This window comes from Dryobates pubescens, chromosome 19 (assembly GCF_014839835.1).
Source record: "Dryobates pubescens isolate bDryPub1 chromosome 19, bDryPub1.pri, whole genome shotgun sequence".
Taxonomy (NCBI): domain Eukaryota; kingdom Metazoa; phylum Chordata; class Aves; order Piciformes; family Picidae; genus Dryobates; species Dryobates pubescens.
The window spans coordinates 5162069-5306247 of NC_071630.1; the positions used below are offsets into that span (position 1 = coordinate 5162069).

At 40.6% G+C, this 144179-nt stretch overlaps 1 protein-coding gene across 1 annotated transcript; it reads right to left on the minus strand.

Annotated features, from left to right (window-relative positions):
- Positions 1–13072: 13072 nt before the first annotated feature.
- On the minus strand, positions 13073–73848 carry CDYL2 (chromodomain Y like 2). The gene is made up of 7 exons (XM_054170052.1): positions 73646–73848; positions 40119–40713; positions 32369–32586; positions 25496–25668; positions 20703–20913; positions 19839–19982; positions 13073–17647 (listed from the first exon to the last, which is right to left on the minus strand). Exons 1-7 carry the CDS (start codon positions 73667–73669, stop codon positions 17489–17491), a joined length of 1524 nt encoding a protein of 507 aa, XP_054026027.1. The 5' UTR covers positions 73670–73848; the 3' UTR covers positions 13073–17488.
- Between the last annotated feature and the right edge of the window lie 70331 nt (positions 73849–144179).

Here is a 144179-nt window from a genome sequence, read left to right on the forward strand (position 1 = left end):
TGGTAATGAATGCTATAGTTAAATTTAGACTTGCACAGTAAGCTGGGTTTATAAACATTTCTTTTAGCATATTTTTTCTCATCTTAGAGGATGATTTTGTGTGATTCTAGATTTTGAGAAATACAGCAAAATCTTTCTTTTCCTCTATTCTGTCCACCCTTCTTATCTACAGTCAGACCATATGATGATTTCTGAGTGGTTTTAATATTCATTAGGGTCACAAGCCAGACCACATTACCTATCTCTTGGGACATTTTATTTCCCAAAACTTCACAGTTGTGTCCTCCCTCCTTGTCCCTACTTTCATTGCACTTCCCCAAGGGAGGCTTTTCTCTCTCTGGGATTCATTACTTCTAAATTGGGAATTGTTTTTACCCTTCTGCAAAAGAAAAACTGTAAAGAGCTTCCAGCATGGATTTAGGAAGGGCAGGTCCTGCCTTACCATCCTTATCTCCTATGATCAGGTGACCTGCCTGGTGGATGTGGGGAAGGCTGTGGATGTAGTCTGCCTGGACTTCAGGAAGGCCTTTGACACTGTCCCCCATAGCAAGCTCCTGGCCAAGCTGTCAGGCTGTGGCTAGGGCAGCAGCACTCTGAGCTGGGTTAGGAACTGGCTAGGGGGCTGAGCCCAGAGAGTGGTGGTGAATGGTGCCACATCCAGCTGGCAGATAGGCACTAATGGTGTCCCCCAGGGATCAGTGCTGGGCCCCATGCTCTTTAATATCTTTATTGATGATCTGGATGAGGAGATTGAGTCCATCATCAGTAAGTTTGCAGATGACACCAAGCTGGGGGCAGGTGTTGATCTGTTAGAAGGTGGAAGAGCTCTGCAGAGGGACCTTGACAGGCTGTACAGATGGGCAGAGTCCAAGGGCATGAGATTTAACACATCTAAATGATGCGTTCTACACATTGGCCACAACCTCATGCAGCGCTACAGGCTGGGGTCAGAGTGGCTGGAGAGCAGTCAGGCAGAAAGGGACTTGGGGCTGCTGGTTGATAGCAGGCTGAACATGAGCCAGCAGTGTGCCCAGGCAGCCAAAACGGACAATAGCATCCTGGCCTGCATCAGGAACAGTGTGGCCAGCAGGGAGGTCATTCTGCCCCTGTACACTGCACTGGTTAGGCCACACCTTGAGTCCTGTGTCCAGTTCTGGGACCCTCAGTTTAGGAAAGATGTTGAGTTGCTGGAACGTGTCCAGAGAAGGGCAACAAGCTGGGGAGAGGTTTGGAACACAAGCCCTGTGAGGAGAGACTGAGGGAGCTGGGGTTGCTTAGCCTGGAGAAGAGGAGGCTCAGAGGAGACCTTATTTGCTGTCTACAACTGCTTGAAAGGAGGTTGTAGCCAGGTGGGGGCTGGTTTCTTCTCCCAGGCAACCAGCACCAGAACAAGAGGACACAGTCTCAAGCTGCACCAGGGGAGGTTTAGGTTGGATGTTAGGAAGAAGTTCTTCATAGAAAGAGTGATTGGCCATTGGAATGTGCAGCCCAGGAAGGTGGTGGAGTCACCATCACTGGAGGTAGTTAGGAAGAGACTGGATGAGGCACTTAGTGCCGTGGTTTAGTTGATTAGATGGTGGTGGGTGATAGGTTGGAGACTTGATGATCTCAAAGGTCTTTCCCAACCTGGTTAATTCTATTCTATTCTATTCTACTCTATTCTACTCTATTCTATTCTATTCTATTCTATTCTATTCTATTCTATTCCATTCTAATTTTGTTAACTTTGTAAAATGCAAGCCAAAGTCATGAATGCATTCAGTGATGTAAATGATGTGATTTGGTTCTCTGACAAGGACAGGGAGATGGGTGTTAGTTTACCAGTAATTGAAATGAAGTGTTTAAGGTAACTGCTTCCTTGTATTCCTTTTTGTTTTCTCTTTCATGTATAGAGGAACATCCAATATTGTTGAGCAAAAAGAAACTTATTCTTTATAGTTCAGCCTGAAAAAATATGTAATATTTTAAATTAATAATCCCTGGAGGTAGCAATTGCACTCATTTAGTGTTCAGGGAGTTACCATTAATAATAAGAAAATATGTAGCTTTTGTGTATCTCAAATGACCTCATCGTTATTATGTTTAGAGTGGTGGTTTCAATGTACATATATATATATCTATGCATTGAAAATAAACCTCTTTATCCTTCAACAGTATTTCATGAACAGAAGTTTGATTAATTTAATACTAATATTTCCTAATTTCCTGCTCTTCTGAGAATTACTTTTAAACAAGGTATTGATTGAGGCAGTTTGTTAATATGAAGTTGGACTTGTGCCCAGGTGGAAGTATGTACTCCCCTGCAGCTATTTGCCTTATATTGAAGCTCAATGCTGAGGTTCACCTACCACCTACAAACAGTTTCTAACTTCACAGTAAAGGACTTCTGGGACTTCTCATTTTTAATTTTTTCTTTCTGTATATCCTTGCTGGATTTCTTACAGACATTATATGACAGGTATCTGCTGAGGGTCTCATCTTGTGCAAGTTAAAACATCTAGGTTCTCAGTAGGAGCTTCAAGGATGTAATCCTGATGTGTGGAAAATAGCTTGTGTTTTAGCAGCAGCCTCAGCCCAAAGAGAGTTTTATTGGCACCACTCACACAATATGTGTTATCTATTTACAAATATATTAATCCAGTGACTAATTTCTTAGTCACTTTACTTTGCATTTGCTTAACTATGGAGCTGGACATTTGAGTTTTTCCCATGTGTGGATGAATGGTGAGCCTGTATGATGCTAAGAAAAAACACAAGTGTAGAAAGGTGCACATGTGTAAAACAAAAATGTCTCCATTCCTCTCTGGTATCTGAGCTTTTCAAAAAGATTATGTTTTTATTGTCTGTCTCGTCTCTTGATCTGTTAGGCCCAGTGTCTTGGGTTGAGTTGAATCTGCTGCTTGTATTCAATACCATGCTGCTGTCATACCACCCTGAAAATGAAAGTGCTGGCTGGAGCCAAGTATCCTGGGTCTTGAAGTTCAGATGTAACACAAGAATCTCCCTGTTCCTATTGCTGCTTCTGGGTTTGGGGTATTGGTCTTTTCCACTGTGTGAGCTTCTGTGTGCTTGGGTGGGGGAAACTGTTTTATTGCTGGCTTCTGCCTCTGCATTTTGCAGTGGGTTTTCTGCAAATAGGCTGAGGTAATTGTGCATTGTTTGATTTCCAGTAAAACTCTTAATCTCAACTCTTTATCTCAATCCAGAGGTGTTTGGTGTTTTTTTGGTTGCTTGGTTGGTTTGGGTTTTTTTGGTGCTACTTTGCCTCACATCTGTGTGTGGGGAGAGGGGCATGTGAGAGCGGGCTGTGTTAACCCAGGACACCCATGTTTGGAGTGTGTTAATTTGGATGGAAGGGGAAACTGATGGTGGACCAAGGTGCTTCACTGATATAATCTGGTTTAGGAGATTTCAGTGAAAAGTACCTTTTCAGTGAAAAGATTGAGACCAAAACTAGTTTGTATGTCACAGCACATGTTTTGCTGGAGTAGAAAACTGAACCTCAATTTTGTATAGCTAAACCTACCACCTTAACCTGCTTACTTGATTTTGATTTATGAGCTGGTTGATTCATTTGGATTCATTTGAATTAATTTGAATGTCAAGTATGAGCTGATTAATTTGAATGATTGAAATGTACTGATTAGTTTAGAAATGCACTTATGGCCATAAGAAAAGTAAACGGTAGGTTGCAACAAACTTACATTGCAAAAAAGGGAGAGCAAATCTGATTTGCTGTGATGTGTCTGAGTTCAGCTGCATTGGCTGGAGTGTAATTTGGGGAAAACTAAGTTTCTTGTAAATATGATTAAACAGTGCAATAGAGCATCTAATATTTTTCTGGTAAATGACTGGTCATGTACGAAACCCTCTCAGCCTTCCACCCTCACAAATCATTTAAATTCCATCATTCCTTGGGGTTTTAAAATGACTTCCAGTATTTTTAAACAGGGCTGCTGACTAGACATGAGTAAGCAACACTTCTCATGAGATAAAAGAACTCTTTGGCTTGCGCTCCCTAAGTAATTTCTCTTTCTCCTGGTCAGAGTGGAAGTACCTTTATATTTTTGAATCAAATACTGTTCATAACAATGAACTTGAAAATCGATTGTGTGATACCCACTAACTGTTTGTTTGCTTGTAAATGTCATTGTGCATTCTGAGAACACTCAATTCTCAGTATCCTTACATTTCTGTGGTTGTTTTAACAACTGTTGTTTATGGACTTTGAAATACTATGTAAATTAACCAGTGTGTTATTCCATCTCTCATGTTTAGGCTAGTTCCTACTTCAAATCTCTAAAAGCAATCTCTTGTCTAATACCTTTCACTACATGGGCTGACAGCAAATCCATAGATATGTTGAGTAATGCCAAATCTTGGGTTTGGAATATATGTATATGTGTGTGTGTGTGTGTGTGTGTGTGTGTGTGTATGTAAAAGCACTCAGCCACCCTTTTTTCTTGTAGTAAAGCCCCATTTTTAATTTCTTCATTTTTTATGCTTAGCCTGTTAGTTTCAAAGCTCTGTGTTCATGAAGTTGTTGCCCAGTTCTCTTGGCACTGTAACAATTTGCATCAGCTGCTAACCTGTGCTTCTTCCTATTTGTCTTTTGTCACATTGTCTCTTGATCCTCAGCCTCAAAGCCTATTTTAAAATCTCATACAAATGTACTGTGTCTCTTTCTTCTTTGTATTGATCTTGAAGGCTTCCCTCTAATGTGATGGTTGTAATAAATGAGAGTGTGCAAAGGCTGGGTAGAGTCTGATGAGCAAAACTGGCGTATCTCCCATCGCTGGGCTTGATCCTATTTCTATTCAAGTTGGTAAAATTCTCTCATTGATTTTAGTACAGCAAAGTCAATGTTAAATTTCCATGCATCTATATTTATAGCTCTGCATTTCTGATGGTGAATTTGACTCCTTCTGGGTCAGGAGCTATGTCTTTATGTTCCCACAGCACCTTGGCAATTCAGCCAAATCAGGGTTTGAAATCTTACTTGGGAAAGAAAAAGAGAAGGGAAAAGAATTTGGGAGTTACTGATCACCTTGCTGCCACACTGCAACCAGTGAATTCACTCTGTGTTCAGTTTTACAAATTCTTCCTTGAGAGTTTTACTTTTTGCTTGGGTATGTTACATACACCGTGTCTGATCTCTGCCTGTGCGTATACATACAATACATGTAATCACGATCCTTCTGTCGGGCTGTAGTGACAATGCACTATCAGAATGTTCCTACTGTTTTGGTTTGGAGTTTATTACATGGTATTATTTACTGGTCATTCTGGGAAGGTTCTTTGAATTTAACTCAGACTGCAGTGGTGTGTAGCATCTTGCTTTGTAGCTAAGCAGATGCAATAAAGGAAGACATAATTCTCCTAAAAATATAGCACAGGATTCTGCAGAAAATGAACTCATGGATTCTAGGGGCATATCTTGCAACAGCCTCTCAAATGAGAGCTTCCTTCTGTAAAAGTTGAAGAACTGGGTCTGTAGATTAAATGCACATGCAGTTAATTGACATCTTCTATTGGCCAGTGTTATAGTGCCTCAATCTTAAGGTTTACATCATCCACATCAAGTTAGGTGCTGAGATATCTAAACAAGTTAGAATGGAGGATCCATAACCAAGCTGGAAAACTCAAGAAAAATGACAGAAGACCAATGAAGAGATACTTTCTACTTCTACCAAGTATCAGCTTTTTTCCAAAATGTGGAGTTGTAGCTGTAATGCTCTCATCTACTTCATGGATTTGAATCTGCCTCCTGCAATGTCCAAAAGTATATTCTAAATGATGAACAGAATGCTTGGAAGTGAAGGAAGGTTTTCTCAGTGCCTACCATTGAAACTGTTCTACTTTGCAAAGACCAATTAAATGTTCAGGAGGCCAGCAAGAGAGTGCCAGCCTATTATTGGGACTTACTGGTCAGGTCACTTGTCTAGGAGGGTGGAAATGAGGTTCCTGTTCTGCTTCAGCAGTGTCACTTTGTGGATTGGCACATCTGGAAAACAAACTGCTGTGCATATTGTATGAGGGAGTCCTGGATGGAGTCTGTGACAAAGTACAAATGGGTTTGAGCAAAAGCAAGGTGCAGAACTCAGCAGCAGCAGCTGCCATCTAATCTTTTTTTCTTGGCTGGTGCTGCTGTTGCTCCGTAGTGTCCTTGATGACTCAGTTACATGGTGAAATCAGCTTTCTGAATTCAAAGGAAAAAAGTGGCTTTTATGACAAGAGAGAAGGTTCTTTCTGGGTAATCTGTTCACAAAGTAGAACATTAACCCACTGCAAATCGTACTCCCATAATATAAATGTCATCTTCCTTAAGGTTCAAAGCACAGGTTTTACAGAGTGAAAATTGGGAGGTCTTGCAGAATAGAAATAAGAACATTTTAGAACATTAATTGACTTACAGGGCGAGAACCTCACCCCAAGCATGTAGGTTTGGGTTTTTGTTCTTGAATGGTTATAATTCTTTTTATATCAGCTGAAGATGACCTATTTTTTTCTAGTGGTAAGATTTGAATCTCTAAAAAATGCACTGATCTTGTCAAAGGAACAAGACCTTCCTCCTGTTCTACAAAGATTTTCTTTTTTTTCAATGTGTCACCTGCGTCCAGCTGCTTTAATTCAAGACCCAAACCTGTGATTTAGTGTTTTTGTAGATCATGTGCAAGAAATACAAGGACAAAAATCATCCAAGCCTCCACAAATCCAGTTGCTCTGTTTATAAGGTGATAGGAAGACTTATTTTCAAGAATGAATGCTCAGTTTTGGGTTGAACGCCTCTTACACTTTGCTGTCTACTGCTGGGGACAGCTTTCTGCAGTGTCACCCATGGTGTGTTCAGTGTTCATTGTGCACTTCCTGACAGGCTCTTCATTGTTCTTGTGGGGTTTTTTCATTATGACTGTGCAGAAGAGCTGCTGGCCTCACTGCTGCTGTGTGTCTATTTGTTCCTGTATGTGCTAAAAATATGAATGTCTTATTTTCCATTTATGGTGTGATTGCAGTCCATTTATGATGGTATGGCTGTGCTTTTGGTGGGCTTTTTCAGTGCTTTGGATAGTCCAATATTTAAAAAATTTATTTTATTTTTTTCCTTTTAACTTCTGTTAGAGAACCTAAAATATACTTTTTTTAAAAATAAAAACCTTTCCTCTGTGACTTAGGGCATAAATTTTATAGCTTGCCAGTATACTGGCCAGTCTACAGTGGACATTGGACTCCTTTCTGTTTTTAAATGGATTTGCACAGTGCATGAAAACTGAATGCAGTCTGTTGCAGAATGGGGTTTGCACTCCTTTTTAGTAATTACCTATAATTATGGTGCTATTTAAATGCAACCTGACTAAACATTTTATTAGTACTTTACTACTTAATTAACAGCTATTGCTGAAAACAGTCCCCATACTGAGACTTACTCCACTTAAACACCCATCCTGATGAAGTGTAACTCCCCATTTGAAGGAATATATGACATTCTGTGGAATGTTTTTTCTTGGTTGGTTCTTGAAAGTGAGCCACTTATTTAGTGCTGAGTATCTGAAATTATTTTAAACAGTCTCTGCTTATGCTTTCTGCATAAAAATTGCAGAGACTATATAAATAAATTTCTCAACAATAATTCACATGCTTATCTGGGTGAAGAGCTTTCATACAACAAGCCACCAAGCTGTAAAGTGTTCAGATTTTTCTGCTGCTTAATCAGCTATTGTGTTAGTCTCGTGATGCTGCTGCTTGTGCCATTTAATTTGATCTCTTCTGATTTGTTCAATGTGATGCAAGCAGTGTGAACTGGTCTAACCTGTAGATGTTAGCATTTCCTGGGGATGTGCACACACAAGACTTTGGGAGTGCAAGAATGGGCAAATAATTTTCTCTTTGTAACTCCAGTTTTCTTTTAGACAATTTGTGATGGAGGAGTGCTGGGTATATGAAACACTGCTTAGAGAGTTCTGGAGCTCTGCAGGATTTCTGGGAATTAGTGCTGGGTTAACGACAGAAGATTACTTAGAGCTTTCTGCATACAGGAAAGATGTGCCATGATTTCCTTCCATAAACTGCAAGCTGACAATCTTTTGCATTCTTTATGAATTTCAGACAGAGAAATTTAGTGGCATACATAGGGAATTTTCTTTCAGAACTGAAGTTCTGCAGGACTTGACTTTCTTCTCACATTTGTGTAAGCCGAGTGAGAGCCATGACAGAATCATTCACAGTGAGTGAATTGATTGATTTCTCATCTGATTATCCTTTAGTCATACTTCGGTATTTCTAGTCCATAAGACCATGGTGGAGAGGAATGTAGTGTTTGAAGAGATAAACTCCTTGCTCCTGTGTTCCTCTGTGAGAGACTGCCATCTTTCAAGTGTCTTGTCAGCCATCTGAGCTCACAGGCAGCTCAAAGTTACCTTCTTTGGTGAAGATGTGGCTGTCTAATCTGCAGCCCCTGCTACAGTTGCTAACATCTGGCAGATGGTGAGGGCTGAAGTTTGGGGAAAAAGTATTCTCAACCATTTCCATCAAGGTTTGGCAGGACTTGTCTTACTGCTGTAGCTGATAGCTGTGTCTAAACTTTGGGCTTTACTTTATGAAGGCTGTTCAATGGGAGAAAACTTCTTGCATAGATATGTGCAGGACAGCTAACTGTGAGTATTTTCACCCTGGTCACACGTTAGATGTCTCTACAAATGAATTCTTATCTCCATGGTTTCACAGCCCAGGCTTATCCCAGGGCAGGACATTAAATGGACATTACTGTTTGTGAGTTGAGTTCCTATAGAAGGTGGCTCAGGCTGTGCAGTTCAGTGTGGCAAAAAGTGTAAAAGACCCCTCATTTCTGTAGGTGTTTGTAGGATTGAACAGCACCAGGTATGCCAGAGCTAGCTGTTCTCACCCCTTACCTAGAAGCCCTCTGTGTACCTTAATGAGGGTAAGCTTTGAAATCACAGATGGTCTATAATTACACTTCCCTAACACCATACAGGTAATAAATGGATTCTCCTTTTCTTCTCTTGCCCCTCCTCCACAGGTGTCCAATGTGGTTATTTACACCTGTGAAGAGTGAGTAAGAAAGTAGGTATACAATGCTGCTGTTCTGGTTTGGCAGTGCTTAAAAACTTAGTTCAAATTTTCAGGTGGAAGACTAGGTCCTCTTTCAAATATTTTAACTTTTTTAAAATTTGTTTTATTTTTAATCCTCTATCTTTGTATCATTTTCTGCCATCCTGAAGAGAATAGCTAGGGTGATCACATAAAGTGATGCTTCAGTGGGGAATCTAAGAGGGATTAATTTAAAAATGATTTAGGAAGTCTCATGATTTCATCAAACACTCCACAAGAACACTGTGAAGTAGTGTGCACAGATACTCCTTTGGGAATATGACAGATCATTTGAACTGTATTTTCATCAGGAAAATGTACTCCTTTATTCTAATGCTCTCATGAAACCCTTCTGCACTCAGCCCTGCCAGGATTATCAGTAGGATTTTTGTCCAAGTAAGGATCATAGGACCTGACTGGTACGTGCTCATGAACCTCTCTCTCACTGGTTTCCTGGTTGTTATTTTTTAAAGCATTTGTACCAATTTAAAATTTAAGAGCCTCTGTAAATTGAAGGAAGATTGGAGTGGCTGCCTGTACTAATGGAGAACAAAAACGTAGTTTTCTTTTTCTGGAGAACTTTCATTCTGCTCATACGAAAAGTGTTCTCTGGAGTGAGGGTTAAATGCATTCTTGACACTTGATTCCCTACCCTGCCTGCTGACTCACCATTTTGTTGGCACACAGCCATGGTACAGTTGTGGAGCGTGTTTACCAAGTGCTTGAAGCACAAATGGAGTGCTGTTGGGTTTTCTCATACTTGAAACGGTTGGGAAAGGTTTTAGCCTTTCAAAACAGCCATATGCAGCCTGATTCTTTAAAGCTCAGTTTAATCTTTCAATAGATTTTTAGAGAAAGTGGTTTTATTTAAGCAGCCTCGTTTAGAGAGGGACAATGGCTTTGTGTTTCAACATGTTACAACCATGTATGGAAGATGAATCCTAGCAGGTCTAGTACATTTTTGGAATACTTCTTTTCAACTGGCATCACATTAACATCCAGGAAAATAAGTCAGTTTTATCCTGTTACATGTACATACATGAAAAACATGTCTTGTTTTTCTGGTCTGATTAACCTAGGCACAGCGTGGTGCTGGGGATGATGTAGGTATTACGATCACTATGTCCACTCTTTTTTTTCAGATGGACTCGGTCACTGGCATAAGAAACTTGCAGGTTGCTTTAGTTAGTAACTCCCATTGCTTCAGATGTCATTCCAGGGAGCAGCCCTGTGCAAAGGAGGGATGAAAGGTCATTATGGCAGGAAAATCCAGAGAGGGCTGGACCACTGATATTATTAAGGCTTGCTTTTAGAAATAAAGGAAGGATCAGGGTTGAGCAGTTGTCAACTCCAAACCCCACACTCCAACCCGTGGGCATGCTACTGCTGATCAGCAAAGCCATGCTCATCTGACCTTCACCCTTGAAACAGCAGGGAATCTCTTGGCAGCTCAGCTGGCAGGAGTTTGGAGTTGTTGCTCATTATGAGGCTAATGGGCAAAAAGTGGACTTGAAGGGAATTGTTTGCTGGAGTCTGAGTCCCTAACAAACAACTTGCTGCAGCTGCATACAAAATAAACAAGTGAGAGGCTAAGAAAATGCAGATCTTGAATAATTAGGCATGGGAAGAGTTTTCTGTGAATGTTTTTATCCATTTAATGAACCTCTTGTATAAAGCGAATACCTTGGAGCCTGGTAGGCTGCATATGTAATCACTAACCAGAGCTGGAAGGACAGCAGTATGAAATTGCTGATCTTTTTGGAGTAATAGGAGTTGTAGCACTTATTTACAGACACATCAGAAACACATTTCTGGATGGCTGTGAATAATTTACTTCTAGATGATAGTAATTAACTTAATCCTAACAACTCTAGATTGCTGCTTAGTGTTTAAATAATTTTTCGTTGCAGAAACTCTGATGTTAGATGCAGCTTTTTATCCAACATCTTAGGAGGCAGTGGTGCTTCAACAGCCCCAGTTTCAAACATGACTAAACTGTGAAGAGCATTTTCACTTTTCTCTCTGTTGTTGTTCACCAACATATTTCTATGACCAATGTATAAAATAAGTTTCACTGATGTTACTAGTCATCCAAAGCCCAAGTTGATAAATGTGATAGAAGAGTTGGTTAAACCCCAGACGTGTCTTTCTAGTAACAAGTCAGTGATAATACTGAAAATGTTAAATCTAATTAAAAAAACTCTCAATGATGTTAAATTTTGAACTAAGGATATGGAAACCTGCTTCCTGTGCTAGTTATGTCTCTTGTCACTGACAGATTATTTTTTGAAGATGGCTGCAAGATATTCTCTATATTTTTATGGTGAGGGATGTTGAAACTCTCTCCATCCTGTGAGTGTAGATTAGTTTTGAGGATAAGTGAGACATCAGAGGCATGAACAGATGCACTATGTTTCATTAAATTTTATAATCTTCTGATGGGTTTTCATGAAAATTAAGGCACTATGAAGAGATGAATTCCTTAAGTCAACAGGCCCAGAATTTCACCCTCTGACTTTTTTCTTCTCCGCCAAACTGGTCCCTAGTTTAACTCTTGAAACTTGATTTGAACTCCCAGTCTTTAAAATGGTGTCCTGGTTTTTTCATGTGCTCTCAACTGCTGTTCATTTTTTTCAGAACCTCTCCTTGTTCTTTCCCATATGCAATATTGTTTCTTTTATTCAAAACTCAGAATGAGAAATGCTGTGTTTTTATTTATAGCTTTGACCTGGTGGAGTACTTTTTGTCTCTCAGACGGGATCTTCTTCTATATAGTTTGTTCATATATTAATTTATACCAAAAAGGACTAACATTTATCTTGTTTAAACAACTTTGGCTTGACAAAATATTTGCAATTTTGGGGGAAATTGTAAAGAATTTTTGCCTTCTTTTAAAAATGAGATATTTAAAATACAATTCACATGTTGGCAGCCTACATTAAGACAGAAGCTTAGCAATGAAACTGACAAGAAAGGTGTCATACTCTGTTCATCACATGCACACTGCTGACAGTCCAGTGCAAGCTATGATAAGAGTCAACTGTAATAAATAATGGTATTTGTTAATGGTGAAGCAAGACTAAATTGCTCAATCCTCTTCTCGAAATAGCTGGCCACAGTTTTTACTAACAGCATCTATCAGTTTAAAGCTAACCAATAGAATTGCTAGATCATTGTTCTCTTAATCAAGCATAGGTCATTTTTTTCAGACCTTGTTGTGTAGGTAGTTTGGGTAACACCGGCTTCCTGTAAAATATATATACTTCCTTTTCTGCAATAGGCAGAGGAAACTTACAATTATTCTACTAATCGTGGGAGATATTTGACTGGAAACAGCATTTGGGGGTGGTACAGCCAATCACCTTGTATAGAAGAGAGTCCATGGAAGGAATCCTGCCTGTAACCATGAAGGAGGACCACAGGGTGATCCAGTGTCACACTGCACCAAGGGCATTCTGGGCTGAATCTTGGCCTCCCTGGCAAATCCCACTTCAAAATCAAATTCCCTCATGTGGAGCTAAAACACTGTATATGCAGTAGTTGGTTCTGGGCAGATATGCTTTAGGTGATGTGCACATATCAAGCAGTGGAAGTGATTGAGAAGGTGTCCTATCTATAAGCATATTTATAACACAGTTCTCAGTGGTTTTCTTAGATTTGACCATGAAATTTTAAATGAGATGGATCATGATGAGTGATTTCTTATTGCAGTGTCTTTTAGTGCCCTGGCTTTTACCACTGAAAAAAAAAAGAAGGGGGACAAAAACCAGACAAACAAAAAAATAGCTCTAAGTCTAATTCTCTTTTAAAGAGCCTGCTGGCCTGCTTTCTTTTAGGAGGCAGGAGTCCACAAAGAGCTTTATCATATAGAATAGAAGGGTCTGTAGCTACTACTTATCACATCAGTTCTGATTATGTAAAACTGAAACTCACTGCCTTGAAATGAAGTTTCAATGTTTTTATTCAAAGCAGCTTCTCACAATGTATAAATACTGCATATTAACACACATGAAAAATACAACTTCTAAGGCACCCAGAAATGTGTCCATACACTAGTTACAGGACCATCAACAAATAAATTGTGTACAATTTGATCTAGACAGTCAATATTTGATATATCAGAAGATACAAGTCCCTCAGTACTGTACCAGTTTCAGAAAATATTTACAACACTGTGATATAGGAGTGCCTGTACCCTTATAATATTATAATATGTACTCATCATTACAAATATTAGAAACTGTTTTCGTCTGTTCCATGGCGTTCTGACAAAATAACTTAAGGGCCTAATTTGCAAAGTTCTACAATTAATTATTTGTGCAAGTTCTGAAAATAAATTTACATTGAGATAATTTGTGAATTTTTGGTTCTTTGCTTCATCTCAGAGGTTTGGTAATAAGCCTTACCAATAGACATGCCATCCTAGCTGAACATCACTCCTTTCCCAATAGGTTCACGGATACATCTTTTCCCCTTACACTTGACATGATGAGAATGCAGTGTTTGTAGCAGAAAGAGACTATTTGATTTTCAGTACAAATGTCAAACTAGTTCACTGGCAAAGGAACTAATGCTTTGTTAGAACAATGCATTTCTTTGGTCCTTGGTTTTTATGGAAGGCATTATCTTTTTATTCACTAAAAATTGAAATCCTGTCCGTGAGTAAGCAAGCTAGTGAATGACTTTCAGTGTAGTATTTAAAGTAGCAGTAAAGAGATTTAATATGGCTTAAAACATACGGTTAATTGGGCAGACACAGATAACACATCTAGGATACCGAGTACCCAAATGTACTATGATTAAGATTGTCTATAAGTCTCTTATGTAAACTTCTTTAGCGTCTCCTAAAGAGTGCTGGCTTTAGCCAGATTTGACTTTTATAGACCCAGCCACACAAAGCCTGAGATTAAACTACTGTGGTTGGGAGCACAAATGCACAGTTTATATATATAACAAAGCCCATGCTGACGAGTCTACCTATGTTGTTCAAAAGAAACAACCCGTATTATCCTTTTCACAAGAAAAACTTAAGGCCCTGTACTCTGATTTGCTAACTTTCTTACAGCAATTATTTGGGGAAGTCCTTAGTGCTACATAAGCAATTATGTAGCTTTAAAGATTTCTTGTACCTAATGGTAAGGCTTATTCACAAATGCAACACATTTATAAATTACATTTAAAACTGTAAAGGCTGGCAAAATAATAAAAAACAAAAAGAAACTCAAAATCAAACAAACCCCAAACAAAATTGTCTGTTTATCCCTAACATTAAAAGAGCATTTGATTCTAATGAAAAACTATTGGCACAAAACCATTATATTATAGATTAAAAGAACAGTTAATAGTAGTGAAAAAGATTGCCTAAAACGCATACCCTAACCTACCACAGAAATATAAAAGTTCATATTCTGAAAATATATACTGTATTAAAGTTTGTAAGCTTATTCATTTAAACAGAAATGTACTGAAATAGTAAACTAAGCAACACTTATCTACAGCAAAAAATATACATGCAGGACAACACAAAATAAATTGCTTACCTTTAATATCTACAAATGCAAAACTGTAGATTTTTAAAGATTGTACAAAACAATTTACACAAGAATAAAATAACATACTTAACAACAAATTGCATTTATAATCTTAAATACTGTGAATATTAGTAAAGGTACCCAGACTAATATGTACAGTACATCTAGATATCTGAATACCTAGTAAGGACAGAAACACAAGAGAAAAATCGATTCGGATCTTTAAATACTGGAAAAAGAAGCTTTTGACATTGTTATTACTCTTTTCTGAAGGGAAAATAGATTCCATGAAAACTAGATTGTAACTGTATAGATATGAATAATTAAAAATGTTAACTATGGTTAGCACTTGCTTTAATGGAAAAATAATTATAGAAAATGTATTTCAACCATTCCTTTGTCATAAAAAATGCTAAGATACAGATATCTGAAAATTCAGATGAAACGATGCAGGTTGAAGGTCTAACAACTTACGATTCTTCTCTGTTTGAAAATCTCATATGGAAAGCATACCTTCACATTGCTGAGCAATTTCTCTATATTTATCTACAAAACCGAGCATAGTATTGAAATAAACTTCCTAATATCTTATTAACACATGACTAGGGGTTATGGCTCTCTGGACGGGAATAAAGGAACTCAAGGAAACGGAGGAATCATGGGACTTTCCATTGCTTTTTTTTCCTTCCTTTTTTCTTTCTCCTTCCTTTTTTTCTTTTTTTTTTCCTTTCTTTTTTTTCTGAAGTCATATGCTGGAGGCCTGGTTGTGCAAACACATACACACGTGAGTGGTTTTCACTTGAGGAGTCCCTCTCCTTTCAAAGGGACTGCCACAGAGGTGACTGGTGTGCATGCACTGGGACAGGAGAGGGTCTGGTGGCCTTGATCCAACTGAGTGTTGGCACACACGCTTTGTGGTGTTGCTGGCAGGTTGTGGAAACGAGCAAGTGTTAGTACAAAACAAGTGGTGCATCTATCACTTCAAGTACTTATTGAAAGAGTTCTGCTTCAGACATTTTGAACTGTTACTTGTTAAGGGTTTTTTTGCAAACCTTTAAAACAGGCAACTGGAAGCTGGATTTTGCCTTTTTAATGAAGAATTTCCATGAGAACCTCTGCCCTTAGGGTTATGTTTTCCTTAAAATTCAGTGGTACAATTGGGCCATAGACACAGCACTTTAACTGTTTGTGGAAAATGTAATGACGGATTAATATGTTGAAGGCTACTGTTTGCTATAGTCACCTTTTGTTAACTTCATAAAGGCTTTGTGGAAACTCTTCATGGAAATCCTGGGAGGGAGAATACCTAGCAGCCTCATTTGTAGAGGCTTAAGCTGTAAGCAAGTTACCGAGCTCAAGGATGGAGAGCAAGTGCACCGATTACAAAGCAAACAAATGTGCAAAGCTTCTGCTTCAAGAGGTTTTAATTTGGGCGTACTAAAATGGCAGGGGAAGCCACAGAGCATGCTTGTGTTATTTCCATATTAAGTGCCTTACTAACACAAAAGAATTGAGGGAGATCCAGTGTTCAGAAGTCAGTCAGTGTCACTGAAAAGTACTAGGATCACATTCTAAAATAGCAGATTGGGTTTTGGTCATTTATTGTGGACTGCTTTTATGGATAGCCTTAAGTTCTTGTAACAGATGGTGGGGTGGCCAGATGTGGAGAGCTGGGAAAAGCAAAACAAAACTTCTCCCTCCACTTAGTTCTATACCTAGCACCTTGTATAAACTCTTGGCCCACACCCAAAGGCCTCCAGAGCAGAAATTATCTCACACCTGAGGAATCAGGCAACTAGACTAAGGCTCATAAGGAGTTGCTTTTAGACTTCAGACCAAAAGGGGATGTTTAAACCTGAAAAACAGTACGATGCCACATAACGGCACCACTCACCCTGTTATTGATATCCGGCTAACAGGAATACAGTAAACTTAAATAAAGCATCTTGTTGGCAAGCCCTTCAATGCTCCTCAAGAAGGCAGAAAGTGAAGAGAGACTTAAGGGGGACTCACTGTTTCAGAATCCACTTTTCCCCCTTAACCCTGGCAAACGAATCTATTTCACATATTTTTTGTACATTTTTACACATAGAGGAGCTGTTTCTTTTACTGCCCACAGCACTCTATGTGTTTTCTATATATCCTTTATTCTCCTACACAATTTGCTGCTAAAAATGTGTTTGCATTCTCATGTGATGGCATTAATTCAATCAAGGGAAGTATGAAAATAAGATCTGTGATCAATAAACAGCTGAATATGAAGACAAAATAAATAAGTTAAATAAATTCATCAAAGAAAAAAAAATCCTAGTAGTTTTGGTAAAACTAACTTTACATATTATACATATAAATTATCAGATTTTTCCACTAAACTGTTAGAAATTAGAAAAAAAAAATTAAAATATTTCTAAAGTATGGTGTTTGGGTCTACAAAATATTGTGCTGACCCAGTTTTTAGATCGAGTCCTCTGTGTCAGCCCAGATGTGTTGCAACAGCAAGAATAAGTTAAGAAGGACAGACAAAACAAATCATTGCAGATGGTGTGCCTTACTGGGCCTCAGTGGTGCTCCTCAGCACATGGAATGTACACTTTTATCTGGATGAGCAATGTGAAAGATGCAGCCCTCTGCAGAGATTATGTGCACTGAACAAGCCTGCCTACGTCTGGGTTACACAAAATCAAACCAGCTACAAGCAGCTCTGTAGCTCACAAGGAAATCGACACAACCATATGTATTAGGATACACTGTCACAAGTTCCTCACTGATGCATTGCCTCTGCTTTTCAAACACAGGTAATGTTTGACTCTGGTCACCAGTACAGCATTTTCTCTTTAAGTTAGGCCAAGACATCAGACTTCATAAATTTTGTCTTGCAAGTAGCTGAATAATGAATCCAGTCCTTTGGAAGAACTCCACAGCTGTTTTAACATCTGACACTCTTTCTCATTCACATCTTCAAGTCCAGACTTCAGGAAGCTGCGCACAAGACATTTGGACTCTTCCAATACCTAAAGCCAAAACATCACTCAGTATTTTACTCTGAATCTGAAAAAATTATTATGGATAACAGCATGAACAGGATTTTCACACTACTGACTGTTTTACAATCTAAATAACTCCTTTGGGCACAGAAATTAGATTTGATTTACAGCCACAACTCCAGTTGCTGATAGTCAGCATCTTTAAGAATTCTGAGGCTTATGTGTTAGTGCCAACATTTTAAAAAGGAAAGTACCTTAGTTTATTGAAGGTCTGCCATGAAGCACTAGAAGGAGCTGAACTCCTTCCTGTTGAAAATGTGATCCCTTGAAATGAAAATGTATGAGGCATGATATATTGGCTGCCTGTTTTCTGGAAGGCAGTATTTAAGGTTCCAGAGATTGGAAACCCAAATGTGGATGTTCATCATCTTTAACAATTTCCCCTCATGCATCATTTCCTTATCAAAACAGAAGTTAATAGGAAAGGACCTTTACTGTAAAGCCCTGTTTAAGTTTCGTTACATAAATTTTTATGAAAGTGAAATATTTTCTAAAAGAAAGATGTTAAGGAAAACAATCACTCTCTGACTGTTCTAAAATTACATTTGCTTAGCATGTACAAGTAGTCTTAACAAATCCTCTAAGGCTTTTGCAATGGAAGGCCCAATCCCAAGCCCTTAGTGATTGCTGCAAGTTCTTAAAGGCATGACCAACAGGCCCATGGTCACTCCCATAGTTCAAATCCTTTTGCCTAGAGCCTTTAAAAACGTATTGAAATTGCATCCTTTAAATTTTTTTGGGAAAAATATTCCACCAGTATGTATCTCACAAGGAACCCAACTAGTCAAACAAAACCATTAGAATTCATACGAGGCCAGAAGATTTAATGTAAACTAATATGGTGTTTATGCTCTCCGTTTAACTTTGTCAACATCAACATGTTAAGCTCAGTTCCTATCTGGTTTAGGTTACAACACCACTATTCCACACCAGCATTTCTCTGTAACTCAAGTAAAGGGTGTTAACTGCAAATCGTGGAGCCTGCTCTGTTTGGGAACAATCTCCACAGTCAACTTGGATGAGCTCATCATATTCATTGGAGTCATGACTTCATCATGATTTGCATTTAGGAGCTCAGAGAGTAAATCCAGTCTTTGACAGTTTTAACTCTCATCTTTGTCCACAAGTTAGCATCAGTCATTCTAACAGGTCTTAGGAGAAAATTTCATTGACAACCAATAACAGTGAAGGAAGGAAGAATCCACAACAAGGCCCAGAAATTTCCCCAACTCATATAACACATGTTGTATCAGCATGATCAAATAAGCTTATGCTGCATTTCCAGAGAGTTTCATTCTGAATGTCTTTTGTGAGATCTAATCTACAGTTCACTTAATTAAAAATCTCCCATGTCTCTAACTTCTATTTACAATGGATCTTTTAAATGAAACTGTGGGATGCTAAGACAGTTCCAGGCACAGGAAGCATAGCAAGAAACTGCAACAATTTACACTTTAGTTAGTGCAGTTTTACTGCAGTCAGTATCACTTTTTTCACTGCATTTTTTTCAACAAGGATGTGCCCAGAATAGGAGGATATCTGCCTGAAGGGGAAAAACCCTTAGGAAGTAAAAATAGGAAAGGATTTTTTTTTTCAACTTTTATGCACACACAAGTAAAGTTATAATACACTGTGACCAGACTGTGTTCAAATCCCTGTGTGCCTGGATCTCACTTCTCCTTTACAGCAGAGGTTAGCTGGCACTATCCTACCCTTCTGGTGCACTGTGCAGAACATTTTGCAGAATCAGGAGCTATGCAGGTGCAGCGATGAAGGCAAATTCAGCTGAAATTGCATAGGCCAGGACACCTTGCAAGGCAAATATATTTTCTTACTGGCCCTACATAAATTTCCCAGTACAGCTGTATGGTTTCAGAATCTTCCACCTCCATGAAGGGAACCTATGCTAAAATCCCTTCAAAATCTAGGGCAAGGATGTTCCACTCATACTGACTAAATGTAGAGATGGAGAAAGGAAGTAACCCCACCCTGAAAAACAAGAAACTCCCCCCAAGCTCACTGATACCTATCCAGATTTTTTTATTATTAGCCTTCTTCCACATGTGGGAAGTGAGAACCCACCATGTGATGAGCCTCGGGCGCACACCTCCTTACCTCTGAGAAATGTAATTTAATCACAAATAGTTTTATTTCTTACCACTGCACTGCAGGATGCCATTTCTTTCACTCGCAGCATCACTTCTTGGCTAAATGTTGTTGGCCAGAATACTTGTGACACTAGTCCTCTGCTGCAGGCTTCCTGTGCTGTCAGCTTTCTCCCACAGAACAACATTTCGTTTGCCTGTGAAACCAAAAGATTGCTTGTGATCTTGGGTTATAATACCCTTAAAAAAAAAATCCATACTTGCCTGTTATTTTCAAGATTAAATTTACAAACGATCTCCTCTATCTTCCCATATTGCAAAATACTTGAAAAAGAGTTTCGGTAGCTATTTAAGGACTGTGCAGGTGGCCAGAGCAAGCATGGGTTTCATTTAAGAGAAATGTGCTGGCATGCATGATGAATCTCTATTGCTGATTTTACAAGAGTAACTGTCAGTGATACTGTGCCAAGAGTCATGGAACTAGCATGAAATACTTTGTGGGGCAAATTCTGCTTTGTTTTACTGGTTAAAAACTAAGCAACCTTTCTGGAGTTAATATGGATTTAGGGAGCAGGGAGCCGAGAGCAGCGTTTTGCTCTGTTACTGCACAACCCTTACACAATATAGACAAGTACTCTGCAAATTATTCTGCTAATATTTTTTCCTTTTCTACCATAGTATTGACCATCTTTGCTTGTTCAACCTGTCTTTGATCTTGTGTACATCATGGGTATTATACTGAATTCGGAGGTCACTTTGTGATAGCAAATCAGCAGGGATTTGATCAACTTTCCACAGATTGCACTTCCATTCATGACAGTTAAGAGAAACAGTTGTTTTCTGGTTTACTTTTCAAGAGAAAAAAAGAGTATGAATTGAAGAAAGGGTTTTAAACAATTTGAGGTGGAAAACCTTACCAGTGCAACACCCAGAATTTGTGGGAATGTGTATGATGAGCAGCCAGCTGGAGTGAGTCGGATTGTTGCATATGGTGTCTGAAACCAAGCCTTTTCACTTGCCCAAACGATATCACATAGTGGTAAAATAGAGGCTCCTAACCCAAGAGCAGGGCCGTTGATAGCAACCACAATTGGCTTCTTAAATTGAATAAAAGCTTTTACAAAATCCCTAAAATAAAAAATAAAAGAAAGACCTTGAATACAGAAGGAACATTTTGAGAAATACCCAAACTTAAAGTACTTAATCTGAAAACAAATTAAACCCACAGTTGAACACAATAAATACCATGGCCCAGTTTTATGAGGTCACAATTGCAAGGTACTTTCTAGTTTGCACGTGGAAGATTTTGCTCATATGTAGTGATTTAATCTTTTTGAGTAGCTGGCCTGTTCAATAGCTTTGTGTATGTTGGGTATGAAATGACTAATTGGGATGCATTGCCTGCTGTACTTTTTGCAGAATGACTTGGTTAGGTTTAATTTTACTTCTGGACCAGTAACTCCTGAGTTTGTAGATAAGAGTGCTTCTGGGTTTTCTCCACAGGGCTAGTATGGTGTCTGAGGATCTGGTTTGGCCAACTGGCTGAACACATTATTGTGTGAAAGACAGGAAATTTGTTGTGGCATATTCTTCAGTCCCCCCAGTTTGTAGGTGGATGGCTGAATGTATATTTTTTTCCAGAATTCCTCTTCTGATCAAAAATTTCTGAGAGGCTGCTGCAAGTCCTATCAATGGACTGGGAGATAGCAGTATTTGTGACACACCAGCAGAAAGAACAAGACCCACAAAGGGGAGCCGAAGAGAAAGAAATGTTTCAACAGGACAAGAATTAGGCAAGAGATCTGTTGGGTCTCCATTGTAAATGTCTTTGGCAAAGGCATAACAAATCAATACCCTTGCCTGCCTTCCTCAGTAAATGTGAAGCGATAGGAAATAACGGGTAAATGAATGTGATTGGATTCATCTGGGTGAAGGAGCTAGAACATGTTAAATTCTGGGCAATGAGGAGATAGTTTAAATAAGTTATCTACCAGCAAGTGTGGAAAGACATCTGTGGAATGGAACAGCCCATACACCTATTAGGGAAAAGCATGAGTATAACTGTGGGCGAATTACAGGCTCTGGCAGCTCAGTGCACAGCAGGTGTATGGAGGCAAAAGAGATGCTCAACTACTTTAGGAAAGAGAAATGTATAAATCAAATTCAAAATAAAAGAGGAGATTCTGTTCCTACCCTGGGTATTTATTAGCTCCAGAGTCCAACTTTGCTGACAGATTTTAGGAAAGAACATTTTGTCAAATGTGTCCTTTGATGAGTTTCAGTTCTCCCACTGAGGTCAGAAAAGAACTTAGACTTTTGTACCTGAGGCCAGGAGGTGTGCCTTGCAGATCAGAGTGCCAATTTGGCAAAAAATGGAAAACACACCGAAGGGAAGTATTTTATTGGACTGAAGTGCAAGGGCACTGGCTATATTTCAAAAGAAAACAAAGAATCTGAGGTGACCCAACATTAAACATTCAATGAATGAGTTCTGCTTTTCAGGCTGTCTAGTAAGGAGTTGATTTTTGGCCATGGAAAAAACAGAGACTTGTGGGAATTGATGCAGCTCTGTTCACACCAGAAGATCCGTGACAAGACCAAGAGAGTGAAATGAGGAACATTGTATTTGTCTGTTCAAGATGATTTCTTTCTAGAGGAGAGCAGGGTTAAGGAGAGTTAAGGCTCATTTTTGTTTGTTATTTCTTCCATTGTGTATGGCTGAGTAACAGCTGTGGGTCACTGCACCTGATTAATTCCAGAATTTTGAGAACCTTAGTAGTTAAGCAAGGAAGCCTTCCAAGTAGGACTACTGATAGGAACAGGGATGTAACACGTGACAGATAGTGGATAAATGGTGGCAGCAGATCTGAGGACCATGTGGAGGCAGAAGAAAACAGTGCTGTGTAGAAAAGCAGGAAGCATGTGGTGATAAATGGGACTGGATGTGAATATGGAAAAGTAATTAGGGTTGTGCAGGGGAAATGGTTAGATCATGAGGAGGAAGAAAAAAGCAGAACACATTAATGGAGGAGAATGGTTGAAGAAAATGTGAAATCTTCATGAGTGAGTAAGGGAGGATCCGGAGACAGGAAGAGAATGGAAAAGAACTTTGAAGAAGCACAATGAGCCTCTGTCATGAGAGAAGGATAGAGGATGGTACAATGGATGGGTATGTAGGAGGGAGTTGAAGGCTGAAATACTGGGAGCTTGTGAGGGGAACAAATATCTTCACTTGGTCGACAGTAGCTGCAGTGTCCAGCACTCCATTTATCTGTGTTCCATCATCAGTACTTTACTGATTTCAGTGTATTGTCTTTGCACCCAGAACCTGGCACATTTCCATGTCTCCAAACTCTAAGTTCACACATGTAGTTTCTGGGCTAGATGATCCTTGTTTCAATTCAAGACACTCTTTGAATAGGCCTGGAAATTGTAACAGTTGTTGCACAGTAGAACCAGAACCTCAGAGACTGGAAAAAGTGTCCCATGTAGAAGGCTTTTGGTTTTGCTAGAAGATATCTGGGAAGTTGACCATTGAATACATTTTGGGATGTTCAGATACATGTGCACCATTGCAGAGGTCTTCCTGTGGGTCAGGGCTCCTAAGCATGTCAGCAGCCATGAAGAAGTTCAGCATTAAAGTCATGTTCCTTCTTCTGAGAAGAATTTATTCAGAATTGTATCTACTGAGTCACGAAATGATGACCCAACTGAGGAAGCGAGCCTGAAGCTGGCAACAACCTTCCAGTGAGCCATCCACTGCAAGGCTCTGCAGGCTACATATGCACAGCTGTAGTGCAGTCTGTCTGTCTGCCTCTTCCCTGCTCCAGGAGCTCAATGCCAGACCCACATCTGGATGATGGCAGCTCATGCTGGAGAGAAACTACAGCGCCACACATCTGTCAACTGCAAGCCCCAAAGGCAGTGCATGAGGACAGGGGCCAAATGAATTCATGTGAGATGAGACTTTAATGGGTATTTAAACTTCAGGTTTAACTGGTGAGCAGGATACCAGATCCATACTTCAGAAAGCAGAAACACAGGGGAATCAAGATTTTAATTTAATTTTGACACAAGTCTAACTTGATAAAAAGCAGTGGAGGCAGAGTGGAGGCAAAGTGTACATTTTTGTCTACCCTTATTACAGTCTATTTTCCATGAGTGGAGTCCTTTGTTCAGGGAAAGCACAGTGAGTGCTAAACGGAAAACGTTGTGTATTGTTTCCAGAGGTACAATAAAAAGCGATTTCCAGTGGGCCTGAGGCCGACATTCTTGACAAGGAGCAGTACATTGTACCAGTATTGCAGGAGTGTTCTGTCAGTTCAAGGATGGAAAAACTGAGTATCATAGTCTGGTGTACACTCACTGTAATGTTCAATTGGTTAAGTATACCTGTATATTAAATGTGGGGAAACAAATGTACACATATAGAGCAACATCTATCTACACATTATTGACATGGATAATGCTAAATTTGCATATTCTAATGGAGTGTGCCTGTGCCTGAGTGCTCAAACAGGAACACTGATTTTCTTCCCTCATCTTGCTTTTTGGTTCCACATTATTAAAAATCTTTCACATTTAAAAATAATGAAAAAAATAATAGGATGTGTCCTTCAAAGGGTTTTCCTTTTTTAAACTATCACTATATGATATTCAAGCACAGCTAGGGTCTTAAAAAAAGGTCAGCATTAATTAGATTTAAGAAGTACATTTTGAATTCTTTCAAAATAATTACTACTTTGAAAATTTCATAAAGATTAAACTGAGAATCCAAACTGATCTGCAGTAGTTGTAACCAAGATAATTGGTGGTTAATGCATGCCATGTAATAGCTAAACTTCACCTTATGGTATATTAATATATCCAAAATAGAGATCTGTTTCAAACAAAATTTTTAAATGTTTCTTCATAGAATTGTGGCATAAAGTTTTAAAGCTCTCAGAAGAATGATTTTTATTTGTAGGAAGTGGGGTGGGGGAAGGACAACACAAAAAAAAAAGGGATCAAACCCTCTCCTGCTACAGTAGATTTATACTGGAAGATCTGCCAAATATATCTAAAAGTATACTTGGGGGATAATGGAAATATTTGGTGGTATTTTGTGCAGATTGATTTGTAGCCTGCATGTCAGAAACTCTGGATTTCTATTAAGGTAATGTGATATATATAAGGAAAGTCACATTTTAGTTATGAAAATAAAACTACATTTACATATATATGAAGTAATTTAAGTTTAAGAAAAAGAGTGGAGACCCTTCTAATAAGGTCCTGAAATACAGTGGCAGACTGCTTTTTCAACAGAATGTGAGTAAGCCATGGATTCCCATTGGTACTGAAAGTCATTCAAATGATGAACATTAAACCAAGTGAAATATCTGCCTTTCAGGAACCACTTTAAAACATGAAGCAACAGCTAATTTGGAGAAAGCAACAACAAAGACGTATCTGAATTTGGAGGAATGATTTGAAATATTAAATACAGAGAAATGGAATAAAAAAAAAATCCCTCTGGATATTAGCACTAGAATAAATGTGCTTTCTCTTCCAATAAGGAAAGGTCCAAGATTCTTCTTACTAAACAAATTTGTAGGACTGTAATTAGAATGCAATCAACACTTAAATATACAACATTTTTGGACCTGATAAATATCTTTATAATCACACACTGCATTTCATAATTTAGAGATCATAGGTAAGCTTGGGTCACCTTATAGCTTCTGCAATCCTAGTGCTTTCCTTTCTTCTGTCATTGGATAACCTGCCAATTAAATATGAGTAATCTAGGCCACTACAGAATACACTTCCCACTGCGCTGAGAAGTAAGAGTTTACTGTCATCAGCTGATGCATTGCACAATGCTCTCCGAACTTCCTTCATGATCTGTGGATAAAGAAAAGTAAACAATTCGACATGCATGCCGTTGCAATATCATTTCCCTACTTTTACAAACCTTATTGATTTTGAGAGACTTACATTTTGGGCACTATTAATACTTACATCAATTATATATATATATTAATATCATTTTAATATACTTAGAATGATAACGCTGAGAGTTTTAGATTTGGAAATGCTTTGTAGTTGCTTACTGATTCAAAGAGATATTAGAACTTGGCTGTTCCTTGCTTATGCTATGGGAAATTCTAGCTAGCTTTTGCTAATTGTTTGCAATTTAATAATTTCCAATGTCATGGATTTATTTTCATTGTGGATATTCAGCGTACGTCACTGTACCCTCAGTAACATGGTTACCACAACAGGGTGTCAGAAAAATCTATTAGCCCCAGTTTTCAGTTTTTCAGCTATTGTGCTTTATATGACTTGAACCAGAGCAAGGCAGGACAAGAGGACATCATATACATCAACAAGACAAATATATTATTCACTTTTCTGTGGAAAGTGGTATCATTAAAGTCTATAGAAGTTAGAGCAAAAAGGCCACTTGAATGAGAGACATTTTTACACTCTGATTTATAACTGGATCAAGCTATTAATTGCAACATAAATCAAACTTAATAAAAATCTGTACAGAATTGGGCTGTAAGAAAATGTCATTTCATCTGAGAAGAATTGTTTTTCTAATGATTTTCAAAAGGAAATATAATTTCATAACCTTCTGATGGGTAACTTCTTGTTTGGTCACAGTTCAGTGTAGTTTGTAAGCCGTAAGTGATTTCAATCATTTCAGATTCCCTCACTCCAAGGGCCATGATTTCATTTAGTCTGATACCTCCTATGCTTAAATGTACTTATGGGTCAGTGTTTCCCATATTCAGGGTCCTGCTGAGTCAATTTTTTCTCTTTGGAACTGAAAGATTTGCTGTTAGTGCAAATCTAGGTAAAGGATGGCAAAATGTGGTTGGTGGATTAAATGTGTTTTCCATGTGATAGAAAATCAAGATTTTTAGCTTGTGATTATTTTTGTTCACTACTTGCTGCTTCCAAAAATTCTTTAGATCTCTGAAGTGCCTTGTTCCTAAACACAGAAGTTTTGTTTATACCATTCTAGGTAGCCTTTTATTAGAAATCCTGTGGCTTGTGAGACCAGGCTTGAACTTGTACATTCAAACTATGCAGTGCAGCGTTACCTGCCTGCTTTCCATACCTGTGTGCATAAAAATTATGTCTACTGGGTGCTGAGAGTGGAGCATGAGAAAGCAGGTGGTGAACTTTTAGATGCTTCACTTCTACAAGAGTGCTTCAGAATGCTTATGTGTGACACTGGGTGGAAGTAATTAAAAGCAGCAGAATTTGGAAGTGCATCTGAAATTCCCATGCAGGTACAGGGATGCCATCAGTGATTTTACAAGGACTGTTTATTCTCAGAGACTATCTCATCCCTCAGCTGGTAAAATTAGGGAAGCAAAGGAATAAATACCCTAATGCCTCTGTTCAGAGTTACAAAGAAACTTTTTGAATTAAAAGATACATATTTTAATTTTTCTAGTTCTATGTGAATGCCAGATTAGCCTCTTTGTTTTAAACATTCTCAAAATCTGCTCTTTCTTAGGGAGGCTGAATGAGTAATATCTGAGAACAGCAGGCAAACATTTTTACAGAGGAGTGTTGCTTTAAATACGATGCCACCACATGATGCTCCATTCAACAAGTTTCTTTACCACTCCCACTCCTCCAGCAACATTTGTGTATGTACCATCTCTTTGATGCTACTTTCAAACACATCATTACCATTACAAACCTCTTTTTTATATTGCCCCTCATTGATTTGGATTCTTAAAGCCATCTGAAAGTACACCATCTAAAAGCATCCCAAACTTTTGTGCAGAGGTTACACTAGTTGTAGAAAAAAACAGTATTCTTCTGTCACTGTTTTTTCAGTGTTTTGAAGAGGCTGATATTAAAGGTCCATTATTACAAAATGGTTTCTTAGATATAGTTGAAAGTGGGAAGGTTTTGGCAGTATTTTGGATAGCATTTTTGAGCAGGAGTAGAAATTTAGTTCCACAGTTCCACTAATTTGTAGCAAAAGAAACACAGAAACCAGAATGTATTTGTGTTTTCAAGCTCCAAAAAGTATTATTTATATAATACCTGTGAGTTTGTCATTAACTTCAGCATCAAAAGGTGCTCAGAGGCTCACTGGAATACACTGATGCCAGCAAAGTCAATTTTCACTCCCTGGTGGGATGCCATGATTCCTTTGCTACTTCAGTCCAAAATTCAGCCTTGTTAGAGCCAACCAAATGACTGTCTGTAGGGTTGCAGGACTGTGCATTCAACTGCAGTACTGTAAATGCCATTTTAGTTCAGAACTGCTCTCTTGTTTTAAGCACCCATTTAATGTGGTAGTAAATTCAGTTTGCAAACAGAGCTGCTATGTGTCTTTCCATGTCTTTGTCAGATTCCAAGTTCTTTTTCTCTCTTCCACAGTCCTTAATTCTCCTTCATTTTGGTATAGCTATGGCATTTGTCTAATTAAATTTTACTTTCTTTAGTGGGCTACACCTATTTGCAGGGCTCCACAGCAACTAGCTTTTAAATAGTCTTTTAGTTAATTTTCAGTTGTGAGGACAGGATTTCTATTTGGATGCTTTTAACTAAAAATTGTGAGGAAGTATTTAGAAAACACTAAGGGCCAGTTATTTAGTTTATGATTATCTGTCAAATGATACATTCAGATGAGGCCTAACACTTCAGTTACTGTTTTGTTGATACCTGAACATGTAATAAAATTATCACTTTCTTCATTTTTTTAATTTATTTTTTTTTTAATGCTGTCAAGAAAACAAGCTGGTTAGTTTCTTCAACAGGACACTTTATATTGCAAAATAAACATAAAATGCTAAAGAACTTCACTAAACTTCTAAGTGCTTATTTTAATGCCTTTCACTGGAGGTAAGAAATTTTAAAAGTCACTTGGTGCCCTTTGCTTTCAATATTGCTTGCATTCTGGGGAGATCAGAGAGCTGGGAATTTATCACTGCAATTACACCAAGTATCTTAAACAGAAGTCTCTTGTTCACATAAACAGAAGTACTGGTTTATAAGGTTAACTTCTCTAAGGACTCGCTGTGGATATTCTTGAAGTTAAATATTCTGCAAATATTACAGTAACCCAAAATTTTAAAGCCATTTAGTTGTTCTTAGAACCTCTTCCCCGCTTGTACCTTTTTACATAAATACACTTTTTGTTACTTACTGACTCTTTATGCAAACAGATTCTGAGTCCTTTGAGTTTGATAAATAAAGGACTTAGGAACCTGTAAGGATGGCATCAGGCAGAAGTACTGGCCCAAAAGCCAAATTCATATAAGCATAGAATCAATAAGGTTGGAAAAGACCTCAGAGATCATCAAGTTTTTTTGTCTTTGCATGACAGCAAAAATACAGACAACAGTAAACCCCTACCTGCCTTTTCTTTTTTTAAGTCGGGAAATGTTGTAAGAAAGAAAATGAAGGCAAATCAGTGCTCTGAAATGCACCTGGTAGAACTTCAAACCCTGTAATTTTCATGGCTAGAAATCTGAAACCTGACTCTTTTGTATGAGAAATGTTCTTGAGGTAGTTCTGTCAGCATTCAGGGCAAGCCTTACTTTAGGATATGTTTTGCTTTTAATTCAGGGGAATATTAATTCCTAGCTCTATTAATAGTGTATACTAAAAGCAGTGGATGGATCCATTTAATCTTAAGTTTGAAATGTGCTGACTTAAAACAGCAACATCATCACTGGAGAAAGAACTTCAGAAGCAGCCAAAGACCCATGAGAGAAAATACCCTCATGAAATTTATAACGATAAAATATTTTACATTAGCTGTTTTAAAATGAATTTTGAAAGTAGCAAGCCTGAGCCACTGAAATAAAAACAAGCTGTGCTGTTTCATGACACTGGCTTGGAAGTTTTATAAGGTCTTGTAAAACATCAGAAAGAATTTCTATAGCGCCCTGAACATTTTTGTAGAAAACCCTCACTCACTAGATTGTCTCTGAGTTAACTTCAGTCACTCTAAATGCTGCTGGAAGGAGCATCAGCACATTTCATGTTAAAATCACCTGCACAAACCCAGAGGTAAGATGTGGTTACCAAAAACATAGAATGAAGAGTTAGGTAGACTTCTCCAAGATTATTTTTTTTTAATAAGTTAGTTCCTTGTTATGTTAATTAAACTGGCATAAAAAGCAGAGGCCAATGGTCAAACAAAACTATTAAATTTCATCTTGAAGATTAAACTAAAGCACAAAAGGAAGCAGGTCTGTTTATGGGTGAGAGTGATTTTGTCTAAGCTTAATTTGATAATGGCTGTGGGCAGAGCACATCTCTTTTTTCCCTAACATAGGTGGCCAAGAATCACCAGACCGCTGTTGTAACCACACCAAGCAGACTTGCTCTGTGTACATTAATCATTTAGCATTTGGCAAACACAATTTACTAAATGGCTAATAAAACTTGATGTTACTTTTGGCAAAATGAAGCACACTTTCTTAATTTTGTAGGAATTTTGTGTTTGTGTTTCTGTTCACTAGTGATAAAAGGTGTCAAAACCGAGAATGTTGTAAATGTCCCTAAAAATATGCTGTGAGTTTGTCTCACCTATGCCTACGGGTGACAAACTGCACAGACAAGGCGTATTCCTTGCGTATTCCTCCTTTCAGTCCCCTTGGGGTTTGCTCTAATGGTCAGGAGGATGTGGAATTGCCAATATTGGAGGTCCTGGATTTTGTGGTGTGAATAATCATGGCCTGCAGCCTGGACCAACGCCAAACAAGTTGTTTCATGTTTGCCAGCAAGCAGCCTTCACAGGGCAAGAGCTTTCAATTGCTCTCAGCCTGGGTGAGTTTTAAACAGACAATCTCAACATGGAGAACTCATTAACTTGATCAATTCCTGACCATCCAGATCCTGGTCAGTAATGTAGTTTTCTAAAATGTATTTCCTGGGTTTTGAGTGATCTTCAATAAAGGTTCTGGAAATAGTCTATGCTGGTGATGCAAGAAGAGGACTATTATGTGCTTATCATTTATTCTTCCACAGAGGTGGGCTCCCAGCATATTGAAAATTCTCAAAGAATGAAGCAGATTGGTTTGGCAGACCCGAAGAGCCTGAATTAATTCACTGGTTAGAGCATTTGAGCACTGCTCATGTGGAACAGCACAGCCAGCAATGTAAAGGTATGTCTGTTCAGCCTGAACACACTGAGTCCTTGATTTCATACTTTTTCAGGCTCTTTAGCTCTTCATTCAAATTACCTGCAGTGTCAATTAGTGGTAATTAATACATAGATGGAATGATGGATCTGATGCAATCTAATGCGTTTTAATGAATTAGTATTAAAGGCAGGTGTTTGGTGTTCTGTGTTAAGTACCAAGATAGTCTTTTAAATAGTATATAGCTTAGAATCTAGGAGTGATAAATGCATGTACCATTACTTTTAACTGTTCAGTATCATTCTGTCTATTATGTCACTGTATAGGGTGTGCATTTGGGATGAGGAGTCAAATTTAGGGCCCATCTTACCTGCCCATGGTTTTACCTGAAACTCATTTTAAATCATTTCAAAGTTACCCAGTTTCTTATTGAACAAAGTAACTCCTCAAAGCTAGAATCAACCTTTCCCTCTGATAGTGCTCAACCCAGTATTTCATCTGCTCTGATCGTGAAGTTACTGTGTAAGATAGAGCTGCACTGGTGTGTCTGGAGGGCAGAAAACAGAGATCTGCCAGGCTGCAGGCAGCTTGTGGAGGAAATCTGCCTGCAGAATGTTCAGACAGGCAAAACTGGTGCTGGGAAGAAGTTCCTGTCGTTTCCAGTGTGATCTATGGTAACCCCTTTCCATCAGGCCATTACCGCCCACGTGGAACAAGGCTCAGGTATGTTCTCTGCTCTCTAGGACAAGCATCCTGATGCAGGCATTTATTGATATCCCTTTTGTTCTGAAATGGCCAAGGTGCACAGGGACATCACTGCTCACTGTGCTAAGATCACAGGGAATGGAAGGAAAAACCCTTCCAGTGACCCACATGTGTACTGGAGTAGTGCAAGCTACAATTCCAAGTCTGACCTTACCTGTATAATGTTTGGAACAAGAGAATTCATTAACATCATGTAAAAGTTGTATGAGTCTATGCAATTCAGCTTAGTGCCCCTAATTGCTTAAGATTTCATAAATAAAGACTCATGAAGTGATTCAGAGAAAAAACAATCAGGGATCAAGATATAATTCTGGAATTACTGTCTCAGGATATAGCTCCAAAATTCTGGAGCACTCTTTCAATTAAACAAATGAAAGAGGCCAGATTTCTCCTAAGGATAGTAAACACCACTAACTTCAACATGTGAAAACCTGCTTCATCCAACTCCGCAGTGGCAATACCAATTCTGCCATTCCTTTCTTTACTTCTAATTTTCAGTTTCAGACATGTAAATCAAAGACTAATTTCCATTGCATTCTTCTTGTTAGGAATCACAAGTGTGAAAAGAAATCTGAACTCTATCTTACTTTTTTTTTTCTGGGATAATCAATTAGGTAAAAAAATACATAAAATCCAGTTCAAGTGCAGCATTTCCAAGATAACCCACACATTGGGATGGCTTTCTTTGGCTTTTATGGCTACGTGCTTACCTCTGGGGTCAGTGCATTGTTATCTGAAGTCTGACTCGACAGCAAAATATGCGTGAAACCGTCTTCTTTCCGGACTACAATGTCCCTGAACCGGCAATTGCTTTCGTTTTGACGCACGCTGTATCTTAGTCTCTTATCGAAGACATAATCTTTCTCCCCATCTAGTTTCCTTTTCACAGTGCTGTGGAGATTCAAGCTTCCATTGGCCAGAGATGAACCTTTCAGGTGGAAAGAATCAAAGCGTAATTGTGTCTATCCCTTCAAAGATCTGGCGTGAAACTTTCTTTTAGCTTAACACAGCTCAGTATTTACAATAGCCGCTACACGGTGAAGTTGATAAATCTAAAATGTGCCAGGCTAGTCAAATGTGGCCTTGAGCCATTCTCATTATTCTGTATTCCAACCTGCAGTACTTTTTGTTCTCTGATCAGACAACCTCTAGATCCAGTGAACTGTAGCATGTAGAACTGGTCCTCTTAATGGGATTCAGTACTGCTTTGAAGATGAAAGCAATTGTATCAGTCTTTCATATGAATTTGGGGTGATCCCTGGATTCATAGGAAGACTCTAAAGCAGCTTTGGAAAAATGACACGACAGGTTTAGTCCAAAGCTCATCTTTCAAAGTTACATTTTCTTCCTTTTATGGTGACCACAATATCACTACTGGTTTCAGATGACAATCTGAACACACACTTGTTGCACATCTCTATGTGACACTAAGTTAGGGGAGTTGTTGCCAAGCTGACACAACTGGCATTCTCTTCTACTTATCTTTGTGGTTGGCGTTAGTAGCCATGAGCCACCCTCATTGCTTTGATCCCAAGTGCCTGTTCCTTACATTTGGCAGTAACAATAATTACTGACTTCTGACTAACAGGTATGCTATTAATATTGGACTACACATGGAAAATGCTGATGCCATTTTGGAGGGTATCTAGCAGTAGCAAAAAATAAAAAGGAAACTATGACAAGAAAGAGATAGTTCCCCCTCAGTTTTAAAAGTTTAGTTTGACTCACGCTGTGCATGAACTACAGACTATTACTTTGCTTATGTTTACAGTTCCTCTGCAATAGGCAATATTATGATTGGTAACACTGAGCCTGAATGTTGAGAATAGCTTGACAAGATTTTTATGTAATATTCCTTTTCTAATTGCAGATGTTTCACACAACTGCCAATAAAAGCAAAGCAGAGGCAAGTTATTGAGGAACAGAGATTAAAGTCACTCTGTTCACTGAAAGAGTTTCCAAATCTGTTTTTGTTTAAATAGATATTAACCCACAATATGCCATATTTAAGAAAGGCCAGGAAAGAGCTGTATGAAAACACCTTTGTTTGTTCTGTTCTTTACTCCTGACAAAGCTGATCTCTTCCAGCTTCTGGTATCAAATAGCTAGGAATTTTTAAAGGACAGATGACATGAATATTAGAACACAGATTTACATTTTATATTTTAGACCACTATCCAGTTAAAAATGCTGTTGGAACAGAACCGAATGGTGAATTCAGAGCACATTACTCTAGCCCAAATTTACTTAGCCTCATTTTGGATTAGCTATATTTTAATGTGCTGTTTATGTAGCTAACTGATCTGTTTGATACCTCTCAGTTGGCAATGGCCTGTGGACTTGTTCACAGTGTGTGAGATGCCTCTGTATACACTGCAGTTACAGTATGGGGTCTTTATATAGAGTGCCTAACAGCACTGAGCTGGTGCATCATTTGGCTTCATCATGTAATGTGAGCACATGCATGCAAATGTATCTACACACAGAAATACATGGCTCTTAGTCTGCCACCGCAGTCTATCATAAACTTCTTCTCATTGTTAAATTAAGAGATACCATCTAAAGCATCTCCTGCTTCATACTGAATAGAAGATTTAAGCTGGTGCAGTGCAAACACTGAGGAATCACTTTAGCTCACCAGTGTGAAAAAAGAAATCATTTGTAGCCAGCAGAATTTGCAATTTGTTTTCTTGAGAATAGAATAGAATAGAATAGAATAGAGCAGGTTGGAAGAGACCTTCAAGATCATTGCGTCCAACCTATCAGAATCAGAGAAGAATAGCATGTGCTTCCATTTTTCAAATGAAGGATTTCCTACAGCCTGCTTCTACTTTCTCATAAGGTTTTGCTGCTGCTTGTATTTTTACACTTACTCTACAAACAAAAATCAACATGTGAAATTACTAGTGGAAAATTAATATAATTGGGAATAATATATTAAAATTAATTATTTGACTGAGACACGCTTCCAACTATTGCATTTTTATGTAGCGACAATGATACTGTGTTGCTTGGCCCACCAAGAAACTGAGATGTGAAGAGCTTAATCTCCCCAAAGAGAGTGTACAGAACTTACAACATCAGAGGCACAAATGAACACTCAGTGGAAGATGTGTCAGACTAACTGCACTGATTATCTGCCTAGTGTTGAAGCTTATGCCACATTGTTTTAAGTACACATGGTAAGAGAGCAGTAGATGAATTCACACAGGTAATACATTTCAACAAAAGCCCTCCCAAATTTAACATTTTTGTTGCATTCTTCTTTGAGCAATGTATTCAGTTTATAGGTTAAATATAGGATGGAAGGAAATACAGATTTTTATCACCTTTTTTTAACTAACTGCACACCAGCTGAAGAAATTTAACCAGAGGAAAGAACAATCTGAATTAAATAGGAGGGAAACACACATGGAAATGTTTCATTTCCAAGAACAGATTAACAGGACAACATACAGTGCATAAATTGTTCTTTCAGTGTATATAGTGCATCCCTGCAATTTTGTTTAATCTGATAAACTGGAGAAAATGATCAGCAAAATCTAAAGAACACACTCAGGTATTGTCACACCCATTTAGCATGTCTGTTTGCATGGATTTGATGGAGCTACTGAAGGTTCACTCCAGAGTCACTAAAGCATCCAGACTATCTGTGCTCCAGGGTTAACAGTTAGCACCACTTAGTGTGCACAAGGGTAACAGCCCTTTAACATGCCCAAAGAATGGCAGTGATGGATGTTATTCAGGGAGAAAATGCAAGCTTGGCCACTTTCTGCAGTCCACTCCCCTAGTATCAGCCCAAAGTGCTGTATAGGAATTTGAGAGTATTCATCCTTCCTATTTCCTTCAATATTTGCTCATGGAACTTTTAATGGATTTCCCTTATCTCCTTTTGAGCCTGTCTTTCTCCACAGCTTCCTCTGGTATGGCTGAGAAGTTGTGTAGCCACTACACAGCAGAGAATTTTCTTTCATCTGTGCTTTTATCTGATGTTCTATCAGTTTCACTGAGAGGTCCCTAGTTCTGCTATTGAGGGATTTAGTGAACAACAGTTGTGCATTCCTCAGTCTTCCCAATAGCTTTTCTGTCTTCTTTCTGTCTTTCTTGTGGGTAGTGGTTAATACTGTACATACTTAAAAGCAGTGTTCTGATGATAATTTACTAATAATTTCAGAGTTCTCCAGCTAAGGGAGCATCTGTAAGATATCTAAAAGCCACAAAGTTTTATCCAAACTGAGAAAGCAAGCATATTTGGTTGTCCTTTACTGCCAGGATTGCTCCAGAATAAATAAACCAGAATGAGCTAAATAACCCAAGAGGAAGCAGTGATTGAGTTCACAGAATTTATATTAAGGGCACCATTAGACTACAAAGATTTTTGTAATGGAGAAAAAGAGTGGTTTGTGATACATGACAAGCAAAAATTCTTCAGCAGACGGTACAGAAATAGAGTGATGTAGAAAAAGGAAAGAGAAAATTAAAAGAGAATGTTTTTTTTGGTGCTGTCAAGAAACTTGACAAAACAATCACTCTCAATTACAGTATGTGGAGAGAAATGGAAATGCCATAATGGAAGACAACAAATATCACCAGAAAGAATGGCATTGGTCGGTCCTGGGACTATCTGCAGATGTTATCCTGCAGAGTTTTTGATTTTCCAGTTTGCAGACCCTTAAATAACTGTCTGTAAAGATGACTCGACTCTCCTCCTGACAGGATGTGTAGAAGGTACATGACAAGTTTTGGCAAGAAAGGTCTGCCCCAGCTTCAGCAAGGTTCCAGGCCTCCACTAGGGTGCATACATGATTTTGTGTGCACATCTGTAGGTATACAATCACCTTTCTGGGGTAAATAGCTTACTGGTGGAGTAACCTATAGGTCGAGCAGGAAACACTGGTACCCAAGTGGATGTATATACAAAACCAACCACAGACTGGTGGAAGTCCATTCAAGGAGTCATCAAGCACTAGTTTTCAAATAGCTATCCTTTGTTTCAACAGAACTGGCATAGCACAGACAAACAAAATAGGTATTTTTTGGTTAGTTACATTTATAAATTACTAGTTATATTGGTTGGTTCAAGACACTGGCAGTTAAATATTACTACTATATGAAAAACTACTGTTTTTTAGGGGCCTTCAGCCATAGGCCAACACTGGTAGCAGAGCTGGTCCTACAGTTGGGTTTCCAAATTGTGGGGAATTCCTGAGTTTTCTGAATCTAGGCTTCATCTCAAAACCCCCTTAGAATTTCTATATACCTTTTTTGTGCACTCTTACTGTAAACTTTGACTGAAATTCATTAAGGCTCCACAAAGGCAATCTCAAAGCTCACACAAATGTCTGCTTCATCAGATGTGGCATAGGGATGCCCAGGAGCCACAGCTTCTGGGAGCCAAAACCAGGTCCTGCAGGCTCCCTCTTTGTTCTGCACATGGTGCCTGGAAGCCTTGCGAGCGTTGATGGGGCACGCTGGGCTTTCGACTTCCAGACTCTGTGGCAGACTGCCTGAAACCTCTGGCATGGCTGGCTGCCTCCAAGCTACACGTGGGAGTCCTGCCAAGCAGACTGCCACATTGCTCCAGGTCTCAAAGGACAAAGCCTTGGGACCTTGGCTCAGATTTGGAGAAAGTTTTGAAACCCAAGATGTTTGGAACAAAACTTCTGTTATTCAACAAACTGACATTTTTCTCTGAAACCTTCTTCATTTGCAATTTGTAAAATTTCAGAGCAGTTTTACTGTGACATTTATCCTGATTAAAATGAGTTTGTGATACTTCTCTGTGTGGATGAACACTGAGGGAGTTCAGTGCATTGTTGGACTTACTTAAGAGTAGTGCAAGTTTCTTTGATTTGACATTTCAAATCTGGTAGCAGGAAATGTGACTTCTCTCAAGCTCGTAGGGCAGTATTAGAAATAAAAGCCAGTATTCTTATGTTGACCCTCCTTCAGTTTCTGTCTGCTCTTTCTTTGGTAGTCTCATCTCTCCTCTTTGTAGTTTTCTCCACTCTGCATGTGATGGGTATCATGAAGCAAGACTGGAGGGATTTCTGACCTTGGGAGTGCTACTGAGTACAAGTTTTTCAGATGAGAACCAGGTAGAGATTTAAGATCTCTTGCTCGTGCATACAGGAAGGGCAGAATGCAAGGGAGAAAAGAGAGAACTAAAGCGATTAATTTGGAGAATGCAAAACCCATCATAAACAAGTGTTTTGAATGAGCTGCAAACTTCAGCTCTAAGGCCAGGAGCCCTGCATACATGGCAGAGCACCTGGTGAAATAGAGCTCTCTTAACAGGCATTATTCAAACAGAGGCTGGTGGGTGCCAACTCATCAGTTTTCTGGGGACAAATGAAAGGATCACTTGACATTACAGTTCTTTGAGGCCCTTTAGTTCTTCATTACAAAAGTAAAGATGCTAAAATATGGGAATTAATGTATTTTAAATATGCACTTTTTATCAGAACTTCCCCAGCATAAACCAAATCATTAAGGAAAGCCCTTAGAAACACTAAGAAAGCAAAGCAAAATAACTTTATGCACATCTGTAATTAGATATGCAAGTCTCTTTAAAGAAGCAGGTAACTTCTGAAGCAGTCTCCTTTGAGCTCAAACTCATCAAAATACAAAAGTCTGCCCTCTCAATTTTAAGTATCATTCCCATCATCTGGACTACTTATGCATTTCAAGCTGACCAAACATTTTGCTGGTTTGGGAGTCTTGAGCAAGATGTTTGATGCCTAGATTGAAAGACCCCAGCAGTAACCAGTAAGACTAGGCAAGGTCAGTTGTACTTCCCAAGTCAAGGAGCATTTGCTAGGTTGCCAATACGGTGGAAAATGGAAAGCAGAGTGATAAAATTTATGTTGACTTCTGAAAAGTTTTTGGCAGGGCAATTCACAAGAAGCTGTTAAGGAAATGAGTGCTATCATGGGCTATAGAAATTGGCTAATAAAAATAAATAATTGGAACAAATGGTTACTTTTCAGCATGTCAAATGATTAGTAGTTGGCTGCCCCAAGGACCTGCAGAAGGATTAGTTTATTTAATGTACATATTAATGAACTGGGAAGAGAAGTATGAGGGGAAAATTTGAAGGGAATACAAAATAAATGGAGTAAAAACTAGGAAAGATTTTGAAGAGCTTCACTGAGTCATAAGAAAAAGATGAACTGGCAACAGTAAAGCAGATTAAATGCATAATGAAAAGAATCATACATATAGCTGGGTTCTAAATTAACTGTAACCAGAAAGAAAAAACAACCCTAAGAGCAATTGTGTATAGCTCAATGAAAACTTTCATACAGTGTGTAGCAGCAGAAAAAATAATTCTCAAAATATTGGATCACCACTGTATCAGCAAGCAGTAGGAAATCACTTAGAACAGCTCCTGCTGTTTCAAAAAGGTATTAAAGAAACCACCACACACCAAAACCACAAGAGGATACTGAACACTACCAGGAATCTGGAAAGACTTCCACATGGTAGGAAGGCTAAAAAGCTTGGAGCTGCCTAGTGATGCACAAGACATCTTCACTTTATCCCTTCATGCAGGGACAGGAGCTTACTCAATGAAAGTAAAGGTCAAAAAAAAACTAAATAACTCCCCAAACCCTAAAACTCAATGAAATAAAATGTACACCTTGTTGTTAACTCTTGGAGATTTTTGTCACAAAACACCGTTAAGGCTTTAAATTTGGTAGGATTAAAAAAAAAGGAGAAAAAAGAAAAAAGATTGGACACAGAGAGACAAGAAGCTTACTTTCTTTAAGCTGAATTGTATTTATAGAGAACATAAGTCTTTATTCTTCGAGAACTAAGCCAGTCAGTAACTATAAGAATTAGAAAGAAATTTCTCCTATTTCTCCTTGTTCACTTTAAGGCTGCTTGTACCTTCCCATATGTTATGTCTGGAGACTTCCCATGTATCCAGAGACCAAGGCTTGGCAGTTCTGAGTACTCTTGAATGTGATGAACCTTAATACTGAGGAACTTGAATGTTACTCAGACATACTTACCAGGGTACTTTAGCAAGAGCGCTATTAATGCTGTTTCTAAAATAATCCCCATCATGCTAGACCGTTGGATCTGAGCACATGTAATGGGGAAGTGATTTGTTACTTGGTGATAGACAAAACCAAAGCTGCAGTATTATACATACCTCAGTTGTCATTCCCACTCCGCGCCTCGTCTTCATTTCCCTACAAGGACTTTACACTGCAAAGGCATCTAACCAAGCCCACACTGCTTCTTGTCACTCCGTGGGAAACGGAAGGAGAGAAGCCAACTGATAAAAAAATGGTATAATGTGTGGGGAAAGAGTGTGAAAGCTGCTTTTGTGCTTCTCACCAGATCAGTTGTTGTAGCATGACAATGACTTTTCCACGAGTGGGCTCTGTGTGCAGTTGCTGCAATTAACCTCTGCCACCCCCCGCCCCAGACTGTAGTTAAATCACATACCAATTCCATTCACAACAGGTGAATCGTTATTTACTTCCAACACGCTGGGCAAATTTTGTTCTCCTTCATGATTATTTATATCCACATTCTGCTGTTGTGAGCCATTCCCAAAATGTCTAGAATCTTTTTCATGACTGCCATCTCCATTCTGCAGACCATTATGTGGCTTTTTCAGTGGCATGATCTGTAAACCGCTGGGAGTAGTTCGGTAAGTCACAGTTTTAGCAGCCCTGTCATTAGCAGACCCTGGCTTTGCTGCATATCCTCTTTTCTGTTTTTGAAGAGATGGATTAATTCTCTTCCTTTTGTGTGCTGACCCTTTAGACTTCCCAGATTCAGAAGGTCTATGTGATATTTTCTCAACAGATGACCCTCGGCTTTCCCGTAAAAATTTTGGCGCGCCAGCCTGTTTCCCATGCCTCGCTCGCTTTTCCCTAGTAACGTGTAGTCCATTGAACTCATCAATAAATTCCTCACAATGTAGTAGATGATGTTCAGGTTCCCAAGTGTCTTCATTGCTTCCGTAGCCTTTCCACCTGATTAGATATTCCCATTTGCCCTTCTTGTTCTTCCTTTTGTCTACAATCCTCTCTACCTAAAAGAAAAAAAAACCCAAACAAAAGATCATATTAGACATAAAAACAGTTTGGTTGTGAAAACGATGTTCTCCATTTACAGCTAGGAAGGCCTCCATGACACTGTAAAGATTCTCCTAAAAATATAGTGCCTAAAATAGAAACTGGCTCTACCCAGGCTAGCCACAACGTAGCAAATACACAGATTTAAATTTACCTGATCTTCATAGGATGCAGTCCAAGACCATATTCCCCTTGGATCCTACATAGACCATGCTGACTGCTGATGAGAACCTGCTCGGTGTGTGTGTATAAACTACCTGACATGGTGTTTAGGAACCAGTGTGGATGTTTCTGTTTGACAAAGAACTCCCTTGATCAGACTTGGCAATACAGGAGAGAAATGCAGTAGCCCCAGTGGTATTTTGACAATAAGGACATTTCCCCTTCTGAAAACATTAGGGAGAGAGACATCTGATCAAATCTGACCCGGGAACTTGCAATAGCCACAATGTGAAGAAACCAAAAAGAGCCTGAAGACCATTAATGAAAATATGCTATCTTTAAAAATCTAGTTGTAAAATCAAACTGTTACTGTTCCATTCTTCAGCTACCTCTTGTTTGAAAGAGCTAAACAAAGCATCTCTTGCTTTATTGTCAGTTACCAATCATTCCCCTGAATTCACACATGCACTATGTCCCTAGAGCCCCGTGCTCCTTTGTGTTTTGAAGCCGTCTTGAACAGAGACCTGATTAGAAAAACTTAACAGTATTTTACACAAAATCTTAGTTGCAGTAGCAAACATCCACTTGGGTACTTCCAGCTTATAAAAATGTGGGGTTTTTTATGAAAGCAGTATTTGAGTAAATACAAAATTTGTGAGTGCACCAAGTGATGTTTGGGTTTTTTAAGCAAGTGAAAGGCATAAAAAGGCAGGATTCTTACACAAAAGTAACAAATGCTATGAGCCTACACTGGAGAAGGTCAGTTTGAGGAACATTTATGCACCAAGGGATAAGGGACTATATAGGGACTGCAAGCTGAATGTGAATTAACAGTAGCATGCTGTTGTGGGAAATGGACTGTACAACTGAAGACATCTTAGTGCTATCTCAGCACTGGCAAGATCCCAACTAGTGGGAGAGTTCACATGAAAACCCAAGCACAATCAGTGGACAGCAATGGCTTTAAATTGCATCAAGGGAAATTTGGATCAAGTCATTAGGCAAAATGTTGTAAGGATAATAAGAATTAGGCATTGGAATAGGGATGGAGGGTTCTTAGAACAAACAGGTTTTGTTAGACAAAGATCTGCCAGGAGAAGTCATTGCTGGAAAACTGGGTTATGGTGACAAAACCTTTAGAAGTCTCTCCCAAGTTTTACTTTCCAATTATTTTAATTTTTTCTTTTTTTCAAGATGTGGCTTATGAAGGACAAGGATGCCACTAATGAAAAATAAAATATCATTAACCAAAAGCACTATTGTTCATTGAGAAAAATCAGTAAGTGGATGGATAATATAGTAGCTTTCATTGCTCTTCAAAGAAAAATCATCTCATGTGAAGAGCAACAGTGGAATCTGTATAGAGAATTTAACCTTGAAGAAGGGCAATCACAGCAGTGTAAGTAATTGTTCTTTTTAGGTCCCCTGTTAGAGCAAACCAATGGATTAATTCTGTGTGTTCAGTGGCTGGAACTGTGCTTTCATAGAAATCTTGGTGGTTCCCCAAAGGAATCTAAATGTAATTAGCAACTAAACATTATACTTCTATCACAATTCATTTACATGGTAACTGTGCTAAGGTATCTGTCTGAGTCATAGTGGACAGCTTTCCTCCATCTCCAGGGCACCCAACTGCAGCATCTCAAACAGCTTGTTCCTGTGCTCTGTCTTATCAAATATCTGCACAGAACCACCACAGAAGCAAAGCACGACATCCGCTTTACTCTGAATTTAGCACTGTCCCCTTCAGGATTGCTCAGTGTGGCAAAACAATTAACTGAAGCTCAGTCTAGGCAAGTCTGAGGGAAGAGTCCTCACAAAAAAATGATCTGTCATTTGCCCTTACTTGGGCTGTGTGGCTTTCAATTGTCAAACTCACAGACTTGCTATGATCTTGTTGACTTTATAGACAGCAGCTGTCCAAATTATCTCTGGCTTTAAAGTACTTCTCACCCTCCTATCTGGGACTAGCCAGAAAGGCTGTACATCAAACCATAGAACTCTGTAGTGGCCTGTGGGTTGTCTGTGGATTTGTTACTTTAATTACTGCAGCTCACTATACCGAGGAGCAAAACACACACATATATATATGTCCTGGGGAAAAACTAAATTGCAGCTAAACTCAGTAGACCACAGCTATCATTACTGCAGAGGATTTGGTTTAGTGCTACTCCATCTGCATTCACTAAACAATACCTGCATTACCCTCCCTTCTGAAGTCAAGAGTCTGGACCTGAACACAAATGCCGTGTCAGGTTGATGCTACCTCAGAATCACTTCTCCTTCTTTTGAGGGGTTATGCCAGTTGCATTCTCCTACTTGCTCACTAAAGGAAGAACCTCAGAAAAGACGGACAAATATCTTGCCATTTCCAGAATCACATCCTAAAACCCTCCTCAACCTTGCCTTTTTTTTTCACTCATGCACCATTATTTCACCTTGTTGCTCTACTACAAGGAGAAAAAGTGAAGAGGTTTCACAGAGAACATTTTTTTAATATGGAAAATGCTCAAGTATTTTGGTGATGACACATTATGCATTTCAATTAAGAGGATAAAAAGAGAAAACATGAGTTGTCTTTGTTCCTGGGAAACAAAATACTGGCAATGGAGAATGTGATTAATCAGTTCAACAAATCATGAAGGCAGAATAAAAGTATTTATGAAATTGGGTCAAATTTAATAAATGGTTCCAGAACAAAAAAAACACATTCAGAAAGCAAACATATTTGGGAAAGACTAAGGATTTTATTACAGCATTTTCAGAGCAAACCCATCAGTGTTTCACTTCACATTGAACTAACAAAATGAAAATGAAGAGGAACTAAATAAACTGAAAACAAAATGTTTTGTTTCTGGTCAACCCTCTTTTCAGTTTATTGTTTTGCTGGGGAGAAAATGAAAAAAATATGGGTTGGTCCCAAATTAGTTGCTTTCCTTGAGCTTTTTTTTTTGGTTCAGCCACCATATCCACTGGCTTGACTAATGATGCATAAAAAGTCTAAGTAGATATTTGCCTCATCCTCATTACTGCCTCATTGTTCATTACTGAATGCATCTGAGGGTAGCACTGAACATACTTGACCTCTCAACATGGTCTCTTTTCTTCTTGAAGCTTTAAGTTGTTCACTGGTATTTATCCCCTTCAGAGTGCCACTGTGTTACTTCAATGCATACAGTGAAGTGCTTCTGCATAGGAATAAATATCAGGTTTTTATCCACACCTGGTACTGTCTGTCCCATTTCCCTTCTATTCACAGTCCACAGTAATGACAAACAGAACAATTCTGTCTAATGATGTGTATTTGTTTTAACAAGCAGTATATGAAGAAATAATCTTTCTGCATTTAGGTAAGGTTACACAAATTCATGAGTTTTCTTAATGAGAAGTAATTCTGTGACAGCAAGTGATTAATAGAAATAATGCTTTCATTCCTTGCCTAGAATAAGCAGCACACTGTACACAACACAATACTCAGACAATATCCATGGCTTCAAAATCTGGTTTTCCATTTCCCCCCCCCCAGTTCTGTCTTTCATGAGAACTGAATAACATCTTCCCCAAACTGACCTTGGTAGGCACAGTTTGTCAAATCTTTAAATTCATCATATTTCATTTGCAAAACCAATTAGTTGAATTTAGTGAAAGATAAATGACTGCAAACAACGTTTGCAGAGTTATCATTGTTATGAGAGTGCAAGAGTTAGAATAGAATAGAATAGACTAGACTAGACTAGACTAGAATAGAATAAACCAGGTTGGAAGAGACCTTCAAGTTCATCGTGTCCAACCCATCATCCAACACCACCTAATCAACTAAACCATGGAACCAAGCATCCTGTCAAGCCTCGCCCTGAACACCCCCAGCGACGGCGACCCCACCACCTCCTCGGGCAGCCCATTCCAATGAGCAATCACTCTCTCTGTGTGTTGACATATGACATTACTTTCCAGGATCTTCTCTCTTCTTGCTCCTTCTGGCTAATTCTGGATGAACTGAGGTGCTGATACATCACCATAGAAATATGTTTAAAGAGAACAAATAGAATCAGACCATGGCATTGGTGCAAATGCAATTACAATACTTTCTGGCTTCCAATAATCCTTAAAGCTAGCTCTATATGCAGCTGCACAAAGCAGGATGAAAGTAATAAATAAAAGCCTTTTGTTAAAAAAACCCTTTCTGTGAAACAAACAAAAAAATATTAATCAATTACAGTACAAATATGTAGAGCTTCGTAAAGATTGTTATGATCTGGTAATCAAGTGCCTATATACGTGGAGTACAACACACACAGACCTTCCTTCACTGAAGATTCAGGGTGAAACCCACCCAATTAACAGTGTAATCTTATATTGTCCACTTATCAACCACTCCTCTAGGCTGAGTTAAAAAGAAAAGGTTAATTCCCATGGAACGATTTCTACAGATGTAACTACAACGTCCAACCAGAGGATACTCATCTTGAAGTTCACAGCAGCTCTAAAAAGAGTAAATAAAAAGCCTTATGCCACCAGATCAGCAAACTTCCAGAAAGCTTTGGAAGATTGCGTATCCGCTTAGTGATTTCCAAAACATGTCATCTCCTCTTCTGGCCATGCATATATATGTAAACTATTTAAAGTGTAATCTGTGATGCTCAGATGGTCTCTGTTAGCGTACTGTACACAGCAGCAGACCAATTTCATGACATACACTACAAAAACTGCTTTTCATTACTATAAATTACAGGACTTGTACTGGTTTCTGTGGTTTTTTGTTTTTCCTTGGAGGTCTTTGTCCCATGTTGTGCTGCAGGGTGTTGGAAGAGTATTTGAATAAAGTGCTAGAGAATAAAAGGCAGAAAGATTTCTGCGAGAGGTAAAGACCATCTGATTCAACATGTTTGTCTTTGAAAAACTCATTATTGCCCAAACTTCCTCCCTTTGGTTACATTCACTTAATAGCTGTAAATCTCTTGCTTGCATTTGTAACTTATTTGTGTTTCTCTTGCACTTCTATTTAATTTCTCAAAATCTGGGAGTTGGAGCATTTGTTCCAGGTGTAAGGGAAAAAAAGGAAAAATGGCACTGTACCTCCTGAAGCAGTCAGTACTTATCTAAAGAAGAGTGGAATGGATGCTGGGTCTTTCTTCAGAGCGTGACCCACACTTTTAAAACTAGAGTAGATCAATCAATGTAGCAGCTATGAAGCCCCCCTCAGTAGTCAATTTGTGTAGTTACCTGGGAGGTCAAAATGCAAGCTAAAGTGCCAGATACTCCTAAAAACGAAAGGGAGGACATTCGTCATCTGAATTACTCACAGGCAAAACATCAAATGACATCCTCCCAGGAAGCTCAGTGAACACCCTGTTAATGTCAAGAAGACACTGCTTTTTATTCAGCTCCTTTTTTTTTCTCTTGCTAAGCATATGGATTTTTAATTTTCTGCAATCTTCTTAAAAATCAGAAGAGGTGTTAAATTTGCTAGGGAAATCCCTAAAGTGCTGCAATTTCACTTGAAAAAGCCTCTAAGCCTCACATGAAACATGGCTGCAAACCACAGCATTAGGTATGTGTCCCCTCCAACACGTACCTATAACAGGCTGTGTGTAAGCCTGCATATTTATTCTTCCTGCCCTTATAGTAACACTGTAGAGGCTTCCTCCTATGTGATTTCTGTGGAGACGGGTTGGACTCAATGATCCTTGAGGTCTCTTCCAACCTTAGTGATACTGTGATACTGTGATTCAGTGCTCCAGGTTGATAGAGAAAGCCAGGTGTATATTGCAGGTTACTTGTATTTTAAAGCAGTGATGAGGCAATTAGAAATGACTGTTAAAAGCCTTTTCTGGACCCAGCGTTTTGCCTGCACAAGTACACTGTTAGTGACCTTCCAAGGCATTTTGAAGAAATGGAAAGATAAGCCTCTCTTTCTGCTTATGCAAGCAACAAGATTTCCCCTTTGTGTAAGGGGTCTTCTCGCAGAGGGAGCTTGCCTTCATTTCCAGTTTAGATCAGATGAAGCCCTGGCTGATAGCTTGCACAAAACCAGCCAACCACAGCTCCCTTGCAGACTCATATCTCTACTGTCCTTATGCCTTTTTTCTTGGAAGTCCCACCTTTCTCCGAAATTCAGTCTCACTGGAACTGAAATCCTGGCTTTTCTGAAAACTGTCCTGGTGCCACATCTCCAGTTTCACACAAGGGCTGTGTTTCCCCTCTTGATGCCATCTGTCCCTGTTGCTGATCCTACTAACACAACTCATTTTTGTGCCCTTGTCCTCTCTTCTTTTGTTGATGGCAGCTTTTTCCTGGTCAGAACTTAACTATGCTCCAATCTCCCAGACTATTAAAGCCATTTTGCTGTCCCACTCTAAATTAAAAGGCATGATCTGAAGTACTTTGTTTCATTGGGATATTTTAGTGTCTGTGTGTAAAACACTACCTGTGCTGGAACTGCCACAATCATTGTAATTTTGGAGAAAATGGGAGCAATAATATGCATAAGAATCTTGCACTGGCAGAAGAGCATTTTTGTATACACTGGTACTGTCCCTTGGGAAAGGACTGGAAAACTGACAGATGACACAGGGATCAGGAAGGGACTTCTTGGTCAACATGTGTATGCAGTCCTGGTCATTGTAGGCAATTACCTCCTATAAACCCTTTCATATTGGACACCTCGAAGATACGGAACTTGTTTCTGATAGGCTGCACAACAAAGAGCTGTGCATGGTTAAATGCAATCATTTTGTAACAAGCATTTTAGGCTTCAGTTTGGAAAGCAGGACAGTTTTCAAAGGTGCAAGAAAAGTGCTCTAAACATTGAAGATATTCTTTATCAGTAGGTAAAGCTGGTCTTGACATGGAGGAACAGCAGGATTTCTTTTACAGTCCAAGTGTGCACCTTTCTCATCAAAAGAAATGTTATGCACCTTGGAGGAGACCTCTTTAGGTCTGCTCCTCCATGAATGGTTTGCACACCTCTCACTTGCAAACATGAATCACCACATACAACAGGAGGCAATTCAAACACAGGGGTTTCTATTTCTTTGAAAGCATAACCATGCATTTCATTTATCAAACCTCTGTTTTCTCATGCACAATTAATCAGTTCATTATTGTACTTCAGTGGTCATATTTCTTAAGGGAAGGGAAGCAAGAAGCAGGGCATACCAGATCCTTGATGTGCTTTATGTTAAAAAGCAGCCAGTTCCAGACACACCTTCCACAAACTTGCTGCAGAGTTTATTTCAGAACGGATCTGTTTGAATGCTCTCTAGAACATCTGAAGTGGATGATAAACACTTACTTGTATTCCAGTACTGAAGTACAGCCAGTAATTTCTACTATACTGCTACATTTGTTTGTACATTATAGTGCACACTTTAAATTTAGAAACAACAGATATTTTCCTGGTTTGTAGACCAACAAAGTGCAAAATAAATGCTGTTCCTATTTACTATCATAAGAGAGATTTGAAAACACAGTTAGTGCACACTGCTAATCTAAGAGAATTGAGCTGTGGATGTGCTTTAAGCAGAACTCTTCTTGTGCAGTCTATTTCTGTGACAAGCACAGATGACTAAAAGATGAGTGAGAAATCTAAATTCAAAGAGACAAAATATTTTGCTAAGCTCTACAATGAGCTGGGGGATTTGTATATATAAGTCTCTCAGCTTTATAATGGACTACTTCCTCAAATGTTTCTCTGCCGAATTCAGTGGGAAATGGGTGTGTTTATTAGAAGAGTTCAGTACAACCTAGTAAGGACCTGATTCTGCCTATGCTTCCTTTACAGTACTGGTCAGCAGAATTGTTCTGAATTTATTTAGATGCAAATAAAATCCAAGTAGGAATCCTTGGGATTTAAACCATTGAGGTCTTTATAAGACCTCAGTATGTTATAAGAACAGGGGCAGGATTTGAAGAGATACCTAAGCAAACATGTATATGTGAACATATCACAGTTCTTTTGGTACAGCTGCCTGGAATTTGTTAAAAATAGTTTCCCAACAGATGTGAAAATGTGTAAGCAGTAATTAAAAAATAAAACAATGACCAGCACTGAAGGTGCTTTCCACCAACATTAAAGCAAATCCAGGAATGCAGGAAGCAATGAGTTGCACCTGAGATCACTGGGAAAAAAAATTAATTCCATTTTCTTTGTGTTCATTTGCAGTTTTTTCTCCTTCACCTTGTTCAGTTCTAGCTTATGTTAGTGTTCTGCTGTAGAGTTCACTCAGTCTTTTCCTCCACCACATGTGCTTCACTCAGATTCAACTCCAGGTCAGGACTCCAGTTTAACACTTCTACATCCATCCCAAAGCTTAGCTAGAAGTGAGGATTCCACAGTAAATATGGTTCAGCTATAATCCAGTATAAAGAAATACCTGAACTCCTCTGCTGTGCTACCAGTGACTCATTGCTTTACAAATTCTACAGGTTGAACTGTCATAAAATAACCCCTATCTTCTAGTGTGGAAGGTAGAAAAATACTTCCTGTGGTGGGTTGAAGTTCCCGCCCAGCATTAACTTTGCCAGACCAACTCCATTAGAAGCCCTTTTACAGCAAAGTGGTAGAATCACAGAATGGTCTGGGCCAGAAGGGACCTCCAAAGGTCATCTAGTCCGACCTCCCTGCAATCAGCAGGGACGTCCTCAACTAGACCAGGTTGCCCAGGGCCTCATCGAGCCTCACCTTGAATATCTCCAGATAATGAGCATGAAGATGGGACAGTCTGTGTTTTGGAGAGCTGTTGGGCACTTGGTCACTCAGAGCTGCTGAGACAATTTCAAGGTGGCACAAGCTTTGGCTGTTCAGAGAAGCTCTACCTACTCAGTGTGACAACTAAAGAGAACTGTCCCAGAGCAGCTTGCCCTGCAGAGCTCTTGCAGAGCTTACATCTCGGGGAGAAGATGAGAGTCAACAGGAGGGTACAGCATGCTGAGGGGGCTGCAAGTTGGTACTGTTCACTCCAAGTGGCCACTGAACAACACATTGTCCTTACCTAAGTTTCTGAAGTTAATTTCTCAGTCATCTTTGAAAGGACAATGTAATAGCTTTGCAGATATCTTCAAGGAACGTGTCCCATATTAAAATGATAGTCTGGTGGCTCTGTGTTGGTAAACAGGACAAATGGATAATCAGAGCATATATTAGGTGGTTACTCCAAGAGTCAGGATGTGGAATAGCAGTTTTTGGGTATGATGTGTAAAGAATGTCCAGTGACAGGATGTCACAGGGAGCCAAAGGATTTTTGAGATGATCAATATATATTTGACAAAGCAGCAAGGCAAAAAGAATTCCCAGTTTACAGGCCTGAACATGAAGGAGGATGGTAATCCCTTCCCCATCACTGAGACAGAAGAGAGAAGGAAACAAAGAACCCTGTCCATTATATTAATGGCTGGAGAGGGATAAGGAGGTGTCAGAAGGATATATCATCTATCCTTTTCCTGCTTTCTATCCAAACTAGAATAGGAGGCAACTGGTTGGGAACATCCACATAGCAAATGTAGTAACAGTCAAATTTGTGAATAATATCATGCAGGGATAGGTTTTAGAAGGAAAGGGCTAAAAATAGATAACTTTGTACAATATAGAAGGTTTTCCTTTTAGTGAAAAGCTAAAGTAGAAATTTGTAAAGTGGTGGGATAATAAGAGAAGTCATGAAACACAAAGGTTTCTTTCAGACTTCAGGAGAATTCTTCATTTTCTTGGTTACATGAATGAAGTTAATGTGATGGCACAATATAGCAATGAGCCAAAAGGAAAGGTAGAGCAGAAGAAAGGAATAAAGAAACAGGCTTTGGGCAACTATAATGGCATGAGAGGAGCACAGAATTTTACAAGTAAGTATCCAGGATACCAGTGCAACATCACAGGAAAATGGCACTTTTCAAAAATTATCTGTGAAGGAGTAATTGTCAAAAAGGAAGAATAATACATCGTTATCCCTCAGAAACAGCAGTCAGATGAGCAGGGTCAGCGGGCCAAGTTTTGGCCTCAATTATTGCATTGGTTTTCTCTGCAGATCTGTATTCAGTCCAGTGTAAAAGTAAGTTACCACTGATGCCTGGAAGGAGCAGCTGATCTGTATTCAGTCCAGTGTAAAAGTAAGTTACTACTGGTGCCTGGAAGGAACAAACTATCTTGCGGACAGTAGTAAAGGCAGTTCTGAAAGCTGTCAGCATTCATCAGAAGGATGCATTTAAAATCATCTGGTAGGAATCTGCATGTAAAAAATGGGGCCAGTGCTCTAAAGGTGGAGATGCAAGGCATAAAAGCATACCCATTGATTTAACATAAGGGTGTGTTTTGAAGCTATTAGATGGACTATGTGTGAGGAGGATGTTTGCTTGCAGTGTCTGCAGTGACTCAGACTGACTACACCACACTGCCTGGCAGGCTCCGGCTGCGTGCAACCGTGAAACTCCTCTGGCAATGGCAGAGTCCCCTGGGAGCTGCTACCAGAGCAGCATGCCACGGAGGAGATGATCACAGGTTACCCTCCTGCTGTCCTCAGACCCTAGATCCTCTTGAAAGCTGACTTTGGCAACTGATGGTCACCATTTCTTGACCTCAGTGAGTCCTGTTTCAGCCTTGGTAATTTGCAGAAGCTAAGGAAGTGTTACTTGATGAGTTCCTTTAGTCATCATTATGCTTGATCACAGGATTTCAGCCAAGCGTTGGCAGTACTTTGAGCCGTAGGGGTTGCTCTAGACTGAAATCCATTGCTCCTTCAGAGTGGTCCCAAGGAACAGCCATGGGGTTTCGTTGGTGCAGAGGTACAGATCTTGCTGTCCTGCCCAAACTGCCTGCCAGATCACTCCAAGGGTTACTGTGGAGGTCTGTGCTGCATCTCCATGCTGACAGCTATCTTCGTTTCTACTGCTAGATGATGCAGACACACCAAGAGTCAGGGTGAGACTGGAACTCTGATGAAGCTGAGGAAGCATTTAGAAATGTCTGTGCTCAAAGCAACGTTGAATATGTAAGGAGTGAATATATTACTGGGAAAATTTTCCATCTATTTGTTAGTCAGATTCCTAACTCGGCGGTCATGCTAATACCTCAGCTGCTCCTGGATGCACTTACAGCAAAGATGTGGCAAAGGGCTTTGTTCCACGTGCCTCCATAGAATGGGGCACTATATTTTTATAAATGTAGGGTTTCTGAGATTTATTCCCTACATTTGTCTCACTGGGATTAGGCTAGTGTATGTTCTCTCTGTGGCACTATGCCAGTCACAGACCAAAGCTGTGGAAGGCTGCAGCTGTCTGCTTGTTATTAATCGAGGGTTAGTGCAGAGACCAACACACACTGGTGCTCCAACACCCAGACTGCTTTCCAGATACTTTATGAATGGAAGCTTAAGTTCACACTTTAGCATACGAAACCTCTGAATCACATTGCATGTGAAGATCTCACTTCAGTTTATGAAGTTACTAGAAGGAGTTTTAACAAATGGCTAATAATTTGTTAGACACTCTATGAATCTTGCACCTAATTCATCTTCTAATTCTACTGAGTCCATAATAATCTTCTGATGTCCTCACTGTCATCCCAAGCACAAACTATACATGTAGTCAAATGATGAAACAGATGTCCAGAGAGGCTGTGGAACATCCACTCTTGGAGGTACTTGGAACTTCACTGAACAAGACCCTCAGACCTATCCATCCCTTCTAACCTACATACAATTCTACAGTATACACATGTTGCCTAAGTTTTTTTACTAATAATATATTAATCATTTTCCACTTGGAAAAGCATTTCCATTTGGAAAACTGAGTTCTAATGCAATCTGTGGAAGTGGGTGTATGAAGTGACTCAATTAAGCCGAGTTTGGATTTACCAGGCAGCTGGAAGGGAGTTTCCCACAAGCGTCTCCGAAGTTCCTTCTTTCCTTGACCTGATGATCCTTGGGGTCTCTTCCAACCTTAGTTACTGTGATACTGTGATACCATCGAGGTTTGTTGGCTTCTAGGTGATATGGAAAGACTAATCTACTCTCTGAGACATACAAGGGAGAGATGGGGTGGCAGACCGAGGTCAGCTGATCACAAGGTTGAAAAGATTTTCATAGTCATAAAATAGACACTTTGAAACACATTGTGGAGTGATTATTCAGTGCATTTTCAGTGTTTGTATGAACATTCAGAATAAGGAACGTGCTATGCTGGGGTATGAACATACTACATGCTCTGTGATAGCAGCTAAATATTTCCTCTTTGTCCAATGTGAAGGCATTAAAGACAGGGTAAGAGGGATAAGTTATCATACATTTACCATAAAACGAGACATGCTAATACTCTTGTAGTTCTTGGACATATCCTGGAGGTTTGTGCAGAGATAGTAACAGAATGCTCCACAGGACAGGATGGTGCTTTAAGGTCTGAGATTGTTTCTAGTCCTCTTCACCACCTCCGCCGCTTTTTTCATTTTTATGTGTCATTATGTATGTTAAGTTCTGATGATTTGAAGATTTCAGGATGAGATGCACATAGTTCAAGTTATTAGTTTAGTTCCAAGGGAACAAGAAACTTCAGGTAGTCATGGAAAAAGAGTTCCAACAAACTGATAGTTTGTCTTTAAATAATCAAAGACTTTATTCCTAGAGAGTGTGTTTCTCCAGTTACTACTCTGAAATGTTGTTTTCATAGATACAAAGCACCATGCAAATCTATCCTACTAAGTGGATACTAATGATCATTACTATTATTTAAAAGCATAATAGGTGGAGCTTGGAGCAGTGAGCACTTTCCTTTAATATGTAGTGTGCCACAATGTTTTACTGGCTCTTGAAGTTAAATAGTCAGAATACGTTCATTGCAGAACTGAGTATAGAGTGTCTGTCAGTCGGCACTAGTGATTGCTCAGTGTGCCCCACAGACAAAGATGTTGGGTGTGCAGTATAAAAATATGGTGTTCTTCTGGCAAAGACCTTGCCTTTGGGTGCTGGATGTCACATGCAGCGTTTGGGACATGCACTGTGCAGTACAGAGCAAATACAGCACATGTGCTAGCGCATGCTGCGCTGGCTTCACAATTGCTGCCTTTTGGGTTCTGTCAATGCACACAAACACTCAGTGCAGATTTTAAAAGGCAACTTTGCACCTGTGAATGACTTTTAAAGGGAATCTGAGATAGTTTACAACATGTGTAAAGATACATGCTGGTTAGATGGCTGCCAGTAGGGAAAAATGAATGGCATGTTTGGTTTCTCCCTACATGGCTAGAAAGAGACTTCTGAAGGTGGCAGTAAGGGAGAACAAAATGTGTGAATCACCTGCACGTCTCCGGCATTTTGGTGGGCATTTTCTTACTCAGATGAGCAGTGTGAGGTGTTTAGTTTCTTCTGATGGCCATACAGTATGAAATCATTCTCTACTCAATGTAATCACAATGTCTGAAATCTTTCCATTTTCTCTTGTTTGGTGATGTGCTTCCCCATTTTCTAAACCCTCCGTAACAGTAAATGTATTAACAGTGGAGAGATCTGCTCAAGTTCACACAGTATCACAGTATCACCAAGGTTGGAAGAGACTTTGAGGATCATCGAGTCCAACCTGTCTCCACATACCTCATGACTAGACCATGGCACCAAGTGCCACGTCCAATCTCCTCTTGAACACCTCCAGGGACGGTGACTCCATGTTCATCAATAAGGCACCTCAATTTTGTGTAAAGGAATATAATTGGCTTTTTTCTTCAACATAAAAATCTGTTTGGCTTCAGGTTTCTTTATAATAGATATTTAGAGAGTGAAGAGATTTTTCAAGCTCTCATCTACCCTGGAGTTTGTGTTCTGGGATCTTGGTTCTTTCCCCATCTGATACCTGTCTAGTTATGGGACAGTAAGTAAGCAATATGAAATCTATTTGTGAAAGCAATTGTGAGCATTGTTCAATGAATGACATCCTGTGATCATCTAAAAAAGCTACTTGTACCATGCAAAGATGTCTAATCCTACAGTCCTAGAGCCTTAAGTACTGAAAATTTCAGCTACAGGAGAGTGATTTGCACTTTCCTCAAAACCCAGAACTCCTTCTTGAGCAGGTGGTCACCATGCCTTCCTTAGAACTATAGGTTTTTAACCACTGTTTAAAAGAAAAGGCTAATGTTTTAATAATGGTGAAAGACTCTACATGTTTGAGCTTGAGCTTTTTAGCATTTTAGGTGTTTATTTTGTAGCACAATCTAAAAATGAAGAATACAGAACTACTGAAAGAAAAGTGACCTTCCAGAGCAAATGACATAGGGTATTACCAAATCCTTGTCCATGTCAACAAAGTTTGCCCTTTTTTTGGCAAATGCTGAGATTGTGGTTGTAAAACTTCTGAGGCTGTAGTGTCTTGATAACATTTTGAAAACACCCTGGCATACAGATCTAGAGCAAGTTTGATACACCATGGCACTGAAGGAGTACCAATGCCACTTCCACTGAAGTGGAACCTATGTTCCCCTCAAGTGTGATGGCCCACACTTGATTAGTTAACTGTCACGACATTACTTACAGGCCCACAGATTTACAGAATTGAAGGCTAAAAGGGACAATTATATATCCATGCAGCCTGTCTTGGGTTCAGAGGAATGCTTTTCATTCAGCAGCTCCACACCAGGTCCCAAATTCTGATTTAGTTAAACAACATCTATTAGAAAATCACTGTGTCTTAATTTAAGTGACACAGTTAGGGAATCCAAGTGCGGCACATAAAATGGTATAGCCCTAATGGTAAGAAGTGCATCTCATTTCTAATTTATGGAAGGTAAACATCCAGCCACTGGCACCTTTCCTATCTCTGTTAGCTCATTTCATTTTCCAGACCTTAAATCCTGCAGAGTGGTTTGCAGCTAGCAGAACAGATGGTCTCCATATTTCTTTAAGTTCTGTAAAATTTGGGTGCTAATGTGATGGCTCTGTCTAAAATTTTGTAGCTGCTTCAGAAGCCATATTCTAAAGTTTCATCATAAGTGTTAGGATTCATCACTCGTGTTTAAAGTTCAAATTCACATTATTCCATGCAGTTTTGAGGCAGAACATTTTTATGACATGCAGGACTGCAATAACTGTAGATCAGTGTCACTTATTTTCTTTCTGTTATTGCTTAGAAAAATAATAAAGCTCTTAAAGATGGCAGGAAAAAATGTAGGGAAGATGTGCTCAGTTCTGCACCCCACTTTTATTCCTGTTATGCATAAATTTTACTAATTAAGTGTCTTAAATCTGTACTCACGCATTCAGTCATATGGACAGAAAGAAGAGTTTGCCCCTGTGCTAGACTGGATCATTGAAACAACTATGTGATTACCCACATCTGTCTACAAACTGCTTTACATCTGCATAAATCTGTACCCTTTCTGAAACAGGACAACAAGAAGGCTCCAAGGAGACCTTATTGTGGCCTTCCAGTATCAGAAGGGGACCTACAAGAAAGCTGGTGAGGGACCTTTTAGGGTGTCAGGTAATGATAGGCCTGGGGGGAACGGAACAAAAATAGACATGGGTAGATTCAGATTGGATGCTAGGAAGAAATTCATTCCCATGAGGGTGATGAGGCACTGGAACAGGTTGCCCAGAGAAGTGGTAGAAGCCTCATCCCTGGAGGTTTTTAAGGCCAGGCTGAATGTGGCTCTGAGCAACCTGATCTAGTGTGATGTGCCCCTGCCCATGGCAGGGGGGTTGGAACTAGATAATCCTTGAGGTCCCTTCCAACCCTAACAATTCTATGGTTCTATATCCTCATTTGTTTGTGAAAAATTCAACTGCTAAATATTTATCTGAATTTCTTTTGAGCCAGGAAACTACCTAAATGCAAAACCTCAAAAAAGAAGTAGTATCTGAAAGTTACACATACTGTAAAAATCTAATAATCTATGTTCAAAGTAAAAAACAACCACCAAAACAAGACACTGTCAGTGTTTGGGGTTTTTAAAACTACATGTTATGAATTAAAATTAATGAATTAAATTATGCTGGAACACTTTAGGAATGCTCTCAGAGCAGGCATATAAAGCACTGATCAAATGTAAGGAAAGAGTTCAACTACTTTGCATTTAATGGTTTCTTTACCTTTTTACCATAGTAAAGTACATTCAAGTACAAAGGATTAGTATCCTTTGGATGCATGTGTCCCAAAATAAGGAAGGTTGCTTTTGCTGACCTGAGAAACCATTCTCTAGGCACAAGTGATTCACAACAGACTGTGCTGTGGGACATGAAGAAGTAACAGCATTTTTTTCTCATCCTCAAACTTACTAAATAGTTTGAGACTTTTGGGATATGTATAAGAACTGCTGTCACTTCAGAGCAGATAGCAAACCAAAATTACATTATTTTCTCAAATGAAATTCAGGACTAGTGAATCAATTTCCACTAAAATAACTCTGTTCTGCATTTCAGAGATCAGGGAACTCCATGGGGTAAATGCAGTCAGTAGTTTGCATTAATGGTACATAAGCTCACTGGTCCAGGGCAGCTGAGTATGAATGAGATTTTCATTCACTGATGTAAGTACATAAGCTACATCTCCTTGTCCTTATAATACTTTTGTAGCCTACATGAAAAGTTGTACACACTGAGCTTAATTTTGAAGCCAAGTATTCTGTGGATTCAGCCGTGGACAACCTGTTGCACTTCCCAAGTATTCCGTATGTGTGGAGGCAGCACAGAGAGGTGGTGGGGTGCCAGAGAGCTGGAGGTGGGCAGCGGGGGTTGCAGGGCTGTCTATGGGGGCAAGACCAGCCAGGGATGGGATGAGATGGGACAGAAAAGCACAGAAAAGAGCTGGGCACAGAGGAAGTGCTTTACAGCCTTCAGAATAGAACAAGTAGTTTGGGGTTAGGAATGATCTTGCAGTCACTGTACACATAGCCTAAATGGAAGAAAGCGACTGCCTTACCCATGGAGAGTTACTACTTTGTGAAGCTAGACACAATCAGAAATGAGCAGCACAGATCTATCATAAGGAAAGGCACAACAATCCTGTTGTGTTCTCTGATGCCTTCATTCTCCTGGCACCATGAGCATTCCAGAAAGTTGTGAATGCTTTCACTTAAGGGCTAGACCCTCAGGTATGTTTTGGTTTTAGGCACCTGAAAACCTTTTCTAAAGGCTTCATAAGAAAGGAAGCAAAAGACAGATTTACCAAATAGTAATAATAATAGATAGCATTTTTTTAATATACCCAAGTTATGTTCCTGTAAGTGACAGCAGAACCCAGCACATCAGACATTTCCCTAATCACCTGAGTCAAATGCTACAGACTATGTCTTAGGAGAAGTCACAAAGCATTACACTACTGGTAGGTTCTGATTTGTTATTTACACAATGCTATACTCACAGCTATGAATAATCAAATCTCTCCAGCACTGTAATGAGCAAGGGCAACTTGCTTAGTTACAGCTGGTTTTTGAATGACTTTTACAAAAATAATTAGCCCTAGGGCTTCTTGTTTTCTTGGTGTACCTAGCTTATTTCTCAGCTTTTGGTATTAAAGCACACTGCAATAATTTTATAAATGTAATTTTTTAGCTTTTTAGTGTTCCAAAGTAGACTGACCAGGAATATATTATTTACAACACCTGTCCATTAATAAAACTGTACTATAGCCAGAATGCAGGTCTGATGGTACTTTTCTTTTAAAATGATACCAGTTCAGTGCCTTCAGTAACTTTTAGGTTTCTGGTGAATGATTTTCTGCAGAGAAGACCTGAGAGTTTCCCAGCTCTTTCCTCCGGTGCATTTTCAGTCCTAACAACTATGGAATCTGGGTGTTAGAAATCCTTTCTAGAAGCCACCACCAGCATTAGGGGGAGAGGGTGAGAACTCTGCTTGTTGTAAGATAGAGCCTGATACAGATTTCCATTTCTTTTGATGACAGTTCCTAGCTGTGACTATAGACCTTTAGGAGATCTCCTTCCATCCTGTTTTGCTAAACGAGAGAGAAACGGTGCTTCAATGAATTTTGCCCTTTGAAGGCCAGTGTCCATACTGCACATGAAATGAATCCTTGCCATTCATGTTTTCCAACAACACTGACATTTCAGTTTCAATCATGTGATGAGGCTGCTTAACAAAAATGCCGACTCCTTATCTTCTGTGGGTACTCGTGTTACAAAGCAAATCAGTTTTTTTCTGTGAGTACGGATCTCCTAAACTTCTGTGAACATCTATCTATGGACATGGGGACCTGGGACAGTGGCTGTTGGCAGTACAATGTCATTTAAGCTCCATTCAGAAATGTCTGATCAACTTGATGCTGGAAACAGCTGCTAAAGCGGGTGAGCTACTTACAGCAGGGTTGCTGATGTTGCTGAAATTGGTGCAGCACAGCACCGGTGCATTTTTTTAGAGCTCCACAGCACACAAGGCTCAAAGGTCAGACTGAGAGCACTGCTTTGTAGGACTGAGAAATCCAAAGAAACTCTCAGTCCTATATAGGATTTATTAAGCTCATTAAAATAACACCCAGTTCTAAATGAGCCACAGATTTACATCCTCTCTGTTGTGGCTCTTGAAACTCAGAGAGTGTGATTCCCCCACAATAGCAGCGAGAAGCCACAGATCGAAAGCAGCTGCCACCATGTTTGCAAAAGGGAACGTGCTCCTAGCAGTTTGCAGTTTCTGTCGCTGAAGTGTGGCAGCTACCAGTTTGCTCCATTCAGAGACGTCTCTCTTTGAGTCAGAGGTTCAAGTAACCTTCTCAGAAATAGAGCTAAAGACTAGTCACTTCAAAAGAAAAAAACAAGACTGTAACCCAGCCTTGGCTGACCCTGCCTCTCTTGGTTCCACTGCAGAGCCCTGTTACACTGGTGTATCATCAGAGGGGGAATGAACAGGTAGGTCTTCTAGCAGTTCTGCTGTGAGATCTGAGGCTTATCACACCATTCCTCTGCTAACCCTGAGGCTTATAACTCAAGTACTTTCCGAATCTTGAATAAGTGATATACCAAATACCAAATATCTGTAGGCAATCCCCAGATATTCCCTTGATGCCTGTATGCATTTAAATACACATCCAAAACATACCTTTGTGATTCTTACTACTGAACAACTTCCTCACTGCATAACCCTGCACTCTGAGAGATCAACTGCCATTGGACTGCAATTTTTGATTATCAGAGATGCTCATGATGTACTGCCTCCAGTTCTGGAGCCCCTATTACAGGAAGGATCTGGATGTGCTGGAGTGTGTCCAGAAAAGGGCTATGAGGATGATTAGAGGGCTGGAGCACCTCTCCTATGAGGACAGACTGAGAGAGTTGGGACTATCCAGTCTGGAGAAGAGAAAGATCTGAGGAGACCTTATTGTGGCCTTCCAGTATCTGAAGGGGGCTACAAGAAAGCTGGTGCAGGACTTTTTAGAGTGTCAGGTAGTGACAGGACCAGGGGGAATGGAACAAAAATAGACATGGGTAGATTCAGAGTGGATGTTAGGAAGAAATTCTTGCCCATGAGGGTGGTGAAACACTGAAAGAGAATGCCCAAGGAGGTGGTAGAAGCCTCCTCCCTGGAGGTTTTTAAGGCTGGATGTGGCTCTAAGCAACCTGATCTAGTGTGAGGTGTCCCTGCCCATGGCAGGGGGATTGGAACTGGATGATCTTTGAGGTCCCTTCCAACCCTAACAGTTCTATGATTCTATGATCTTTGAATGGCTTCCTTGGGGTGGTAATAGGAGCAACAGCACCTGGACATGAAATAAGAAATGTTTAAAGAATGTTCTGTTAGAGCTATTTGGAGCTGCATGAATCCCCAGCATTAGTAAGGGAATCTGGACATTTTACAGGAGCATTACATTGAGACAGAAATGAATTAAGTCACCTAAGGAATTCTGCCTTGTTGCTTGGGGAGAAAACAGCACTAAAGAATGTTGTCCTTGGTTTGTGAGTTCTGCTTTGGACACGTATCTTGAAATGGACTGTAGAAAACCAAGGGGGTGTATGCTCTATGAAGTAACAGCAATGCAGGTTACACAACATAAAAGCATGGTTTACACATCTTAATTGATTAGCAAGCGAGACACTTTTTCCTTGTATAGTAAATAGGCTACAAGAACAGCAGGAGAGGTAAACTGCATCACTCATGGTACACATAGAAGGTCCAGTTCGCATTACAAGGAGACCTGCCTTTGTCTTCTAAACACAACAGGTTGTCTATGGTGTTTGATGTGAGTGGCTGAAGCACCAAAAAACCCCAGCAGCACAGTCGCAGAACAATTCAAATCACTGCCCACAGTAGCTTGTCAATAAGTGCACAGCCAGCAATACTTGGTTCCACTTCTGAGAGTGAGAAATGTGGCATCACTAGCACTAGAAATGCTATCAGTAATGTCATGTCTGAAAGCCAAAGTGCAGGAGGGTCGAACAATGCAGGAAAAAGATCCAGCATGCTTTGTGGTGCCTATGACAGAGCTAGGGAGACTTGCCATTCAGCTGGGTGAAAAAGCAGTCTTCCATCAATTCTTCTAGCAATGCCTTGAAGCTTTCAGAGGCAAGAACACAAGTTCATACAAGATTATGAACTGCAGCAGGCAGTCCATGTGTGGAGCCACGTTGTTCTCCAAAGGAAGTGCATTCACTCTATCAGTGTAAGCAAAGATTGACGAGAATAATAATCCAAAGCCTGTGATGTGTACAATGAAAAAAAAAAAAAGAGGGTGTCTTCTTTGGAGCTTGGAATTTTTGTAATCTTGACCCACCTGATCAATGCCATATAACACACTATTTGCAGAGGCCTTAGTCAGCAGCGAGAAATGACAAGGCCACCTTGGCACTCCTGCTTTAATCTGTCATCTGATGCCAGTGCATGGGAAAGGCACTGGAAGTCATTCACTACTGTGGAGAAGGCAGTAGGGAAGACAATAGCAGGGTGGTGGACGGGTGTCCTCCCAGTGGCCTCTGAATGGTCTTTGCTGAGCAAGGACAGGGGAGGAGCAGGGCACTCTCACACTACTTAGCTGCCATCAGGTCATGCGGACACCCTGCTGGTCATGTACTCTGATGGTGCATTTATACTTCAGCTCCCTTAAAAGCACCACGTTGGTACTGGACACAGAACAGTACAGCAGGTCCTAAACCAAAGGAAGGTCAGAGGAAGGAGCTGACCCAGATCACCTGGGCTCTGGAGGCACTGCTCAGCCCTGTGACACCAAACAATTTTTCTTTGGGAGACCCACGGTTCCCACAGTTAATTGGCCATTGCCACTCTTGACACCAAGAACCATAAACGAACTGCAGCAGTGAGAAAGCCGTAAAAACCAGCCAAGGACCTCATCCCCTTCATTTTATTAAGAAACATGCAAGTTTCTGTGGGTGTAAAGGAGCCACTATTGCCCTGGCATACGGAAAAAAATCATTATCAAACAGTTTTCCCCAGCGTTTCTGTTGCACCTTTTGTGTGTCAGCAGCACACCGATGATGAGGGTTTCTACTGTATATAAGACATCATCAGGCCATAAAGAGGAGTAACAGGAACATTCAGTGCCACTAAGTTTTGCAGCCTGAAAGGTCTATTTTTTATTTAATTGCCCATCTCACTTTGGTTTTATATATAAAGAGAGAAAAGCAAAATAAAACAAAATAAAAAGTTCACCTATTCTGCTGCTGCCAGAGAGCTGAAGCCGATGCCTACTGCTTCTTTCAGCTTCCTGTTACTTTTGTCACTGTTCCCATGCTACGATGTATTTTGCTGACTATACAAATACTGCATGCTATTATGTATTAATCTGCAGCATACAGTAATAGCAGCCATATAATAGTCACTGCTTGGGTAAAACACTGCCAAGTTCCACAGCATCTCCAGCATCTTTTTTTCTGACCATTATAGCACATCATTTATGATTTTTCAGCACAGAAGATGATGATGAGACAGTGGTAAGGTTTAATTACACAAGAGTGGAAGGTGCTTTTTAACTTTCCACATTCTTGGATTGTGAAACGCTTGAGTTCATGCCCCCAGACCCTCTTACAGTCTCACTTCCAGTTACCGTGGTTGAATCACAAAGTTTTAATTGCCCCTCATCATTTATTCCTTCAAGAACTTCCAGGTTATTTCCCCTGGAGTCATGTGAAGGCATTTTTAATATGCAAATGCAGTTTCCCTTATAATTCCTAGTACTTAATTTGGGATCCAGAAAGTCTCCATCCTCCTCCCTGTATGGATTTTGATACTCAAATTCTATTCCTATTTAATTTGAAGCTACACTGTTACATTGTACCACTGCTGAATCTAAAAGATTGCCACTTCCTCTGCTTTGGTGAGGATAAGTTCAATTAATTCTCATGCTAGGTGATTCTAAATTCATACATTCACATTTGCAATGGAGTCCACTCTTCCTCCCTTACATTAATCACCAAAACTTTGTGATCAACATCTTTGCGGCTAAAGAATCTCAGGATCCATCTACGAGCCCAGTAAGCGCTACTGTGCATTTTCTCTGCATGTAAACTGCCTCAGGAGGAATTCCCCAGCACCTCTCCTGTCAGACTCCCTGACACCTATTGCAAAAATTTCTGAAAGACAAATTCATCAGGTGTATTAATGTGATAATGTGACTTTCTATTTTGCAAAGCAGTCCCTTCTCCAAAATGGGAGATTCTAAAATACTATTAGAGAAAATGTCAATGTGCTTAAAGAGTAATCCATTAGCACGGCCAAACAAATTGTACAAAGCAGTTTAAAAAGCCCCTATGTAGTCTCACACTTCAATTTCTACTACCTACCTAAGTTCTACAACTGATAACACAAGCAAAGCTCTCTCCTTCATAGCTACCCTGCCATCTGAGAAGAGTTTACAGCAGCACTGCTCACTGCAGGAACTGCAAACTGACGTCAAAAAAAGAAGTTAATTTTGTATGTGTGAGAGAAATTGACAAGTGGAGCTGGTTGGTTAGAAATCAGACTGGTTATATTCCCAGATATCACTAATTACCATTGATGAAAAAATCCAACACAATGGCAGCTTGATGGGTTTGTTAACAGCTAGTGGCTTTTTAATGTATATTCAGGTAAGGCCTTTAAAGGTTGATAAATGTGTATTAGCAGCCCTGTAGAGCATGAAGGAAGCCTATGAATCCAATCTAAAATAAAAAAAAAGTACAGAAAAGTTGTGGATAAACCCTTTTAGATGCTGAAATGGTTCTCTCCCAGAAGTAGCAGAAAGCTGGTTTTGTTCATTAGAAACATTTTATTACATTAATATAACTTTCTAATAACACTGACTCGATCATTTGCCTCATTCCACACATTTACTCCAGAATTTTCTAGCTCATCTTTATCCTTTCTACCCCAGTTATTAGCCATAGCTACTGCAATGAGCCAGAACTTCATTGTTATTATGTCTGTTTGATTCAATGCTATTTCTACCACCTGCTGCATTTTGTGAGAAGTCTAAACTATGAGGTCTCTAAACAGAAACTGACCTTACTCTACTGATTTGTCCTTTAGTCTGCAAGGGTACTAATTGACAATGATTGGCAATTGGAGTACAGCTTGTAAGGCAAGTATGTTCATGATCTCTGCAGACCGTATCAACACCTTAGTCAATACCTATGTTTGTTTAATGACTGCAGTAAGTACAAAACTAAGAACTGCCATAGGAGTTCAGACTACAGGTCCACGTAGATCAACATGTTGTATATTCTAATAGAAATTAGTACTTGGTGCTTAGCAAACAGCATCTGTAGAATAAGCAGTGCCCTTGGTCTACCCTTCTAGCTTCTGGTGATTAGCGGTTTAAGGATTTTCTTTTGGTGCCAATAGGTATATAGAGATCTATCCTCCAGGAAGTTGTTTTGCCATGCTGCACACCCATTCATAGTTCTGACTTCCACAACATCCCATTAGCAATGAGTTCCACGACTTAAATACTGTGCAGGAGTACTTCCTTTGTCTTGGTCACTTGCCTAGTCATTTAATTTGCTGCATGTCTTTTCTTGTGCAATGAGATATAGCATTCATCACTGAATGAACTAATCATCCCCCACTTGTCTTCTCCATACCATTCATATCTTTCCTGAATACTTGTGCCAGACAGAAACTTGTCCTGAATAGTCTTTCAACCAATGGCCATTCCATGCTGTGCAGCACCCTGATGGCCCTTCTCTGCATAATTTCCAGTTCTGTGCTCATCTTGAAGTGGGTGCAGTACTACAGTTGTGAAAGCACAATGGGATTCCTCAGGGACCTGACCTTGATCATCTTCATTTTCATTCTCTCTCTTTTTTTGTTGTTGTTGTGACTAACACACAAAATCCCTGTTTTCTTCAGGTTTGCGTCCGATAAAGAGCTGTCTGGTTCTATGGACTGGACACCCATGAGGAGCTGGAACACACTTTCTAGTTCATTTTCATCTGAAGGGAGTGCAGTCACTGCTCTCCAAGACAGTTCTGTGATGCAGATGGAAGTGTGGTAAATAGGGATCACAGGGAGATTCACTTCAAAAGCACACACCTGATCCATAATAAAATACTAATGTAGGCACACCCAAAAACTTCCCACAATGGTTCCAAGATCTCTCCAGAACAGTAATGGCTTCTCCAGGGCTCAGTGCAGTGCATGTGTAATCAGGATTACCTTTCCTTTGATCATTAGCTTGCATTTATAAACACTGCATTTCAGCTGCTCTCACCCAGCTCTTCATTGTCCACCTCTCCCTTGACAAAGCCAATAATAATCTACAACTTAGCTTCAGTAAATGTGATGCTTTCCAAGTAACTGATGACTCTGTTGTACAACACAGGTCCCAGTACTGATGTTTGGATGCTCCACAGTAAGTACCCTTCATTGATTCCTCTCTGTGAACCAGGTAGCTAAGAGATGATCAACCCTTCTGGACCATGGCTTTGTTTCATTAGCAGCCCCTCCAGTGGGATATTATGAGCAGGTCTTTAAAAAACCCAGTTACACCAGCCACAGCCATTCTTATCCACAGATTGACCAAGAGTTCTGTGAGATGTGACTTTCCTCTAAGCATTCATGTTAACTCTTCTCCACACCAAGACATGTCCACACGTATTTGCTGTTTCTATTTCTTTTTATAGGTGCTACTAAATTGAGTGCAATGGAGCTCAGGCTTAATGATGTGTAGTCCCTTGTATCCCTTCTTAATCCACTGGGTGCTGAGCACACGAAAGTGATTGTATTACTGTAAGATGATTCGAAATCAACCCCATAAAAGTCTAAATAAGTACAGCAAAGTGCCTTATGGAAGAAGATATTTTCATTGTTCCTGTTTTGCCTCTCTAAAGGAAATGAATTGTGAGATTTGGAGGTGGTCTGTTAGAAATCTAGTAAAGCCCAAGGCAGGCAATTACTACTTTCCAAAAAAAAGTAAAAAAAAAAGTGCCTTCTCACACATTTTCAGTACTGTTTTTTGCTTTGGTATTTTGTTGTAGTCTATTGACCATACTGCTACCATTTACAATTCTGTAAGAGTCAACTTATTTCCCCTTCACAGTATCACAATATCACCAAGGTTGGAAGAAACCTCGAAGATCATCGAGTCCAACCTGTCACCACAGACCTCATGACTAGACCATGGCACCAAGTGCCACATCCAATCCCCTCTTGAACACCTCCAGGGATGGTGACTCCACCACCTCCCTGGGCAGCACATTCCAATGGTGAACGACTCTCTCAGTGAAGAACTTTCTCCTCATCTCGAGCCTAAACTTCCCCTCGTGCAGCTTGAGACTGTGTCCTCTTGTTCTGGTGCTGGTTGCTTGAGAGAAGAGACCAACTAACTCCTGGCTACAACCCCCCTTCAGGTAGTTGTAGACAGCAATGAGGTCACCCCTGAGCCTCCTCTTCTCCAGGCTAAACAATCCCAGCTCCCTCAGCCTCTCCTCATAGGGCTTGTGCTCAAGGCCTCTCCCCAGCCTTGTTGCCCTTCTCTGGACACGTTCAAGTGTCTTGATGTCCTTCTTAAACTGAGGGGCCCAGAACTGGACACAGGACTCAAGGTGTGGCCTAACCAATGCAGAGTACAGGGGCACAATGACTTCCTTCTCTGGTAAGCCACAAGAAGCATGCTTTTTTCACTCTCTGAGTCAGGCGTATCTCCTTACTGTGAAAGTTTTGAGAGACCTAAGAGATTTGCAACAGCAGTTTATGTTATGACTGATAAAGAGATAGCTTTGAAATAGGACTGGAATCAACATTTTCTCTGTGTAGTAGAAGAAAACAGATTGAAGTGCTATTTTCCTTCAGCTCTGCAGTATCATCAGTCTAAAGTTTTGATAATAAACAGAGTGTGGCATTGTTATTCAACAGACCAAAAGGACTATTTCCCTTTTGTCAAAACCAGAATATTCTTATTTGCATGAATGTAAAGCAAGCCAGCATGCACACATCCCACTACTAGTTTCCTGTGCTGCAAATATTTTACTTTAAATTGTTTGATATATTATACTGTTCTAATAGTTTAAAAGTTGCTCTAACAGTTTAAAAATGAGGAACACTTAACTGTTTAATCTTTTTTTTTCCAGTGTCAGGATGCCAGCTTCATAAAACAAGCTGCAGAAATTGTCCGGAAAATATATGGGTAAGGAGGAGCAACAAAAAGGGATTGCACTGATGAAAACATAGAAAGACAAGGAACTGTAATGCTGCTAAAAGTCAAATGAATGGACAAAGAAATGTTATTTACAGCATAGCTGGCCATCACAATCACTCCATTGATTTAAAAAAAATAATTGGCCAATTTCTTCCAATATTAGACCACATTTAAATGTTGCTGTTATTTGAACTGCGTCTCTCTAAACATTTTAACTTTCAGAAACAATTACTAAACAATGGGTTTATTGCTGGGTTTTAATTTTGAATCAAAGACCAGCCCAAAGCATGACACTGTGTGTGTTGTTCCGACAGCGTTACGAAAGCGTGTGTCATCTTCAGCTTCGGATGGGTCTCAACACTGAACTTGGACAACAAAGGGAAGCACGTTCAGTTCAGCGGCTTTGGTGGTGGGACAGCCTTCACTGCACGTGTCTAGATACCCAGGGTTATCTTCAGTAGCCCTTCCAAGCAGGACTATGCTTGTAACAGGTATCTTGAGATAAAACTACACTTGATCCAGATGAAACACTTCATCAAGATTGTAAGGAAACAGTAACATACATAAGAAATCCTTGGGTTTTAGTATCCCAAGCCATGCCAAGCAGTTTACAATGTAATGAGGAAGCTGGAATCATGGTAACAGAGTGACGTTCTAGGTAAACAAGACAGTCATTATGTGCTGTGTAAAGTTCCATATGTAGCTTGACACTGGAATTTCTTAGTATGATAATGAATATTGCCAGAGTCAGACAGTTAACACTTTTGAAACACACTCACTATCTGTAAGGTAGAAGACTACAAGACATGGATGGGAGGGACCTCAAGTTAACTCTTTGCTATTGGCTTTAAACCTGTGCGTGACCTACTGCCTAGATGATTGCCCTCTTCAGGATCGAAGAACACTCTCTGCACTGCAAATCACACCCAGTCTGGAAAAGTCCCAAAAAGTTCCATCAGGCAGCAAGATTTCTATCAACTATGGGCAACAGTGATCACAAGTTATCTTATTTCAAGGACAGCTGTCTCCTCAACACTGATTTTGATAATAGATCAATGACAGCATTGAAAGAAATAGCTGATTCTTCAAAATAGGTTTTAGTGAAGTTTTTCCACTAAGGACTCAGAGGTGTCATTTGCAGATGACCAGATGCTTAGGTGGTGGAACAAGCCTGGTATTGCTCAGGTCAGCACTGCACGTACCCCTTGCCATCCTACAGCAGGAGCAGGTGCTTAACTCTGTTCTATAGTGCCCAGATCCTACTTCAAGTCACTGTTCTCTGCTTGTGAAATCAGACTGGTTCCTTCAACATGGAGCTGTTAAATCAGTAAGAGGTTGATTTGAGAAACAGTAAAGTGCACTTAAATACAGCATCTTCTTGCAAGCCACCCCTGTCTTAGAAAATACATGTGTGAAATACTTTAAAAATAGATTTCTGCTTTCCAGTTCAATAAGCAGGTTTCAGTACGTGTCTCTTCTAAAAAGTGACCCCATTGAAAGACTTGCAAGATGGAAAGCTACAATGCCCAAACACTTCCAATTCCCTCACTTTGTAAAAAAAAAAATAAATTAAAAAAAAGATTATTTTCTAAACTCAGCATCTGCAAACCAAAACTAGCATCCAAAAATTCAGCTGTGTTCTCTCCAATTTGCAGGTCTCTACACGTAACTCAGCAGGCCAAACAATGCCACTATTATCTTCAAATTTTGACTTTGCAGGTACCTGAGTGCAGGGGTAAGTAAAAGATGCTGTATCCCACCTGGAAATAGATTATCTTATAAACTGGGGCTCATCCTTAGACAGCTGCATAAGCAGACCAAGATGAAATTGAAAGTTGTCACTATGGTGGACGAGCCTCCATGGGCATTGGATTATTTCAGTGAGAAGATGCCCTTTTTAAAAACATCACTTTTCCACAGAGAGCAACACTTTAATACAAAACCTGCTGAGTTTCAAAGACTGATTTTATTACTGTGATCCAGAAATACATGCATGTGACAGTCCCCTTCAGAGATTTAGCTAAAATCTTTAGATCACTTACGTTGGGTGCTGTAATATAATCTGACACAGTAGTAAAACAAGACTCCAGATTTAAACATCATCACCCCTGAATGTCTAATTGTGTTCAGTGTATAGAAACCCAAAAATTATTAGATTAAAAGAGAAACAAAAAAAGGCATCAAGATCAGCTTCATGAGTATCTCCATGACAATTGATAATTAATTAATATATTCATCGATAAAGTGGAAATTTACTGTAGTAAATGAGAAGCTCTGTGCTAGGGAAAAAAAAGTTAGGTGCACTCTTCATATAGAATTTTTTTCCCCACTCTAAAGTCATCTTAGCTACTTCTCATACCAGAGCCTTCGTGAGAACTATTTGGGATCAGATAACATGAGAACTAAATTGTACATGGAAAATACAAAATACTCCTTCAAATTACTGACAGTAGCTTTAATGTGAATCAACACACTCAGTTTTGGAGAGTAAGTACATTACCCTTTTGGTTTGGTACCAGAATTAACAAGGATTTCCTATCCAGACATCCACCAGCGTTATTTGAATCAGAAAGCAAACCAGGGCTGCCTTACTGCCTTTTGACAACACCCTTCTATCAAGTCCTTCACTTTCACTTTGTTATTTCTAGGAAACATCCACATAGTCCTTTAATTGGTTACGTCTTATGAGGAAGAGCAGAGAAAAAACCACCACCAAAGGACTATTCCATGGCTCTTTCACCCAGTCAGAAAAGCTTGAAGTCACGAGCACATGGAAGTCCAGCAAAGCCAAACTAGCATTTTACATAGCTTGAGAATTAGACTAAAATATCTACAGTATTCCACATTGCTCAAGGAAAAGAAGTATTTACTTTAAAAAAAAACACTTCAAAACGAACACCTACCTTCTATCACAAAAGGGAAACCTCTCTCTTCGGATGTAAAATGCCTTGGTTCTACTACACTAATCTAGAACTACCAGTGAGCACAGAATTCCCAATGGGTGTTCTTTTGATTCTAGAATAAGTTGGTACGTGTTTCACAGTCCTACAAAATACATAACAGGAGGTACTGCAGGTGATTAGAAGCCATTTCTAACCAGGAAAGGGCACCTAAGTTAACCAAACACTGAGGTTTTGTCTGTGATCTTCTTTTACTCAATAGAAAGCTATTAATTGATTTTCTCTTTAGGTTTAAAAGATTTTAAAGATTTTTAAAATAAAGCAGCAATAGAAAATGAATGAACTGACAGGACAAACACACACAGCTCTTGCCAAAACTTACAATTTTACATACTTGTGTTTCCTGAGTGCCACCAAAACATGAGAAGTTAGTGTGGGAAATACAGATTATACTTTCTAATGTGCTTTATTATGGCTTCTAGATCATGGCTGGCTTTAACAAAAATCATTTTGCAGCCATAATAAATGCTCACAACTGCAGAGGTAATGGCTGTCTGATTTGCTGAAGCTGAGTAAGAATTCTTGAAGGACTCAGAGATTACTACTGGAGTCAAAGGGGAATCAGGAGAGTAGTGTACATATGCAATGTCACCACAAGCCTCAAATAATTTATTTACACCAATAGCCCCAGTGTATGTCAAGCTAAAATCCTGAAACTGTTCAGTGGTCATCCTGCTGTTCACTTGGTCAAGAGGAGAGAAAAGCACGATGTACCCAAGCAAGAATGAACGTGTCAGCTCGGAAAGCACAAATACCAACTAGTGTGGGACATCACAGCTCTAAGAGCTTCTTTCTAAGGAGCCCCTTTGATACAGCTGGCTTTCTGGGACAGGAAGGAGCAGGGAGGCAAACCTGAGTAAATTTTTAAAGGAAGCTACTACCATCTGTATACCTGCTGCCTACTACACATACAAACTGTTCAGATTTCTAGATACTACTTCTGACCTCCATCATGGAAAACCTCATGGTAAAGATGCAAAATGTAGACAGATTGGTGATTGATAATCGCAGCCCTGCAACATCCTTTCCCCCATGTGTCCAACATGAAGACTTTACAACCTGACCAGCTGAGAAGGTCATATTCTGAACACACAACAAGGAATGATTAGCCATACTTCCTCTTACCTGTTCTGGGAGATACAATTCTTACGTATCATACACTGATAAGCAAAAGTAGTTCAAATGGAGTACCAAAGAAAGGATGTGGTTCAGAGGCTCTGAACCACAGCAGCCAAGAGTCACATTCATCCATACAAATGCCTGTAGTAGCTGGGCCTAGAACTGATGGCCAACTGGGTTATAAGTGTGCTCTAGAACACCTCCATTCCAGGTTCCTACTTGAGCAGCATCACCACATGCCACACAGTAGTACTCAGTGCTCACATCCAACTGCCAAATGTTGTCATCTTACAGTAACACAAAGATTATAAAAAAGCAGAATTTTATGATGAGTAGGAGCAAAACCAGCATGGCTACCATGAGCTACTCCAAACCTCTGAAGGAGACTTAGCCAAGACCAGGAAAAGATCCTGCATGAATCCCAGAAGTTATAAATTTTATCACCAACTTTTTTGAGTCAAAGTTGCTCTTCACAGTACTCCCACTGGCTACACCAGGCACAACATCAATACAGTTGGCATGCAATATCCTTCAAATTGCAAAGTAATATCACAGATACCACAAATAGATACCACTGTTCAAATACCCATGTAATTCTGGTACTTTAAGATCATGTAGGAGAGTGTAAGTGCTGTTCACTTGAAAGGAGCTTTGTATCCTACTCAGCAAAACAAAGTCCTCACAGAACAACATCATCCCTTAACTATGACCTTCGTTGAAGACTTTGAAAGACCATGACAAACTAAAAACTGTCTATGTGGAACCTGCCAGATCTTCCACTTCTTGCACTTAAGACCCTACGCCTGGTCATCGAGATCATCAAATGGAGATTAAGTCCATCCATGTTCAACAAACTGCAGGTGCAATTCCATACCCAAGCACACCTTGACAGTTGAGCAGTCAGTGCCTCATGATCAGCACACAGTTCCAACTGGAAGGTGATCGTTCTGTCCTAGCCTTTAAACTGTGCACTCCAGACAACCACAACATCAATGGCCATTTCACCAGGGACATGAAGCATGAGGAGGTGCTCCAGACCAACAACCATCTAGGATGTCCAGTCCTGTCTGGTTGGTTGAGGTGGTAGACCTCCACCTTGGTTACACTTACTGGAGCTGGTTATTTAAAACACTTGGGTCCAGTCCTTCACATTTTTAATTTCTGCTTTCTCCCTTCTTCTCCTCTGGCACGGGATGAGCGGCTAGGCTAGTTCTCCGTTTGGGCATTAGAACTGGGTGCCTGAGGTCAAAATTTGGCTGGGTCTCGCCCACTGCCTGCCAGCTGCTTTTCCCCTCCCTCTTCCCGACCTGGAAACCGGGCGACTGTCGCCCGATGCATCGCCGTTCACCCCGCCGCTGCGGCCGGGGCCGGGGGGACTGTACACCGGGCTACAGGGAGGGGGGGCCGGGGCCAGCGCGGCCACGCCGCCCGCCCCACCTGGCACCCCGGGCCGCCCGGCCCCGTCGGAGCGGGGCCCCCGCCAAACTTCGGAGACCGCCGTGGTGGCGGGGTCGCAGCACGGCCCCCCGCGCCCGCCCGGCCGCCGCCCCCGCAGCACCCCGGGCGTGAGGTGAAGCAACCTGGCGCCGGCTCCTGCACTTTGCACAGCGGGCGCAGAGCCGCCTCCATCCCTGCGCCTCCCGGCAGCGCTAAGGCGCATTTTTTCGCACTAATCTGCACATTCAGCACGTCCAGAGCGCCTGTGACTTTACCTGGACTTTCTCCACTCTCCGGGCTCATCACACTGCGATCGCCTCCCCATCCTACCGCTAACTCTCGCTCTCCTTCACTCCTTCCTCCTCCTCTCTTGCAAGGCCTGCTAAGATCAAGCCCGATGGAAAGTAGAGAGAGAAAGAGAAAGAGAGAGGCAGAGGGAAGGGAGGGTAGCTGCTCCATCCCTCCCTCCCCCCCTCCTCGGCACACACGCCAGCCCTTTTCCCCCCACCCCAGTCCTTTCCTCGGCAATTTCCTCCGCTCTTCGGCAACTACGAGGGCTCCGCGCAGGGGCTCCCGAACGCGCCACCGCTGCCCTCCGCGGCGCCCCGGCCGGCGCCCCCCCTCCCGCCGCCCTCCCGCCCCGCGGCGCCCCGCGGCCCCCCGCTACCTCGTAAAGGTCCCCTGAAGCCATGCTGGGTTGCGGGACTGGGCTCCTCCGCGCCGTCTCCCTCTCTCCACCTCTCCCGCTCCCCCACTCGCTCTCTCTGTTGAGTAAACTGTGTTTTGCAGAATGACAGGCTTTGGGGCTGGCTGTGCGCAGAATCAGAGGCGAGGAGAGGCAGAGAGGCAGGCGGCGGGGCTGGCGTAACCACCAGCAGCAGCTCGGGCACAGCACAGCGCCGGGAGCCGCGTCTCCCCCGCGGCGGCGGTGCCGGCGCCCCCCCCACCCCTTCCCCTCCACACACACCCTGCCTGCCCGCCCACCCGCCACCCTTCCCGCCCCGGTGGGGAGGGAGACGGGGACGGGGACCGGGACGGGTTCCCCCGCGCCCTCCGATAGAGAAAGTCCCGGGGCCGCTCGGAGGCCTCCTCTTCTTCCTCCCTCCCCCCTGCTCCCACCCCACTCCGAGCCGGGAGCGCTTCAAACTCTTTCCGCGGCCTAAACAAATAAATAAATAAACGGAACATTTAAATAACAAAATAAGAAGGGGGCAGGAGCGGCGCGCGGCGGGGAGGGCCGCGGCGCCCGCCCAAGGTCACCGCGCGGAGAGGCGGGCGCGGGGCCGGCTCCCTGCCGCCTGCCTCGGGCGGCCCTGCGGCCACCTTCCCGCTCCTCGGCGCCGCATGGCCGCCCCACCCACCCCATGGCCATCGCCGAGGAAACGGAGGTGGCGGGAACCCTTCCGTCAACCCCGAGGAGAGGCAGCCTGGGGAGGGCGGCGGGTTTCGGGGCCACCTCTCGCCTCCACCGGCTCCCGCTGTCCGCCAAGCCAGGAGAGGCCTTGTCCGCTCCCTTGCAGCCATTTTGCAAATTAGCCATCGCTCTCCAGGAAATGGAAGCCGTAGGCCCCCCGCCACCTGGTCTTCACGTGGAGGCAGCGGGTGGCAGGCGCTTTGAGGCGGCCACGGGGCGCGGGGTGGCACAGAGCTGTTGGCAGTTGCCACGTTAGAGCTGTCTGTGCCTTTCCTCTGAGCAAGTGGGTTGGCCCATGGCTGCTGGTGTCTTCGAGGCCCAGCATGGTGGCTTACCCAAGTGAGGCATCCCTGTGACGATGTCACAAGGCAAGATGGACATCATCTTGATCTCTCACTAGACTTTTTCTGCCATTGCCATCAAATATCTCCTGCTCTGTGACTCCCAGGCTGAGGTTTTCTCACATGAACTCATGAACTTGGCCATCAGTGACACAAACTAACTGGTTGAGAGAAGAAGCCCTGCTGCCCGCCAGGCACAGTGGAGTCTTGAGGAGACAGGAGCTGGTCTGTGGCAAAGGGCTCTTAGCATGACACTGTGGCCACCATGAAGCAAAGGGCTATACTCTGTGGGGGCCATTTGAGTACCAAGTCATGTTCCTGCAGCTTCTCCAGGTAAAGTGTCGATTATCTGTTTGGTGTTAACCTTCTTGATACCTAAGAGTAGCATTAGGATTTGCTCTGACCAGCTCTTCACACCTTGACTTCGTAGCCAGCCTACTGCAGTTGTTACCAGCTTTTAGACCCCATGTTTTCATCTCATAGCTGACATGTGGTAGCCACTCTCCTTGAGTCTAGGAGTGATGTGGAATGCTGGGTGGTCTGGCTTTGCCATGGTCGTGGCTTATGTTCATTGTGTTGGCATTTCTCATTGTTTGGTTTCAATCCTTTGTGTAGTGTTGCACTCCATCTTAATGGGGGACTTGGCATGGCCCAGACTGTTATCTGAGCGGTGGGTTGGAGCCGATTGTTCGGTATAATGCAGTAAGTCTTGGCATGATTAATAAGTGTTGCGGGTATGGAGCACTGAACTATTTCTGAAATTTCATTCATGACCGAAAATCCTGGTGTGGTGCAAGCAGGGTGAAGCTGAAGACTAAAAGGATTCCTGCTTGAATGTTGTCACCTTTTATCATGAAAGTAGGAAATATCACATCTACATCCAGCTCCTGATTGACCCCAGCTCCTGAACTGTGAATATTACCTCTGGTGATTATGAACTTGCCAGCTAACCAGTTTAGTATTGACTTGCAGTTCAATAAAAACTGCCTTATGGTAGTTTGGATGTTTATGGGTTGTGTGGTCTGCTGGGTGGTGTGATAATGTTCGGTTCCTAAGGACAAGCTGCTCTGCTTATGTGAAATGTAACTTTTTTAGGCTTAACTGAAGTAACTGGAGGGTTGTTCTCTGCTTTCCAATTTGTCAGTGATATTTGGCTTGTTTGAATTTGATATTTGAAGAGTAAAATATTGAAAGGATTAAGAGCTGCTGTAAACTACCCATGCCTTTAGCAGTTTTACTAATTAGTGCAGCAAAAATGTCTGAATTCCCAAGAAATGCATTACGTGATAATCACACCCCATGGTTGCTTCTTGATAAATCAATTATTTTGTCTTATTGTAAAGGGACTTTTGTTGTTTACAGTAGTGAATCAGCTCTTTGGAGTTCTCCCTGAGTGAAATATTCCATCAATAAGTAGATATTTTAATACATTGCTCCTCAAAGTCTGCTTTATTGCGCCTGCTGCTTTGCTGCTCTCCACAGCAGGAAACAAAATGGCAGTCAATCCAGTGAGTCATTGTTCAGATGCACGCTGAAAGGTTCCTCCTCTGAAACTGTTGGCTTTCTTCATAGTATCAGCTATGGACACTGAGATGTCTTGAATGAATTAATAAAACGTCACTTCCGAAGCTGTAGAAGATACATCTTTTGAGACAGGTTTACTTTCTGGTCTTTGCTGTTACTCTGCTCTCAGCTTTAATTAGAACAACCCATCCTGAAACATGTTGTAGAAATCTCCATGACGGGGCCCGAAAATTTCATTTACATTGTCTAGAGTTTAGATCACATTAACACTGTCGATATTGTTGCCGTAAGATTTACAACCCAAACAAATACTAGCTGGGAAGTTTTGAAAAGATGAATGCTTTAGTGAGGACTTTGAAGAGGGGAAACATCTTTTTCCTGATTACTCATTCCCTTGTTTTAAAGTACACAGTCCCTTGGGATGCAGTGGTCTGTGAGTCAATAGTGAGGAGCAGAAAGAGGACTCAGGAAAAGTTGCTTGTGGTTTTAGCAGAAAGCAAAGGTTTAAGTTTCAAAAAATCCAAGGGACCTTCGTTTGCCCATCAGGTCTCTGTTGTAACTAGCCAAGTCAAGTGCTATACCTCTGAGCCTTCTGGAAGAAATCAAACTCTTTCAACTTACTACCAGTTTTTGGGGAGGTTTCTGATGACAAATTTTCTGGAAACACGTGTTTTCCAATTTCAATTGCCTTTAAGTGAAATTGCTGAAAAATCCAGATTTTTATACAAATTATAAACTCTAAACTGAATGTTTTTGCTAAATATGTGATTATTCATTACTCTTATTGTTTTGCTGCCTTCTCCTATTTCCCATCCCAAGAGAGCAATGCAAGCAAGGGAAGCATTCCAAGTGTGATACGTCACGTTTGAACGCCTCTGTTGGTTTGGTGGATGCTCTGGTTTCCACTACTTTAATTAGAGGAATTATCTCTCAGACTGAATAAACCTAAGCCCCAAACTGTTCTATTTCAGAAAGCTAAAATGCTGCTGTCATAGCTGTGCCATTGACTGCTATTGATTGTTCAGTCTGTCCAGTGCTGTGCAAATACTGTAGGTACTGTACAGCCAATAATACAGTCCCCCCATGGAGTTTACAGTTGAATAGTGCTTTTTGGCAGGAAGCTCTAAGAAGAGGACTGCACTGTCTCTTGAAGAGGAAGGTGAATGATAAGTAGTTTGGTAAATGGAGAAAGTGAGAGAATTCCTATACTAAGGTACCTAATTTAAATGAGATAAAGGGTGATAACAAGGCAAAGGTGAATGCCAAGAGAAACTGGTGCAAAGCCTTGGCTGTGGAAAAAATGAGAAGGAAAATCAGGTATTTTAGCAGCAGTAAAAGGAAGTGAAAGGAGGAAACAAGGTAACCAAAGTAGGAAGAAATAACCAGAACATGGAAAAAGTCAACAAGGGTGAAAAAGAAAGCAAGTGTTTTAGTGTGTTCATAAGATTTGATAGGAAACAGTGAGTAGCCACCGGAGAAGGTGGGGAGTCACTTATCACTGTTCTGGCAGGGCGATGGCGAGATAATGGATCTCCTAGGGCTTGGTACCTTGGTGGCTGGGTACTCACCTGTTAGGTCTGAGAGAGGTACAATATGCCAGGAAGCTTGTCAGGAAAATTATTCAAGATAGGAAGTCAAATACGAGTTACAAAACAAAATGAGGATGTCCTGAGCATACATAGAGCATCTGAAAATGGGAGAATGGATCACTGTGAAAGGAAAATAGGAAGGTGCCATTTTGGGGGGAATTACTGGTTTACATTATTTTGTGACAAGAAGAAATAGACTTGGGAAAAGCCTAATATCCTTTACCCTGTGCCATGTGGTCTTTGAAAGCAAAAAAGTAGTTGTGTTCATTTGATTAAATGAAAGTCTTCCTCCAAACCCTTCTTTGGATCTTACAACATGCAATTACTTATCAGCAAGAGGATGCTTTTGAAAGAGAATCTGAAATGCTACAGTGTAATGAAACAAACAATAATATCCAGACAACAAAGTAATCTGTTTTTTGTTGGTGTACAGCACATGCCATGGAATATAACTGTTCTAGGATTGAAAGTATATTTTAATGGCAGCTGTTCTGAAAAGCACTTTAAACTTCTTTCAATTTTCTGATACTCTTTTGTTCTATGTATGTTTGCCTGACTTTGGGAAGAGGAAAAAATGACCAAGGATACATGAAAAAATGGATGCCAACTGAAATATCTGAAAGAAGACATGAATACATTAATACATCAGATGGGAATCCAGATGATGCAGTTGTATAGGCTTGTCACTATTTATCTAGACTCAGAAAATTAGGAAGGCCCATTGCTTAGCACGTGCTTGTCAGTTACTTCTGAAGGGAAATATTTCATACTAAGTATAATGCATGCTCTGATTCATCTCATCTGTTGATTTTAACCCATCTCCATGCAACTCACTGCAGACTGATACCAGGTGAGAGAGATGGAGAAAAAACTGCCTTAAAAATTAGAGCACAGAGTGGTGTCACAGAAGAAGGAAACAGAGATGGTGTACACCTCTGCAAGAAAAAAGATATGACTACAGAAATTAACCTTCCAGAGGAGGCTTTACTGTCAAAACAAATTTTCCCCAAACCACTACAAGCAGTGTTCCACTACAGCAGTCACCAGAAAACCTGGTAGTGAGTAAGACTTTGCATCAGGTAGAAGTGGCTCAGAATTGGTCTCTGGTGTGAGTCAGCAAAGTTACGTTTTCTGTGTATTGTTATCACTGCCATGTAACAGCCACTGAGCCATTGTAGAAGATGCTTTGCCTAGACACATGCTTGTTCTAGACCCTAAGTGGAGCCTATGTGGGGCCTTACTCAAAGAAGAAATGAGTGGAAGTATTCTTTTGACCTCTGTGAATTTAGGTGCCTTCCACAGCTGCTCATATCTCCCTTTTCTAGTTCCTCTTGCTATACAGTAGGATCCTTCACCATTTTGTTTCATCAGACTAGAACTGTGTGTGGCAGCAAGGACTGCAGCTAATCATTATTGCATCTTTTCTTATGTTGAAAATGAAGGTAACTTTGTCTGAACACATGGATTCTTTTGCCAGTACATTGCAGTCACACCAAACATAACGTATTTCCATATTCTGCTCCCTCTTGTTTGCAAATGCCATTTTTCCACCTGACATGTTGTCACAGATAATAGGAAGGTGCCAAAGCATTCTTGTTGAAAGATTTGTTAACTTTCCCACTAAGGTGAAAGAAATGGGACAGCATAGATCATGTAGAAGTCAATTTCACATGGGAACTCTTGTGTGTACAGAGCTTTCAAAACTGATGGCTCAGTGGCAGAATGTTAAACAGATTTAGGAGATCATGTTATCCATCAAGCAGGAGCAAATGGCACACATCATTTTCTTATATTCCTGTACATCTGGTAACATAGAATAGAATAGAATAAACCAGGTTGGAAGAGACCTTCAAGATCATCACATCCAACCTATCATCCAACACCACCTAATCAACTAAACCATGCAACCAAGCACCCTATCAAGTCTCCTCCTGTACACCTCCAGTGATGGGGACTCCACCACCTCCTCAGGCAGCCCATTCCAATGGGCAGTCACTCTGTCTGTGTAGAACTTCCTCCTAACCTCCAGCCTAAACCTCCCCTTGCACAGCCTGAGACTGTGTCCTCTTGTTCTGGTGCTGGTTGCCTGGGAGAAGAGACCAACCTCTGCCTGTCTACAACCTCCCTTTAGGTAGCTGTAGAGAGCAATAAGGTCACCCCTGTAAGAGCAGAGTATTAGAGACTTTGGCTTATGGCCTTATGTGAGTACAAGTATGAAGTGGGTAGCTAGGCTGGTTCTGTTAAGCAACAACTGCTGGTGTGTAAACACCTAAGTATGCTCTAGGTTGTAATGCAGCATGGGCTTTGAAACTTGCCTACTTGAAAGTGCTCATTAAAGGAAGTCAGGATAAGTTTTATTCATACTATTTGGGCAAGATCTATTAGAATCATTATGAAGAACCCATAAATAGCAAGATGATAGAAAACACTTTGAGCTGAGTGACTGAAAGATTCTCTTAAGGAAAGACATCTAACCAATTCAGTATGGTTTACACATAGCGCATACGTAATACTCCAAGTGATTACAGTGCATTAGTGAGCGAATAGTTCCCTGAAACTTTGCTCTATAAAAATTGCACTGAACTGCAATATCTACTAATACACAAATATGCAGAATTTTAACATCTAGATGTATAATTTTATATGCTAAGTAATACTGTGCTCTGTGATTCTTAATCTTGGGCTCAGCTTGTATCTCTCTATTTTTGACTGACCAAACATCCTCTGCGCAGCTAGGCAACTTAGGAGGGTCACACCACGAGAAGGAGTATTGCTGCATATAACATAAGCAGCACATGTAACAATCACTCTGAAACTATGCAAAGACTTACTGCAGAAAACTAAAAGAATCATTCCTTACTAATGAGAGTCTACATGGAGCCCAATCCAACTTTGAAAATAATTACATGGTATCAGTACTTTTGAGGATGGAGAGCCTGAAGATGCTTCCAAATCTCTTTTTCTGGGGTTACAAGCAAAAACCCTATAACACACTAGAAGGATTTAAGAAATGCATGCAATTTGCAGAAAACCACAGAGCAGTGGTGTTTGGAGAAGCCCTGTGTAGATCATCTAGCCTAACACTGCAAAAGAGTCATCTAGACCACATTTTCTCATGACCATCTCCAGTTGGGTTTTAGGTATCTCCAAAAAATGGAGATTCCACACCCTGTCTGAGCAGCTTGTTACAGTGTTTAACCACTCTCACAGTAAAAAAGAAGATTTAAATGGCTATTTAGATTCTGAAGTTAAAAGCTAAATTCAATCAGTTTGGTTTTGATGAGATTTTTAAACAGAAGACACATATTGGTATCTCGAGTGTGATGATCTGATAACTGAAATGGATCACTTGATGATTCCCAAGATCATGGCAAATTGCATAGTCAGGGATGAAATCCATATCCCAACTCTCAGGCCCTTGCTTCAGCAATTAATTGGATTATCTGTGACCTTGTTGCTGATTACATTCTTTAAGGAGAGACTTCTTTTTGCAGTTACTCAATTCTTGGGCCCTGGGAAATTATGTTAAATTTCACAGAACAAAAATGCATACATATTATGTTTGGGTATTGTAACACAGATCAGAATGTTATTATGAGCTACTAAAGGATTAGCTACTCCTTGCTGGAAGTTTAAAACAAAGAGCTTTTAGGTCTTGACAAAATGGGAAAGGCCTATTGTAGTCCAGGGAGAAGTGGCATTAATTTTACCTGGTGAGCATTCAGGATTCTTTCTGTGCCTAGTTAGTTGGAGCTATGACAGGCACATGCTTTGACAAGATGTTTATGGTCACAGGGGCTTTGTTTAGGAGCAGGGAAACTTAATTCTGAAGGAATATTTTGATATTTTAAAATTTTGCTAAGGTATTTTTGTGTTTGGAAATAGTGCTTGGTATATGGAGCCTTATCAGACATAACATCTGGGAACAGATGTTAGTCAGTTAGAGGGTAGAAAGGCTCTGCAGAGGGACCTTGACCGACTGGACAGATGGGCAGAGTCCAATGGGATGGCATTTAATAAGTCTAAGTGCCGGGTGCTGCACTTTGGCCACGGCAACCCCATGCAGAGCTACAGGCTGGGGTCAGAGTGGCTGGAGAGCTGCCAAACGGAGAGGGACCTGGGGGTGCTGATTGACACCCGCCTAAACATGAGCCAGCAGTGTGCCCAGGTGGCCAAGAAGGCCAATGGCATCCTGGCCTGTATTAGGAATAGTGTGGCCAGCAGGAGCAGGGAGGTCATTGTGCCCCTGTACTCTGCATTGGTTAGGCCACACCTTGAGTACTGTGTCCAGTTCTGGGCCCCTCAGTTTAGGAAGGACATCGAGACACTTGAACGTGTCCAGAGAAGGGCAACAAGGCTGGTGAGAGGCCTTGAGCACAAGCCCTATGAGGAGAGGCTGAGGGAGCTGGGATTGTTTAGCCTGGAGAAGAGAAGGATCAGAGGCGACCTCATTGCCCTCTACAACTACCTGAAGGGTGGTTGTAGCCAGGTGGGGGTTGGTCTCTTCTCCCAGGCAACCAGCACCAGAACAAGGGGACACAGTCTCAAGTTGTGTCAGGGGAGGTTTAGACTCGAGGTGAGGAAAAAGTTCTTCACTGAGCGAGTCATTCGTCATTGGAATGGGCTGCCCAGGGAGGTGGTGGAGTCGCCGTCCCTGGAGGTGTTCAAGGGGAGATTGGACGTGGCGCTTGGTGCTATGATCTAGTTGTGAGGTCTGTTGGAACAGGTTGGACTTGATGATCCTTGGGGTCTCTTCCAACCTTAGTTACTGTGATACTGTGATACTGTGATTACAAAAATTATGTACATATATATCATGCATGTTACCTATTTGTTATTATAGATGCCTTTAAATACAAGCTAGTGGAAATCTCCTTTTACATAGAAGGGCTCTTGCTTGGTCATGTCTCTAGTAAAGGAATTATACCAACTGTAAATGAATATACAACAGGCTCTCCATTACACTACACACTTAACTCTGCTAATCCTTAGTGCTACTTTTTTTAGGGTAAGGGCTATAAATTAGGCCTTATGGGACATAGTATTTGCCTTCATTTAGCAGCAGAAGTGTGCTTTGATGGCATACTTACGCAATTTTGACAAAGAACTTGCACAATGGAAACATGCAGTGCTACAGGCTGGGGTCAGAGTGGCTGGAGAGCAGCCAGGTAGAGAGGGACCTGGGGGTACTGGTCGATGGTAGGCTGAACATGAGCCTGCAGTGTGCCCAGGCAGCCAAGAGGGCCAATGGCATCCTGGCCTGCATCAGGAACAGTGTGGCCAGCAGGAGCAGGGAGGCCATTCTGCCCCTCTACACTGCACTGCTTAGGCCACACCTTGAGTCCTGTGTCCAGTTCTGGGCCCCTCAGTTTAGGAAGGATGTTGACTTGCTGGAACGAGTCCAGAGAAGGGCAACAAAGTTGGTGAGGGGTTTGGAACACAAACCCTATGAGGAGAGACTGAGGGAGCTGGGGTTGCTTAGCCTGGAGAAGAGGAGACTCAGGGGTGACCTTATTGCTCTCTACAACTACCCGAAGGGAGGTTGTAGACAGGCGAATGTTGGTCTTTTCTCCCAGGCAACCAGCACCAGAACAAGAGGACACAGTCTCAGGCTGTGCCAGGGGAGGTTTAGGCTGGATGTTAGGAAGAAGTTCTATACAGAGAGAGTGATTGCCCATTGGAATGTGCTGCCCGGGGAGGTGGTGGAGTCACCATCATTGGAGGTGTCCAGGAGGAGACTTGATGGGGTGCTTGGTTGCATGGTTTAGTTGATTAGGTGGATTGGTTGATGGGTTGGACGTGATGATCTTGAAGGTCTCTTCCAACCTGGTCTATTCTATTCTATTCTATTCTATTCTATTCTATTCTATTCTATTCTATTCTGTTCTGTTCTGTTCTGTTCTATTCTATTCTATTCTATTCTATTCTATTCTATTCTATTCTATTCTATTCTATCTTGCTCTTAGACTTTATCCTACATTTTTATACTGTCATTTTTATTTTTAAGCATTAAACATTCTCCTGTTTAGAATTGTCAAGTATTTAGCTTTCTTTATATCTTTTTTTTTTACACTAGAGTGACTTAAAAAAACATTAAATCCATTTGAAACACTGGTTTACAAATAAGGAACCACTTATCCTTTCCTTGGTGTCTCTAACAGAATGTATCAGCAGAAGTGAGATAGCAGCCAGCCCACTTGTGGTAGGCATGGACTGGCACACAGCCTTTATAACAGGGCTTTCTTAAACCAAAATGGACTGACTTAGAGTGAGAGTAAAAAGAACTAAATGTAAAAATCTAGTTTCAATTTGAAAGACTAATTTGTCAGAGTGAATTGAGAATGATTTTTGAAAAATCAGGGAAAGTAAAACCTAAGATGAGAATCAGGTCTGTACCTTTGCAGTTTAAGCCCAAAATTCCTACAGTCTGGTTAGAACAAAGCAAGTTGGAGTATATTAAATGCCACAACCTGAAAGCTGGACTTCCACTGAATGTAAAGTAATGACTTCAGCACAGCAACAGCAATTCACCTTCCCTGGTATTCTGGAGTCTTTACCTGGAGGCAAATCACATACTAGTAGGAACCAAGAGTCTTACTCCCAGCTCACCTCTCACACTTAGTCTTACTCCATGTTATTTTGGTTCAATAGCAGCTTCTTCACCTGATCACTTGGCAACATGTTCTTTCTGGTTCAGAGTTTCCTGAAAGCAGGAGTTGTGTTTTTTGTTTCAGCTTGGCTTTGTGGTCAGTTGCAGTTGTCATTCTCATTGACTTGGATTACTCCCCTCTCCCCTCCTTTGTTACAGTTAGATCACATCAAATAAGCCTACCTGAACCTATTGTATGGGAGTAAGAGCTGAGCTTTCTTTAACAATTTTTCATACAAGACAGAGTGTGAAATAGTGGTACTGATATCATTGGATAACAGTCCTGGTGTGTTTTTTGTTATCTTTGACAGCCTCTCACTTCCACTTTTTTTAGTGCACAAACCAGTCCATTCTCATTCTAATTCTGGGTAATGAAACATATAATTTTCTGTTCTAGTTTTAATAATGCAGTTTCAGAGCATGTGTTGGCTAAGTATCCCTGTGCAAATGGCTGCCCTGTTCCTTATCCCTGGTCTTATTAATTTTTCCTCTCCAGTTCAGAAACCTTTGACACAAGTTCTTCACCCTGTTAATCCCCTGAAGTGGATTTTAACAGTAAGGGCAGATGCCTTAGGTGAGCGCCTGGCCTCCCTGAGTTTGGTACAAATTGTAAATCACCTTAGGGTCTGGGACCCCACACGTGATATTGCTATGCTACGTAGGGATAGTTTTCAACCCTTTCAGCCTTATTGATGCAAAGCAATACCGTGTGTCTACATGCTAAAGGATATGGTGTGATATCAGCTGGGCCATGAAGATTGCTGGGGGACCAAGAACCTCATGGAAGAAGGGGCTGAGGAACAAAGGTTTGTGTAGTCCAGAGAAGAGAAGCATAAGGTGGATCTAATAGTGGTCCTAAGAGGTAGTAACAGGGAGGTTGTGCCAGACTTTTTTGAGAGATGGATGGCAAAAGAATGAAGGGCAATGGTCACAGGTTTAAAAAAGGGAAACTTTGTCTAGATACAAGTAAAAAAACCCCAAAACATAGTGAGGGAGGTTAAGTGCCGGAAGAGATGCTCAGAGAGGTTGTGGAATTTTCATCTTTGGAGCTTTTCAAGACTCAAGTGGACAAGGCCCTGGGCTGCCTTATCTAACTTTGAAATTCACCCTTCTTTGAGAAAGAGGTTGGACTGGATGACCCCCAGTGGTTTTTTTGTTGTGCACAGCTATTCTGTGGTTCTATAAAACCAGAGGAAAAGATGTGAGATTTTTCTGCTTAACTTATAACTGCAGTTCTAAGGGTTTTACTCCTCGAAATTGGAACTGTTAACATCATGTCAGTACATAGTTATACCAAATAAAAGTGTTCAAATTACCTTGTGTGGGTGGAGGTAATCTCTGCAGCCTTGAACTGCAAATAGTAATTAAAAGGGGTGGTAGTAGAATGTATCCTGTGCTAGAGCTCCTGCTATCTGCATTGCTGTCTGCTCTTTCTTCACTGCGTTATGTGCAAGTGCAGTGCAGCTTCAGCTGAAGGAAGGCTGGAAGCAGGTACACTGAGACAATTGTGGAATGCCTGTAGTTGTCATGATACTGATGTACTGTTCAAATACAGCTTTCAGCCAGTAAAATTCACCTGTAGTGGGGCATTTGTCATTTTTAGGAGGACAGAGCCTATTTTCTACATCTTTGAGGTCATTCATACACCTTTATGTTTAGGTTTGCGGCTGTTTCAAAGTCTGCCTCTTGAACTTCTCCCAAATGTTAGTGAAACAAGTCTGCTACAAGGCAATGTAACCCAAGGATGTGACTGTTTGGTGGCTACTTGATGATTCCTGTGTGTACCTGCCAACATTTGACATTCAGAAGGGGCTAGAGTTGGCTTATGTGCCTGGTCACTCTTTCTGCATTAGCATTCTTGATGCTTCTTGACAGCATCAGCAGCAATCTGAACAAGAGTTTCCCGGAGGGTTCAGTTCTTGGTACTCTACTAGCAGAGGTAGTTTGCTTGGATCCTTAAAGCAGCAGAGAGTGCTTGAACTGGGATATGTATTTTTCCACACAACCTGTACCATACTGTGTGCCACCTTCCTGTATGGTTGCTCAAAGGTTGGGTTGTAGTCACATACCAAGAGCTGGGACTGGTTCAGTCGTGCCTATGGCAAAGATACTACTTTGCTTCTGGGTCAGGGCCATAGCTGTGTGCAGTGTCTAGCAGCAGTGGCCAAAACCATTGTCTCTTCATGCATATGTTGTCCACCCAAACCATCTCCTTTCCCATCCACAAGTATTAAGCCCTTTCCGCCCTGTCAGTAAATCCTTCACTGACCAGCCCATAATGTCTCACCACAGCCAGCAGTGCTAGCTGCTGTGATGTACTTCTTGAAGGTCATGGACAAACTGGGCTGTGGACTTTGCTTAACTCGTGATTGCTTCAGTAGCCCTGCTGTCACGTGGTGATGGCAGCAGCAGCAGAGACAGAAGTCCCTTGTCTCCTTCTAGTGCAGCCAATTGTGCTCAGTAGCTGCCTCCTTGCTGGCTGTAGCCATGCAATCAATTGAAAGACTAAGAAAACAGTGTGGAGGAAGGCTCATAAAGAAAGTAGTCTGCTCCCAACTAGAAAAGGAAAACTGGAAAAATATGCTTGTGAAATATGTTTGGAGTCTTGATTTTCATCTCTAGATGAGCTGTTAGCCATGTCACATAACCAGCCACTTTTCCTGGCAGTCTTGAAAGACTAATAGTAGTGGATGTAAACCCATGACTTCTTTGTCATCCTAAGTGGTGGTCTCCTTAGCCCAAACGTTCTGTGTATCAGCTCTCTTGAGAAATCCACTAATATGCCTTGGTTCTTAGAGCTGTTAACTTTCACCTGTCTTGGATAGTGGAATTCCTAACAGGGCAGATCTTGCCCTTACATTCACAGGATTAATAGGATAGAAGTAACTCAGTTCATGAGCTGGCTTTAAGAGAGCACTGAGAACATGCTGCTTATTTTAACTGTGTTGGAAGGTGGCAGCCTTAAAAGCAGCATTTCCACTTGACAGATAGAAAACTTATTTCTGCAAAAATGTAGTGAGGAAGACTAAGTTTACATCCACTGAGCCGCCTCCCTTCAGCTCAGAGAATAGTCTTTCCTCTCAATAGTATCTCATGACTGAAGGCGCCATTTCCTATATGGACAGAGAACATGTAAAGTTACAAAACCAAACTACATTTCTTGACAGAGGACAGAGAATACAGATACTAGGAGTCACTGGGTAGTCACTGTTGGGGCCTACAGAAAAACTGAGCAATAACACATAAAATTTCTAACTCAGGAGGACTTCTAAATCAAATGACTAATCAGCTACATTAGCAACTGCTCCTTTGACCTGTGATTGGTCTTGAAAGCTGTGTAAGACCTGGTGGCCTTAAAGGCACTTGTTATATGCTCTCAGGTCTCTTTTTTTGTTATACACTCTCAGTTCTCTTTTTAGGAGAAATTATTCTTTTTCTTTTTTTTTCATGAAGTTCATTGCTGCAGATTTCAGGACTACCCAGGGAGGGAAAAAAGTAGGTGTACACTGAAGAGGTGTATCAACATTATCCATCACCTAGCTTAGTCTTTGGAACAAAATATTTAAGCAACAAGTCTCTTGCTAGGTAAAATATATTGCTGTTGTCCTGCTGTGATGCCTTCAAAATGTGTTTTGTAAAGTTAGGCTGAACCGCAGCAGTGACAAACTGTGCTTGATAAAGCTAAATATGAAGGATTAGTTTTCTAGTTTATATGTCTTTCGTTGTGTGTTTCCATGATAGATGATATGACAAGAGAGTCCCAAGTGCAGTCTGAATTCTAAATCATTAATAAATGCAGCTGATGAGTATTCACCTTTCAAGTTGGCAAATGCACTGATTCCCTTGATCTCACTGACTTTCTCCAGTGCTTCACAGCAATGGACTTAGACAAGAAATGGAACAGTGTTGAGGCTCCTCTCACTTCACCAGGGCATCAGATGTGTTCATTCTTTGTGAAAGAGATGTGGTGCCTTGCCGAAATTCCTTTCCAGAGGGAAATTCAGGGTAGAATTTGTAAGGAGATGTATTTGACAGAACAGAAAATACCCAAAGAAGCCCAAACCTTGAGAAAAAGAAGGTAGAAAAGATGGAGAAGTAGAATTCCTTCTCCCAGCTCCACACCAGTTTGTTCATCCAGTGCTTTTCTCACTTTCAGATGTTCAGTGTTTTGCTGTTTTCAAGCTCAAGGAAAATCAGGAGCTTTTTGCAACACTCAAGCTGATTTTCTTTGTGTAGTTTTTTGCATAAAAATCAATGTTGAATTACCAGTTGGGATTATACACTTTGGTGTTTGTTTTTTACTCCAGCACTGAGACTTCTTCCCACTTCTTCTCCCAGAAGTATATTTATTGTATCCATCAGGAAGTCCATGGGCAATCTAATTACTCCAATCTTTATGTGGCATGCTGTTGCACAGACAGATGCCGCATTCTGTCACTTAACTTTTAAAACCTAACCCCCCCCTTGATAAGGTTAAAAGCCTTTTGAGAGCTTCTAGAAAATTCAGGCTGATTCAGTGTGGGGTTTATTTTTTTAATTTTTTTTTTTCTTTATTTAAGAACTGTTCTTGATGTTTTCTTGTTCTGTTCTTAGGTCAAATACTTCAAGAGTTATCAGTTCCAAAACTACCTGAGAAATAAAACTTTCACCAGTGGTGTCCTCCTTCTGTTCCCTGATGGTAGGGAGCTTCAAAACCAGGTGCATTGTTAGCACCTTTGCTTTGTCTTTTCTTAACTGAAGCTGCCCATGAATGGTCGATGATTTGGATTAGAGAAGAGTGAAGTGGCAGATCTAGGTTAGTCCTGGGTCCCCAGTAGGATTCAGGAGTTCCCGGTGTTTCATATGCCTTTACTTTTACAGCACTGCAGATCTGGCCCTTTAGGATGCCCATGGACAGTTAATTTTTGCTGTGCTCCTGAAGCTCATTAGGGGAATAGAGGACAATTTTTGGGTGAGGAAATAAAAACAGACGTGGCTGGCTCAGCACAGGAGGAAAAAAACTGAGAGACAATATGAATACCCAAGGGAACGAATACAAGACGTGGAGAAGAGCTATTGAAGCTAAAGGGCAGTAATTGCTTATGAAAAAACCCATGGGTCTAAACTGGCCATTAATATTTTCTGACTGGAAATTAAAGTTTTTTTTTAAATAATGTGAGGTTCTGGAACAGCCTACAAATGAGGTAGTGGGTTCAGGAAAAGAACAGCTGCTTTTAAGGTGGGGCTTAACACATTTAGGAGAAGGGCTATATAACCTGGTGCCTGCAGGCTGCATCTGATGACTCAGGAGGTCTCTTCCAGTCCCATGTTCTGAATTTTTCCTGAGCAATTCAAGCCAAAGAAGAAAATGTCCATTTAAAACGATTTGTAACTCGGCTCATTCTGAGTACAATTCAATGGGATAAAGAAAGGCACTTTTTGAGCTTAAGGGCATTCAGCCTTCTGCATTTCAGAGTCCTGTGGCAACCATGGTAGCCTGTCAAAATAGTCATAAGGATTTTTTAAAAGGCAAGATTTTGGACGTTATAAATCTGGGACCTGCCAATAGCAGTGATGTTTAATGTCTTTTTAAAGGTTTCTGAATCCTCTCTAACCTGGGGGAGGAGGAAGAACAAGCTCCATTTTCATCATGTATAGAGGGAAGAATTGGTATAACCCATTTAAGGGAAAATTACTGTGCTAATATGAATTACTTGTGGCCCAAGCATGGTCTGTAGTATGTGCAGTGCACAAGCTTTGTGGAGAGACATAACCAGAAAAGAAGTTGTAAGAAATGTTCTTCATTAATTTGTTGGCAAAAAGCTTCATATAGTTTGGGGAGAAATTTTGCTGTTTACTCGGTCCAGACCATTAAGTAACTCAATTCTCTGTGGCCATCATACAAACTTCCTTTATTGACACATTGAGCTTGTTCCTGATTGGAAATGCCTTAGAACTCTATTGTGCGGCTACAAAATTGGGTGACACTATAATATGTATTAAATCATGTTCTTGTTTGCAAGCTTTTCTTTCTGTATTTTGGATTTTCTTGTGAACTAGACACTCTTGCTTTGGCTTAGATTAATCTCTGCAAGCAGAATACAGATTTCTTTATACTTGTGGATTGAGTCAGTTAATGAGAACAGTTGGTACTACCTCCAGTTTGGCGGAGTTTCTTATGAGCCAGAAGTCTCTCCAAGGTTGCAGTTCTCACCTGCAATCTTAGCAGCAAAACCTATCTGAGAAATAACTCATCAGTGCATTTTTGCCCTGTCCTAATTGCATTTCCCATGAACTGGCTAAGCCCACTCCTGGACTTCAAGCAGCTATTTCTGGGTCCCTGAAGGGAGGTGGGGATTGCAGGAATCTTGCAGCATTGCTCTGCTACTGCTAGTAAATTTGTCAGTGTCAATGGTTTCCAGATTCTCAGCCTGAACATTTAAAACAAGTAGTTGCAAGTAGGACATTTTTCATCAAAACTTTCTTTTTTTTTTTTTACTGGAGAGAAAATGGCTCTTCAAGTAAATAGCACTTTTGGAATGGAAGAGGAACTTTTGTTGGTACAGTTATTTCTTTACTTAAAAATCTGAAAACATACAATTGTTCTCTATTTGGATAATCAAAAACATGTTCTGTGGAGACCACCTTCCCAAATTTAATAAAATAGCTTTTGTCTCTGATTAAAACTTTCAATGAATGGAAAAGAAGAAAAAAAAGTCTTCCCAGCTGCCTCTACCCTATTCTGTTTGCATTTTTGCAGGTGGAGTTTGTCTGGGAGCATTTGGAATCCCTTAAAGCTGCAATAAATAGGGTAAAAAGTACTTGTAATAATTGCAGGGTGTCTATCCTTGCTCGGCGTTAGCCAACACTTCCAAAGTCACATTCCAAAAGGAGTAGGAATGGAATGTTTCTGTTATTCTGTAGTACCAGCACTGTCTGTGGTGACAGAGTTACCTTCTGTGCACGTTACGCTTCTCTGGGAAGCGCTTTCAAATTTTCAGCTAAAATTGCAGAAAGAGCTCTGGCTTGTCTTTTAACATCCCTTACTAAGTATTTGAATTCTCCACAGCGCAGGAGGATACTTTATGCTGCTAATGACTGACTGACCTTTATATTAACACCACTTCCAAGACAGTTTAGTGGCTTACCCCTTCAGCAAAATTAATAAATGCAGAGGTTCTGTTAATAAGTATTTTGATTCATAGTTCTGCTTTAAAGCATAATTATATGTTACTCATAATGTTGCTTATACTCCATTGTATTCTCTCTTCATTCAAAAGCCGGCCTGTGATGTAGCTGCATTTCTATTCTTTCTTTTATCCCTAAAGCCACATCTTGAAATCAGTGGGGCCGCATTATTGCAACAGAGAAGCATTTGGCACTGCATCATCTCAGAGCCTCATCTCTCCACACGTTGTGAGCTGGAAAACATATGTCCTATTACTTCTGTTGTGGAACTATCAAGTAAGACGTAGAACAGCAACTACAGTTGTTGGGGAAGAGTATAATGGCTGGGGAGGCCTTAAATAAATGCTGGAGCCCGAAGAGCAACTCTCTCCATTGCTTTCTCCAGCTTTCCAAATGGTGGTGAAATTCTGAGCATAAAATACCTGATACATAGCAGATATTGGGAGTTTCCTGATACAAAAGTAGCACTTTGCTTTCAAAAACTGTGAGATTTATCTCACCTTTCCTCTTTTAGAAGGCTGCTGTTTGAGAATATGCTGAATACCTTTCCTTTTCCCCCCCTCCTGTTAGCAAGGACATCTCTCATTGAGCTTTCAAGCAGACAAGAAGGCAGATGCGCACTTACATCTTATCATTATTTTCATGTAATTTATTACATAGTTATTATTTTAGTAGTACTGGGGTGGAAAATTGTAGTTCAGCTGCAACCACGTAACCAAACCAATTTCTGTCAGACCTTTATTTCATACAACTAAACTGAGACAATCATGAGTCAGCAGTGCATCGTGAATGAGTCAGCAGTTTATCTGATTAAGGGCATTCTAGTGTAAATGGTGCAATTAAAAAGAAAAGGCAGCAGAAATCATAGAATATGACTTCATTATTAGCACTTATTTCCTCAGTGCAGGCAAAACAGCATCTATGTCCTCTGCATTCACAAAATAGTGGCAGGAATCAGTTATTTGGATGTTTCCAGCTCCCATCTCACCACACTAGATAGATCTTTGATTGCAGTCTGCCATGTTGTATCTCTAGTGACAATTCTTGCAGCACTGATTTCTGCCAAACAGCTCAGCTTGGTTCACACACACACAATTTCTCTCAAACAAGTATCAGTTGTGTATTTGTGAGCGTTATATTTCATTTGTCTGCACAGGATGGGAAGACTCACACACCCAAATGGATTTTATGCCTGTCAGTTTAATCACTTGTGTGTTAGGTTCCAGCACTCCAACTGAAGTGATTTGACTATGAGATGGCTATGTCCTGGAATATGTTTATGTGTGGTGCATACAATCTGGGTACTGCCTCACTGCAAGTTGAAAACTAATGTAATGACCAATTTAATGCATTTTAATCACTGTTTCTACCAAAGATAAGTTTATTTTGGATGTATCCTGGTGTTTCATATGTAGGGTCACTTGTTACGCAGGCTAAACCCTTGCTTCCAAGCCCTGGTGCCTCTTTCCTTCTGCGCTTGCAGCAATTGCAATGCTTGGCGTCCAACATCACAAAGACTTGCTCTGGAAGCTGTAACAGAGTCACAAGAAAGGCCAGCTGCATTAATCTGTTATGGAACAGAGTTTTTGTTTGAATCCACGCCTTTTCATTTTAAAGGTCACCTGATGACATCAAAGATCGATAAATGGTTAATGTGTTATATTTCTGTGGCGAGGAAAGAGCCGATTAGGAACTGCTATAAAAAGCTGTTGTGCTTTTTCAAGGGTTACAGCTTTGTGTTTTGACTTGGGCTGTTATTTATGCTATTGCCATATTCCCATGGCTCCATCATAAACGAGTTGTGAAATTCAATAGTGTGTCCTGGCCAGGTAAATAAATGGGGACGAAATATTATAATGGCCTTCACATTTTGTATCCTATGTGTTTTATCTCAGATAAATAGACTCAATAAATGTTACAGTATACACATTTGTGCCACAAATATTGCATTTGATTCCTAATGGGTCATAAAGTGCCTTTTGCAAACCTTCAAAGAAATGTCAGTCTGTTCAATGGAAAATGTATTTCAGTGCTAAATTTACTTTATACTGTTTTGCCCTGCTGAACTTACTCCTGGCTAATGTTTGTAAACTAGATAGTAAAGCTTACGTTTTGGATTTGATCTCCCTCTTGGTTACACAAAGAATTTAGTTCCGCTGACGTGGTGCAAGCTGGGTTGTTTGCATCCTGTTGCATTTTAATCTGTTCAGTATTGTATTGACATAAGAATAATAATATCAAAGCCTGGTATAAGCGATGGGGTTTTTGGTTTGGTTTTTTTGAGCATATAAAACTGAAGTAATTTACAATATTGCATCAGAGGAAGTCTATAAATTATGTTACAGAGGTCTGCATTATGTGGAATGGATTCTCCATCACATTTAACATTTTGACCTCAAGTGATGTGACTGATGGTGTGAACTGAAAAGATGATGCTAAAACAGAGGGTGGATGCAGCAGCAGCTATAGTCTTGTGACTTTTTGGTGGCTTGAATGAGAGCTCAGTTAAAATTTTGTGTTACTATAGAGTAATCTTTAGCTAAAGTAGGTTTAGATCAATTGTGTGATCATAGTTATCATTTAATGCATTAATGCTTAAGTCAATTTGGGAAGCTGAAAATCTAACTTTTTAAAGTAATATACCATAACCAGTAACTTTCAAATAAGGTTGTTCCATCTAAACCCAGAATTTTACAGTTGGGGCTCAGGGAAGACAGATGTTTATTCTAAGGAGGGTATGGCACCTGCTGATACAGCCAAATATAGAGTTACATCTAGGTGGTAGTGTTAGGTCCACATTTAGTGTAGTATTTAGGGTGATGCAGTCCCAGATGATTCCATTTAAGAGTAAAGGGAAGTTCTTCTATGTTGCAGAGGCAAGGCTAATATGGCTAATACATAATTTCCCTCAGTTGTTCCATACAGGCTAGTGCAAGAATAACTAGTTAATGGTTGCAAGACATCAGTAAGTCTTGACCACAGAATATTAAAATTGTAGAATCTAAGTTAATTAAGATTCATCATATTTATATTATTAAATATGTGTTTCTAAGGATGAATTTGGGTATTGTAGCTGTGGTCTTTGAATAATTTCTGACCATCATCTATCTTTGGTCTAAAGAAATCAAATGGCTAAAATGGCAGCATAGTGCAGCTGGAGCTGAAGGCTTTGACTGCACCCCATCCAGAATGCCAGGAAACTCCAAGGAAATTTTCTTTAATTTGTATTAGTTTGTAAAGAGTTAGTTAATGTTTGGGGTTTGTTGACACGAAGGAAGAGTATAAAACATGGTTCTTGGCTAAATATAAGTGGGAAAAAAAAAATAACAGCCAGTTAGCATTACAGTGGCTGCCTCTTATAACTGGTGTTAGTTCAGGGAACCATTAGGAACCCATCCACTTTCAGAAAAGTCTCTGAAAGACTTCTCATCAAATGAGATGGGGTTGAGCCAGATCCTCTGGCTGAAATTTCAGTGTCAGGAGGATTAAATAGAAAAAAGCATGGGAATGCACTTGGGCAGACAAGTGTATTCACCTTCAAATTAAAATATTTGATCAGAAAACTAATGTCCTAATGTCCTAACTAAAGATCCATATGCAAACACCAACAACTGAGCCTGCTTTGGACCTGTTCACCCATTTTCTGTTTCCCAGGAGCTCTTCACAGGTTTACGAGGTAGCTGCCATTGCTGTTGGTGGTTAGGCAGAACGGTGATTTACTGGATTGGCTGTTGCTAGATGTGACCTGTTCCACCACACAAGAGTAATTTGTTTCAAGCCTGTCAGAAGTTCACCATCTTAATAAGGGTGAGATTCCTGTAATCTGCAATAATAGTAATTAAAGATTTAAGTGTTACACACTTTTTTATGTCTTACATACACATTCTAGAAATAATTTATGTACAGAAAAGTGTCTCAGACTGACTCCCCTGAGGCCGGCGATCTATGGCTCATTCCCATAGAGAGGTTAAGACTTGCTAAGAGAGAGTGATTAAAATCAATTTAAATGTGAGTTGTTGGGAGGGTTGTGTCCTCTCTGGAGATAATGTGGCAACCATCAGTCTGTGATAGGATGAGTAAAGTCATCCCCAGAGACACTGATATTTTTCTAAAAAGTGGAAGTAACAATTATTTTCTTTTTTTTCTTTTCTTCCTGTTTAAAAATAAGGGTTTTTTTGTTTCAGTTATGAAGTGTTGGAGAGACTTGGTTGCTTTTTCTTCTCAAACAGGTCTCAGACCTTAGTCTATGTACCTTTGCATGTGGTGCTCCACAAAACATTGTATGTGTGTCCAAATGGACACTGTGCCCAGGAAGAAGAGGAGCTCTAAACAAAGCTGTTTATAGTAGACATGAACCATCTGAGTGGAGTGGCAGACCTTTCATCATAGCAACAATGACAGGCCATGCTTTTATGTTCTTAGCAAGTCATGAAAACTCCAGTGACTCAAGATCTTTTGTGCAGAATACTCTGACTAAAAGAGTTTATGAGGTGTATAATGCCCCATGATCTGTACTTCCTAACTGCTGGATTGACTTCTGCAGCTCAAATAAAATCTGACAGCAACTAAATATCGCAGGGCTGAGACCAATAGGTTTCCACATTCTGCTCCACCTTTGTAGATCTTAAATGTATAATGAACAGCAAGGTCAGGGAACACAAAGCCTGTTCAATTTGGTTAGTTTGATTGTACTTTTTAATTCTGTTTTAATAGGCAAAATACAAGCTGTTGTCATAAGTTTTCTGACCTGATAGACAAGCAATTTGTTGGCCCTTCCAGTCATTAATAAGGGAGTTCATGTGAGGTAATAGAACTCTTGCTGCTTTAGCACTGTAAACATTAATTTCTGAGTTAATTGCTTTTTCCAAGAGCTGTGTTTTCTGGGCTTGCTTTTCTCTTCAGTATAGACAGTTCTGAGAGTTTTGACGTTCCTCCTTGTTAAATTACTATTAGTTTTATCCAGAGTTGGTGGAAAGCCCATCTCTTTGTTGCTCTAGCTAATAGTTTCAAACTGCATGTATTGCATTTGAGATAGACAAGAATGGAGACATTTCAGAAGTGTCATATTCCATTACAGTGTGAAATTCCATGAAAGGTAAAGCGCACTGAAAAATTGCGTTGTCTTCCCCTTCATTTGGTTTCAAGAAAGAAAGAGCTCACAAAAATGTCAAAACTCAGTAAACTCCATATTAAATATAACGAGCTTCTGGCATTGGTGCTGCCAGAATCACTGACAGATGGAAATGTTTAAAATCCTCATAGAATCTTTGTTGTATTTCCTATCTTGACTTTTTTTTTTTTTTTTTTTCCAAGAGTGGTTAATACACCTGGACAGTTTGTTGTTAATTCAGTGCTGTCATATAGTTTAAATAGACATTCACCATTTTTAGCTCTCTAATGTACTTCAGACATCAATCATAAAGCTTTTCAGTCTTCAGTCTGCTAGACTGAATCTAAGTTCATTTAGTTTTCTTGTGGAAGATAAGCTCTGCCTTTCCCATTCATCTTAGTAATGATTTTCTGTGCTTGATCCAGTTTGCGTTCATTTTTCTTGAATGAGGGTTGCTGAGACTGTGCATAACACTGGGACAGAAGTGATTCCAGTATCTTGTACAGTGCCAAAATAGAAATATTTCACCTGCTGTCCCTTAAGCTTGAATCACAGGCTCACTGAATTGTTGAAATTGGAAGAGACGTCTGGAGAAATTATACTCCAACCTCACTGCTCAAAGCAGGGTCAGAATATCAGTCAGTTGAATATCAGTCAGCTCAGTGTCTTAGCTTAATACTCAATAGTGGTCAAAAAAGGAAAAAAAAAGAAAAAAAAAATAACACAAAGCCCCAACCAAACCAAACCAAACCAAACAAAAACCAAGGAAAATCGGATATTGAGTAAAATCAGGAGAAAATATCATCAAACCAGAAAGTATTATAATGCCACTGCACGTTGTGCACTTTAATCCACAACAGTGTGTGTGAAGGTCTGGTTCTGTGCCTCAGTGAAAATCCTTGTAAATGAAGGCTACAAGAGAAATCCATAAAATCAGAGTGGCATGGTAAAACTGAGGAAGAGATTGCTCACTGTCTTCCAACAACATCTGGGCCATGAAACGAAAGTAGCAGGAAGCAGGTTCAGAAAAGCAAAAGAAGACACTCCTTTATACCTGTGAGATTCAGCTGTGGAACTCTCTGCCACAGGAAGTTCAAAAAGCAACTGGACAGAATTATGAAAGGAAAATCAATTAACAATGATTTCATAAGAAGTGCAATCTCTGGTTTAGGAGTCTGAAAGAGCACTCTGGGAAGTATCATTGCCTCCTGGCCTTCTTTTCACTCTTTCTGTGGTGGTGTGCACAGCTTCTAAAAGCTTTTGTTTTTAATTTGGAATGAATTTACATTTCAAAATCTTGAAATCCTGTGTAAATATTATTTCTCCTTAGAGCTTTAATTTCTGGAGACCAGTTAAAGTGTAAAGTTGAAGAATACCACTTCTATCTAATGTTAGAGCATACTGAGCCTGCACTTGTTCTCTTTCACTACTATTATTTTATTGAGTTAAGAAGGGTGCTTCTAATTTACACAAGGGAAGAAGAAAGAGACTGCTATTATCTCTTTGAGAGGGTGAAATTATAGAGACATCAGCAGGCACAAGAAATTTGTATTTCCACCAAAAGATACATGTTTTCTGAGATGCTTCAATTTGCTCAGATCTGTGTCATCCATAATAAATTGGAAAATTGTACGTGCTGGTAGTGTTTTGAATTGGCCTGGAAAAAGCAGAATAAAAGCTAATTAAGTTAATGGCTGAGAGCTAAATTCTCCTTCACTTGAGTGTGTCTTCATGGGTGTTACAAAGGCTGAGTACTGTAATATTTAATGACCACCCAGAAGTCAGGCTTGACAAGAGTGAGAACTGAATGTTTTTATGAATTACAGAAGTGGGCAGATAAAGCTCCGGTCACCCAGGGCTTTCAAAGGGAGTCCTCTCAGAGCACACTCTGAGACTGGGCAGGAGTGCTGGCTTCCTCATCTCTATTGCAATAGCTCCTACTCACAGCCATTTTCCTAGCAGTAACTTGCTGTCTAACCTCACAGACATGATATATTCAGCAAAAGCAGTAATAATACCATCTAATCCTCCTGCTCTTTCTCAAAGAAATACCCTACTCAAGTGTGCTTATCAAGCTAAGGAAATATCTACATCTGTTTAGAGACACTTATGCTAAAAGTCTGTCTTCAAAGCTAATAGGAATACTTCTGGATTTTACTGGGGGGGGGGGTGGGGGGGGTGAAGTGAACTGAAAATCTGCAAATATTCAGTTGAAAGCTTTTGGTTTAAAACCTGAAATTTCTAATTGGAAATGCTTCCGGGGTATCTTATTTCTGCTATCACCTTTTGAGGGTTATGCTTCAGTTTTCCTTTCACGGAAGGAAAAGACACTCAAAATACAGCTCTGATCCAAACCCATCATTATACTTAAAGCCCTCTACGCAGATAAGTTTGTTTGTGTTTTTGTTGTTGTTGTTGTTGTTTTGTTTTTAAATGAATCATCATTTTTCCAAGGAAAGCCAACAATTTATAGATTGGTTTTTTTTTCCTTAGTAGAAACCCCCTCTTTTTAAAACCAGATGCAGCCATCCACTTTATGGAATGGAATGTTCTAGATATTTTAATGTCACCCTTGACTCAGGCAGATTAATTCCTACCAAGTTAATTTGTGGCTCTTTGGGTGCAGTGTTTCATGTAGTTTATTGGATCAGACCATTCCATCTCACAATGGGTAGGGGTCTGTTCCTTAATTCCTGTATTTGCTGTTTTCTCTTAACCTGCATCATCAATGGAAATTGTCCAGAGCCAGTCCAGCAGCTTCAACCAAGTCATCTTGCTTGTACCCAGCTGAGGGTCTTACAATGATGGCTTTTCAGTGTTTGCCTGTTCCAGCAATTGTTTCCTGGTTTCTAGCCAAACAGTGATTCACACAGCTTATAAAGATTTCATTCCACTTCTGTTTTCAGTTTCCAACTTTCTGGTGTTTTCCTGCAATTTCACTTCCAGAAGACCTACTGCCTTTTTTCTTCCATTATAACCTCCTGCTTCATTCCACTTACCATCATTTGTCTACTTCTCCACTTCTTCCTTTCATGTAGCTGGAGCAGAGCTTTGCAGAACAGTTTAGGTGCTGCAGCAGCTTGCATTTAATTCTTTGCTCTTGAAGATTTTTCACATTTATCATGGAATTTTAATTTTCCCATATTATTTTCTGTCTGGAAAAGTTTCTTCTTCCAGCAGAAGACTTTGTCACGTGGGGCTGTCCTTTGATGTGTGGTCTGAACTATGCGGAAGAACATGAAGTATAGCTCAGCTTTGCAAGATCTCTTTTATGAGGCCTTCTACCCAGCAATGAAGGTTGAAACTAGTGTTCTCGAATAGCAGTGCTACACCTTTTACTTCTTCCCTCTGTTTAAGAAGCAGGACTCACTCGTATGCTAATAGCAACAAGGTGTTTTCAAGTAAAAAGCAATGAATAATGATGCTGTTCTGTTCAGGAAACAAAACTGTTTTCTAGAATTGATAATGAGTCACAGAAGGTATTTTAATAAGCACATCTGCTTCAGTGTAGGGCCAGAGCTTTTAAATGCCATGACCTTGCATTCTGAAAGAACATCTGATTGTCAAATAGAATTTTTACCATGAGCTAATTTTGTCACATTTTGTTGATGATTCAAAAGTGCAATATCCATCTCCCTTCCACAACCTGTGAGAAACACAATATAAGTAAACTGCTGAGGAGTGCTTATTTATACCAAACCATCTGACACTAAATTGCACAGTCTCTGGCAAAATAGCTGAACCTGACTCATGCTGAGTCTCTAAAACACTGAAAGAGATAGGTAGAGAAATAGCATGAAAACTTTAACCTACAGTTTATATTCAGTGGCAAAGAGAAAAGACGGTTACATGAATTAGTAAATGAAGGAGTAACAGTAGCTTCTATTGCTGTATTAATAGCAAAAATTAGGTGTTATCATTTATGATACTTGTTGAATTTTTTTTCCACCAAACACAATATTTTTGTATTTTTTTCCCCCATTTTCCCCATTCCACCTACAAATGAAAATGGGAAAGGAAGGAGGGCAAACTAGCTTTTATTTATGAAAAGATTTTTATATTTGTGTATCTGCTGTCCAAATGTGCACTGATCTGTAGACCAAGCACAAGGACTCAGTTGTAACTGATGTTCAGACATTTAGTTGGATTTCCACACTTCCATAAGCATGAGTTTTTCAAGAAGCCAGATATCTTCCTGGAGACATATAAAAAGGAAGATTTATTCACTGTCTAGAAGTTTTTGAGTTACAGTTTTTAGAATCCTCTTCAAAGGACTTTTTTTGTAGACTCCCATACCTGTGTGCATGAATGATGATGTGTAGTTGTTGCGTGCTTATTAAACTGGAGTCTCTCTGAGTAGCAGTACCCTTACAGGCTGCATTCCTTTAGCTTTTTTCACCTGCAGAGTAGTTTTAGTATGTAATAATTTTTCACCCTCTTGCCCAGTAAGTATACAATATATGTGTACAAATATACATCCACTTCTGTATATTCTAGTTCATGTCTCTTCTCTCCAGTCTTAGAGACAGGATTCATAGGAAAATCCAGATGCCCAGGAGCCAGCAGTTACCCACTGTGTGATTTCCTGCTGGTTTGTGTCACTGGGAGAAAGGAAATGACAGAATCTTGCTCTGCCCATCACCATTTCTTGAAAGTAGGAGTTCTTAAAACCAGAATCTTACTCTAGAGGAGGACCACATCTCTGTGATTGCACAGACATCTGAAGTGACTTGTTACCTCCACTTCAGAAATTTTGGTAGTGGCACTGGCTTACAATGGATCCCACTTCATTGCTGCCCAAATTACTTTTCAGGAGAGGAAGAAGGGTCACTAAAATGTGTGTCCAGATGAACATTGCCTCTTCTCAGTAAGCCGGTCACTACTTTGAGTCTTACTTACCAAAGCTCACAGTACTGAGACCTGTTCTGGTACTCCAGCATTAATCTAAAAAAGGACCACCCCTTGCTGCTGGCTCAGTGCCCCTGCATGTCCCATCTCTGTAATGACTCACCTCAGTTCTCCTTGTTGTAGTCAGATTGCGTCACTGATGAGCTGGAATCAGACACTGCAACACATGAGCTGACTGAAAACAGATCTTAGCCACAATTTACCTACAGTAGCCACTACTGCTACAGGAGCTACCTACTACTTGTTAGCATCTTTGGTGCTTTTGCAGTTATTTCTTTGCAGTAAGTATTTGCATTTTCAGCTGAACGATAACCTAATGAAACAACTGATGATGCTGAAAGATTTTGCTTAGGGCTTTGGGAAGCCTTAAGACTTCATCCGACAGAGCAAGTCATAGTGTGAATTGAGGCCCTTGTAGAATGACAGAAAGACAGCAAACCAACCACAGGCAAGGGCCCCTCAGACTCAGGAGCTCCCCTTCTCTCACTGTGAGTTCCCTTCCTTTTGTGAGCAGGAGTCTGGACTGAAAATACAGCATTTTATGATTTAAAAAAAAATGCATTTCTTTTTTTGGGTTGAAAGGAGTCATAGCAAAACTGACTTGTGTGTGATGAAAATCATTGGAATTATTTCCTTCCAAGGGGGATAAAAGCAACGCACAAGTAGAGCCTGTGAGTTTACTGGCATTAATTACATGGTAGTGATATTTTGTGTGTGACAGAAGAGTGAAGTCATGCTTTTATCAGTGGCACTTGTATTAGTATTCTTCTTTTGTTAGAGATACATGGATGACAAAATGTTGATGTTCCTTAAGCTATTATTGTTTGATTACAACACTGATGTTCTTAATGTGCCATTGTTATGCTAATGAGTTACTAGAGCTTTGTGTACACAAAACATACATTGAATGGAGACAATGTATGAAGTACAACGTTGTTAGGGTCACTTCTGTCTCATATACATGAGAAGTTATTTCATTATACATCGATATATGTGCATAGGTAAAAAAATTCAGAAAAGGATTCTGAGGTGCCTACACAACCTGTGAACTTTTCCTATGAAATGGAAAAAAAGAATCCACGTGGGATCTTTCAGTAACACTTCCTTGAGGTTGCCATTGCATATTAGTTTGCACTAAATACAGTTATTTCCAGCTGTGTTAGGCATTAAGGAGAGAAACTGGGCATCACTAGAAGAATTCCTGAAGTCTTTCTGGTTTTTATTTTTCTTTTGTAGTGTTCTAAAGGACCAGACCTTGCAGGGAAGTTTCCACTGCAACATCTACAAAGAACTGGTGTTCCATGTTCTGGTAGACTTCTGCAGATGGTAGATAGAGATATGGGATGTGGCCTGCCATGGGTGTAGTAACTTCAGAAAAATGCTTACATTGCAGACCTCTTCTTGGTTTGATTTCTTACCACCTTTAGAACTGTGATCCTGATACCTTAAGAAGAGTACTGTAAATCAGCTATCACTTGCATTGTATTTTCAATATTTCCAATGCTTATTTGAAACATTGACTGTATAGTTTCAGTGTCAAAACTCTCTAATTTGTACTACATGTGGTGGCATTCCTGGCTTATTTTGCTGAAGGTGACTGCCATTCTGGCATCACTGCAAAGCAGATTACATAGAATGCTCTAAGTTCGGCTGGAGCATCTCTCCTGTGAAGACAGTCTGAGTGAGTTGGGGCTGTTCAGCCTGGAGAAGAGAAGCCCCTGGGAAGACCTAATAGCAGCCTTTCTAGCACCTTAAGGGAGCCTAAAAGAAGGCTGGCAAGGGACTATTTACAAAGCCCTGTAGCAATCGGTCAAGGGGCAATGGTTTTGAACTAGAGAACAGTTTTAAACAGATTCAGACTGGACATTTAGGAAGAAGTTCTTTACTGTGAGGGTGGTGGAACTCTGGAACAGGTTGGCCAGGGAGGTGGTAGAGGCCCCATCCCTGGAGTCATTCAATGTCAGGCTTGATGGGGCTCTGAGCAACCTGATCCAGTTGGGAATGTCCCTGCTTACTGTAGAGGAGTTGGGACTAGATGATGTCTACAGGTCACTTCCAACCCAGAGCACGCTATGATTCTATGACTCTACTTCACTGTTAGCATCAATGATAATTAATGTATATGAATTTTTTCTTCTCTTTTTGAAGAAGTGATTTAATTGAAAATGTGAATCCTGAATTGACTTTCATATCCTCTTGCAGTATCTTCATAATATCTTCCCACCTGCCATTTGACACTTTTTGATTCAGTCTCCTTGTGGTGCTTATATGCCAGGGAAGAGAATCCTATACATGCTCTTGAGGCAGCAGTGGAACTGACTAAACAATGATTAACAACCTGATCAAAGAGGCTGGAGAAGATTTTAAATACTCTCATCAAGTACACAGCCATCTGCATGAAAGGGAGCAAGCACAGAGGAAATACGACTTCCCTCATCTGCCACATGTTTCTCAAGCATCCCGTAGTCCAGCCTAAGCCCAGTGAATTCCAATCAGCAGTTACACTTTTCTCATTCTTCAAGGTGTTCATTGTGAAGCTGCCTGAAAAGCAAAGCAATGGTGATAGAATAATGCTGTAATAGAAGATCAAACTCATTTTTTCTGCTACATTAGTCTAATTTTTGTAATGTCCTCCCATGAGCATAGATCCTTCATGCACGGAGCAATGCTGGCATAAGTTATTAGCTCTCTGCCCAAATTTGTTTGTTCATCCTGGATAGTCATAAAATGTGTTTGTTTCAGGCTAAAATATCTGCTTTCCAGTTAGGAAACAATAAACTATGTTCTGTTTGATTGGGGTTTTTGGGGTTTTGGGTGGTTTTTGTTTGATTGTTTATTTGTTGGTTTTGTTTTGTTTTGTTTTGTTTTTTCCCTGTAAGAATATTTGAGGGAAGAAGCTAAGTTATTTGAACTTTTAAAATTACCTTTTCAGCAGTAAGGGTTTAGGATCCATTGCAAATACATCAGCACAAAATTGTTGAGATTGATTGTTTGTGGTAGCAAACCAGTGAGGTAACAGTCTTGGAGCATGAGCTTTGTGATAGGCATTTCCAAACCCATGATGATCAGTATTTACTGTTAAGTCTGGCAATGTGTTATAAATTAATGATGACTCCATTTCCCCCTTTACGTTCATTCATCAGAATGTCCAAATCAGATTATACTGCCTCCAGGCTCTTGCTTTAACAGACTGTGCTAACCCCTGTGGAAAAAAAAATGCTGTGAAATGTAATAGGAAGAAGAATAGTGGGATTCTACAAGAATTTAATAAAGTCCCACGGAAACTTTTGAAGTTAGCCCTAGAACTGAACAGTGAGAGATACCTTAGAGAAAGCTTTTGAAATAGCTCATGAAATTGTATAGCAGTGATATAACTTTCTGGAAAATTATGTGTCAGTCTGGGAGGAAAAACCCTCTGAAAGCATCAAAAGACTATAGTTTCTTAATTTCCAAAAGAATGTTCCACGCAGGAATACTGGAGTCTAACCTATCATTAAGATATCAGATCTATAATGGAAAAAACCCTAGGTAGAATCCAGCGTCTTTTGGTCTGCCTCAGTTATTTTTACATTCCAAGCATTGCCATCTAGTTTAAAATGGGTGCCACACCTTGTGGCCAGCCTGAAATGTTGAACTAGCTTCTGGCTGCACCTGAGCCCTCAGAAAGAAAAATAATGATGGTTATCACTTCTGTTTGAGAGATTTCTCTCTGAGCAGGAAGATTCCATTGCTCATCCCATCCTTTACATATGATTCATGTAGAAATGGATCAAGGACTAAGAGGGTTTCACTAGAAAACAAAGAAGGAGCTGCACTGTGAAGCAGTTGCTTACCTGGAAAGGGTCAGCTCTAAAGAAGGACAGAAAAATGTTTGTTCTTTCCTTCAAGGGGCAGCTTATGGTGCCAGTTACACCATATGAAGGTTTTGGTCCTGGTGACAGAGCATTCCACTCCTTAGCTGAAATCTAGCTCACTTCTGTCTAGCTGAGCATATATTGACCCTTGTGACGTGAGAAGATTGGAGACATGAATAAGAAAGCAAAACAAAAAACTTGCTGTTGTCTGGTGGAGCTGGGATGAATCACCCAGCTGGGCGTGGAGAGCTGCCTCTGACCTTACACCCAAGCACAATTTCTGATGAACTAAGAAGCTCTGTGAAGTTGTTGCTGTAAGTGAATTAGAGAGTTTGATCATGCAAAAGGCTTTCAAAACATGAAGTGTCATTTTGAACTAGAACCTTGCTTTCAGTGTCTAATGGGAAAGACTGTTAATAGATATTGGGGTTTGATTTAAGGTCTTTTTGGCATTACAGGAATCGTGAATACACTGGGTTTGTTTTGGCTTTGTCTCCTGAGTCTTGCATACAAACATCACTCATGAGATGAATTTTGCCATCATGTTTTTAGCTTGTTCTAGAACATGAATGTTACTTAGTTTATTCTCATTTCCTTCCACATCCCTACTTTGAAAGGTAAACAACTGCTCCTGACCTCCTTTTTTTTTTTCCCTTTAATAACTTTAATCATCTTTTCCTGTCCCTTGGTAGGATTTTAGGATTTTCCCACTCTTTCTGTGAATGGTTTGAATTCTCAGGAGCTGTTAGTGCATTTGAATTTACTCATGTTATTTTTATATGGGAGTACTTCCTTAGGGCTGTGTTCTTTTTGGTTTTAAATAACAGCGACTTCTATTATTAATAATCAGAGAAGATGGTTTGACCTATGAGGCTGACTTTTGTGATTGTTTCTGGAAACCTGTGAGCCATCTGCTAGGGAATTTGAAGAAGGGAACATGTCCGTAAAACATAGGGAGACATCAATGATGTCTGTAAGGTTTTTAACTTAAGCACCAAATGATTCAGTATTGGGTATTTCCTAAAAGAGAAGGTTTACCTGTGCTTACAATGTAAGTTATGGCAAAAATTCATGAGGTACAGTATGAAAACAGAAGATACCTTGATAAAATCACTGTGTTGCCAACTGGAATGCGATTGAGTTACTGTAAGAAAGGTCAGCCTTTGGTACAGTTGATTTTACTTTGCAAGCTCTGCTAGCAGTAAAAGCCATTCTCTTCTGCTTTGCCTAATGCTTTTGTGCTTTGGAGAACGTTACACCGTAACCACGGTTTATGCAGTAATTGCCTTCTTTGGGATATTCCCAGTATATGGAGCACACTGCTCACAAATAAGGGTTTTCACATGCTGAGAGGAAACTGGCAAATAGTTTGAATATATAATAGGAAATACACTAAGGTTTCCATTAACTGCTCCAGTAGAAAAATGTTGCAGTGGTCAAATATTTTGCTATTAAAGAGCTGGCTTACAACAAGGAATGTGATTCTGCTAGATATGACATCTATTTATAACCAATAAAAAAAACCGAGATGCCTGCTCACCACCAAGCATAGAGGGTGGCATTTGCCAAAAAATACTGGTTCTGGTTTAATTTTCCCTATCTCAGTCAGTGGTAGAATAGACAGTGACTTCAGTGTTAGCAGAATGCATCCAGATATGGAATTCCTTAAAAAAAAGTTACCAAGAAAACCACATCAACTCCCTCAAAAGAGGCAGCTAGTCTAAAATTGCTTTTGGTATTAGACTAATTTTGTGAGGAAAAAAAACCCTTGAGAAAACGAATGTCTTTTGTAGCTAATCCATTAATTATAAAAGGTCACAATAAATTTGTATTATTGAAAATACCCCTAACAGGTTAGTCTAAGTAAACTACTCAAGAGAAACGCGGTGAATTAGTCAAGTTCTCACACACACTGAGAATAATATTATTGGCATTTCTAAAAACTCAGTAAAATGAATATTTAATTATGTATGACCTGCTCTTTTATATTGACTCTGCTGCAGTCCTGCTGCTTGGAACTCAACCTTAGTGGAGGAAGTTAAGTGGGCTCTTTCAAACTTATTCTCCAGCAAAGCCCAAAGCCATCAGCATTTATAAAGCATGCAAAAATGAGTGTCCTTGTTAACTGATATCTGGCACAACTCTTGGAATGGATGCTGACATTCTGGTCTGTATGTTCCATTATACAAAGGGCATGGGGTTTGGCCACAGCTGGCTAGAAGAGAAATCCTTTGCTGTAGGAGGACTCCCTGCTGGGGCTTCAAAGCTGGAATTCAGCCCAGGGGCTCTATCCTTAACAGTATCTGCTCTGTCTTCTGTACCAGGTAGAACTCTAATGAAGCAGAAGATCTGTTTCTGTTCAATACCTTCCTTACTGTGTTCCTAGGTCTCCAACACTATTTTAAATCTATACAAAGGGAAAAGCAGTGATCAGAACAGTGTGTCTCCTGTGACCTTGTTTATCCAGTTGCGAGTATTAAATATCTTATCCAGAATTCTAATGCCAAGGTTAAAATAATTTCTTTATGAAGTAGTTCCCTATGATGAAGTAGAGTTGTTCAGGAGACAGATTGCTCTGAGAGTGGAACATTATTAAGTGCAATTCACTTTGTTAAACTGAGCAATATGCATTGCTCAATTGAGATTTTCTCAGTGCTGGGTGAAGTGAGGGCTTTGGAATCAAATTCCGTGCTGGTCACAATTCTTTTGATACAGCCCAGGACACTGTTGGCCTTCTGGGCTCAAGTGCCCATTGCTGGCTCATGTTAAGCTTCTGCAGTTAAACATGCTTTAGAATTGCTGACTGCACTATTAACATGTATTTGGGGAGGAAAGATGCACAACTTACCTTAATATCCTTTATTAGAAATAAATATCAGAGTGTGTTTCATCCTGGTGTTGCCAGAATGAGATGGCTCCATTTGAAGGAGTGCCTCCTTTGGAGTCAGGCTCATCATTTATACCAGCAGAAGATGTGTCCTTTTGCATGGCTGTTTGCTGTTGTAAATATTAACCTACAAGAACTTGGCAGCACAATGAGACTGTTCAGCTGACTGATGCAGAACTGATATCCTGCACTGAGCATATGGAGAGTCATCCCGTATTTGAGGTACCTCCTGGCTTTTGCTATCATTTAACTTCATCAGCCTTAAAATAATGAAATCATTTTACTTGCCAGAAAATTTCTGTATGGGCAAAGCTTGCTAGCATTTCTGAATGCCTGCCTTCTTTTATGGTTATATATTAGGTCTTCTGGAAGACTGTCTATCCAAAGACTGGGCCCTTTGGATTTACAAGCTTATGGAATTACTTCAGTCTAATAATATACTAGGTATCTAGGAGCTGAGGAAAAATCAGATTAAATGTTAGAGGTATTTTCTTTTCCTACCACAGGGCCAGTTCTGCCCTTTATGTGAAATGCAGGTGACCTCTATGCAGCTGCAGAGGAATTTGACCTTCAAAGAGTATTTTTTCAACAATGACTAGGCACCTTCTTTTGTTTGTGATAGACTTACATAAAATTATCACCTTAATTAAAAGGAAAACTGTAAGCACTTGGCCTTCTGCTTAAATTTGAGGACCCTTTTTTCCTTGTAGATGGGAGAGACACTGTTTTCTCTCATACTGCAGTACACTCTGTTTAGTAACCCTTCCCTTTCCTTCAGACTGGAATTACTCATCACAGTCAGAATTAGGGCTCACTCATCAGTAAAGATGGATTTTATAAATTCATTACACTTCCTTCCTCTAGATATGATTGCATACTTCTGTCTTAATGAAGAATTGGCTTCAAATTCCATCTATAGAAACTGTTTGAATTGTAATCTGTAACTGACAGCTATATATAAAAAAAGCAACATTTAACATGATTCTTAAAGTACCAGGATGCCCTAAGTCAAGAGCAAATAGTCTTGGGGAAGGTTAGTGGTGGTGCCTACAGAAAAGATACTTTGGGATACTTTTTGGTGTCAATAATTACCAGCTTTTCTTGTTGAAACCAGACCTTTCTCACTGTTGCCCTTGTGAGATTGAAGTGTGGTAAATGGAATGACGTTAAAAGATTAGAATAGAATAGAATAGAATAGAATAGAATAGAATAGAATAGACCAGGTTGAAGAGACCTTCAAGATCATCGTGTCCAACCCATCAACCTAAATTAGCGAACAGGAGTAGACTAAATTTTTAGAGCTTAACAAACAAGAGACAGAAAGTGAATTTTATTAACACTGCTAACAATGCCATTCTGGGTGCTGGCTGCTAAAGAAGCTGTAACTTATTATTTCAATTTCCTCACAAGAACCTTGAGGAGTTTCCTGCATTCTTAGGTGCTGGTTTCTATATTAATTTTCAGAGCCATCCTCCTCTTTTACACAATGCTGTCCTCCTCCTACACAATTTAGTTGTTTCACAATTGTATTGCACAGCAGATAAGTTTCCTGTAAATTGACAAATACTGCAGGTCTTTGGTGTCATTTAGACCGCAGCCTGGAAGCCTGAACTTTTAGCCCCTGGGAAGATTTGACTTTTTGTGGATAAAAATTGTTTGTTGACTTTTCCCTTGCTTGGCAATGAGCTGGTCGAGTAGATGGTGTTAAAAGCCCAGCAAGCCTAGAAATAGTTTATTTCACACATTTAGTGGCATTTCCTTAAATGTGTTTCTGAAGAAAGTTTGCATCTGGGGCTTTGAATAGGCAGAGATTAAAATCATACAGAGTGATCACACAGGTCCCAAACTTATTTTCCTTTGATTTTTTTAACTCAGAGCAGGGGTGTATCAGAAGTGTCAACACGCAAAATCAGACATGCATGCACCTCCTCTTCTGACCAGGACAGGAGTCAAGGCCTGTGCCAGGTGGAGAGCCTGCCCCAATGGTAGGCTTTCCCCCTCTTCACCACACTGACTCAGCTGCGGGCTGGTGTGCCGGAGGAAGCTGGCAAAGCCAGCGGCGTGACCCAGCCTTCTATAATTAGATCCTGATGTAAACCATGGAGTTAAGCCCTAACTACTCAACTTTCATCAAACTGCTTTTGTCACTGCTTGATGCATGCTGATCTATTGAGCAAGCAGGTACCAGAGCTAATCCTAAAAATGCATTGTTATTTTTACAGTGACCTTTCTAAGTAACCTGAAAGTGGTGTCATTTGGATCAAATTGGAGCTGCTGGTCGTTCATTAGGCTCATGTCACTGTGCATGTGCCTCCAAAACATTTAATCAAATACCCCCAGTGCTTATTTAGTGCACTTCATCTAGCATAGGACAATCTTCTTTCCCATTGACAATAAAACCATAATGTCTTTTTTCTTTGGCATGAAAAAAAAAAAAAAAGGAAAGGAGATGTTTAACTCTTCTGATTTTTAAGGGTTTAAATGACAAGGTCTGTCTTCATTGAAATCGGAAAATCACTGTTTAGTTGTCACTTAAATTTTGTCCTTCAAATTTTGAATATCCTAGTAATACTTTTTTCTGATGCTGTAGTTATTTTGAAATTACTTTTTGCGGGAGTTGAGAAGCATGCAGTAAAAATGTGTCTGAGTTACAGGAGCAGCTTAAAACTAACACTATCCTGAAACTAACCCAAGCTATCCTGCACTTGAAAGCAGTTTGATGATTAAACTGAAGAATTAAAAACGTTGAAAAAATGCAAAGCAATTCAGAAAGGAAGTAATTTGTATAACTAGCAAATATTTAAATCGAACAGGACTATTTCCTGCAGTGTAGGATTCTTTGCAGAGTGTTTCGAACAGTTGAACTCACAACAGGAAGTGATTTGCTGTTGAAAATACGATCACATGAAACTCAGTGCCTATAGTGATAAAAGGGAAGTACTTAGCTTGGTAAAACTGCTGGTTGATGTGAAGGCATCAGAGCAGTTTAATGACACTCTATGTTTTAAATTAGTTTGGAATGTTAGAACCAGGGGCAGAGAAGACATGACAATCACATGCAGCAAGCATTAAATGACCACAGGTCTCCCTGAACAGCAGATGACATGAAATGGCTGTTTGAAAACATAAAAATCTTTATCATAGGTACCAGAAAGTGTGAAACCAATTAAAGAAGGATGTTTTAGACCTCTGCACTGTCACATGCAGAAGTAATTGATGACAGTGAATAAAATATTTTCTAAATTCCTATGCGGGTCAAGGTGTAAGCATGGACCTCTAAGTAAAAAATTAAGCACCTTGAAAACCAATTTGCATGTTTTCTCTACAGTGACAATGGGAAGGATGATGCTTGATGATATCTTATTATGCACTTGGAGGCGGTAAAGTGTGGTACTTTTTATTTTGAAGTATTGCCCTTTCAGGTGGCAGTGGGGTAATCTTTTTCAGAGGCTGGGGAAAAAATTCAATTCTTAGTGTTAGACAATGCAGAATTAAAAATTTTCTGAGCCTAATACCCATTGTCCCTCCTGTCAGCTGTATCAGCTACTACCTCTGTCCAGTTTATAAATCACTTTGCTAAACCAGGGTATTTTTATGGACTTTATATTTGACTCTGTGTCTGTTTGGGGGGATTTTTACCATGTTGTCACCCTTGAAGGACCTCTGAGACTTTAAAGACTGAATCTGCTGTTTGATCCACTGCCCTTTATATTCCTAAAATACTTAAAGCAGGATCATCTCCAAAGTAACTTATTTTCTTAGGTCCTAAGGCCAAAATTAATAGGAATCATTCAGCTGACTTTGGTAGCCCTTACATCTTCATTGTATCATAGAACCATAGAATCATTAAGGCTGGAAAAAACCTTTAAGAGCATCAAGTCCAATTGTAACCCAACTACCATGACCACTAAACTACATCCTGAAGTGTCACATCTCTACCCTTCTTGTATACCTCTAGGGATGGTGACTCCGCCACCTCCCTGGGTAGCCTGTTCCAACACCTCACCACTCTCTCAGTAAAGAAGTTCTTCCCAATATCTAATCTAAACCTCCCCTGGCACGACTTAAACCCACTTCCTCTTGACCTATCACTAGTTACTTGGGAGAAGAGACCAACACCAGTCTCACTCCTACCTCCTTTCAGGTAGTTGCAGAGAGCAATTAGATCTCGTCTCAGCCTTCTCCAGACTAAACAACCCCAGCTCCCTCAGCTGCTCCTCATGTGACCCCCTCCAAACCCCTCAGCAGCCTCTTCGCTGTTCTATGGACACCCTCCAGGACCTCAATGTCTTTTCTATATTGTGGTGCCCAGAACTGAGCCCAGTACTCAAAATGTGGCCTCACCAGGGCCAAGTGCAGGGACACAATCCCTTCTGCTGGACAAACCGGTTTTGATATAGACCAGGATGCCCTTGGCATTCTTGGCCACCTGAGCTACTGCTGGCTCATGTAAATTAGCTTAAATGGATGTTAGATCTGTTGAGTACATCTTTTTAAGGAATAATTCCTAGAAAATATTTACCTTTACCATTCTCTGGTACTGCCAGGCAGCATTCACTGTCTTTGGATGGTAACTTGGCCATTCAATAGCTCTTCTGCTTTAATCTGCACTTAATTCACAAATATGACAGTATGGCATTTTCCTGACACATGTATCTGTGCTCACCTACCCTTTTAAATTTATAACAAAAGAAATTTAGTTCAAAGCTTCAGTGTTAAATTACTATTATAACCTGAATTTTACTTAAATCTTTACGATATAAACATGGCATTTTAATGCTTTCAGCAATAAAAAAGTATTTTATTTTAAGTAAGTCACTAGAAAGATGTTCTAATTGTTGAGCTCAAATATATTTGCACACATTCCAGGAGGGAGAAATGATCTAGTTTTCAGGTATAACACAGTGTCATGATTTGTCAAGTTTTCTGTACTATGCCCAAGTATGACCATAGCTAGGCAAAAATAATTTGCATTTCTAAATTAGTCATTTGTGCTTTCTCAGTGGACTTATTGTTGCTTTATTGTCATGTGCTCTTTTTTGATAGGAGTCACACAGTGTCTTCCTTCCTCTCACTAAGATCAGTTGGGCTTTGGCAATGAAGTCAGTTGGAATTACTCGACCCTTGATTTGTGTTTGTAAAGAGCTGGCTGTACCTGTGCAGGGTGCTGTGACTGGTGGGAAATTCTTCTGCTTTCTTGGGATATTGCAGTGCCAATATCCTGTATACCTGGTGCAGTGAAGCATTACACTGCTAGGAACTGAGACCAGTCCAAAAGAGGAGAATGTTAGTGTACTGCAACCCAGGCATGAATGATTTCTGCACTTTAAGAAGTTTAGCAATTTTTGTTGCTTTGCCCCAGAATCACAAGGCAACAGGCTGAAAAAAAACATGCATGATGTAATTGTTTAATCCCCGGCTTCCTGTACAGTTGGGACTCTCAGTAAGGTGAAGATTACCAGCAGAGTGAACCTAGCTGAAGTTCTGTTTCCCACAACACTTGCTAGTTTTGCAGTTTCTGCCCAAAATCATAGTTTTCCAAATAACCTCCTTTAATCACAACATGCCATGTTGACACAAGTTGTACACTTAGTAAGCATGCCTTACCTCAACATTTGTGCATATTCATGGAAGCACAGAAAAAAATGCGGTGTAGAAGTTACTTCAGACCCAATGCAGTCATATACCCACTGATAATTACACAACTATTTATTCAGCTTTTAAAAGGGGAAAAAAAATCAGTTACCAAAGCAACTGCTATATTATGTGTTACTAATGCTATTTTTAAGACAAAGAGCATTGGTGAGGCACACACATTGATCGGTATCTTTTAGGAACAAGTCCACGCTTTGCAAAGCGGGGAGAACACCCGGGCTATTGTAATCACTGGGTTTGTGAAAATAGAAGATCAGATCAGTTTGCTCAGTGTTTCCTCATAGTTGAGTTTTATCACCATTTTTACAGCATTGTAAAATACCTCACATGCCTTTTAGGTAATGGTAAGAAAGGACCCAAAAGGATGTAATGATTGGTGACAGCAAGGTCTCCATGAATTCTGGATGGCTCTGGGAGATCAAGCAGCATTTGCAATCCAAAGTTAGCAGCCAGACACCCAACGTTTATGTCACTGCAGAAGACTCAATATAAATACAAGCTCCTGATGGTAGATTGCTTCCTTTCTTTTCTGCTCAGCCACTAGACCACTCCCCTGTTGCTGCTCTGAGAACATAATGTGCTCTGTATTCCTTGCTGCAGAGCAAATGATTGGGACAGAAGATGTTTGCATATCACTGTTATGGGCTGGACAACTATGATTCTGTGTCATAGTGGAAAATAATAGCACATGACGAGCTACATAAATAATGTTTGCCCTAAGTGCACTCATAACTAAGTTACAGACTTTTAAAATGCTTGTTTCTACTTTTTTTTTTTTTTTCCTTCTTTTTTTTCCTGGCAGTCCAAAAAAATATGGTCAGTTTAGGAAGAGATGAGTTTTATTAATCATGCTTTCACTTTTTCTGTTAACAGCCTGTTCATGAATGGGCTGACAGTTCCTTGATTCTAGTTGCACTTCAGAGTTGTTTACAAGATAATAGTTTCCAAAATAATCCTGGTCCATAGCTCACTATAACCACTGCATTGTGAATGCCGAATGCTGATCAAAGTCCTTCAGATGAGATAAGTCAAGTGATCCTAGCCTGAATATTATAGGATTCAAATGCTTTTTGTAAACCTGTAGGGTAATGAGCACGAATGTAGCTTTCTGACAGTTAGCTAAAGGTCTGCTTTTAGAAGCCCTGGAAAACTTAGTATGAAGGATGCCTGAGACATCAGGAACAGTGTGGCCAGCAGGAGCAGGGAGGTCATTCTGCTCCCGTACACTGCACTGGTTAGGCCACACCTCGAGTACTGTGTCCAGTTCTGGGCCCCTCAGTTTAGGAAGGAGGTTGACTTACTGGAGCATGTCCAGTGAAGGGCAACAAAGCTGGTGAGGGGCTTGTGTTCCAAGCCCTATGAGGAGAGGCTGAGGGAACTGGGGTTGCTCAGCCTGGAGAAGTGGAGGCTCAGAGGCGACCTTATTGCTGTCTACAACTACCTGAAGGGAGGTTGTAGCCAGGTGGGGTTTGGCCTCTTCTCCTGGGTGGCCAGCACCAGAACAAGAGGACACAGTCTCAAGTTATGACAGGGGAGGTTTAAGCTGGATGTTAGGAAGAAGTTCTTCATAGAAAGAGAGATTGCCCATTGGAATGGGATGCCTGGGGAGGTGGTGAAGTGACCATCACTGGAGGTGTTTAGGAAGAGACTGGATGGAGTGCTTGTTTAGTTGATTAGATGGATGATAGGTTGGACTTGATGATCTCATAGGTCTTTTCCAACCTGGTTGATTCTATTCCTATTCTATTCCTATTCTATTCTATTCTATTCTATTCTATTCTATTCTATTCTATTCTATTCTGTTCTGTTCTATTCTATTCTGTTCAGATAAAAGTATAGTCAGACTAGAAGATACTAGAGCTACTCTGATGGCCTAAATGATAATTAAGATGTCCTGGAACCAGTATTTTGCTTATGGCAAAAAAAAGGAGTTATATATGATTTGCCCAAACTCAGTCCTGCTTCCTGCCTGCAGAAAGTTTTGATTCATCTTGTTGAAAGACCAGACCATGGCATTACTCATTTGTGTGATTTAGCAACTCAACGAAAGGGACCAAAATGATCACCTAAGAAATGTTGAAGTGATGCAGTATAGGAACCATCCCCTTGCCCAAAGAAAGTTTTCTGGATTGTTTTTTTTTGGTGAAGGAGCATTTTCCCAGCTCTGGGTCAGATATTCAGAGCTGTGTAAATAACACAACATACAATGAAGGAAGTGCAGCAAAGTTTTCGTACAACTCATTGTGATTAGTCTGTTCACTTATAAAAGAGCTGATTTGTATGGTGTTATTAATGTATCCAGTAACTTCTCCAGTCACTTTTGTTGCTGGCTGAATAAGGCTTCAAATTCCTGTCCTGTTTGAAGAACAACAGTAATGTCTGTGTCCACTGCTATTCCATTGTTAGTCATTTCACCACTCAGGTGCAGTATCAGTGTCTTGGGTCCTTGATTCAGGGGGGATCATCTATGGGTAGGTATTTTGGGAGAAGCATTGAGCCACAGATTAGTTCATGCATCCTCTTTGTGGCTCAGCTCTGCAAAACACTGCAAGAGAACTTGTCTCTCTGAAATGAGGACTGAAGTGCACAGCAGGCAAGTCATCCAAGTCCATGCAGAACTCTCCATTTTCTCTATAAATTGTATAAATCCTGTTGGTCTCTGATGGAAAGTAAGTCTGAAACATTTAGAGGCACTTCATTGCATTTAGTATGCCTCTGCTGTAGTGGAAATGGATAATCTGTAGCAGGAACCCCAGGAGTGCAGCGCTTCCAACAAAGAGATGAAGATGAGAGAAAAGATGTGAAGAAAGATGCGTCTGTTTTAATTTGTCTTTATTCTCACACTCTGGATACTAAGGGCTTTTCCTGGCTCCCTCTGCTGGCTATGAAGCTGGCTTAGCTACCTTTTTTTTTTGTTTTAGCCTGTTCCCTCCCCCCCCCCCCCCCCCCCCCCCGGTATTATTTTTGCTGATTAAAATAACAATGGCAGCTTCGTGTCTACCTCAGCCTCCCACCCCCCACTATCCTGCTCTACGCATTCTTCTGTGCTTAAGTACACAATCATGTTTATGACTAATTCCTCTTCTCCCTTATAAGATTACTGTGTGATTCACACTTAAAACTGAATCCATCCTTTAAAAAAACAAGTGATAAGCAAAGGAGAAAAAAAAAAAAGAAAAAAGAGAGAAAACCCCATGAAGTTCCTAAAATATTAAGCAGTAATTTCCAGTACAAACTTTCTTATCAACACTGGATTTAAATAATGAAAGAAAATAATAACAACAACTCAGCAGTAAAAGTCCCAACCAGGAAATGTTTGTATTATGCTTTATACAGTCCTTCTTATGCAGCCACTCGAGATTTGAAATGCTGCACCTGCTTTATAGTACTCAAGCAACAGTAGTACTTTGCCCTGACATAGAGTTTCCATCTCTAGAACATTTAAGGATGAACTGATGACATCTGACAGTTCTGCTGTAGAGCAGGTGATAACTACTACTGCAGATAGATCCCAGAAGATCCCCAATTCACAGAAGAGGAGGCCAATCTGTTAAGATTAAGCAAAATATCAGGGCAAAGCAAAAAACCAACCCTTGCTGAGATACTCCCTTTAACTCTGAATGCCACCATCTAGATCTGGTTTTCTAGTTTGGTCACAGCTGGCCAGTAGCACACCTAGAGTCATGAGATGTATGCATGATTTTGGTATCTGAACAAAATAAGAGATCCATTTTTAAGGGCTCTTGAAAGAACAACTGCATCAGCTGATCTTGCTTCCAGGCATTGAAAAAAAAATGAGCACAGAGGCCACTGCAGGAAGAACTGTGTTAGTTGAGCAGGACAAGGCAGCTGAATACACCAACTGCCACTCTGCTTCTTCTGGAGCAGGCCAAGGGTAGCTTTCAGTTAATCCAAGCCTTTCTCCTCTGAGAGTCACCACTTTCCTCCCATGAGACCTATTCCTGCCTGTCTCTTGTCTTTTTTGGGCTGGAACCCAGCTGCAGTCCTTTGTATAGGAAACAAACTTCTGGGCTAAGTTTTTTGGTATGCAATTTTTAATATGCCTTAGTGGCTCAGCCCATATCCTGTGGGAATTCCTAATGAAACTGTCGCCCTGTACCTGCATTCCCAGAGTCAAGGGGTAAATGTGGTGGTGGTAGGCAGAACATTCTATTAAGTTTCTTGCATTTCTCTTGCTGTTACAGTATATGGATGCTGCAGGATCTTGTCTGTTTCTGGCCTCCCAGCTTCCTGCTGAGATGATGTTATTGCTTTGGGTTAAAAGCTAAGTGGCTTTGTGCATGTACACACTCCAGTCACATATACGATTTCTAATAATCTGTGAGACATGGATTTCAGATGTGCTCATGCAGAACTTCACCTAAGCTAGTAACTCACATCTGGGCTGAGGAGAGCTGCTGCAGCCTGGGTTAAAATTTGCACTTTCTTATTAAATTTAGTTTGTTGTTCTCCTAGGACTTTTTAGGGTTGTTTCTATCCTCATTAACACATACAATAAATTGGTAAATAGAAACTTAACCTTGAAAGTGCTTCCTGAAAATCTGACACAAAAAACTTTACTAGATTTGTTTTTTAATTAAGTGAAAATGTAAAGTTCTCAATACAGTAAAATAATTGTAATCTAAATTACCAAAATGCATAAAATTAAGGAAACAACCTGAGAGTTCTACTTTTTTCTTTTTACAAAAAGTCTACATGTGTAGTGTAGTGATCAGGGTTGAGAGAGAGAGGACAGCAATTCTGACATGTTCTAGCTATCTTCTCTTTGAAGAATACTTAATATTCTGAGCTGTAAGTTCTCATGATATTATCAGTCATGTAAACTGATGTATGTGGTTTGGACCAGTCATAAAATGTGAGATCTTGATCTGATCCTGCAGCCCATGGTTAAAGAGCTGGAGTGGAGTCAGCTATGGACTGCAGGCCAAATTCACTCAAGAAGAGTTTAGGAAATATGTGTGGTGGTGCTGAGACCTCTACTATCCCTTAATAGTTATGCAGTTAGGGAATGATGATGTTGCAACCAGAACTCCCAGGGCTATCAAAAATGACTTCAAGGCCCTGGGGGATCTGGTTGAGGGGTCAGGTGCACAGATAATTTTTTCATCTATACCCTTAGTTGCAGGAGGGAATAGCAGAAGGAACAGGGCAGCAGCTGTAGTTAACAAGTGGCTTAGAGGCTGGTGCAGTCAAAAGAATCTCGGGTTTTTTGATCTTGAAGAACTTTGTACTGCACCAGGTCAGCTGGCAACAGATGGAGTACATCTGTCCCAGAGAAGGGGAAAGGTCAGAGTGTATGAGAATGGCCTATCCCTCAAAGGGATCATCAATAAATTTGCGGACAGCACCAAGCTGGGGGCAGGAGTTGATCTGCTGGAGGGTAGAGAGGCTCTGCAGAGGGACCTTGACAGGCTGGACAGATGAGCAGAGTCCAACGGCATGAGATTGAACACATCCAAGTGCTGGGTTCTGCACATTGGCTACAACAACCCCATGCAGTGCTACAGGCTGGGGTCAGAGTGGCTGGAGAGCAGCCAGGTAGAGAGGGACCTGGGGGTACTGGTCGATGGTAGGCTGAACATGAGCCTGCAGTGTGCCCAGGCAGCCAGGAGGGCCAATGGCATCCTGGCCTGCATCAGGAACAGCGTGGCCAGCATGAGCAGGGAGGTCATTCTGCCCCTGTACACTGCACTGGTTAGGCCACACCTCGAGTACTGTGTCCAGTTCTGGGCCCCTCAGTTTAGGAAGGAGGTTGACTTGCTGGAGCATGTCCAGTGAAGGGCAACAAAGTTGGTGAGGGGCTTGTGTTCCAAGCCCTATGAGGAGGGACTGAGGGAGCTGGGGTTGCGTAGCCTGGAGAAGAGGAGACTCAGGGATGACCTTATTGCTCTCTACAACTACCTGAAGGGAGGTTGTAGACAGGCAGAGGTTGGTCTCTTCTCCCAGGCAACCAGCACCAGAACAAGAGGACACAGTCTCAGGCTGCACCAGGAGAGGTTTAGGTTGGATGTTAGGAAGAAGTTCTACACAGAGAGAGTGATTGCCCATTGGAATGGGCTGCCCAGGGAGGTGGTGGATTCGCCATCATTGGAGGTGTTCAGGAGGAGACTTGATAGGGTGCTTGGTTGCATGGTTTAGTTGGGTTGGATTAGTTGATAGGTTGAACACGATGAGCTTGAATGTCTCTTCCAACCTGGTCTGATCTATTCTATTCTATTCTATTCTATTCTATTCTATTCTATTCTATTCTATTCTATTCTATTCCATTCCATTCCATTCCATTCCATTCCATTCCTTTCCATTCCATCCCATCCCATCCCATCCCATTCCATTCCATTCCATTCCATTCCATTCCATTCCATTCCATTCCATTCCATTCCATTCCATTCTACAAATTTGGCTTTCAGAAAAAGAACTTGATCTCTAGAATTTCAACCAAGAGGACAGTGCCACCAGTTCTGAATAATCACTGTCCTTCTTAACTGACTCTAAGCTTTCCTTATCTGACCTTTCTCCAAAACAGGTCACATAGCAGAGGAGGTGACTTTATACAGTAGTCTCCTACTCCAAATTCACTGCTGCTTGCACACAAGGATTCATTGTAACAGCTCATTTGGAGCTTGATAGTAATCTGTCTGTATCACATCACAAATCAGTTTTAAAATATCAAAACAAACCCAAACAATGAAGTTACCTAGATGAGTTGTTACTGCTGTACAAATACTCATCCTTTAATAAGGGTCCACCACCTTCCCTGGTTTCCTTTACCTGTTGATTTCAGATATTTGCTGCAATGACTTTTGCTAGACTTTGCTAGACTTGTGCTCTTGTGTTTCCAGTGCCTAAGGTAATAGCAACTTAGGTAATGAAAAGCTGCAACTTAATGGCAATTTACATATGGGTCATTGACACCAGTCTGTTTGGATAAAGCATCATAAATGGTGTGCTCTCCATACAATTTCTTTCCTCAAAGGTGAATAAAGAGGGACTTTATGTTCATATTTCATAGAGTGCTTCTGATGCATCCTTCCTCGACTGTGCTTACAGACTTTCAAACCCTTATCGTTCCATTTTCTGCCCAAAGCAACGAAAGGAGCACAAACTGTCAGGTGGCTGAAGATTTGCCTCTAATTCCTTGCATTTTTTGAGCTTCTTATCATATTAAGAGCATTTCTGATGGAAAGAAGATGGCTGATAGAGATCAAGGGTAAGAAGAGGCCATCTCTTCGTAAAGTGACTTCATCTATATGCATGTGTGTGATTTTGCCTTGTAATTCATCTTCACTGAGAAGGGGGATCTCTTAAATATTAAAATACAGTTCCTCCAGCTGCTGAGTTTTTCTGCTCTTCGGGGTTTTGGTGTGTGATAGAGTTGTCCTTTCACCAAGGCTTCTCGTGTGACAGATGATCTCCATGTATGGTCCTGCTGTTTAATGTGAAGCAAATGGGATAGCTTATCTAATGTGACAGGTACAGTTGTCTGTTGTCAAAGCTGTGACAGTACTGACCAGGATTATGTGGATGAGTGGTCATCTTGATGTTGCAGCATGGAAGGTGTGGGACTACTGGATAAACTGCAACAGTGCAATGATATACATGGCTGCTGAAGTGGAAAAGATGAGGCAGACTAAATGCTAATGTGATATATAAAGACATCAGAAGCTGATGAATAAAATTAGGATGAAGGTTCAGGGGATGTAGGTAAGTGTAGTGGGGGATGTATGAAATCCATACCTCTTTGAAAATCTGGTAGACATTATCTGCAATAAAATAGGATGTAAGTTAATTTTTGTGCTTAGTTATGTTTATATTAGGTAGAGGTCTGTACAAATTGTTACTCAGTGTTATTTGTGAATCAATGGAGGATTCTCCCAGTGCTCAGACTAATAAATTGTAGAGGCAAGTGACTGAGCAGCCAACTGTATGAGATATTTTCCTAAATATACTTGTGAGCAAATGAACCAAGCATGCCAATAGTTTAAAAGTTGGTGTATTACGTGGCTACAAGGAATGCAGCATTGTCCAACATGAAATGAGAGTGGCATTACAGGAGCTTTGATAGAACATTTTGCCATTACAGCTGTGAGTTTCACAGGGGCCTACAAGTGCTGTATGTATGTATGCTCCTTGGGGAATTAGCAATTGTAGGAAAGGCAGAGCCTAAATAGTATCAGAGCTTTAAAATGCCCAAACATTGAACCTCAGTGGGTAATTTGTAAGACGGGTCTATGTGGGTGCAAACCAATAGAATTTTTAATTCATATGGTGAATGAGCTTTTAAATCACCGAAAAGGCAACTGGTGACTTGCTTCCAGGAAGATGGTTAGAGAGAAACAGAAAATCATCAGTGATCTGTTGTCAAGAAGAGAAACCAGCAGAAAGAGCGAGCTGAACATGTTGATACATTTACTGCTGCACGGCAGAATACGCTCTGTGCAAGCACAACCACCCAGCAGGATGCAAAGTTTTATCAGGTGTTTCACAGTGGTTTCTGAAGTCCTCATCATCTAAAGTCATACAGAAATACAGACTCTAAAGTTTTTGTCTACAGGAAAGTTACTTAAATTCTTCTGTAGAAAAACTTGCAGTGTTCAATCAGTCAGATATCTTTCATAAGATTTAAGTGAGTTCAGGAATCCTGGCAGCCTGTCTCATGCCTTTTCTGGTGGGTAGGATTGGCAGTACTGCTGTGGTTGAAAAAGTACTTCCAAAGAGCATCACTAGATAACAATATAGAGAGATTCATGGATTGTAAAATGGAAAAGTGCATGTGGGGTATTCAGAGAAATGGTATTTCTGCCTGACCTGACAAGAATTCACTACATCACAAACCGCTCAACTTTTCTTGGGAGAAGAAGGCCTAAAAAGGAGCCCCAGGTTCCATCCTAGTGCTGCTCCCTCAGCCTGATCAAGCCTTGTTTGTCTTTAACAGCTGCTGTTTCACTGTAGGCAAGGTCCTGGGCAGTAAGAAAATGTGGGTTGCAGGCACTGCCAGTTTGCTGTTCTGATAGTTAACTAATTTTACAGTAAAAACAATGTGATCATTAAATACAACTTCCTTATACCTTAGTGACTAGAACAACGTCATTGAGCTGTGACTGTGTAGAGGAGCATCTGTGGGGGCTGAGAAAGAGAGATGAGATATCTCTACTATTTTTGGCACTGATTCTTGGTATTTCTTCCATTTGCAGACCCTCTGTGCCATTTTCTGATGACAAAACTGATCCCTGAGGGCACAATTGATATTAATGAGATGTAAATGACAGATGAGGTGACAGATGACAGTGTCATCAACCAAAGAAATAAAGAACAGTATCATGAATAAGCACAAAATATTCACAGGATATGTAGTATTGTTTAACAGGTTATTTTGTTATTTTCTTTTAAAGGTAATGCATTGGAAAAAAAAGATAATCAGAGCATGAAATATTAGCATGAAATGGCTCTGACTCTTTTAGCTCTTAGCAAACATTTTTTTCAGGGTATCTATTGTAGAGGTTTGAGGAAGAGAAAGATGATTCATTTATTTATTTAAGAGTGACAGTGAAAGAAGATGTGTGGCAATGGAAAGCAGGTATTATGCACTTGTTTGTGACAGAAAGGTTTAATGCTTTCATGGGTCACCACATGAATAAAGGAAGGGCATGAAACATGGTATTTAGCAAAGGTCATGGAAGCCTGTAACATACATCTTGCTAAGTTAAGTAATCTTGAAGCCTGGTATTATATGAGACTTTCACCAAGATTTTTTGTTGATGTTTACAGACTAATTAATTCTAATTTTTTAATCACTAAAACATGTAAAAGCTGATCTCCAACTTACCATTGCCTGTAGGAGTCCAGACTTGATGAGCTGAGCTTGTGAGAATTGGCACATGGATAATTAATTTCCCCCTCATTCTGGCCTAGATTTTCCACACATTTTGTCACAGTGGTTTTTGATCTTTTTTTTTTTTTGTGGCTGATAGCCCTTTGGGTTTCTACAGATTACTGGCTTCAACTCTGTGTGGCTGGAGTTGCCATTAACCCTCCCTCCTCTCCTCACCGTGGTATTGCTGTCTGCAGAGAGCTTCCTTTTGGAAGCACAGCTGCAAAAACTATCAGAAATTTAACTTGCTTTATTTAAAATGTGCTGTTCTGCCTCACTGGGGGATGAGAATCACTTCTCTAGAGGGACACAGAGCATGGATTACCAGCTGGGCATAACCTTTGCAAGAACAGCTCCATAGCTTTGGCTTGAAAGCAGGTTTAAATCTGAGGTGCTCAGAGCATAGGTGGTGGTTGCTGATATGTGTCTATTAGCATCTTCATAAGGTGCCCTTAACTGCAGGCGCCACCACCAGCAGCAATGTGTGATGGGACTGTGATTCATCAGAGATCATCAGTAAGTTCCCAGTGGCGGTAGTGGGATTCTTGCTCCCCTCCCATTCCATGGAAATCTACTCAGTAGTTAAAACTCGAAAGCAAAAATAAATTAGTAAAAGTAAACCAAAAACAACTAAAAAAGGACTTTTTGGTCCCTGCCCTTCGCCTCTTGTTCCTCTTCCTCTCATCTTGACTTTGGAGGCGAGTGCTTCCCATGAGTGATGCAGTAGCTTTGTGGTCTTGGCTGTGCATGCTAAAATAGTAAGCTGTTATTACTAACAGGAGCAGCATCAAGCTTGTGAGATGTTCTCATACCCATTGCACAACGTATGGAAATATCATTACATTCTGCGCACGTGTTCTCTTAATTATTTTCTTAATCAGTAATGACTGTCTTCAGTGCCTCATTGATACTTTTGGAACAGCTCCCTGATTTTAGATGCTTAGCATTCTTTATTAAATTCCTCTTCAGCTGATACTTCTGCATGATATAAGTTAAGGTGAATTGTTTGGGAAGTACCAAGCAACATCCAAGCAACATCTGGTTTTTATATATATATATATATATATATATATATAGGTGGTGTATGAGATACAATAGTTTTCTGTTGCAAAAAATAACTTGCAAAGTTCAGAATGGGGAAAAATTGATACAGTTGCTATCATGTAAGATTATGACTCTAGGATTTATTAAGGCCTAGTGAGGTTTGGACACCATTTGTGGCTCAGCAGAATGAAAAAAAATCTCTGTTACTGGATTTAGCCAAGGAGCTGCAGTTCTGTTCTTTCTCCAAGGACACTATCAGCTGGATCCCCCTCCTCTTCAGTCAGCTGGCTTGAATCAGCTGGATCAACTTCTTTTGGTGTAAGTAGGAGTTAGAGTGGGTTGGAGTTGCATAAATTGCTACATGTGGATGACAGTGGAGGATAGAATTTTAATTCTCTTTGTAATTTTTTTTTCTTTTGAAACTAAATAAAAAGATTAAAAAATACTATGCCATTAAAATTCAAATATTTTAGTGTCAGGAAGAATGCAAACCATGGCTCATTAGTTCTTGGTCTGCTGCTTGTCTTGATCCATTGTTCTTATTTGGGCCTTGAAGTTAAATCTGTATTACCTGCACTCACAGGTCACAGCAAACGTCTCTCTGATTGGACGACTGGAAACTTTAAGAGACTTGTTTCTGATGTCAATACTTAAATTAAAAATTCATAACTCACTTTCCTTGGATACTGTGCAACATTCCTTTAGAATTCAGTGTTCCAGTGAGCAATCTTCGTTTGATACAATATTCATGGGAAGTAATCACAGAAGGTTGCAATGCAGTCAGAGCAGATTTGTTTAAAAGTTCAGTGGCATTTGTTTGGGAGTCTTTGCTGAGTGCTTGTTCCTCACTCAGCGCTGCGCTGTGGTAAATTCCCCCCTTCTGCTACTCCTTGGCACGTTGAGCTACTCCTAGTTTGCTTATTCTTCTGTTAACACGTGTTACTCAGCATCCTCAAAACCAGTCCTTTAAAACTTGCAGGCTGAAGTAGCTTGGCTTTTCTTGCAGTGTATGTAATAAAACCTGTTTGCTTTGATTTGCTTGCACAATGTTTCACTGGGTAATCTGGTTCCTGATTCAGTCCGTGCATCTGTCACTCTGTGTGGATAGCAAAATGGCTTGATTTAGTTGTCAGGGGTTGGATTAATTCTGCAGGCTTTGGTATTTAGTAATCAATTCAGGTGCAGCTATTTATCTAACTTGTGTTCTCTGGAAATCTCTTTTGGCACAAGTGGAGAGAGAAGAATACAGCAAAATACTCTTGGTTTTTTTCAAAACATCCCTTGATCTTGCGATCTGACAGCGTTAGTTTTGAGAGAGTTTTGTTGTGAGCCTACAGAATGAAATTGGCAACTCATCCTCAGTTCCCTTAGGGTGATATCTTCAGTGATTTATGTAAAAGTCTGTGCAGCTGAATATATGGGGAGATTATTTTTGACGTTCCTGGCTTGGAGAAATGATGCATTTTGAATGGCTGGATACGGTAGTTCTCAGGTGGCACTGATTTTTCCCGTGTAAAAAATAATGATCATTAATACATGTTTTCACATTTAATTATTTAAATTGTATTTCAATTTAGTTTTCTAATCAGAAGTATCATTTTCTTGCTACTTGAATTTAAGTGATTGTGAGGAGTGTCAATCACAGATGTTTAAAGAACTGAGTAAGGTTGAAATAGATTAATAAAATGGAAAGATTTATTTAGTTTTTCCTTCTCTTCTGTAGGAACTCACTTGCCTCACGTGCTGGAGCCACAGAGATTTGGCTGGGAGAGCCTGGAAGGACATTCAGGTAAAACCTGATAAGTATCTAGAAATCATAGCACGGATGCCTGAGCCAAGGCTGAACTCAAGGGCATATTTATCTCTTGATGTGTGTTTGTCTCTGAAACTGTGAACAAAATTATTTATTTGAAGCCAGTATTTAACCATAGTCAAGTTCTATTTTTTTAAAAAATTAGTTATTCCTTTTGTGTTTCCTTTTGAAGTAAATAGCATGGGACTTCTACCTTGATCATCGGAGATGATTCAGCATTTCAAAGCAGTGTTTTCATTGATACCACCAAATGTGGCACACACAGGCATCTAGAAGCTACTCTAGGCAGAACTACTCTGCCTATTCTCTTTTGGATTTGTCTTGGAACCTTTTTTTACTGGCTTGCTTGCTACGTCAGCTCTGTTGCTGATCTTCAGAGACTCCTGTGCCCTCAATGGGTTGATTTCTTGATCCCATTCACTTGGCAGCATTTCTAATAATTTCATTGAATTTTGGGTCCCAATACCATGTTCCTTTCCCTCTGACACTCATTTGATTTCCTTTTCACCACTGTATCATGAAAGGGGTCTTGTAGCTGAGGAACAACCCATTTCCTGCCTGCAGTGTGAATTCGTGATAGCTCTTTGGTTTTTGTTGACACCCACCTACTAATCCTACTCCTTCACTGTGCTTCCTTCATCATGGAAATGTCTCCTTGAACTGAATACTCAAATGTGCTCCAGGAGCTCTGCTCTCACGGAGGAAAATAGCTGTAGCAGGGCCATGAATAAAACAGGCTCTGAGTTGAATGGAGTGGCTGCTTTTAGGAGAAAGCAGCATTGCGGTGCATTGCAGAGCAGCACAATTTGGATGAGGTATAAATGAGTCATTTAAAGCTATTCCTTGGTGGTTTTTTTTCTGTGAATTGAATGTGTTTCTGAGCTGAGAGAAGAAATGTGACATAAACCTGGAAAGAAGAGTCCTGATCATTGTGGCATTGCACAGTTTTGTGCGTGTGGCAGACTGCTTAGGGTATGGTTGCCTGACAGGAATAGGGTTTTCTTGGTTTGCCTACACACTTGAAACTGAACCAAGTGACTCTCCTGTTTTCTTAACACATGATCAGCAAACATAACTCTTGTTACACTACAGATGTAATTCCCATAGTACTGTCAGTTGTGCCCTGACATAATGTGTAAAGACACAGAGGATCATTTCTTCAGTAGATGTAAGCTGGTGAGGATGGAGAGGTATTCTAACAGCCTAGCACTGGCATACCAGATCTCTTTTCCCCACTCTTGAAACAGAAGAAGCTATGCTTGTTGGAGTGTTCTGGATGAGTAGTTTTTAGGTAGGGTAGAATATGAGAAGAGATTCTGTTCTGTGTATTGGAACAGAGAAGGTACGTATGGAGGGAACAGAGAGACTTCCAAGGAAACGCTTCAGATGGAGTTGCTTAATACCTATTTACTGGGGAGAAAGAAGTTCTAATGTTTCTTGCTCTTTCTCTTCAGTTGGGATAATTTTAGCTTTCCAGTATCAACTGCACTGACCAGAGAGAGAGTAATGGATCAGCATTAGTGTAGCTGTCAGAGGAGTGTGGGATACAGGCAGTGTTTGCTAGGTGGACTACAGCAGCTGATACAGATAATAAGATAAGAACAGTTACGAGACTCTCCAGCCATAATTGTTCTAGGCACTACACAAATGACCAAGTGGGAGTAAACCAGGCTGTTTCAGACAGCATGCCGAGGACACAACTGCAAGTAGAAGGCAGCCTTCTCAGCTCACATCTCCCCTGAACCACACTGTCCTTGCCTGTGAACAGTGGCTGTAGAAATAAATGTCTGAAAAATACATGGTTCCCATACTTACATCTTTAGAGATATATTTCAAGATCCTAGTAGACAGGCACACTCTTAATTTAAAAAAACCCAACAGTTAAGGCTCCTTTTCTTGGTAGATTGAGGGGATGACTTCACTGTGAGCATCCTGGTTAGCAGTGAGGGCTGCAGCAATACCCTTGAGCTCTGTTGGGATGTGTGTGTGTGCTGGCTGGACAGCTCAGTTGGGATTTGTTGGCTTTTTGTGAGTGTATGTAAAGTCCTAAACCACTTAGCGTGCTTGGTTTGTTTATGCAGTGTCTAGAATAAATAAATCCATCACACCACACTGATTATTTATTGATTTTTTTTTTCTCAAATACTAGGATCCTTGTATTCCCTTGCTTACAAAGTTCAAGAAGTGATAATGTGCACTTCTGACATTGTTTTCTAGTTTTTAGAAAAGAGGTTAATGAAAGTGAATGGTATCTGGTGATAACAGAAATATTAGTGTGCAGTTCAAGACAAGTTAAAACAGGGGAAAGGAAATGATAGCAGTGAGTCAGCCCTTCAGACCATATAACAAGTACAGACCTTTACTCTGGGTGACACTATCACAATGCACTCAACTAGAAAAGTACTCAACCAGAGGCCTTTTCTGAAGATGTCAGAGAGACAAAAATACTAAATGTAGGAACCATGTATACTGAGAAGGAGCTGAAAATCTAATTTCAGATGTGAGGAAAATGTTGAACCCATAAATAAATTATAGCTATGGAGCATTTAGAACTGTGGAATTATAGCCTTAATAGAAGGCTGAGAGCAAGAGCCTGCTGTGAAGCCATTGCAGGGCTGATTAAGGCCAGTCTTGGCAACACAACACTTAACCCCAAAAAATACTAGTTTGGAATGACACATGAAAATGCTGTTGTAGAAACCTAGCCTGGAGTTATGCAACCACACATACAAATCTGAGATGTGTGCCAGAGGCCAGGTTGATATCTGACTGGTAATTGATACTTGAATTTTACTCCCTGTCTTAAGATCAGTTAATCACACCAGCAGGAAATGTTAAGTTCAGTGTTGTTCTTCTGATGTGTTTTTATATTTTTACTGTCTTCTCAGTCAAAATTGTTCTTCAGATTGGTCCTTATGAAACTAGTGTGGATTTCACAGTATCACAGTATCACCAGGGCTGGAAGAGACCTTGAGGATCATTGAGTCCAACCTGTCTCCACAGACCTCATGACTAGACCATGGCACCAAGTGCCACATCCAATCTCCTCTTGAACACCTCCAGGGATGGTGACTCCACCACCTCCCTGGGCAGCACATTCCAATGACTAACAACTCTCTCAGTGAAGAACTTTCTCCTCACCTCGAGCCTAAACTTCCCCTGGCACAGCTTGAGACTGTGTCCCCTTGTTCTGGTGCTGGAGACCAACCCCTTCCTGGCTACAACCACCCTTCAGGTAGTTGTAGACAGCAATGAGGTCACCCCTGAGCCTCCTCTTCTCCAGGCTAAACAACCCCAGCTCCCTCAGCCTCTCCTCACAGGGCTGTGCTCAAGGCCTCTCCCCAGCCTTGTTGCCCTTCTCTGGACACGTTCAAGTGTCTTGATGTCCTTCTTAAACTGAGGGGCCCAGAACTGGACACAGTACTCAAGGTGTGGCCTAACCAGTGCAGAGTACAGGGGCACAATGACTTCCCTGCTCCTGCTGGCCACGCTATTCCTAATGCAGGCCAGGATGCCACTGGCCTTCTTGGCCACGTAGGCACACTGCTGGCTCATGTTTAGGCAGCTGTCAATCAGCACCCCCAGGTCCCTCTCTGTTTGGCAGCTCTCCAGCCACTCTGATCCCAGCTTGTAGCTCTGCACAGGGTTGCCGTGGCCAAAGTGCAGCACCTGGCACTTGGACTTGTTAAATGCCATCCCATTGGACTCTGCCCATCTGTCCAGTCAGTCAAGGTCCCTCTGCAGAGCCCTTCTGCCCTCTAACTGACCAACATCTGCTCCCAACTTGGTGTCATCTGCAAACTTGCTGATGACTGACTCAATCCCCTCATCCATATCATCAATGAAGATGTTAAAGAGGATGGGGCCCAGCACTGATCCCTGGGGGACGCCACTGGTGACTGGCCACCAGCTGGACGTGGCACCATTCACCACCACTCTCTGGGCTCGGCCCTCCAGCCAGTTCCTAACCCAGCACAGAGTGTTGCTGTCCAAGCCATGAGCTGACAGCTTAGCCAGCAGTTGCTGTGGGGGACGGTGTCAAAGGCCTTGCTGAAGTCCAGGTAGACCACATCCACAGGCCTCCCCACGTCCACCAGACGGGTCATCTGATCATAGAAGGAGATCAGGTTGGAGAGGCAGGACCTGCCCCTTCTAAATCCATGTTGGCTGGACCTGAGCCCTTGGCCATCCTTCAGGTGCGCAGTTATTGCCGCCAGGATAATCTGCTTCATCACTTTCCCTGGCACTGAGGTCAGGCTGACTGGCCTGGAGTTTCTGGGTTCCTCCATCTGACCCTTCTGGTGGATGGGGATTTATGACATACATGAACAGACTGCTTTGAGACTGTACCACCAAAGAGTTGGGGGATCACTTTAAAAGCTGATCTGTTACAACCTGTCTGAAGAATGGACTCTTCTTTTTTTGAGTTAATTATTTCCTATGAGCAGGGGAAAAATCTATGAAAATAGAAATGACACAGGGCTTTGTAAACTGGGTAACAGAGTGTTTTTCCAAAGTGTGAATTCCATTATGGTCTGTAGTAAGCAGTATGACGTTACAAATCTAATTGATAAGCAATTTATCAAGCATATAGTATTTGTGGAATTGCTCAGAGCTCCTTTCATCCTGCAAGCTCAATATGTTCTTATGTAATTTTACTCAAGTGATCAATTTAAATTATAAGATTAGGAGCAAATAGTCATCTGTGGACAGTATTGGTGTGTCATACTCCCAAAGCTGACATCAGGGGTGGGATGGTGGCAATGATGGTTAGTATAATGATGATTCAGTTCTGCTTGTTCATTTGTGAGGAGGTTAAATGACCACAGACTGGCTGGAGTCCAGGGAAGCAAGGATAGATGAGGGACAGACTCATCAGTGAATTTAAAAGTAAATTTAGGGTTTAGTTGAACTTGCTGAAGATGGCATTAAAGCTGATGTAACTCATTGTCCTCTCCCAGTATTTAGAAACATCCTGTGTTTGTCTGAAACCATTGTTGTGATGTTGTGACAAACTGACATGCAGAAAATGCTGTAGATGTTGTCTCTGCAGATAACTGGAACCATGCCATAGTGCTTTTCCCCTCCTTTTTGCTTGAGAGTTTAGAACCTCCATGAAAGGAATAGTAGAATATTTGAATAGCAGTTGCTGAGATTAGGTGCCAGTGCTCACAGCTAAAGCTGATGATGAGTGGAAAACATTTCTGGTTCTAATTGCAGGAGAGCACCTACTCTGAGATACAGAGTTGTGTGCTCTGCCCTGCTCTGTGCATTTCCCATTTTCTCAGCTCACATCTGTAAATAACTTTCAGCTTGTCCCTACTGATTCCCCAGCTGCTCCGTCTCCCTTGATGCTAGTGTCAGAAACAGATGAGTCTCGAGAGGAGTGTGAGAAGGCTGGAACAGAACCACTGCAGACACCCACAGAGCAGTTGGGATGTTCCAGTTGGTCACCAGCATCTTTCTGGCATCCAGAGAGTCTAGAAGTTCATTGAGGTCATATAGATTTTCTGAGTATCCATCCTGAATATTCACAGATGAACAGATTTGCTGCATGCTCAATGGTAAATCATCTTCCTCTTCACTTTTTGATTGCACTGCCTCTCTGAGATTTATTTTCCACTTCCTGGCTTCAGTAGCAAAACTCAAACTGGCTTAAGTGGAACAAGATCAGTTCCCATGACAGGAAAAATTATTACAATAGGGTAATGATTATCTGACATTTGGTGTCTTAGGTAATGATAGAATGGTATGTTCAGGATTGTATTTTCCTAGGAGTTCTGTCCGAGGTTATGAAGCTACAGCCTGATAATATTTTCCCCTGTGGATGTGGAATCATCCACATGCTCTGCATTTGCAGGTTGGTGATGTTGGTCAGTAACCAGGAGTACCTGTTCCAGTCTGGGTGAGCAATGAGCAGTGCAAGAGCTGATGGCTAGATGAACATAGCTGTCAGGTTGTTCATCAGCTGTTTAGGAAGTGGTCACTGCCCTGGTAACTGGAATAAAGACTCTATGCAAGGACTTGGTCTTCAGTACCGAGATGCCTTCTGGGTTGAAATGGAAATCATCTCTGAGAAAAGGAGCAGACACAGGGTGTTTTATCTTTTTGGCAGAATGGGTATTCTCTGTGTGGGACCAGCTTAAAAAGAGGAGAAATTCCAACCTAAAAAGGAGAGCAAAGGAAAGGCAGAGTTTGCAAATCAGAGATGACAATATGTACAGGAGAGGAGAGCCGTGTTACAACTCACTATCACAGTATCACCAGGGTTGGAAGAGACCTCAAAGATCATCAAGTCCAACCCATCACCACAGACCTCATGACTAGACCATGGCACCAAGTGCCACGTCCAATCCCCTCTTGAACCCCTCCAGGGACGGTGACTCCACCACCTCCCTGGGCAGCACATTCCAATGATGAACGACTCTCTCAGTGAAGAACTTTCTCCTCACTTCAAGCCTAAACTTCCCCTGGTGCAGCTTGAGGCTGTGTCCTCTTGTTCTGGTGCTGGTTGCTTGAGAGAAGAGACCAACTCCCTTCTGGCTACAACCCCCCTTCAGGTAGTTGTAGACAGCAATGAGGTCTCCCCTGAGCCTCCTCTTCTCCAGGCTAAACAACCCCAGCTCCCTCAGCCTCTCCTCACAGGGCTGTGCTCAAGGCCTCTCCCCAGCCTCGTTGCCCTTCTCTGGACACATTCAAGTGTCTCGATGTCCTTCTTAAACTGAGGGGCCCGGAACTGGACACAGGACTCAAGGTGTGGCCTAACCAATGCAGAGTACAGGGGCACAATGACTTCCCTGCTCCTGCTGGCCACACTATTCCTAATGCAGGCCAGGATGCCACTGGCCTTCTTGGCCACGTGGGCACACTGCTGGCTCATGTTTAGGCAGCTGTCAATCAGCACCCCCAGGTCCCTCTCTGTTTGGGAGCTCTTCAGCCACTCTGACCCCAGCCTGTAGCTCTGCATGGGGTGTGCTACAGAGAGGGCAAGGTACAGTGGTTCTGGAGCCCGCTTAGGCCAAGCAAAGCTTAGACATACCCACCAACACTGGCAGGTCCAAAATCATTAGGTTCAGTGATGGTTGCTGCGCAGCTGATGTATCTATGCAGAACAAATCTGACACAACCCATCTGGGTCAGACATACTGCACATTTGCACAGAGCCTCTTGTAACGTATGGGCAATGAATTGATGCAGTGATCTCTCTGCATATGTGATTCAGCATTCTGGTGGAATGGCCATTTGTTCAGGATATCCAGACATCCAGCATTTGGACAAATCTATTCAGTCACTGCTCAAAGCAGCAGAGAGAGAGATTTCCTGCTGTAAGCAACAGACTAGTCTCCACGCTGGGAGAGCTGGCAGGGCTGCTAAACATGCCTGGATCCAATGCAGTTGGGACCCAAACACAGCTGTGTGTGAGCTCTACTAGGAAGAGAGAACAATTTAACAACTCCCAAAGTTTACAGCCTGCATAGAATAACAAGGCTGGGTTCACGAAGCCTAGTCCTATTAGCTGGGGAGGCTGCAGGGGAAACCAGACATTTGGATGAAGGTCAAATGGAGTAATAGTCCATTTATCCTTACAGGTACCTCTTATTCATTCACATTTTCCTCTTTCAGATTTAGTCCTTATCTTCTCTCACAAATTTGTCCATTCATCACTTCCAGCCCACCTGTTCCAGCTTTGCTCTTTCTTACTCCTTTCTTTCTGCTTTCCTCTTCCTCTGTGTATATGTAGACTCCAGCTTCTTTATACTCCTATCCCACGAGGCAGTATTTCTTCAAGCTGCATTCCTTACTTAACGAGATTTTATTTTTTTCTTACCACCATGCTAGGAAGGTGAGTCCCAGTGCAGTTAGGGATACACATGTCAACAACTGGCTCTCATAAAAACTGCAAAGCTGGAAGTTTGATGCATCTGTGTTTTATTTTAAGTATTTTAGTATCTTGTACAAGTTCCTGTGATAAGGCAGGGTCTCAGTTCTTGTCTTTGAGTTTCATGGACACCTGGAGTTGTTTTTGAGACTGAGTCCTGTAGTCAAAGTTTCTGGGTGAATAAATAATACACCGTTTGATAAAAGGTGAAGCAACATGAAGAGTAACCAAAAATAACAGCACAGAGCAATTTTTCTGGTCTTCATCCAATACAGAGTCAATGGGAATTTCTGCATTGGCTTCAGCATGCTTTTCAAGACTATTGAGAATACTGTACAAAACCCCCTCTTCAGACAGCAGGCTCTATCATACATAGTATGTAATGGGAAGTAATAATCATCACAAAACCCGCTGGGCTAAGGCCAAAGGCCAATGGAAAGCAGATGTCATGGAAGGCTCAAAGGTTATTCAGGTATGTAGCTGGTGGAGGTACCTGGTTCACCTGTAAGAAACTCCCTGTTTAGCTGGGATGGCTTCATTCCACAGAGTACCCCTGGGACTGCAGTATTTCCTCAAGAATGTCAAGGTGTGATCAGTTCTCCAAATGTGAACTCAAATAGAAGGTGCTTGAAATGACATTGAAAAGATGCCCTTGTTTTCTAGCTTCAGTGTTCACGTTCATTAATGGAGACAAACCAGAAAATCTGTCAGAGTCATTAGCAACAAATTATTTTGCAAAGCATTTGCAAGATGCTAAATATCTTGAGATGTTTGTAGAGGCAGAAGCAAATACTGAAAGCAAAATAATGGAAATTAAACATTTCCTTGCTCATTCAAGATTAATGATGGTGCCAGGGTTAATCACTGCCATGTAAATACCCAGATAAATAAAGCAGATGAGGCAAGTATTATCTGAGTATTTGCCTGGCTATCTGGCTTCCTCAAGATCATTAATTATTGGCTCTTCAAAACTTATTTCTGATTGACTTTAAGTTCACTGTATCATAGAAAAATTTCAGGTGAAAAAAATGTGTGGCTTTTTTTTTAACAACTTGCTAACTTTCTTTCCATCAGATGCATGTGCCACTGAATAATCACCCTCTGATCTGACATGCAAGAAATAGGAAGTAAAAAATTGAGAGGATTGGTTTAGATCAATTAGTTTAGAAGCTCTGCCTCTAAATTACTCCCATAGCTTTTCTTGAGAAGGTTGAGCTTGGAATAAAGGGTTAATTACTTTTTGAAAACCAAGAAATAGGCAGTGGTAACCAGAATTCTTCTGCTGAACATTTTGCATACATTTTCTATTTATTAAGCTGACTTTCTCTTTATTTAGCTGAAAGGTTCAATGTGGTAGTCTGTCTTCAGAGTGCCTGGAGATGCCTCTGTAGCATGATGTTCTACGTAACAAACCCTTCCATGTGTGATTAGTTAGCTCTGCGGATAGCTCAGATCCTAGTCACTTTTTTATTTATACTAATGTTTAAACAACCTTTCTTTTAGCTAGAATCTGATGATGCTTTTGGAAGGTCAGACTGCTGCTATTGAACAGCTTCTCAGGATATGGAAAAGTGTGCCAAGAAGTTTAAAATATTGCATTTGTTAGAAAATGCTGATGCTAGGATCTCAACATGCAAGCCATGCTAAAAAACCCTCTTCAGGTGATAAGTGTGCTTGTGTATACACATGGATATAGGGGAGGTTGTTGCTGGTTTGCAGCTGACAAAACTGAAGTACAGGCAAAGCTAAATTAATTTCCCAAAGTCAGGCAATGACTCAGTGACAGAATGGATTAAAGAAATCACCAGTCCTGATGAGATAGAAGGAGCACAAGCTGTGGCTCAGGACTTCTACAGACATAACACCCAAGACAGCAGAGAAGCAAATTAAATGCGCCCGTCTGGTCGCCTGTTCTCCAGCTCCCTTCAGCTGGGGCTGATCAATGCAGCAGAAGCTGTTGCTAGCCAAATCTGAATGCTGCTCTTAGCCATCAGCCTCTGTGGTGGTCTAGAATTGGTATGCATGAGTCACTGAGTCACCTCTCTGCATAACCGGATGATGGGAGAAGGGAAGAGATGGAGGAAGGAATGAGTGTCAAGGACAGGCCTGTCACTGGCTGGAGGAGGTCAGTGCCATATGCAATATACTTAACCCCCCCAAAGCTACTAGAGAATTTCTGTAGTTCTTTTAGTTATACAAAGCCACAGTGTTTGCTGATCATTACTCATATTTACATTGAAAGAGGAAATCTTATTTCAAACTCCAGAACACATTTTGTGGCTTTTAGATGACACATTGAAGCATCAGGTACAATTCTGTAAACACAGCAGATTGAATTTTTGCAGTGATGAGAAGTGATTCACCCAGAACATCTTTTTGTCCTGCAGAGATTTTGCTATAATTCATTTAATGAGGTCTGTAAAAAGTCAGTAATAAAGAACTTGGATGGTGAATTAAAACTGGAATTTCAAAGAATGAACTCAGTAACAATTACTACTACCACTGAATTAATTCATATTCATATTTTATTAAAAGAAATTCTCTGCCTCATAGCTCCAGGTAACTCCTGCCATGAGGTGCTAAGTGGAAATAGCAGATCTTAATCAGCAGATGCAAGTGTTTCTTGTGGCATAAAATTAAACTGTTCAGATAACATGGTGAGTGGTAACTTAGGAAAATTTTTCTTCTGACAAGTGGACTGTATTTAATAAGAAGCTAAAAAAGTTGAACAAGTATCCCTCTTTTTAATGAAGAAAACAGTTTCATTTGCTGCTTGGTAGGACCGGGATATAACTTTACACTTTCTTCCAGTGTGAGTGCTGCTCCAGGCATAGGACTGTATCCTGCTTGCTTTTCTTCTCCCAGGGAAGAAGTGAAAGGCTTTACCCCCACTTTATGAAGCAAAGCATTTTCTCCTGGGCAGCTAGCTTAGATAATGAGTGGAAATTTTATTTTCCATGTTGCCAAATAAGTTGCAGCAGAATATTTTTGGGTGCATACCTTCCAGTCTTCCTACACAGCTGTGGTTAAACCAAACTGGTGGCCAGTTTCGTCCTTCTTTGGCATTGCATGGCGGCCTCCTGAAAACCAGTGTGAATGCTCCTGCAGTAGGATATTGACTCAGGCTGAGTCATGATGGCTGAGTGTTATTGAAGGATCTATCAAATTACCTCCCCATGGACTTTGTAATTTGACTGATACAATGCAAAATTAATTGTTAAAAGTCCCCTTTCTTTCTCTTCCAAACCAAGCAAGCATACTGAAAATGAGTACATAGTGGTAGGCTTGCTGCCTCCTTTCATGTGTCACCAACCCTCGCAGCAAATTGTGCTGTCACCCTCTCAGATGTCTTATCATGCCTTTCACCCATCTCTTTTGCTTTATCTGCTTGATAACATCTCACCTGTCTTAAACACTTAGGCTACAGCCTTTCCTGACAATTGTGGTGCCTGCTTTTTGTAATGTCTATCTGCACATAACTTCAGGCCGAATCTCTTCTGTCCTGCAGCAGAGCTGCTGTTTTATACATACTGGAACTCTTAAAAAAAAAAAATATCTGTCACCTGTTGTCTTTCACACTTCTTCACCCACTTCCATTGCCCCTTTAATATTCTGGTCTTGCCATATTCATGGCAAGATGGCATACAGATGCTCTGTGCTGCATATATTATTCTGCCTATTCTATTGCTTCTTTATTGTACTGGATTTAATCAGGTATTGCTCCATTATTCATTCATACTTTTCTCTGGTCAAATATGGCTTCCTTTGTAAAAGAGTTGTTCTTCTTCTTTTGTATTTGTGGTTTTTCAAAAGTTATTTTAAAATGATTATTATTTTTTTAAGAAGTCTTCTATTATCCTGCTGAAAATTCACTTCTTACTTGATGGGGAATTTTCTTGGTTTATGTATTTTTTGCAATTTCTTTTGAAGTTTCATGAAAAAAAAATAATAAATTCCAATGCATTTCACTGTAAAGAAACTTCCTTTATGGAAAACAATGTGCCTAATTCAGTAACAGTGTTCTGTGGCTTCCTGTATAGAAAAGTTTCATGTCAATTCAGTAAATAGATGTTGATTAATTGCACATTGTGAAATCATCCCTTTTCCCACAAAGTGTAAATTAAGAATGGCTGCTTGGATCAGCAAGTTTAATCTCCTGCATAACACAGGTCACACAGCTCCCTTCTATTTTGCCTCATATCCACTGACTTTGCTTATTGTTGGAAGGAGGCCATATGCCTTAGAAAAAACAGTGCATGTTGTTTTTTACATTTTCCAGTGCTGGGAAATCCACCACAACATGGGTATGTTTCTCCCATGATTAATTAACCTCACTCTTCATAGCATGTGCCTTATATCTAATCTGAATTTGTATAGCTTCAGCTTTAACAATTGGTTCTTTCTTTTCCTCCTCTTGACATAAAACCCTTGACAAAAGTCTGCCTTGGACAGCTGGAAATCTCTTTGTGACTGTCTGGTGTTTTGTAAGTCAGCCTGAGCAGCCATCCCCAAGAACATTTTAGCATTTTCCATTTTGTTACAATAGCTGGATCTTCCGAGCTGTTACCTCTCATTGTGCTGAGAGCTGACATTCCTGGCAGGATGGAACTGCAGCTCCTCTTTTCTGAGCACTCGAACCTGTGCACTCTTGGTGTCTTCAGCCATCCGAGTGCCAGTAGGTCCCTTGGCTTGGGTAACTGCGCCTGCCCATCCCGCTCCCTTCCTCCCTTCTCTGCAGCTCTGGGGTGGCACATTTCTTTGTGTTGAATCTGGACTGGCCAAGCTTAAAAGAATGACATTCTCAAAATGCTATTCAGTGCTTCAAATACAGGTCAGTCAGAATGGTGGAGGATGGTGACAGATCCATCAATCTCTCCTCCTTTGGCTTGGGACCAGCATCATACCAGAAGCAGTCCTTGAGAGAGGAAACTATGGAAGGCAGCAACCATCCACAAGCCTCCAAGTAGCTCAGGCTTTGAGTTTCTTTGTAGCTGCTGTCATATTTGTGTATAAGTACCCATGTAGGATGGATGTGTTGTACTTACTGTGTGTTATACACATGTACAAGTGAGTGTTAGATGTGCACACATTTGCATCACAGTATCACAGTATCGCCAAGGTTGGAAGAGACCTTGAGGATCATCAAGTCCAACCTGTCACCACAAACCTCATGACTAGACCCTGGCACCAAGTGCCACATCCAATCTCCTCTTGAACACCTCGAGGGATGGTGACTCCACCACCTCCCCGGGCAGCCCATTCCAATGACTAACAACTCTCTCAGTGAAGAACTTTCTCCTCACCTCGAGCCTAAACTTCCCCTGGCGCAGCTTGAGACTGTATGCTGCACTGGTTAGGCCACACCTTGAGTCCTGTGTCCAGTTCTGGGCCCCTCAGTTTAGGAAGGATGTTGACTTGCTGGAATGTGTCCAGAGAAGGGTAATGAAGTTGGTGAGGGGTTTCGAACACAAGCCCTATGAGGAGAGGCTGAGGGAGCTGGGGTTGCTTAGCCTGGAGAAGGGGAGACTCAGGGGTGACCTTATTGCTCTCTACAACTACCTTAAGGGAGGTTGTAGACAGGCAGAGGTTGGTCTCTTCTCCCAGGCAACCAGCACCAGAACAAGAGGACACAGTCTCAGGCTGTGCCAGGGGAGGTTTAGGCTGGAGGTTAGGAGGAAGTTCTACAGAGAGAGAGTGATTGCCCATTGGAATGGGCTGCCCAGGGAGGTGGTAGAGTCACCATAATTGGAGGTGTTAAGGAGGAGACTTGATAGGGTGCTTGGTTGCATGGTTTAGTTGTTTAGGTGGGTTGGATTAGTTGATGGGTTGGACGTGATGATCTTGAAGGTCTCTTCCAACCTGGTCTATTCTATTCTATTCTATTCTATTCTATTCTATTCTATTCTATTCTATTCTATTCTATTCTATTCTTAAACATGAATAACCTGTGTGGAACTGCTGGAGAATTTTCAGCAAAGTTTTCTATTGAAAATCTCTCCAAACTCTCAACTTTATACCTAAGATAATTAAGGAAAATTAAATTTACCCTTAGGACTGTTTGCAGGAAGCACTTCTAATAAGGTTTATATTTAGCAGATAGTACAGTTATGGTGGTCTCAGCCTTCCTAATAGAGCTGTAATAGCTACATTTTGTGTTTAATCAATATCAATGACTAATAGCTTCTCTTTATGAACTCTAATGGCACTGTGGCTAGTTGTAGCTTGTACTGTAGGCATAGCTGTGTCTCATTTGACAAAGATTGAGGTATTTATTTTTAAATAATCTGATACATCTGGTTTTATCAAGACTCTTTAAAGATTTAGTGATGGCTTATTACACAGAATCATAGAATTCCATCTTTCTGGTTTCTGGCTTCTTGGATGTTTGGTGCTCTGGAGATGCTGGAGTGGCTGGTGCAGAGTAAGTATCCTGGTAACCCTAGAAGTCTGCTTGCCATGCTGCTGCATGGCTGAGCACGTAGATAGGCAAGAGTCTGGACAGGATTCGGACAGAATTCAAAACTTCCTTGTCTGTCATCAGAGCTGCATTGAATTTATGGCTGTGAAACATTTCAAGGTGGATGACTTGGCACAGTCCAAGCAGACTGTTTTAGAGCAGCATTGAGCAGAACTTGTTGAAAACTGTGGAAAAACTCAGTAAAACTTTAAATAGGAAGAGTCTTCCTCTAAAAAATCAGAACAAGACTCACACACACAAGCACCCTCTAAAATACTGGCATATTTTTAATACTTTTAAATACCATACTTTATTTTAGCCTGCCAGTGAGATTTTTGTCCAATAGAGGTTTTCTGTTTCAGGAAGTCCTTGTTCAGGCTAGCAGTGCTGTCTCCAAGAAGCAATATTTGCTTGTATAAGTGCTTGTCTGTGGGCATGAGGCATTCCAGGCTGACCAGGAGTAGCTGCCTTAGCTTATCGTTGTTGGATTTTATTCCCACCATTAAACAGGAGGCAAACTTTGTCGATTTACCCTTCCCCTGTTCCAGAGTAGCAAGGTATCCCTGTCTGATCCCTGTCCTGAGAGCACTTGCACTCGAGATGGAGTCGGCTGGCACGTCCAAAGGTACTGGAGAATATGAAGCTGCTGGAAATCTGCCAGTGTTAGTGTCAGACCCTTTCCTCTGTCTGAGTCTCAGCTGATTATTCACTGATGGTGTGAGGATCAGGACAGCCAAATTTATATCCACAGTTTTAAATTACTGCAATTCCTGTGATCTATTCCTTGGTCTCCAATATAACTGTAACAATTGATATACATTCTTCTTACAAGAAATTATGCTTCATGTAGTGGAGGATAGAAGAGGCCTTTAAAAAAACTTCAGGAACTCTTTGAGATTGCAGTTTCACAATCAGTTTAAGTGATGCTGTTAGCTGTCCTTCTAGCCTGGCCTCACCCAGCTTATGGAACTCAAGCCTGTGATGTGCTGCGTTTGTGCTTCCTAGATTCCTGTTCAAGGTAGTCCTTTGTATGACCAAAATACCAGCTCACCTCTTGAGCTGATATTCTGTAGCTTTCCTTGCCCATCACTGTTAGCAGCTACCATGTCAATGAAAGGGGAAGCATTATCTGGGTGAAATGTGAATGTCACAAGAATAGGCTGTATCAGACCATCTTCTAGTTCACATTTTTAGTATTCAGACAACATTGCAACAGAAAGCAGGTGTCTTCCATAACAGAGCTGTTCCAGTTGAAGCAGAAATGCTGGTGTTCTAGTGATGTTACAAGGATGTTTAAACTCACATCTCTACATTTGAACTTGGTTTTCCTCTTTGGTTCAAAGGCAAATCGAAGTTGAAGTTTTTGCTTAAGATATTGCTGAAACTCCACATCATTTCCAGTGCTCAGTTTACTCTGTAAATGACATAAAGCTCATGGCATCAGTAATAAGCTGCCTCTTACTAGATTATTAAAGCACCAGACAAGTCTGATGTCATTTTATTTAGAACCTGTAAGAAATAACTTTGCTAAAACACTTTTCATTGAAGACCGGAGACAGTGCTAAGTCAATGTGCTATTAACCCATTTGTACTTAGCCCTGTACAGTACAATAATGCACTCTGAGGTGAAGTAAGATTGAAGAGCCTTGGGTTTAATTCTTTGTTTCTCACAGATTTCCCATGTGATTTTGAGGAAATCACTCTTTTGACTCTGTCTGGAAAGTGGTGAGAGCAGGATTTTCTAGCCTCACAAGCATACTGTAAGTTTATCAGACACTGTGGTGGTGTGGCTACAGAGGAATGTAAAGCAGACAGACGTGTTCCCGCTCCTCAGCAGCAGCTTCAGCAGAGAGCAGCATGCTCAGGCTTTCTATAGGACTGTATTTTCTGCCTCCCACTTTAATAATAATAATAAAAAAAGAGAGAAATAATAAACAATAGCTGTGCTGAATCTGTGTCTTTATTTGCATGTATTTGCAAAGTGGTTGCAGCTTGAAGGATAAAGCTATGAGAAGATGCGAGATTTAATGTAATTTGAATTCTGACTAAAGTGGACATGCCTCACATTCTCCTTCACCTCACTCCCAACTGTCTCCTGTGGCAGTCTCCTAGCATTGAAATCTATTGATGAGAAGCACTGATACAGAGGCATATTTACAGATAAATCACAGGGCATAGCACAGCACGGACCATAATAACCAAATGTTAAGCCTCTTGCTAAGGAAAAGGATTCATCGAGAGCTAACTCTTAACAATCAATTTTAACAATCAAGATGGGATAATTTTACACACAAAAAAAGGCTGGGTTCCACTCTATGCTGTGTGATATATAACTAGTTGTTTTACTCAAGCTGCTAATACTGTGATCTCCCAATCAGGAGGTTTCTCACACCACTGCACTCTTAATTTTACAGAGCAGTGGATCGCTGCCGCTGTCTCCTTGGGCTGCCTTGCACCACTGCTTTTCTGTGGTGTGCAAAGTGTTGTAGTAGAAGTGTTAGTTTTGCAGCATAAGACCATTCTTGGCAAGAGTAAAACCATGGTAAAGAGGAGGAACTGTACATTCGTATGGTATTTAAATGAACAATGCTACTGCGAGAAATATATGGAGAAGAAAAATGTCGAAAGCATTCCAAATCTTGCTAATACCAGCTTAAACTGTTAATACAAATGACCTAAACATGTGTGCAGTTTTCCACTTCTTATTCAGTGGCTTGTGAAAAGCATGCCCTTATGTTCAGTCATGGTTTTCCTGGAAGGCGTCCTTCTATTGGTCTGATCCTGCACAGTATCACAGTACATTAGAGGTTGGAAGGGACCTCCAGAGATCATCCAGTCCCAACCCCGCTGCCAGAGCAGGATCACCCAGGGTAGGGTTCACAGGAAAGCATCCAGATGGGTTTTGAATGTGTCTGGAGAAGGAGACTCCACAATCTCTCTGGGCAGCCTGCCAGTGCTGTAGTGGTGTGGAGGACTCCCATGATTGATACAGAAATGGGAGAAGGTTACTTTTTGAGGGAC

What these genes read in the sequence shown, in the direction of transcription:
- CDYL2 (XM_054170052.1), bottom strand. Translation starts at nt 73,669, where the DNA reads ATGGCTTCAGGGGACCTTTACGAG. An exon ending in ACCTGTTGTGAATGGAATTG is followed by an intron (nt 32,587 to 40,118) that starts GTATGTGATTTA and finishes TCCACCTGAAAG; the next exon opens with GTTCATCTCTGGCCAATGGA. An exon ending in ACAATGCACTGACCCCAGAG is followed by an intron (nt 25,669 to 32,368) that starts GTAAGCACGTAG and finishes CTTTATCCACAG; the next exon opens with ATCATGAAGGAAGTTCGGAG.